At 39.8% G+C, this 121,896-nt stretch overlaps 4 protein-coding genes and 2 long non-coding RNA genes across 10 annotated transcripts in view; 5 read left to right on the top strand and 1 right to left on the bottom strand.

The window, feature by feature from the left end:
• Positions 1–719: 719 nt before the first annotated feature.
• Positions 720–6,064, top strand: LOC127142591 (uncharacterized). The gene is made up of 3 exons (XR_007813463.1): positions 720–762; positions 908–1,050; positions 6,012–6,064. It is a non-coding gene; the product is annotated as an uncharacterized LOC127142591 (long non-coding RNA).
• A 632-nt stretch (positions 6,065–6,696) lies between these two features.
• LOC108887417 (Ig-like V-type domain-containing protein FAM187A) lies at positions 6,697–14,281 on the top strand. 2 transcript variants are annotated; one of them, XM_051071454.1, is made up of 5 exons: positions 6,697–8,303; positions 9,080–9,357; positions 9,985–10,347; positions 11,126–11,364; positions 12,222–14,281. In XM_051071454.1, exons 1-5 carry the CDS (start codon positions 8,109–8,111, stop codon positions 12,446–12,448), a joined length of 1,302 nt encoding a protein of 433 aa, XP_050927411.1. In that variant the 5' UTR covers positions 6,697–8,108; the 3' UTR covers positions 12,449–14,281. The 2 variants fall into 2 exon arrangements, with proteins under 2 accessions (XP_050927411.1, XP_050927410.1); XM_051071453.1 differs by having other exon boundaries at positions 6,698–8,303; positions 11,123–11,364.
• Positions 14,282–14,983: 702 nt separating this feature from the next.
• LOC108887418 (uncharacterized) lies at positions 14,984–35,838 on the top strand. The gene is made up of 4 exons (XR_001961619.2): positions 14,984–15,188; positions 16,356–16,455; positions 26,973–27,060; positions 32,672–35,838. It is a non-coding gene; the product is annotated as an uncharacterized LOC108887418 (long non-coding RNA).
• Positions 35,839–39,937: 4,099 nt separating this feature from the next.
• On the top strand, positions 39,938–68,500 carry rgs19 (regulator of G protein signaling 19). 4 transcript variants are annotated; one of them, XM_018682835.2, is made up of 6 exons: positions 39,950–40,645; positions 47,159–47,269; positions 59,720–59,892; positions 60,912–61,010; positions 62,195–62,429; positions 64,791–68,500. In XM_018682835.2, exons 2-6 carry the CDS (start codon positions 47,255–47,257, stop codon positions 64,977–64,979), a joined length of 711 nt encoding a protein of 236 aa, XP_018538351.1. In that variant the 5' UTR covers positions 39,950–40,645; positions 47,159–47,254; the 3' UTR covers positions 64,980–68,500. The 4 variants fall into 4 exon arrangements, with proteins under 4 accessions (XP_018538348.1, XP_018538351.1, XP_018538349.1 ...); XM_018682832.2 differs by lacking the exon at positions 47,159–47,269 and having other exon boundaries at positions 39,938–40,645; XM_018682833.2 differs by lacking the exon at positions 47,159–47,269 and having other exon boundaries at positions 39,956–40,645; positions 60,924–61,010.
• Positions 68,501–72,462: 3,962 nt separating this feature from the next.
• Positions 72,463–80,216, bottom strand: tcea2 (transcription elongation factor A (SII), 2). The gene is made up of 10 exons (XM_051071452.1): positions 79,908–80,216; positions 76,795–76,857; positions 75,993–76,098; positions 75,576–75,684; positions 75,254–75,405; positions 74,973–75,027; positions 74,398–74,554; positions 74,144–74,290; positions 73,981–74,052; positions 72,463–72,819 (listed from the first exon to the last, which is right to left on the bottom strand). Exons 1-10 carry the CDS (start codon positions 79,974–79,976, stop codon positions 72,811–72,813), a joined length of 939 nt encoding a protein of 312 aa, XP_050927409.1. The 5' UTR covers positions 79,977–80,216; the 3' UTR covers positions 72,463–72,810.
• Positions 80,217–114,566: 34,350 nt separating this feature from the next.
• The window catches only part of sox18 (SRY-box transcription factor 18), a 7,629-nt gene continuing 299 nt past the window's right edge, over positions 114,567–121,896 (top strand). The window contains 3 exon segments of the mRNA XM_018682830.2: positions 114,567–115,435; positions 117,342–118,288; positions 118,290–121,896. The exon segment at positions 118,290–121,896 is cut by the window's right edge and continues 299 nt beyond it. Coding sequence (XP_018538346.1) covers positions 115,030–115,435; positions 117,342–118,288; positions 118,290–118,751 — 1,815 coding nt within the window. The 5' untranslated portion in view covers positions 114,567–115,029 and the 3' untranslated portion in view covers positions 118,752–121,896.

Here is a 121,896-nt window from a genome sequence, read left to right as displayed (position 1 = left end):
AGATAAACAGACAGTTCATGTCTTTATTTGTCCAGGAAAGATTTGCAGGAACTGTTCTCACTCAGCCAGGAACCTCCCAGTATAGCCACAGTGTTCTGCTGTTTGTCACTGGAGCACAAGTCCATTAGCGCTGTCGAAATGGCCAAATGGTTTCCAAAACTTGCTGTTAATGAGGGAATGTGTTCAAAAGTAGAAAGTAAAATGTTTTTGTGTAGAACCTAGTGTGAAGAACCTGTTCTGATACACAACACTGGCCATTGGTAGTCTGTCTTTTTAGCACTTGGTTCCAAAATCTCCCATTGGTATTTAGTTGAGATTTTATATCAGTGAAGGCCACAGCGAATGATTCACATCATTATACTTACCAACCCAGATTACCAGGATTACCAGGACTTCACACAGTGAAAGACATTTTCTCATAAAAAATGTGTGATAACCTCATTTACATCGATATCAGTACCTTTTTTCATTTCTTAAAAATGGAGATTAATATTGATATTGATAAGATTTTTTTCAGTTGATGTTAAGGTGCAGTAGATTTATTGTGTTTTAGATATCTATAATAAAATACCATTACCGTTCAACATTTACCATTCAGCTTTCCATTGTTCAGACAGTGATGCAGTAGAGTAAGAGACGGTTCGAGTCTTGTTTCGTGTTTACTTTAAGAAACTAACTACCTGGATAATTGCGATTTCCCGTTGACCTCTGGGTAATCACGCGAGAAGTTAATCGGTTGGAGACAGAGAATGTCGAACGGAAGTGAGAGTAGTTACGGAGTCTAATGTTTATTGTGTTATTTTCGTTTAATGATTAACAGTAAACTGCTTGCTACTTAACTCTCTCAGACATGTGTGAGTTCGGGACTGTTTACAGCAGATTAAGTGTGATTTTTTCCACTTTGGAGCGAGCTAACAGGGTTAGCTGAACTGCCGCCATCTTGAGAGAGACGTCGGTCTCATCCTTCACCTGCACGGATGAGCTGCGACTGTGGTCGGTAGGGACTTCGGTTTACCCGGCGCTGAGGATGGTCTGCTGCGAGGCACCGAGGTCAGATCACAGAGAGGTACAGCTGTTTGGTTAAAACACATTAAGTTAACACAAAGGCTGAGACACTGAGTTTGTGTTGTGTCTCATCTTATGCTGAGTAATTGAATAAGATAGTTTATATATTTCTGAGGTAACATTATCACCCGGTTTATCCTGTTAGTCTCTCATTTGTTATTAGAGAGGGTGAGTCATGGATAGATTTATTATACAATAAGAGGTCTCATTCACCATTTTATTAAGTTTGGGGTTTAAAGGGGATTTGTGATTTATTAAGTCGCTACTGCATAACGTATCACAAACTGGTGAAGAAACGATTACAAATATCAGGTTCTTCCTGAGAGTGGCACAGGAGGAAAGGTCATGGGGTCATTAAATTTGTTGAAATAGTTCAGTTTTTTCTGGTGTTGGTTGGTTTTTAATTGATACTAAAGAACTTTGTGGCTGCTTTTGTCTCAAGAGTCAAATGATCAAATCAAGCTTTGTAAAACTTTGCAATCTGCCAACATATCTTGTTGACAGAGCTCTCATATTGCAATCTGCCCATTTGATATTTGTCACTGCACTAAAATAAAGGTCAGGAGAGTAACCAAAAATATTAGGATTAATTGCTGGGGACTATAAATACCCCAGAATATTTCCTGGCAGTTCAAAAGTGTAGAGATCAGGCACTGAGTGAAATTCTTACACAGACAGACCCGCTGAAATACGGGCCTCCCTGTCCTCAGGCTCTGTGGTGAAAATGAAATCCCCTGAGGAGCAGGCTTCACAGGACCAGCTGGGAAATGTTGAATGTGGAGAATGGATGAGTAACACCTCCTCCTCCTTCAACAGCTCCTCTTCACTGCCCTTTGATCGAAGCAGCTCAACTGCCAAATGCTCGAGTGGAGCAGCTCTGTGGCCAACAGTGGAGGGCTGTGTTTGGACCTGAGCAGTGTGCATGAAGCCTGACTAGTGTTAATATGAAGGAGGATGTTGAAAGGATTGTGTGTCCTCAGTTGGCACTGTTGACTTAAGGGATTTTGAATACAAAATAAAAACTATGTTTATCATGGTGGCAGTAGATTGATTCAATTCAGCAGAAAGTTCCTGGATGTGAATTTTAGCTCCGCTACTTCACCACAGTCACTGTCAATCTCTTGAAGTGGCCCAAGTGCCTAAAGCCTCACAATATTTCATTGATACCATAGAACAGTGATTCAACAGGGCCCACTTATCACCTGAGCCAAGGGCTCATGTGAAGTTTGATGGTTTTCAGGATGAATGGTCAGAGTGCAAAATGCAGGGTTCACATCCTGAGTACTGTTTGCAGTTAGGCTTTAACTGGTGTTATACTTATCCAAAGATGCACATCAAAGTTCTCTGCAATCCTATGCAGAGAAGGGTGTTATGGGTACGAAAAGGCAGCAGAGGCTTACAGAGAAGCTAACATACATACTTACTAAATCTCCCTGTTTTGTGTGTGGGTGTCAAGCGAGTTCTTTGGTTGATTCTGTCAGGATAAAGGTCCAAAATGGAGACAAAAGCAACACAACATGTATAAGAGACCCCTGTGTGCACTTGCCTACATGTAGCTCAAATGTTTGCTCATTATGTTGATAATTAGCCATCATTAGGCATCATTATGGCTATTGTGAATCAGTAGTTTTTAAACATAAATGATAGATAAAGTTTTTGACAGGGCTGCAGAAATACTGCACCAAGTTCAGGGTAATTAGGGAATGTGTAGCCTAAAATTACCTGATCAATCCAGGTTCCTCTTGACAGGGCATGCATCTTTAACATTCAACTTTTCTGTTTTTGCATGCAGATCAGATGTCCTGCCCATTCTTTTCCCAAAACCACAATTTAAATTCAGCAAACTAAGTTTTCCATTAGTGGGTCTGTGGAGTAGTGCAGCTTTAAAGTTAATGCAGCATCGTCCCTGATTGTACCTAATGCCTACTGTTTGGGCTTTCTGAGTTTGTCTCCAGACTCCCTTCATTGAATCTTAAAGAACAATTGGAGGTAATAAATAAAAGGCAGTGGGAGGACAGATCAATAAGTAACGTCTGGTGGTCCAATCCAAAGTCTTATCAAGGGCTACACTAAATGCACACACAGACAGGTGAACCCAGGGAGCGTGTCTGAGCAAACACTGTCATGAATAAAATATTACTCAGTAGCCAGGAGATGGGAAGGCAGCTTCCAACAGTAAAATGATCGTTTCCAGGTTTCTTCTCATTTTCTTAAAGATTACACTTGAGATGAGAGCTCTGAGGGTCTGAATGGACAGGAACAAGGAGAGGATAAGAGATGGTTATGTTTTATGATTTTTTTAGAGAGAATTTTCCTTTTCCTCCCTAGATAACACTTGTAGGATCCTACTAGATGTATTTTTAAATTGATTCCTACTGTCAGTGCAGCAATTGCTTTTGGTTCATTTCAGACGGCCATGAAAGTCATCTGACAGAGATTTGAAAGTTGTTGAGATGAGTAATCCATCACAGTGAAGACTTCATCATCCTTTCAACCAATAACTGCCAAGAAGTAAAGTAACTTTTTACAGAAAAGTGAAGATGATGATGATGAAGATGATGAATAGAGTGGTGATAATAATAGTTTGAGAGACACTTTTTTATACAAGGTCCAACTTAGGTGTTCTCATTGCCTCCATCAGCAGATAAATTTGTTCAGTTATCATATCTGATTTGTAGTAAGTAGTTTAGAGAACTCAAATTACATAGAAGGTACTTAAGTGTTATTTTAAAAAAAATGATGGCTTTTAAGGCTGAATGACATTTCATTTAATTGGGGAATCCAACAGGGAACAGGAGGAGAAATAGGTGTCAGGGGGAAAGGTTGCATAGTAGATATAATTAGATTAAACTTTAACAGTGGAGTAAATGTCAGTTATGTAAACACGTCTTTGTATAGAGTTTGGTTGTGCTGTGTGTTGAGTCTGATGGGGGTAGCTGCACAGGGCATTCACGGGGCACAGGAAAGTGCAGAAGAGGAGTTTAGAGGAAGATAAATATAGGAAGTGGAAGAGGGAAACGACGGGTGAAGGAGTGAAATGCATTTGATGCTTCACTGAATGCTGTGATTTCATGGATGAAGGGATAAGGAAAAAAGTTGGATTGTAAAAGAGAAGAAGGAGAGGAGGGCGAGCAAGAGAACAGTTTCAGAAAGTGTCTGTTTCAAAAAAGCCAAAATGTTTTAATACCTGATATTTGAGGGCAATATTTTGTTTCTGAAAAAATGTGTAAATTTCATGTATCAATATACATCGTTCAGCCACAACATTAAAACTACTGACAGGTGAAGTGAAATGGCAAATGCACTCCCCGACAGCAGGGGCCTCCCCCAGCAGGACAGTGCTCCCACCACACCACAAAAACTGCTCAGAGATACGACAAAGAGCCCAAGGTGTTGACCTGGCCTCCAAATCTCCCAGATTCAAATCTTACACCAGAACAGGCCAGATGTTGGAGGGCCCACCCTGCACAGGACCAAAAGGATCTGCTGCCAATATCCCAATGCCAGACACCACAGGACACCCTCAAAGGTCCCATTTCCATGCCCTGACGGGTCAGAGTTGTTTTAGCGTCACAGGGGGGCCTACACAGTATTATGCAAGTGGTTTTAATGATGTGGCTGATTGGTGTAGATTTGAAACCGTAAATTTAATTTTAAATGTTTTAGTTTCCACTGTGTTTGATAAAATTAATGTGGTCATACTGACCCTGTTTTTACTGACATGAAAATAAACATACTGGTATATTAATTGGTCAATAAATAGGTCCTCTGCAAAATGTAGTAATTCAGTAGAAAGAAACAAAGTACAGCACAGTACAGTACAACAGCAGTGCTTGAATTCAAGGCTGCGTGTGTCCTTCACAGACACCACAATTATCTCTAAACCCATTCTGGATCCGTTAATGTAAGCTGAGGCCTGTGATGTGACCCTAACCTGTGAACAAATAGGCTTAGATGGCTGCTGGCATAGATAGACAAAAACTTGTGCAGTGCAGTAGTACTTCATTGTGTGCACAATGGCTGGGGAAATAAACACATTTTAAAAACACAGTGATATGTGCAGATGATTCTACTGGCAAAAGAAACCTCCCTGCTCAGACCAAAGAAGAAGTGAAATGAATATCATGAATATCCACCACAGATTTAATATCAGTGCCTTCATTCATGATTGTTGACATGTCTCGCCCAGGCCCAAAGTGCTGGACAGACAGAATAATGGGGAGACCATCTTTGATTACAACAGCTGAACATTTTAAATCACTAGTTACTGGGAAAAATAATTTTCCCTGTCTAGAGGAATAGGAGGAAAGTGTGGGCTGAATGAGATGTTTGGCAATTCCAAGCCTTTAATAGACCTTTGTTAGAGGAGGAGGGGATGATAATAACAGGGGATAAACGTTGGAGGACTGGGTGGTATTCAACATCCAGCCTCAGAAAGGATGCTATTAGAAGGAGTTGATAAGTGTAGGAGGAGGAAGAGGAGCAAGAGAGGGCAGGGACAGATAATGAAAATGATGAAGAAAAGGTTGTTTGGAAAGATACCAGGAGCTGAATGAAGGGGCTGGATGCTGTCTCGATGGACCAGAGGATTAATTTAATGGCTGTTTGGCAGAACAGGCAGGAGGGCTGGGTTGTGGGATCAGGGTCTGGCTGGTGAAATGTAGTGGATGAGACGGAGTCTGATGAGACATAGAGTTTCATATAAGGTGCTTCAGAGTGGATGGTAAATGATGTATAGATTAATGCTGCAGCTAAGGGACAGGAAGGCCTGGATGACAGTGAAACAAAATGGCAGGTGTGAATTTTGACCGTCTGTCCAGGGTGTCACCATTACACCAAGTTAAGGTGTAGAGATTTTCTTTTAGGGTGAGGATTAGCCCTCAAGGAAATTCATGTTAAGTCAGTACGATGTCCTCACAAGTGACTAAACTGTTGTGTGTTTACAGGAAAAGAGGTTAAAAAAATAGCTGATGTGAGTTTCCAGCTGTCTTCACAGCAGGTAAGTGAAGGAAACAGTAAACATGTTCCCCATTTCAATACTTAATTTGTGTAACCACTCAGAAAATACAGCAACAATGAAGACCTTTTAAATGTCTTAGTATGCGGCAGGAAATATAGAATGACCCAACAGCTTCGAAAAGAGGATAAAACAAATGTCATTTCTTAGGAATCTGTCAGACAGAATGAAAACAACAAATCTAAAAAATAACAGTTTACTGTACTATGTTGTTTTCTTCTTGAGAAAAACAGCTGATGTCACATTTTGAATAGATGTGTTTACAATCTGACATTTACACAGATTCAGAGCCGTTTTTAATGATAACGCAGCATTTGAAAATATGAGACATTAATATGTGACATTTGTGAAGTGTGTTTTTTTTTTGTTGCTTTTTTTGTTTTATCAGTTTTGTGTTAAAAATATTTAATTTTAATATTCTTATACAAACATGTATCCTTACAGTCATTAAACGTGAATTTGTAAATCACCATCTTTTTACTCCAATTTTATGTCTGTCTTTATGTATTTGTGTGGAGCAGCTACAAAGGTTTTAACCTAGACTGTAACCTTAACTTACAGCCATTGTCAGGTAAATAACGACAGTGACTGGGCAGCCTAGAGGAACTGTGGCTTCATTTGCTGTTGTGTAACTGAGTCAACTTAGAGACATTTATCAGTTAAAAAAAAAAACTGTCAAACACACTGGATTCAATGCTCCTGGTCTTGTGATTTTTGTTTTCTAAAATGTATAAATGAACTAAATTCAGTTTTGTTAATGGAAGACAGAGAGGTTGTGTTTATCCCTCTGAACACAGTTAGTCATCCTGCTGCCCTCACACCTTTTGTATTGCTCAGAAAATTCAACCCTGAAACTATTGCACCCAAAGATCACACACACATACTTAGACCTACACACAAAATGTGCAATCGTCTTTCAGTGCATGCCTTCAGCCGAAGCTGCCAGCTTACATCATCTGAGTCTTGTTTGTGTCCCCAGGCAGTGAAGTTGGTCAGCAGGCTTATTGTGCTGGAAGCCTGATGACACACAGACCTCCAGCCCAGCAGGGAGCTGCTTCATTGCACTCATTTATTTCTACTTTATAATATTACAGCAATGACTGCTTGCAGCACTGTTGTGGGGACGTGCAGGATGAATTAAGTGTATTAAGTGTAGCTCACCTCACACCAACAAACCCTGCAGTGTGGATTATGAGCCGTGTGTGCAGTGCTGTGCCACCAGTGAGATGGCTTTCCTTAAGGACAGGAGCAGCATCCAATCCACACTTTGGCCAGAATCACACAAAACCCTTTTAGTCATCTGCTTGTTTTACTTAAAACCATTCTACTGAGAGAAACTGTTTTATTCAGACAAAGTTCCCATTTAAACAGCACATAGTCGAGCACTGCGAGGACACCAGTTGTGACCAACTGCACTAATTTGACACTCTGTGTGCCTGTTTCAGCTTTACATGTCCTCAACGGTGCATCTTCAGTCCCTCTCAGGTTACATGGTGTCCCACAGGACTCATGTAGCATGAAGTGACATTCGTGTGTGGGTGAAACTTTACTTAAGAGGTGTGACAGGACACAGCAGTTAAATGTACTCCCAACACACTGTACAAGGAGGGACTGGTTGCATTACTGTTGTGGTTAATTAATATTTGCGTGACCGGTTAGTTCAGCAACAGCACAGATTGTTCCTATAGCAACCAGAGTCCAAGCACATCTGAGGTGTGTCTACACTGCATCAAAAGAAACGGCACTACACAATGAAATGTTGGACATTTTTGAGGAGAGTCATGGTTGACTTGATTAAAAGGCAGAGGGAAAAGAAAAATTCAGTCAGAATATCCTCTGAACAAAGGAGGTTTTTAATGCAGCCAGACTGGAATTTGTGCTCCTTGGACTTCAACATGTTTGTGTTGACAACAGACAGTAGGTCCTTAGTGAGCTCTTCAGATTCCATCACAGCCACTATGTTTTGAAAGTAAACTTCATTCTCCAGATCTGAAATAATACACGGCAAACACACTGGAGTTTTCTCATGCCTTATCCATTTTCCTCTCCTCTCCTCCTCTTCTTCCTCCTCCTGTGTCCTGAGGTGTTGAGTTATGAGGCTCCTGAGGATAAGGAGGACGTGTTTGCCAAAAGAGCCTGTCCTGCTTTTCTGACCTTCACCAACGCTGCCTACCTGGCTGGAGTTACCGTGGAGCTGCCCTGCCTCTGCAAACCACAGCAGGTACATGCAACATGACCAACTACACGAGAAACACTTTGAATATGATTTTTCGAATGAAATTCATGTCTGTCTATTCTCTATTCCCATGTTTATTCCACCCCCAATGTGTTTCTGTAAAAGTTTTAGTAAAGTCATAGCAGCTTTCAGTCTTTATTGTGTTAAATATATTTGTGATTTGCATAACTGTTTTATTATTTCATTTGCATGTATTTTACAGGATTATGACAAGGTTTCATGTATATTGTTTATTTCTTCAGTTGTGAAAAAGCAGTAGATATAACATCTTTTCTCTAATGAGGTGAAACATTAAAATTGTAAAACAAGTAAATAAATGTAGATAGATTTTGCAGCACCTTGGGCTAGAGCACTGATTTAGTATTTGCCCTTTTTTAATTTTCATTCGTAAGGGACCTTCCAGAGACATAAAGATTATGTGCTAGAAAACTATTAATCCTACTTGCTTTGTATAATACCAGCTGTGTAAATGCTGGAGTTATTATTGAGCTGCTCTGCTGCTGCAATCCACAGCCTCCACTTAGCTCAAGAAAGCAGGATTTGAAGAAGACAGAAATAAGTGAGTTAAATGGATCTGAGTGGCACAGGAGAGAAAAGAGAGAATGAGAGAATGTTTTGGGCATTTTTCTTCCAGAGCAGAATGAGAGACTTAAATCTCAGCAACTGCTAATGTCATTTAAGTCTCTGGTATTGATCTGCAGAACAACATTATCGACCACCAGCAGAAGTATTTTGGTCATTTTGTTCTCTCTGTGTTTCAGGTCCAAACAGTTGTGTGGTTCTTTAGGAAACATCTGGGCAGCTCAGAGGAGACCAGAGCCCTGACCGATCACCATGGCAACAAGCTGCTGGACACCAGTCGGGTCCCTCACAGCAGTGACCTGCGGAGTCGATTCTCCATCCGTCTCTTCAGTCTGTTGATCTTCAGAGCAGGGCCCGATGACTCTGGTATCTACATCTGTGGCTCTGTCCATAAAGACTTCTACTATGGTTACGACCTAGACATCCAGGAGGCACGCATGCTCAGCTTCACTCCCAGGTGACGAGAAAGACAGGTAGTCAATGTCTGTTGATGAATATGTTATTTTACTGATAACTGCAGTCAGTTTGCTGCTGTCCAGTTTCTGCAAACATTGTAGAAACTCCCTATAATCCCTGGAGACATGCTCAATATTTGATACTGTTTGCTGTTGCTGATGGATCAAATCTTACTTCCATCATCTTCTTTGTTGGTTGGTTGAGAGGATGAGATAACAGAGAGAACGTCAATTCTCATGAGCTTAACAACATTTCAATAGATTCTTAACAACTGATGTCTGCAAAACTGGCAGTGTAATAATGAGGATGTAACTGAGGGTGAATGTTATTTTTATTTTGGTAATGGCTAATCCACTGACAGTTACTTTGGCATTTCAGCAAAGGATGCAGAAAATTTTTTTATGATTGTATCAATACTACACCGCTGTGATACAGTTGGTTGTCAGTTTTGTGTACTCGTCTTAAGGTTCTACGTAAACCATTTTGAAAAGTACCAGTGGTGCTGCTGAATGAATGTTTTGTGATTTAGCTTTCAAATCAGTAGAAAATATTTTAAAGAAATAATCAAAAGGAAAAACAACTCTTGATCTGTTGATCTCCCTTGGGTCCATTGATTTGGTCGTTTTAGGCTCTCTCCAGAAAGACTGAGCAAGGAACTGAAAGAGAGAAAAGGAATCAGCTCTGCTCAGCCACAGTATCGGGTCTTTACCAGCTTCCGGCCGTGGTCGGTGTGCGATCGATGCGGAGTGCCAGGGGAGCAGGTCCGTGTGGGACTCTGCTACGTCCATTCTCACTTCCTCCATGTACGTTATAGACGGGCCAATCAAACAGTCGCTTCATGTGGATCAGGGGCGGTGCCCAGGGCTTTCATCCATCTGAAGCAAAACAGAGTTGGGGCCAAGTTGGAGGTCAAAAGCTGTCAGGTGACTTGCCCAGCTCAGGACCAGCCCCCCTCCAGACTCCTTGCTCTGATGGAATTTCTTGGGTACAGGTATGCATGTAGATGGGGATACTTACATCAAGTCAGGCAGCAGATAAACAGAAAGAGTCTGACACACAATAATAACATTTTTTAGAAAGGTTTGATACTATGTTCAACGAGTTTAGTGTGTCAGCAAATTAACATTTACTAATTAGCACTAAACACAAAGTGTATTGCAGGTATTTCGTCATAAACCAAAGGACTGGACAAACTTTACTGGACTGGACAAATTTTTGACCCTCTGCTGATGAGTGGTTGAGATATTTCAGTCAGATATTTTCAGACCAAAGTGGTAGAACAATAGACTGACTGATCGACATTGCCACCCCCAGGATAACACTGCTTGCCTGACTAAAAATGGTGTTGGCACCTTGGGAATATGACAATATGAATCATAATGTGATACTAAATGATTTTGTTTGAAAACTGGTGCATTAGAAAATCTAAAAATCCAAAATGGAAAGGGTTTATTCCCTGGACAAAATTCACATTCTTAGTAAGGGTAACGAGAGTCTGATCTTTAGATTTAAATATTTCTGGTGGGAATTTGGGCCTGATGGTAGCACTAGAGAAAAGGTCAGAGGTTCATCAAAAACACAGCGTTTCAAAATATGTCTGTATGCAATACTAAATATATCAACCAAATCTTGTTTTGACCATTTGTCAATATTTGTAAAAAAAAAAATTATGAGATATTTCCATGTTGCACTCACTCTGTCGTACTGTAGCACTAAAATACAAATGTAATACATCTCCCAAGTAATGAATCTGTGTTTCTCGGTAGTAGTTCTGCCTCACTGCCAGTGGGGGTACCTGTGTTCTACCTGAATCACCCAGCAGACCGTGTCCTGACTCTGGGTTGCCCTGGTGCGCGTCCTAACATGGCTGTGGCCTGGGACCGAGGATCTGAACCCATTTACCGATATGAATGCTCAGCAGGTAGTAACATCGGTGCCACGCCCCGCAGGCTGCTGATAGACACAGGACACCACCTGGTGTTCAAACCTGCAAAAAGTCAGGACTCAGGTACTAAACTACATGAGTCTGTCAATTGCCTTGAAAAAGATTTGTGTTTATCAATCTTTATTAATTATGCTGTTGCTGTTGGCCTCACTTACTCATGCCATGTTTGTTTGCCAAGATTTGTTGAAGTGAAACTACACCCCTCTGCCATAAAACAACGCTTGTGTTCATGTTTGAGAGACAACTCTCCTCTCCCAGTGTTCTAGAAGTTTTCAAGACTTGTAATTCGTCCTCTACCCACTAGTGGTCTCTGTTCAGTTTCCCGCCTTAGGCCATCATCTGACGCATTCACTTGGCTGCACAGTTGTCCCTCATCACTGCATAAGCTCCAGTGCCTAGCAGCCACCTTGCCCTCATGCTGTTTTAGATTGTCTTTGTTATGGCGTCTGTTCTGGTCTGAAATCCATTTCCTGTTTTGATTGCCCGTTGTCTCATGTCAACCTGTCTTTTCGTCATGAACCCACACTGTTACACACACCATGTACTAGCATCATTTCTTTAACCTTGTCCACAGGGGAGAGGGGCGGGTAATGTTTATTATAGCAATCTTCCATTATCCTTCCCTGGAAATAATATAAAATGGAGCCTTTATGTAGAAATAAATGTCTTTACACAAATTCTCCACAACTCTATGTGGTGATAACTAATATTTTTATGCCAGGGTTCTCTTTGCATGATAGGCTATTACTTTGCAAGCAACTGCCTCAAGTGAAAAAGATATCATGTCATATACATTTTTTGTAAATCTATGGTGTTCTCATATTTTTGGTATTTTTGTAATATCTTGAAAGAAGCCTGCAATAACTGACATGTAGTTGTATTCTTCTGTGTTGTTTAATTTGAGTGTCGTTTATATTTAGGTGTCTACTACTGCTGGCTGCAGGGTCGCCAGGCTGCAGAGATACGTCTACTCGTCTACATCCATTTGGGGCGGGGTCAGTCAGTGACATCACATCCTGACTTCCCAGCAGCTGTCAGCACTGTGTTAGAATCATTTGCTGGCATGGCGGCTTTGTTTTTCCTGGTGGTGTTGGGCAGAGCTTTTTTCAAAAATGTGACAGACACTGCAGAAACAGGTGTGGATTAAACTCTTAAATTCTTGTATTGTAGTTATTCTCAAACACTGATGATATTGATGATATTTGGTAATATGTACCAGAGTTGTACTGACAGTTACAAAGACATCATATTATTTAGTAGACAAAAACACGTCCTAATGCTAACATATATGACTTGCATATAACCCCCTCCCCTTTATCTTTGGGTCATGTCCAGGGTTTCCCATACATTCATTTATTTGTGGCAGCCTGCCACCCACAACATCAACATTGACTGCCACATATTGATTTTCTATTTCATCATTCATTGTTGTGCTGCTTCTCTGTCCTCTGCTCTGCTCTCTACCCTTGTTCCACACACAGAGCGATCAGCAGAGCAGAGAGGCTGCTGTGGACACAGTGAACCAGGTGAAGGGAAGATAACTCAAAGATTACTTGAATTGATGACAACTATACTTGTTACTCTATAATAACAAATAAAGGGCCAGTAAGAACTTCATCAGACCATTTGTTCAACAAGCTGTAGGAAAGTGCTCCATCAGCAGTACCTGCAGGCAGTGAATCAGTAGCAGCAGAAGGACAGAGGACAGGAGGAACAACTGAGATGTGATGAATGAGGGGCTGATGATTTTTCATCCATGCATTGATTTTGTTTTCTGGTGTGTAATGAGCGGTACAACCTCTTGGCACCTGCTGGCATCACTCTAGACTTCCTTCCATGACTTGAATCTAGAACAATTAGTGTTTGATGATTTTGATAAACAAAAGCATTTGGATCAGATCTGATGTTCAGAAAATTTTTAGATTGAAAGCATGTAAGCACATCAGAATCCGTGTTTAGTATGTATGTGGTTTCTGCAGTTTTTGACTCTGCTTTCATACACTGGAAAATGCTGTTTTTCTCCCCTTTAGTTTGTGTGTGGGGAAACACCCAGGTGTTCCCACCTGCAGACTCTACACCAGCATGTGAAGTGCTCTCAGGTGCGTAGCTTCTCCCACTAAGAGGCTCGAGAAAGAAATAGATCCAGTGAAACAAAAGAAGGAGCCAGTGTGAGAGAACAGAGAAGTAATGGCACTTAGATGAAAGAAAAATGAAAGATGGGTGTGTTAATGAATGTAGGTGAAGATGGATGAGCATGTCCATATCTGGCTCAGAAGACAAAGGAAAATGTACAATTTCCCCAATAATGTATGTATGTAAGTATTTTGTGAAGGTTCAGTTTTTATTCATGTTTAAATTGGCACAGAAATGTATTAGCCTTTTTAAAATGTCTATTTTTCTATATATCATATATTTTATAATGCCATTACCTTTTATTATCTTATACATTTCACTTCAACGTATGTATAAAAAGAAATACATGTGGAAAAAAGATTTTTTTCACACCTCAACAGACAACAGCCATGATGTGCTTGTAATGATAGTCACACCCGGTAGTTTGTAGCACCTGCAGGTGTACAAGTGTCTCTTGAAAATCTTGGTGCTGACGTTGAAGAGTGGCAGAGAGATGAACAGAATCTAGTGAGGGGATATCTGGGTTCTTGCTGTTAGACAGAGGAGTCATCAGATGCGTCCTCATTAAGGCATCTTTCCAACCCTGAGAGCCAGAGGGATGAACACACAGACACTTGTTCTTCACAGCTGTGGCTTCCTCTTCAGTCCCTCTCATCCCTCTGTTTTTCCTCTGCCACCTTCCCCTCTCCACCCCTCTGCCTCAGCAGCTCTCTATCGACCTCCAGCAAACAGACTTAAGGTTCACTGACAGACCACAATTCACAATAAAGCTCTGGGTGTTTTAATGGTCACTGTGCTGCTGTGATTCATCCAGGGAGGACCATCAAGCTTTGAGCTTTTTACACCAAATTCAAAGATCAATTTGCGGTAATAAATGGTCTTAAAATGTGTCTGAGTCAAAGACATGTTTCAGGCAATCAGTTATGAATGGGCAGTACTTTATGAGCAGTGTTACTGATGGTGTGTTTTCTTTCTTTTATTTTCTCTATCTTTTTTAAATTGCTGAAACTGCTTTGCGATGTTTTGCACCTTTTTTAGTTCATACAATGGACATCAGCCATAAATTAATAGGTAACTTCTTACTGCTGCAGTAACTTGAAACTCTGTGCTAGCAGTTGTGTTCTGGTATTGGGTATTTTTAAAACTGTTCCTTCATGTTGTTAGGCTATCAATGTGTTGCATCTGTTCTTGTCCCTCCACAGTATTATATAGAGTTGTGTTATGACATTGGACATTCAGTGATGTGTGATGAGCTTTGGCTGCATATGCTGCACATATATCACAGTGTTGCCTGACAAGTTCAAGATGGGTCACTGAATGCATTTCTGTTCGAACTAAGTAGAGATATTTTGGATTTTTGTACTGAATTTTTAAAGAACGTTATTGTTTTCCTTAACCACAATTTCGTTGTACTTAACTCTACAGTGACAATAAAGCCTATTCTAACCCCAAATTACAGAGGGTCCCTAAACGCCTCATGGGGAAGTTAGCGGCAGGCCTGCTCCGCACACATTGACGTCACTTGTTACTTCCCCTCTTGGCTAGCGGAGAGCGCGCGGTCGAAGTATGAGAGATGACAAAATGTTGTTTTAAGGAAGTAAAGTGAGACATTTCTAACAAGATGTTAGAAACACTGAGGCCTAAGAAGAGCTGTATTAGCGCTGCTAACTTTTAAAGTTACTTTGGAAGTTACAGGAAGAGAAGTTGTCAGAGAAACGCCGACGGGCGTTTCCTCAATTAAGTGGCTCTTCCTGGTGAGTTAGCTTCTCAGCGTTGTAGCTGTTTTTTTTGGTTTTTGTTTGTTTGTTTTTTTTTTTTATAGAGTTTCATTCTGTTCAAAGTTAAACTCAGTGCTTTTTTACATTGCATGTAACGTGTGTTGTTCGTATGTTAAAGCTACTCATTATGGTGTTTTTGTGTTATATGAGGTGTATTTATTATTTGTAAAGAGGCAGCGGCTCCCTGACGTATAATGGCGGACTCTAGTTGCTAGGCTGTGATTGGCCAGTCTGCGTTCGAGGGGCGGAACTTAGCGGAAACTTAACGTCTGTGTAAAGCAAATTCAGAGGTTATTCGTGTCAAACGTGTAAAGTCTATAAACTTTGTATCACGGCACTGTGGAGTTAAACCGTTTCACAGTTTTTCGTCAGTTTCATTCTCAGGATTTTATGGGCGGGTCTGAAACGGTGGCTCGACTGGAGCCGCCACTCAGCATAACCCCGCCCCTAAGACTGTGACCGTTATAAATAGCAGCGTTAACATCAGCTCCCCTGCTGCTGGGCTGTAAGCTTTTCTAAGTTTTGTCAGCTAACGATATTGTTGTCACACAAATTCATCTTCCCTGGATGCGGCACAGCCTGGTCATTGCCTTACTTAAATTTTCAAAGGCATTAAGATGAGGTGGATTAAGTGACGTTTCACCCTGGTTAGTTTTGTAAAATTTCAACGGCGACAACGGGAATTGACCGGTAATCTGCTGGCTGCCAGTATCTGTTTTCCAAGTTATGGTACTAACCGGGTGCTAGCAGGATACTAACAGGGTGCTAACGGTCACTGTGCTGCACTGTTAGAGTGGGCGTGGTTTCAGCGCCTGCAGCGGACACGCCCCCAGCGTCTCAGAGAGCTGCTTATTTTATCATGGTTTTGAAACCTAATTTGATATATTTGCCAATATTTTTTAAGCATTCAAATTTAGCAAGGTGGTTAATAGAATATTTCTCTGTGGTGTGACTTACTCAGAGCGCATTAATATTACTACAGTTGTTATCTAGCAGATATTAGTTTTACTGTGAATCTTGCATAAAAAAAGTGAGAAAAGAGACTTTATGTTGAAGATATTTAATTAACAAAGAAACAAATTTTGCACAATTTTTTTTTTTTTTTTTTTTTTTTTTTTTTGAGTAGATTTTTTCTGTCCACAGTGGCGCTGCCTCACCTGGTTGGATTTCCACTGCTGCATGTGAATGTCCTCCTCTCATCCGGACACTGACATCCTGGTATTGTGCCATTCAAAGGAGGGAGGTAGGAACCAATTCCAGGAAACTTAATTAATGAGGATCCAATATTTTATTTGAATTCCTTATGAGAGCTCAGATATTTTTGGTAATGAAAATGTTTATCTCTGTAGTCCTTTCTATAATGTCGTCAAACACTTTTAGTTCTCATAACAGGGAGTTGCTTGTTTGTGTTATTGTGTGGTACTTGTAAAGGATCTGAATATTTCTTCCTCTACATGAAAGTCAGACACTTGTAATAACAACCTGAGCTGGTCAGTTGCAAAAACAAGCACTTAGTGCTTTGACAGGAACAAATGTCCAGTTGAATTACATTGCAGCACCACTGGGTACAAAACCTAAAAAACATTAAAAGAACAATTTATGCCATCTGTGGTTCAAATGTAAATCTAAACTCATAAACTGTAAATGATGATTTAGCCTATAGCAACAAAAAAAACTACAAGCCTGACTTATACTGTGCATAATTCTATTAAATATAGTTCCTCTAAGAGACAGAATTCAGTTCAATTTGATTATTTTCCCGTTACAGAACAGTTAGTAATCACTTATAATTACATTTACTGTAACACTGGGAATCCAGGCACAGAATTTACCCAGAAAGCTCTAATCTGATTTGATTTTTATCTCGTCCTACATGTGAATGGGCCTTTTTGAGAGTGTGGATTGATACCGTTGTAAGATGTCTCTTCCTCTGTTGCTCTTATTTTTATTCTTTAAATTTCACACTGGTTCTCCTCTCGCATTTGATTCTGTCCCTATTCTCACTTCTTTCTGCCCATCAACACTGGTTTTCACTGCAGCCTTACAATCAATAAGGAACCATTTTACAACAGGCTTGAAAGAGAAACACAGTTAACTGGCTGTGAGGAGAGAATGCCAGTAGGCCTCAAGGAGCAGATGTAAGAATCACTTTGCTCAAGGTGTGGTGTTTGTATCACAAAGCATGCCCAGAAGAAGAGTAATTAGAATCAAAAGTGTTAATCCTGAATATCTTCCATCTCCCCACCTGCTCTCTAAGGAGCTTAATCTATCACAGCAATATTCATGGCCCCCGAAGGCTCCTGATTTTTCCCAGGACCCCTCAAATCTCTCCTTATCACTCTAGCATCACATGGAGCAAAGCAGGCAAAAAGTAATAAACACACAGATAAAGGAAGGATTTTGAGATTCACGTGAAACCAGAGAGGACTGAGTTTCATTATGAAACAACTACAGGCAATACATCCACTATAATTTCGTCAGCAGGATAGGATAAGAGTCCCAACCACATTATTGACTTGTTGACTAACTGCTTCTTTTTTCATATATTAGCGTGTTGTGCGTGAAGGTGCATCTACTAGCTGGTTTTGTGGAAAGGTGTGTTTGCTCCAACACAAATGTGAAAACTAAATAAGAGGAGGTGAAACTTGTTTGTCCTGTTGAGAAAATAAAACACATTAAGTATTAAAAAGGCCTAGATTTAAAGACAGAAATCATTTTTTGAACATAAATGTCAAATCGAAACCTTTAAACCACATGGCTCCTCTAAACTTTTTCAACTTTTTATTCTTTTAAGAAATCTTGTGAAATGTCAGACTCTTGAACATTGCCTCCTGCTCTTCTTCTGATTCTTTTCAAGAACAACCAAGGCTTGAAGAAAACTACCATTGAACCCTTCGTCACATCCAATAGTTTTACTCCATCTGCACTTTTTCTGGCAGGCTGGACTTCTTAGCTTGGTAGATGATAAATGTATTTTTGACATGTACAAAAATCTATCAACCAGGGTGAGATATTTATGTATATATGTATACATAACATATTTACATATATTGGTATCAGTAGTTTACACTGATACAAGGATAGCCCCATTTTAAAGCATTCAATTGCCAAAAGCAGGGTTGCATTCATATTGGAGAGAAAGTAGCAGGATGGCTCTAGGCTGTGGTTAGTTTGTTTTTAAAAATTGTAAACACAAGGGTGCTGATGCAAATTTTTTATATCTGCATCGTCTAAAATAAGTCAAGTGCAATCTCTGTGGGTATTGGACTCAGCCAAGCCCATACCTTGTTGCTGATTTTGTTTTATGGGCAGAATCTTTAGATGCAGCCAATGAGTGAAGAGCATCCAGTTTGGTACAAGTTGTAGGCTTCATCAAGTTGCTGCCTCCATCGTGCCCTGAGGTGGTTTGCATATTAATGTGAACAGGCCAGGATGAGAGTCAACACCTCCATGCCGGAGGCCATGGCACTCTGCTGAAAAATGGTGGATTTCCTCCTTTGTGGAAGCTGCTGTAAATTTCTGGATCTTGTTCACTAGTGAGGGTGAAATTGGTGAGATCACCAGGGATATCACTGTTCTGGTGAAGAGGCAAAGTGAGGGAGATTTCTTTCACAGCATGCCTCAGCTCAGCCTCTGACATGCAAATTTGGAGTAAAAGTATTGGAGTAGCATTAAATATTTTCTGTATTACAGAAAGGTCACACTAATTGTTTGTGTGCACAGATGGAAATATAAAATGCCATATGCAGAAGCTGTTTTATATATATATACATATAAATCTATTCTTTCTACATGTCCTTGAGCATACCATGTAATTCAGTGCAAAGAAATATTACTGTTCATTTGTGTTGGAGGTGAATGCGGTCCTCTCCCTCAGGAGCACCACATTGCTGTGTTTGCCCCGTTAGCTAACTTTACTTCATAGTGAGCCGATTGTAGCTGGCAGACGGAGAATGGAGAGGAAGGTGAGGGAGAGAAATTTAGACCACACACCATAGCCATTAATCAACTTGTTAGTGCATCCAGGCCAGCAGTGTAGCATGCCGACTGTCTGCTGGAAGATAAATGAATGGAGACTAGTTTCTTAACCTTGTTTTGCCACAGGAATACAGACTGCATATTTAAGCCTTTCTGCTGCAGCACTACCTGCCCACTGCTGCACTAGATCAATGAAAAATAATTCCAGTTATTTCTCATTTGCTGCCATCTTGTTGATTGAAGTAATTGGCAAAAATGTGAGCACATTCATTGCAGCACTCTATGTACCTCTCAGTTAGCAGGGAGGTTTTCCAATTTGGCCTCAGGAAATAATTACAGAATACTCCCTGTGGACAGTTTGGGTGGAATGGGGGGAACTGTATAATTTATTTTTTTCCTACAACATTTATGTTCATCTTGTACTTGGATCTTTTTAACTTGTCCTCTTACCTATACAGTAACATCTGATGCCTTTATTGGCACGTCAATAGCGCCTTCAAAAACTGAGATGAAAGGTCTCTGAGATGGGAATGGAAGAGTACAGTATGCCAGGAATACAACCAGAATAGGGTCTTCAGATGGATCAACATCGACCGTGCAGTCCTTTTATGAGGATGTGCTGTTTTTGCCTAATAACTCTGACAGAGCTGCTTTATTAAGCCATTATCTGTTTTGTCTGAATGACCCAAGCCTTCTATTTTTTTTTAACGGAAGGCTGTGAATCTTTACAGCTATCACATTGAAATTTAAAGTATATGAATACAACGCTTGAATAGATAGGTAGACATCTAAGGTGAAAGAGAAAGTAATCTTTACAGCTGGTGTTTTTAAACTGAAACGACATAAAGACTAGACGTGATTATCAAAGCAAAGAAAAAACAAACAGTCATTATGTGGATCTCCTGTTGAGAAGATTTCCCCCTGTTGTGAGGAGGAGGAAACACACTTTTAAAGAGAACAATAAGTGCACTATCTTTATGCCTTTGTGCCTCTCTGGTTGATTCCCCTGGTGTTGTTTACAGAATGAACCACTATTTTCCACTTTTGCACGTGTACCTTGGCAATGCAAATGCTTGCAGCAATTCCTTTGACATAGGACTTAGGCATTAGATGATAATACGTATGACAAAATACTGCCTCCACTCCAATACTATGGGGGTAAATCTAATTTAGTTTGTGTCTCACAGATAACCCACAAAACACTCTGTTGACAATTTCTACAGGGAACGCTATATTTCTTGGTAAAAAGTTGTTTCAATTAAAAACTGGGTCTGTGCTGCATCCACAGTAACAGGAGATTGTTTTGGAAAGACACTCAACTGTTGAATATTAAAATCAAATGTATTTTCATGGCATACATGAGTGCTTTTCATAATTACAAAGAGTGGAAGGGGAAAAAAATCATATGATTTATGATCCTACAGCTCCCTCAGGGCGCTGAGTGAGAGAAAATCCCACAGCCCATTTGCGATGATGGTTCTTAATCTGCTCCGTATGTAATTTATATGAATGTGACCACAGCTTTCAGGCTCCATATTGATCATCAGTGTTCAGTTTTTCTCTCTCTGGATTTGCTGGCTAGCCTGTTACAAACTTACTGAATAATATACAGTACATTATGTCTGATGATGTCATTAAAACATACAGCCACACTATATGCAGTATATGTAAAAAGTTTACTTTATCTTAGACACCAGAGCTAAAACCACAGGTTTCTCAACTACAGTTTGGAGCCTTAGATCTGGAAAGATTACAAATGTTTTCATGGCTGTAAACACACACAAGCATGTTAAAAGCAGAATAGAAAAAGCAAGATTTAAGCCTCTCTTGACCACATGGCCTCATGTTGCTGTTTGGCCCTAGAGATTTCTTGCTTGCTTTGCCTTTAGGTTTAAAATCATTGTCTTAAGCCTCAGACACTCTTCAAACTGAGAGTCAGCACTGTAACCTTGCAGTCACAGTTCAATTTTAAATCCTATATGCTGGACTAAACTATGACAAATGTGTCACTGTCTATATCTTTATTCTTATTTGCACTGTATGTTCAGCAGACTGGAACAGAAACTACCACTTTGATATGTGACTCAGAAACCACCTGCAGTGTTGGAAAGCGGGCGAAACTTCACCTGCAGTGTTTCAACAAAAATGCCAAATTAGAGGTGTCAAAAACACATCAGTTTTAACAAAGATCAAATGATTTAGTTGGCTGCAAATGTGACTCATGTGGCAACCAGCAGTGGTCCATTAGCACCAGTCACATTCTGGTACACGTGTTCAGTTCTTTATCACCATCATTTCATGGTTATTTTCAGGTCAGGTACAAATTTTTGGAGCTGTCAAGATGTCCAGGACAAATGTTGTATGTTGTCTGCTGAGTGTAAGTGTGTACCTTTTACCAAGGTAACAGAGAAACATAAACAAACTAATGGTGTTGGTGATGTGTGTACAAACTCAGCATCCACTTTGTTCAGCTTGGCTCCTGACAGACCGGCGTAGATTAACGCCCTCTGTGTTTGTTCCTGAGGTGACAAGGAAGTGATGTAGGCTTCGGTACCTGCCAGAACATTCAGACAAGAAGACACAAACACACACACAACATAGATCACATGCAGTGCAAGGGTTTGCTGAGGCAGTACATAGCAGTAAATACTGCATGTCTCTCTCTGGTGTGTGTGTGTGTCTGTGTCTGTGTGTGTGTCTGTGTTTGTATGTGTATTTGCGTATGTGTCTGCGAACATAATGCAATAGAGAAGTATAGTTTGTGTATTTTTCTTATTAGAGTGATGTTCTCCATCATTTATTTGTTAGGTATTAGTTGTTAGCACTTTGTTTTATGCTCACTGCTGTAGCTGCTCACAATGCTTTTTTAAAGTAGGGAACTCAGTCAAATGTTTAACTACACTGTCTCTTACTAATTAAAAAGATTATTACAAAAGATGCTCTGTAGGTTTCACTGACTTTGTCAAAAACAGGATGCTTGTGGAATAAAGTAAATTTAAATTTATAGAAAGCAGGCATGTTATGACAGAATAGAGTTGTTTGAGACTGACCAACGTTTCTGGTTAGATAAAACACACAGGAGCAGATTTAATTGGCACCATCATGCTTCCCTGAAACATGATAATCAATTTCTGATGAGAAAATGACATTTTTGTTTATTTGCAACAACAGAGAGAGGCAGGGTGGGAAGGTGAAGCCTTGCAGACCAGACAGGTAATTGGATCCCTGCCTGACTTCATACTGAGAGCTGCAGATTGGAGATCTTACCAGCAGTTTGGATATTAGTTACACCACACTGTGGAAGATGGAGCACACTGGGATGAATGTCCGAAAATAGAAAAAGAAATACAAGTAGGTAATAAGCAGCATTTTACTGCACAGAACATAAAATGATCGCTTGGGGTGGGGTTGGAAGGGCTGAATGACTCCGTAATTATGTGCCCAGGGCCACTGAAGCATCCCAGCACTTGTCTGTGTCCTTACATTAACCAGGTTGCTTAAGCCTTATCATAACCCAATTATAGTTAATTTGTTGTATCCAAGATGCTTCCCCAACTTAAATTATACTTTTATTGCCAGGTGCAAATACTGTATTTCAGAAAAGCAAGAACTTTGAGAACAGTGCCATTCAGTGTAATCTGGCATTTTGCTTCACATTTTTATCTGGAGATATGTTCCTGTGACCAAGTCCTATTCATCAAGTGGGTCTAGACACAACAAACATTGACACCAACTGTATCAGAAAATGTTCACTGACAGTGTATTTCATTTGTTTTCTGTCAAAATCGCTGATGACGCTGTACAGTGTCCACTCGTAGCAAATAAAGCATCATTAAAGGCCCTGAGCACCAGTACAGTTGTTTTCACTTGAGGCTGATTAGACCCCTGGTCAACCTGAGGGTGGGAACTGATTGGTCGGGGGATTTGGGAGTCCCAAGAGTAGTGTAAAACACAAGTTTTCACAGTGCACACTGAGATTGGCAAGAAAAAAAGCTAAATAAATGTGCTCACCAGTGAAATAAGCAATATGTCCTACAATTATTAATCATGTTCTATATTCATACACGCCATGTAAAATAACATTAGTAAAACAGGCTTATAGAGTGGATTTAACTGTGATTTTTCTCATCCTCCCTCCAGCACTTGATAATGGAACACGGTTTGGCTACTACATTGGGAAATGGCTAATTTGTGTTCTGTCAGACACCTGTAGACACTCTCTCAGTGGGCATTGCCATTAGCCAGCAAACTGAGTCACTATAGCAAGTTGAGTCCTTCCTCTCAATCACTTTCTCTGACAGTTTGCATACTTTTCTGAGCCTAGTGCATCACCAACTGAAATCAAATGAATTACAGATATGAAATCCTTCACAACAAGTTGAGATAAGGTTAAGGGCTTTGTAAAAACAAACCAGAGCTGCAGCCATTTTCAGCTAATCGTATTTTAAATTACTGGGTTTTTTTCTTTGTTGCTTTGTAGCTATGTAATTGCATTTCCATATTTGTAGTGTATTGATGTTTTATGAGAATTAAGCTGTATATTTTAATTATAGTGTGTGTCTAAAAGCCCAACTAGGGACAAGAGCTGAAAATTAGCAATAGCTATAAACTGTGCAGCACATCAATTTGATGCTCAAAATTGGAACTGTAAATTACATCATCCCCATCAAATAAGAAATAAAATCTATGACAGCTGTAATTCTTGGCTGTTTGACAAACACGTTAGGAGAGCTATGAGCTCATTTTTAATTGTCATGAATTCATTTTCTCTGTGGCAGCAAAACATATTACAACAGCCTTCAGAAGTTCTGGCAGTTTAAACTGGACTAACAAAACATTTGCAATGTTAGGGCCAAAAGATGGAAGATAGATGTAATATTTATAGTCCTTAAACATAAGAAACCAAACCTAATTTCTTTGAAAGTCTTGTCTAATGTCTTCTAATAAGAAAAACCTTGATAAAAATGGAATTTCTAGTGCATAGGAATGATTCTATGGTCTAACTTTGGAGAGTTTTTTCCAGAGTGTTTTGCCAAAATAACAAATAAAGTAGCTTTTAAAGTACATAATGCTATGAAGCCCTGAAAATGATAATAGTTTTCAGACAAGTCAGCAATATAACTGCTTTCATTTTGATTTTTTATTCACCATAGTTGATAAATACATTAATTTCACAACTCTTTTATTTTATTCATTAATTAGATTTTTAGTCTTGGCACACATTTTATCATTTATCTATTTTGCCCTCTCAACATTTCCTTTTCAGATTTCCCTATGCATATATAACAAGATGAAAATTGATGAATGATGAATAATTGGTAAACAAAAAAGGAGCCATAACTCTGCTGTATGACGTGTTAACCCCTCTGAGATGCACATGTACCGAGGAGCTAAATAAATATATTTTCCTGCCAACCAGCTGGTGTTTAATAAACCCCTGAGACCTGCAGAGACACTGGGGGTCCTGGTCTTTCTGATCTCACTGGAATCAGAATGAATCTTTCATTCTTAAATGACCTTCAAGCTTATCTGAAGGAGCTTTCCATTAAAACCTCACCAGAGGTTTCACCCTTTCTGTTTCATTAATCCCAATATGGTTGTCAACATCTTTAATTTCCTGTCTGTCATTCACACTCCCTCCCTTCATTTAATCTTTTTCACCATCTCTTATCCATTTGCATTTCCTCTGTCTTATACCTTTGTTTTGACAATATTTTCTCTCCCTTCCTGTTATCCAAGTCATTTTTTTCACTTTTCTATTTGCAGTTCTTTCCTCTGCTTTTTATTTTCTTTCATTCTTTCACCACTGCCCCAGCTCTTTCATTCTTTCCTAATGTTTCAACCTTGCCCTCTTTTTTTTTTAATCCTTTATTACCTTTTCACACCTTTGTATCCTCGTGAAGTTGTTCTTTGCTGTTTGGAATTGGTTTTTCAAAATGCTCTATGCAAGGTGGTGTCTATCCTCAGCCAACGATCATTTGAAAAGGAAGACTTTTGACTCTGTAACACCACTGTACAACCATGAGTGAATTGTGTCATTCGTGTCAATTTTAGAAGCTTATTCTCACAGTTAAACTTTTATTCATATCATGTCAGTAATTTAAGCTACACTGATGCAATATAGAAAGAAATGCAGTGGATCCAAATATTATCTGTATTCTTTGATGCGTGGAATCAGGATGCAGCTCAGAAGAAGATCTTATAGTAATGGTAGCTCAGAGCACTTGCACATGGTCAGACACATTTTTACACAGTCTCAGTACAACTGTTAAGTATGTAGCTAAGTCTGAATGGCAGCACTTCAAGATACATTGGACTAAGAGGAGCTTTATAAATAAATTAAAGCTTGAACTGCTCATCTGTGTCATTTTACTGATCTGAAGTAGAAAAGACGATGAAATCAATAATGAACCCTCTCTAATGAGTCCATGATGGAAATCTATTCCATCATGCAACAATTACACGGCTAGAGAGAAAGTGTCTCATTACAATTCATTTTGATTAAACTCGGGGGTCAGTATTATCACTAATGGGGAATCTATAGTGACAGAACACAAAACAGTTTCACCTACGTAAGATAGAGATTTAGGTTTTATGAAATTTTCCCCTCTAAAATTGTAATAATTTAGTATAATGGAGATGTATAAATGCTTTTCTACTAGTTGTTGTATCAATTATTGCTGTGGAATTCTTGATTTAATAAAGTAGTTTCTCTATTGTTTTTTTTGTTTTTTTCAAAGCGAGATAATTAATTTCAGGTCGACAGAGTCCCTCACTCTTTTCTATGATTCATTCTGTTTGCATATTATTTTCTCTAATTTGCTGTCTTTTCTCAGGCAGTTCTCTCCCCACTGAACACTGCTGTGCTGCAGCGCTCCAGTCAGACAATAAAAACAAAAGGGAAGCGCAGCACAGCAGCAGTATGTAAAGGAGATAAATGACTGGAGGAGAAAGAAGCTTTGTCCTCTTTCCCTTGGTTACATCTGTTACACCGGGGAAAAGCACGACATTAGTCCAATTAAATATAAAACATATTTCCAGGCTTTTTGTTCTCCATTATTAGCTTTTACTTTTGATGTCTTCCGTAATACTCTCCTGTAGGCTTGAAGACATTTTAACAGGTTATAAATCTGTTCATCCAATCCATTTGCTCAATTTATTTTGTTTCTCTGTCACTGTATTTTCTCTCTACATCTTATTTAATCATTTTTAATCCATTTTTTCCTCAATCCTTTGCTGTCAGTTTATTTTCATCAGTGTCTGTCGTTGTCTTACTCCTTTCCGTGTCTCTCTGTTTCTTACCATCTCTTCATCTGTTTTCTGTCATTTTGTCTCCATCATGCTCTAATCTTTTTTCCTCCCTCTGCCTGCAGACAGTCATCTCATTCATTCTTCTTACTTGACTCAAAGTCCAGTTTATGAAAAGCGATCCATCATGCACGTCTCTCCTCTTTGGCCCTCCATCTGTTTTTCTCTGTTCTTTATTGTTGTTCCAGTCACCCGTGGGTGTCATCCCAGTGATATTTAGGTCATCCCGCTGGCATTTATTCCCTTCTCCTTCCTGACAATTTGCATCTAAATTAAACATTGTGTTCAGTGACAGAACACAAGTCAGTCATTGATTATGCTTCTGTTATTTGATGGAGTAATTGAACTGGCAGAGCAGAGAGTTAAGCCTGGCTCACACTAAAAGATTTTTAAAATCTTACCCGATTTAGAAAATGTAACAGACCAAACACATGATGACAAATAATGTCAGATTTCACTGTTTTGTTCTTGTAGTGTGTGATGTGCAACGAGAAGACCAACACAGGACACCACACACTAACAGATTCTGTTCATCGACAACCAGAGTCTTGACTTTTAAAACGTAAGTAAACATGGCGGACAACAATGTCTTGTTTTTTCACACCTTACACAACAAGAGAATTCGGTAAGATAATTGTTAGAACCAACTGATGATCGGGCCTTTGCTGACTTTAAGCAGTAGGGAGAATTCGGGCCGATAATTAGCCCCATTATGTTTTGGTGTGTGCCCTGCTTTCGAACATCTTCTGGCCACACGTCTACAAAATTTGCTTTAGATTTTTGTGATCTTTGCATGACAAACTTTAATTATCTTGGTCACCCTCTAACCTTTCCTCTAATCACATTTAGTGACCTTTCCAGCAGAGGATGCGACCCTGATGTTAATTTTACCTGTATGATTTTATTGCTGCACACAGTTTGAAAGTGTAAATCGTGTTATTTGTGCGCAGACTGATGAGAAAAGTGCAGATGCCTGATCAAACTGTAACTATGAAATTTCACTTTCAAGCTCTGAAGTTGTCTTAGAATAAATTACAATGGCTGTATACAAGGGGGGAAATAAGAGTTAGTGGTTAGTGTTTGTTTAAACTTAATACATAAGTAATACCATGACACTGCAATATTTAACACAGTGTAAGGAGGAAGTGTATACTGCTCACATCGCAACACACACAATGGATAGTGATTGGTTCAGTGTGTGTGTGTGTGTGTGTGTGTGTGTTTAAATATGGTCTACCGTTCAGTGTTGGGATATAAATGGGCCAATTTAACAGTGTATTGATTTGAGAAATTGACTGAAACATTGTAAAACATTGTTGAACACACCCATACACCCATCCACCCACACACACATTCACTCTTCATTTCCCCAGCCAATTATCCTGTGTAACTCCTGTTCTCTCTCTCACACACACAAATAAGACCGTGCTCATTTGTTTTCCATTGACTGACAGCACTAAAGGGTACAGGCTGTCCATAGATTTATTGAAACTGTTAAAGAACGGCTCAATTTTCACCTCAGATCTTTCATTACATACAGTTGCATTCATTCTGGAACTGAAATGGTTCTCTATTCCATGACATGAAATATCTATTTTCAGAAAATTTGTAGAAGCAAATAAAATCAAGAAAGGCTTTTTGATAAAAGCATGTTCTAAAAACTCACTGACTCAGACTGATTGTTGAGCCTTGGGGTCCTGCTGCTTAACACTGTGTATCTTGTTTGTTTAATCCATGCATAGGCCAAAATGCAAAAATACCAAATTGTGGTTTAGTGGCAAGTTACATGCTTCCAGCATCACTGCTAAGCTAAGGTAGTTCACTAAGAAAGTGAGTATATATACCACATATAATATCAAACTATTCACTTCAAAAATCGAAGTTCAAGTTCATCTGGTCTCAGGTTTTCTTCTGTGTTTACATTCAGATGGAATATCTATGGTCACTGCAGTCATTTCAAAATACAGGGGGCTACAGATTTAAAATGTTCTTATACTGGGGTGGTCATGACCTTTCAACCCCACAGCAATTATGTGCTTTCTTTGCCTTTCATGGAAACTGAAAGTGTTCACTGTGGACTCTTGAGTAACCAGAACAGTGGTTTTTGAAAGAGAGGTTGCTTTTGACTTTTTAAAATAATGTTTAAAGCTGTTAACAGTAGAAGTCCAGTCACCTCCACTGTATTGGTGTGTAGACAGAAAACCCAGAAACAGAAACACCATTGACAAATAAAGTAAAACTCTGCGTTTGTACTTGAGGTGAACTGAACCTGTAAAGAAAGTAAAGGCACAGAGCTGCATGACCCCAAGCTCAAGTACTGTTTTAAAGCAGTATTGTAAATTCACATCATAAATAAAGCAAAACTTACAGCATGTATTGATTTGGTAGACAGAAACGCCACAAGTCAAAACTGTACAGCAGAAAAATAAACCAAGAGTTTAGCTCCAGTGAACATCTGTTCTGTCCTGTATGACCTGGTCTGTTCAGCTTTGGATGTTTTCACCTTTTCTGCTCCAGTTTACTCAGCTCTCTGCCTGTTTGGACAAAATGGAAAATGATACGACAAAATGACCTCCAACAACCATCAAAAAGAGCAGTTAAGTGTCAGTTCGTGACTCTGCAGAGATTCTACCTTATGTTCACAAGCTGACAGGTTATCCTGACAGCTGTCGCTCTCTCATTCAAAATTCTCTCCCTCTCTCTGCCCTCTCATTTGCTTTCTTGCCATGTTTCTCTTCATCCTGTTCTTCCCTCCTTCTGCCTCTTTGTCTGTCTTCCCATGTATGTCTCTCTGCCCTTATCTTCTTCTGTCAGTCTCAGTGCTCTTTAGTATTCCCCTCAGTCACATCTGTCAACTCATACTCAATCACACACACACACACACACACACACATACAGGCACATACACAGGCTGCAAGTTCCAGTGGTAATGAGTTATCCTCTCTAACATAGGCTACAAATTAGACGAACAAATAGACACAGGCATGTAGCTGCATACCTACATACATGCACACACACACACACAGACACACACACACGGAGTCTCATGTCCTTGGTTCCACAGTTTAATGTGCAGGAGGACACATGTTACAGCTGTGTCGGTCCAATGTCACGGTCACATTACATTAAGGAGAAGTATGTGCGTATGTGGCGTCAGGGTCAGTTATACCAAGGACAGCCAGATGCTGCGTCTCATTTCAGACTCTGTCTGTCTGGATGTGACCTTCAGAACGTGAGGTTACGAGCTTGTATGTGAAACAGTCATATTGATAGTAAATGTTCTCGAAAACACATGTCATTACTGTTTTAACATGGCAGCCCAATAATTCTGCCAATACACAGCCAATTTAGGCTAAATGAAAAAAAAAAAAATCAAGAAATTAAAGGATAACTGCTGTTTTTGAACCTGAGCCTTGTTTTCCCTTGATAGGGGCAAAAAGCTTCAGAATAGTGGGCACTTGTTTTTGCCACTGACAGGCTTGGATTGTTATTATACATGTGTGGACATTGCTATATATCACTACCAGACTCCACTAAATTTTATTAAATTTTACCAAACAGAATGCAGAGGTTGCTGGAATACCACTGCCTCAATCAGTTGGTTTGTATGTGTTATTAGACCTCTACAAAAAGTACAAAATCTCTCAAAACTACAAAATCACAAAACTAAATGTCTAACAAGTAAAATGTGATTTCAGTCAGACTTTTACTTTTGTCATAAAAGTAGCAATTTATAGCCAATTTCCAGCAAAGAAATAGGTTACTGTTCTATAGAACTGATCAGAAAAAAACCCAACTAACCTTTCACCAACCGTCTGCAGTTAATGAGCCAGCAGTGAAAAATGATGACCATTTTGTGCCTGTTGGTTTGCTGCTCCAGACTGAGCTATCAATCAGCAGAATTAACTGGATTTCTGTAACATAAAGATATAACATTAATATTTTATGTAGCATAATAGTATAAAGGATTACTCAGCAAGAGGAGGGGAAATAACGTAGGGAGGAGAGGAAGAACTGAGAGGTCAAGGAGGTTAAAGCTGGAGGATTGGAGGAGATAAGAGGGCAAGAAGGGGGAGGAGGTAAAGAAAGGAGAGGGGATGAGTATAATGGATTTGTATTATGAGGAGAAATAGAGAGGAAGTGAAAACAGAAGTGGAAGTGAGGGGTGGATGTGATACAGTACGGTAACAGTATAAAAGAAGGCCCGTATGAGACTGTCTCATCTACTGTGTGGGAGCCAGTCCCAGATGGTGCCCATACAAAAGCTCATGGATGTTGCTGTGTCCTGCGCTCTACTGAAGGAGGAGAAGTTAACCAGACATGCATTTTCCAAACCTACAACGGTTCTTAGAACTATGTTCTGGTCTAAGCACAGCCTCACGGCTGCTAGCATCTTATTTTTATACAGCACTACTATGCCAGGACATGTGTGTCAATTTTGCATCACTGAAATAAAGGAGAGGCAAATATTAACATTTCTTGAGAGGATAACATAAGAAGATGAGAGAAGTGAGAGGATTAATGAGAGGCATTAAGGACAGAGTGGGAGAAGGAGGAGAGGTGGCAGATAGATTGATATGCATTGAAAGTGGCATTATCAATCCAATCATCACCATGTCAGAGGACTCACTCTCACCCTCTCTCTCTCTGCGCCTTATCTCTCCCTCCTTTACCATCTCTCTTCATCAGCCCCACCTTTGTGACTCGGCCTCTGTCTTCTCCTCTGTCCCACATAGATTGATAATAACATGTTGAACTGACAGAGGAGAAGAAGGGCTGGGCACAGTGCCATTACTTTCTCGACCAATTAAAACAAATTCTCCGTAGCATGCTATAGGTCATACAGTCACAGTGTATGTAGATTTTTTTATAACCATACACACACACACAGGGTTTGTCATGCCATATCATTATCTTGTCACAAGTCTGAGTGTGAATAAGAAAGAGACTCCTGCTGAGTGTAAGAGGGAGACAGACTGACAGTGTTACAAGATGATGATGGTGTGATGAACATGTCCTGACAGACCGTTTCGCCCAGACTTGTGTCTTGTCACCAACCAGGCTGTCAGTTGTTGAGCTGCTCAACTGCTCAGGCTGCACTTACAACACACTCCTTGTTGTGGATTGGATTGAGGTAGTGTCAGAAACCTCAGCTTCTTCTCTCCTCCTGCTTTCAGACTTTGCATTAAGATCTTTGTAGATCAGCTTTTTTTTTTTTTTTTTTTTTTTTTTTTTTTGGAAAAAGCCAGAAGACACCCATTCCATCTTCCATTAAAGCAGGTCCTCCAACTTAAACAACAATCTATTGTTGTTATTGTCAACTTCTAAAATGACCCATGTTAACATTTTCTGCTCTGAGGCTGTTAGCAGCAGGACAACATCATTTGTTAGTGCTCTCCAAAACATATTACAAAAATTGGTGACGTTATTTTTCCATATTTTTGGGTATAAATGATTCATAGGGACAAAAATCTTTTGAATTGGTGCAATCCTGAGCAGGAATGGTGTACTCGTTCACCACAAACAGCTGCTGCAGTGTAATCAAATGTGTATGCCCACTAAAGTTCTGGTTTTTGCCACTGACATGCTCAGATTGTTTGTTGTTTGACAACGTTATCGATAGGATTCCTGCAAAGACTGGACACACTGGAGTTTGTTTGTGCTGATCTTTCATTTTAATAATTTGGTCCATCTCTGTAGGATTCCTGTTCATAATGCTGGGTCTTGTGTGGAGACAAAGAAGGATCATATGTATCAAATCGTCCTCTGAAACAGATTTTTGATTTGGGGTTACATAAAAGGTTGCCTTCACTATTTGTGAGTGAAAGTTTTCAAAGTTGAAAAACAGCTGTACTCTCACAAGTAGAATGATAAAAATAGCACAATAAATCAAACACCAATAATTACTTCAAAACACTAGTTGTCCCAAATCTGATGTGTGGGTGTTGATTTGATCTCAGCACTGAGACATGTTGCATTGAGACTTTGTCTAGACGTCCATTAAGTGCTCTCACTTTTGGCAGCCAACTGCACGGTCTGTCAATCTGAGCCCAGTTTGCCTCAGTAATTAACTTTCTCTTTCTCTCTCTCTCTTTGTCTCACCCTCATACACCCTCCCATCCTCCCTCTCTCTCTCTCTCTCTCTCTCTCTCTCTCTCGGTCTCCTGAGACAGAAACTGGAAGAGATAATGGACGATGGAGGATCACATCGATTCAGAGCTGAGACCTCATAATGAACGCACACATACACACACAAACACACAGTGTTATTTGGTCTGAGTGAGTCACGCTGATAGCACTTAGCATGGCTTTCCAAGTTAAGGCTGTTGTGAGTAATACATGTTTAGGTGTGACAGACACGAGAAGGAAAGCAGTCAGAATGAGATACAGAGGTCCTCTTTTACCCTGCACATTGTTAAGCATTTGAACACAGAATACCACATTATAACTATTTCTGTTAATTAGAAATGAACCTGTAACTGTATTTTTGGACTTGGGTCTAGGGACAAAAATCTTTGGAGCAGATGCAGTATTGAGCAAGAACAGTGAACCTGGCAACTGAAAACTGCTGCTGCAACGTAATCCAACTGTGTCAAAGTATGTTCACTGAAGTGCTAGTCTTTACCACTGGGAAAATAAGGCCCAGGTTCAAAAATACCAGAAATATTCTTTAACATTTCTCTCAGTTAAAATGATCATGAAATAAACAGTAAAAAGTGGGTTTAGCTACATCTTGCTGTGGTCAGAAGATTTTTGTAAATTCTGTGTTTTAGCTTAAAGGATTACATTCTCCTCCTCTTTGGGTTCAAGGAAATTTTATAACCCACTGGCTTGTAAAACCTGTCCAAGATCAAGTGGTCAAATTAATCGTTCATCGTCATCGCTCCGTAAACATGGCTTTTTTGTGGGCACCAGGAAGAACATTTCAGAGATGCTTTTCCCGTAACAGTGTTAGGATGTCTTCACTTTGATTAAAGCTTCCTTTTTCCTCTTAAATTAATACTCAGACATAAATTGGTTATTTGCACTTCTTAAACCAAAAATTTCCAAAATGTCAGCTTTTTAGAACCCGACCCGGAGACAGTGAATGTTTTTTGTTTTTTATCTATGCCGTCTTTATTGCCACCACTAATGAGGTAGCGATACGAGGCTGACATTTGTGAGAAATTAAAGTATTTTGGTGTATTGTGGCTAACATTATATTTTTTGCATAGGTTGGCGAAAGGTTAACACTATTTAAAAGGTTGACTATATAACTGCATATTCAGAATCATTTCCATACAACCCTGTGTTGTCCCAGTTAGTTAACTTGGAGCTGTCATTTGGATGTTGCGTGGTGCAGTCATTTCAACTTTCTTCATTCAGCCTAAGGATGAGGTTTTGTTCACGTCCAGTGCAACACTAATAAACTGTCTCTATGGGTGACTTTTGAGGAAGCTGCAGTGATGTGAGTGATGTGATGTGTCATTTTGTGCCACATCATAAGCTCCATTCAGACAAGATTAGTGTCTGTAGGGGAGGTCAGGTAATTTCATTTCTGCAGCAGTGATGTTAATCCCTGTCCGGATCGGCCGTGTCTGTTTTTCACCTTCAGTCCTCAAGACACTTCAGCTCCAAACACCTGCTGTGTGCTGATAAACTCAAAAACTGCTCCTGTTATAGTTGTTCCATCATGTCTTGATGATGGAAGGACACGCAGTCAGCTGGACACCAATACTGTATATACAGACATGTATATACTACTAATTTATTCTGCCATTTAAATTGTGATGGAAAACAAACTGCTCTCTGGATTGTTTTTATCTTAAGACCTGCATCCCTTCTAAGAAATATTTCATGTGTCATGCATATTCAAAAATGCAGGTTATCCGTACAGCTCTAGCCTGACACAACTAGAAGGGGCATAGGCAACCAGTTTAATAATCTCTTTCAGCACAAAAAGAACAAAAACGTTTGCTGTTTTAAGCTGAGTCTGAGGCCATGGTTCTCTATCCTAAGATGGTGGATTGCTCTCTCTGGGTTGGGGGTGGGTTGCTGCACGAGGCGAAGGAATTTAAATATCTCAGGGTCTTGTTCATGAGTAATGGTAAAATGGAGAGCAAGATGGACAGAGGATTGGTGTAGCATTAGCAGTGATGAAGATGTAGCTGAGCTGGTTGATCTATGTTCCAGCCCTCACCTATGGTCATTTGTGTAGTGACAAAACAATTGAGATTGTGGTTACAAGGGGTTTCAATCAGTTTCCTCTGTGGGGTATCTGTGCTCAGCTTTAGAAAATTCCTGTTGAGGTGGTTCCAGCATGTAAAATCTATTTGATATATTTGCATTATATTAAGCCTCTCTGTGCTGGTTTTGAATCCTGAATCCAGCCTGTGTCTGTTTGAGAAATGAAAGAAATGACCTAGCCAACTAGCACTGGTACCAAATGTTGATACCAGAATCTGTCAAAGAGTATATACAGTGTATTCATGCTCTATTTTTGATCTATAATTTACACCTAGCTTGCCAGGCTCTTACAAAGCATTGGTTGCACTCTTTATTTTTCCTTCCATACAGCTGATTTTAATTCCCACTCAGACGCCTATGCTGTGTGAATGAGATGAGACAGAAAAACTCTGTACATTTTTCTGTCTTTACATTAATTCAGACTGAGAATCAAAGAGTTTTAGTTCATATGGAGGGCACCAGTCTTTCATCTGCATGATCAAAAGACATCTTATGTAAACTTGCATTTACTGTATAACTAGTGTATGTGAGTGGACGTGCTTCTGTGCATCTACTGTACATGTCTGTACAGTGTGTGTGTGTATATACATACATGCTTAAGGGCTGTTTGTACAGTAAATGTGTTATGTCACAACTGTGCTGAAGTACAGTACAGTATTTTCCTGTGAATGACAATGCATGTGTATATTCTTTGAAAACATCTGTGCTGTTGTGTGAGGGGTTAGTCACTGTTGTGGTTCATTGTGAGGTAAATTTCATGTTTAAGGAAATTTTCTGTTTGGGGAGTTTGCTAAGATTTAGACAGATGACAGTTGTGAGTTAACATCATTTTAAATATATTTACTTGTACACGTGACATATCAGTAAAATGAAATACTTTAAGAAGTTTTAAATCTGTAGCTTCTAAGTTCAATCGTATGATGCTTTTGATCTTTTAAAAAGCGTTTATCAATTTTTGACCACTAGAGGGGAGCAGAGCTCCATAACAAGCTGGTAGACGAAGAGATAATATCATTTCATGAAGATTAAACATTAAACACAGAACAACATTTTTGACAAAGATCCGGTCTCCAGCAGCTAAGGAGCTTCCTTCCCAAGCTAATTGCTCAATTTGTCTGTCCGCTTTTTTGTGTTGCACACACGGTGCAGTGGGCTTATCGGCTTTTTTTGGCTGAAAATGGGTGTTTGTTGCTGTTGAAAACAAGGTTAACGAGCGCTGATGCTGAACCACAGAGTACATATGCCATAAAACCAAAGTATGAGCCATGTAAAAAGGGTAAAGGGTCAATGGAGCTACAGAGTTGGTGATAATCACCTGTGGGTTGGTCACCACAAGCTAGAAATCCCTTTCACATTACAGCAGGCATTTGATTCCATCTGTGATGTTAATATAAAATATTGATTACTGGAGCTTTAAGTGATGTTTTATTAAATATTTGACAGGAGATGAGAAAGCAAATGGTCAGAGGAAAGAGCTTCCTGGGATCTGATTGGATTCACAAGACTGCACTAGACTCTTAAGTTAGAGAATTAAGTCTTCTCCCATCGGGAACTCTCGGTCTGTCTGTGTTATTAGACTCTCTGGCTGCAGTATGAGTGTGTACGTGGCTGCTTCAAGTGTGCATAGCTCCCTGCAATCTACTTTTCACTTCACTTCAGTCTTTGTTCAAAACTCAACATGCCACTGGTTTATGCTGGTGTGCCACAGTAGAAAATGTAATTAACACAACAGAGACAACAGAAAGACACATTCATTAAGGTAAAAACACTACAGGAGAACAAATCTGCAGAAATTCTCTTTTTAGTGTTTTCTCTGCACTGAAGAGGTATACATGCATATCAAGATAAAGCTGCAAGTAAATGAGTGTGGGTGTGTGTGTTTGTGTTTCCTGTTTTGCAGCTCTGGGTGGAGGTTTCACTTCCTCCTCTCCAGCAACTTCAACCTGACAAAATCTGCAGGTCTGTATGTAGAAAACAAAATAGAAGAGAAGCTCTCTGTGCATTGTCGAGTTCAGTTTCTCTGCATTGAGCTGATGGTGGCAGAGACAGGATGACATTTGGCCTTAGCTATAAAAGTGTAAATTTGATATTTTTAGCATTTCTCGCTGCTAAGTCACCTTGACCTGAACGGTATCTGTAGAATATAAACATTCAGCGTAAAGTTATAAATAACACATCACTTTCACACTCAGTCATATCCCAACTCCATATTTAAGCCCTGCAAAGACAGTTCCATGCTGGAAAGGGTATTTCTCATTCATGTATTTTTAAACTGATAATAGGACAGCTTGACCAGCAGCATTACAGGGCAGTTAATTTAAGCAAATCCATTTGCAGATCTAGTGATGTGGCACAGGCAGACTGATACAATTTTGTTTTTATGAAGACTAATGTGATTAGAGGTGAATCATGCTGTTTCATGCCTGCTGTCATTGTCCAAAGCTTCATCTTTCTGCTTCGTCAAGTTTGCCTCACTTCATGTTCACAGTAAACACTGGGAACACTGAATACTTTCCTGCTAGATTTCCTTTCTGTTGCCCTGCTTTCAAGGCTTTTAAAAATGTTTTCATTATAACAGTTCCCTGGTAGTTTGTGTCTCCTTGTTTCCATACCTTTTGTCATCCTGCTGCAAAATCTACTGAATCATGTTGTTTTGTTGGTTAGTCAGATCTCAGGTTTTTTCTCAGTGACATCCGTTGAGACGTACATGTAATGAAGAGGGAAATTAACTTGACATCAAACTCAATGAAAAACACTCAGCTCTCTCTCAAAAAATGACTAGTCCTGTCCTCAGGCAAAGCAATTAAGGCTCTGATTCCTCCAGTGGAACTAATCAGTATAAGATTATGGTTGTATTGCCAGTGCTCAGGTGGTAATTCCTATTAATGTATCAGGGTGTTGTTGAGACAAAACAGCACAGGCTCAGTGGACTTTACTTGGATGATGGTTGTAAAAACAACACAAACTGCAGTCAGCTCAGGTTCTGTGAGGACAAATCAAATGTTTGGAGCAGAGGGAGCAAGTGCATCCCAAATGAAACAGTTAGGTCATTATGCGTTTGCAGAAAACAGACCATCTGCATATCCTCAGCAGCTTGGATATCAACAGCTTGATATGCAGCTTTAGTGCCCCCCTGTGGTGACAGAAAGCACCGCAAAGCACATGCAACAAGTGGCAGGTTTAGTGAATTTCAGCGTTGTGTTACAGCAAAGACACACACTCATGTTTGCATGGTTTTAAATCATTATATCATTTGAGCATATTTTACTCATATCAGCAATTGAGATATTGTTTACATTTGTTCATGAGTGTCATCCAGTTGTGTGCATTTTGCCCTGTGTTGTTGTATTAGTGAGATTTGTAATAAAGCAAGGCCTTTCCAGAGTGTTTTCATGCCACCTACACACACAGCAGCAGAAATGCTTTAGGCAGTGGAAATGCATTTGATAAGACTTCACACACAGATTTGTGCTGCTAGATATGATTCAGAATCGTATCACCGATCAAAGGTTAACCTCTGATAACAGATGGTGGTGGAGACTAAAGCCAGCTCTGATCTGTGCCAGCAGTGGTATTCCAACAGGGGGTGCTGGACCGACAAAACTGATGTTACCCCCAATACTCAAAGTCAAATGGTGGGTCACTCCTCTGATCACCAATGTTACAGGCAGCTGATTCCAAGGAGGTCAAAGGTTCACGGCTGCAGTGCTCTGATGGTGTTCCTGTGACCATAGGATGATTTAAGAGAGATATGCCTACAGAATGAGGCTACTTTTGTATGTTAATGTAAGTATAAGGTATTTCTACCTATGTAGATAATGCCCTTTAAGACTCAAGGAATAAAATTAATATTCAGAGGTTGAAATACAAATGTCTGCATCTATTCTTAAAAGATTTTATTCTTTAATCATTTCATAGCTTGAATGACTCTCTCTCTCTCTCTCTCTCTCTCTCTCTCTCCTTGGTGTATGGCGCCCCCTCCTGTTGCTGTTGGTCCATTCACATCATATGAAGCAGTCACTCGTCGTACAACATTATCTGCCTCCTTATCAAAACTCAGGTAAGTGTATAATTAAACTAAGAACATGGTGTTTTTATTGTTTTTAATAACAAAATATCAAAACAAAGAAATAATTTCGAGGCTTTAATCTCAGTGTTGGCTGGTAACTTTATGGATAAAGAGGTGAACAGTTTTTTGTGCTTACAGTGTTTGTAGATTCTTATGCTTTTGACTTTGTATTTCACAGTGATGACATAAAATTGAAACGTCTTGGTCCGTTAGCTGTCCCAGAGTTGCAGCATGTTCAATGGCAACATGAAAATACCAAGACCCCTGATAAATGAACCTATTGAGAAACCTTAGGAACTGAGCAGTGACAGATGGATACAGAGCTTCAGCCACCGTCAGATTACTCATCTGAAACATTCATGGCCATTATTATTATTATTATTATTATTATTCTAATATGCATCATATGCATTAACATTATCTTCTTACTAACTATATCGTCTTGCTTGTATAGATTTATAAAGAGAGCAGCTTCAGAATAAACAGTTGGACAATAAGAGTGGTGGTGGGTGCTGTAGTTAATACTACTGATTCTCAACATGTGTTTTTAGGACATGTGACCCTTGATATCCCTTGAAAGAAGGAACTATATCTCATGGATGAGGCCAGGTGTTGTTTCTCTCCCTCTTTCTGGGTATGTGTGTCTTTTTTTTCTTTCTTGGTTGGTTGATCAGACAGGAGTGTTGCAGAGACCTGTAAAATCATTATGTGCAATAGCCTCAAAACAAGTCTTCAGCAAGTGAAGGGAGGAGAAGTTAGAGGCCCAGTGACTTGAATGATCTAAGGTGCACATGCAAAGCAGCAGGATATTGTAGAAAACTTTTACTTGTGGTCACTTGACATCTCTACCTCATTTCATCAGTATCTCTCAATGCTCTGCATCTATAATAACTTATTTATACATTAAAATACTGTTATATCTGTTACAGTATATTGTCATTTCATAACAGCCCCTAGTCTGGTGTTGAATAAGTGTAAAAATTATATATGAATTGTGATGTGTTGTGGTCATGTTATGCATATGATCTAATGAACTATGAGCACATAAGACTTACTTACGTTTTTGCATTAAAACCTTCAGGAGTGGTACTGTTAGCATATTTATTATTGTATATAAATGACCGACATTGTATAAGTGAACAGCTGCATAGTATAACAATTGCTTTTCACACAGAGATCACACACCTGTAGGCCTGTATTTTTTTATATTTTTACGTTGGCTGGTTAAAAACACATAGAAAGTGATTTCAGTGTTCTTTGTAAAAAAAAAAATAAAAAATAAAAAATCAATTGCAAAAACAATACTAATCAATACTTACAAGAATATGAGAGTGCCTAAAAGTAGACAGTAAAGATAGTTTTATCGCGGTCTGGTATTTAAATAACTCTACATGGTGTTTTATTATGTGCAATAACATGTACAACAAATAAAAATTATTATATGCATAAAGTTTTATTATAGAGAACTCCGGGTCCCCTCCTGCCTGGATGGACGTGTGAATCCGCGCATGCGCTCTGCCGCCTCTGTCCGCCAGGGCGGTGATCTGTCTCCCTCTCTCTCACACACACTCTTTCTGTCTGTCTCTCTATCACTCTCTCTCTCCCTGGGAAAAACCCGAGCAGGAGGAAAGCAGCAGAAGGGGGAGGAGGAGGACTCCTTCTTCTTCTTCTTCTTCTTCTTCTTCTTCTTCCGATACAGCGGCAGCGGCAGGATATTTAGAAAAAAAATAATTAAAAAATCCACGCACCAAACCCCCCGGTGCGGAGCGGTAGAGGAAGAAAAAAAAACACACGGATGTGCCTCCGAAAGCGCAGCGGATACCGCCCTCCGGACCTTATTAATGCCAAGATTGTGAGTATCTGATCGGCTGCAGAAACGAGCCTGAACACGGGGAGGGGAGGGGAGCTGGTTTCAGTTTAATTTCCCCTTCCCTGGTCTCCAGTCAGCGGCGGGGCTTTTCCTCGCTCCGCGGTGTTGAGGAAAAGGTCGGTCTCCGTGATTCCTTCCCTTCCCTCCCCTCCCCTCCCTCTTCCCCCCCTCCTTCCCTTTCCTACTTCCCTCTCTTACCTCCTTGATTCCTTCTCGAGAACGGGCAGCAGGCAGGCAGACATCGGTGGAAAGAGGAGCCGAAGGAGTCGAGCGCACAGTCGTCCGCCTTTCGGTCTTCTTCCGTTTCTTTTGAACGGTTTTCTTGAGGACACTGACAGCAGCGGAGGTGTTTCAGACCCGTGCTCCGTCTTAAGCTGTTAATTTTTTCTGTAACGTGAATCAGGACGCACAAAACACACAAACAACTCACTGGTAGAAACTGAGGAAGCACAGAGCTTGGTTTCTTACTTTACTTTGTTTTCTCTCTTTGTATATTTCTTTTTCTGTTGTTGTGTAAGAAGTCCGTGAGTTTGGAGGAAAGGACAGTAAACTGACTGTTGATAACCATGAAGCATTCAGAGGCATGTTTTACAGAGGAGAGCTGGTTCAGTTGTTACATAGGTCACTTGTAAAGGCCCAGGTCAAACTGGGATGAATGACAGTCTTTAGCAAAGTTCATTCATTTGAATGGAATCTTTGTCTTAAGATTTTTGTTTGTGGTGGTGGCCACTAAGTCTGCTGTTCTTGTTTCTTTTACCATTTCAATTTACTTTGATTGCCCGACCTCAGTTTTTCTCTGTCAACCAATAGCAAATACCCTTTACTGTCTGAGGATAAAGTGGCAAGACAGGTTTGAAAAAGGAAGGATGTTATCTTCACTAGATTACTTTAGCTGTTCCTGTTTACGATTCTACAATTATTCTATTGCAAAGTGATATTTTGTTTGTAGTTGGCGAGTTTGTTCTCTGGCCTGCAATTGGTAGCACAAGAGGTAGCCTCTGATTTTGAGCGTTAGCCTCAGTGATGCCTCATCATTCTCCAGTCAATTACCAAATATCTCCAATCAACTGATTATCAATTGCCATTGAGTTATGTGACAAATTCACTGGCCTTGTGACATCTACTCCAAAACAAAAGTTTGAACCTTTAGTTAAAGTACTCTGGTCTTATTTTTGCCTTGCCCTCCAGTTAAAAAGCAAACATTGGGTATTGGTGATAGATTCTGTAATCTGAAATCTGTCCACCAGCATCTGTTCTTAGAATGTATGAATACCGTATTGATTCCTATGTTCCTCATTTTAGGGCACTGACAGGCTTTTTCTCTTCCGGTATCAATTGTAATACGTCAACTTGGGATTTCTTCTGTTAGTGAGTAACGATCTGATACCATTGCTCTCTTTCTCCCTGGTTTTTGAAATCTGTATACCTGACTATGTGGAACTCATTGGGATGATATATATATATATATATAAGGATTGCTATGGTGTTATTTGTTATTTGGGAGCCTGGCGCATTATTGAATGAAACAGAGTGTAGATCATAATTTACTGACACTGACCAAGAGAATGTAATGTGGATCAATCACATCTGACAGATTCTGATTCAGCTTATTGGATTGGTGAATCTGTACTAGGCTATGAAACCTGTGCTGGTTTACCGATGTTTAGCCTGTGATTTGTTTGTATTATGTGGTTGGATGAACGCATCAGCTAGAGGTGATAAATATATTGGCCTTTCTGCCCATTTTAAAGCACCACATTTAATGCATTTAGTATTAAAGGAGAACAGATTTAACAAAGTCAGTACTTTTGCGTATGAAAGTTCTTGTGGCTCCAGAGTGAGCTGTGCAGAGTTTATTAAAATGACTCCTGAGGAAACTTTGGCTGCAGCCGAGGACTACAAGGTTTGAAAAAGAAAAAGTGCTGGGTGTATGGAGTTGCCTGCTCCTCGCTTCTGCTTGAGGCTAGCAACTTAAGGCAATGTAAGTCATAAGTGTAATTAAGTTTTGTGTGTCCCCCTGCATCTGAGTTTGACTCCTGAAGTCTCTCAAGAAAATTACAATGAATGTTAATGTGATGTCACAAGTTTTGTTAACAGAAAAAGTGAAAATTAGCAGTGGTCGCTGCTGTGACATGTTCCACTTTGACACATTAAAGAGCGCCATCAGCTGATACTTGGAACAGTCAAGAAAAAAAATCACCAATGTCCCTTTGCTTTCCGACAGTGTCTCTGTGGTTTGTAAGTTTATAGTGACCTTGCTGTACTCAATGGTATGTTTATGTATAAACCGACACTATAAAGTTCCTGCATACTACACCTACAGCAGTCCAGTCAGTCTTATTGGTATACATTATAAGGTGTAACCTCTGGCACTTTTGAAGAGGAAGAGACACAACAAAAGCAGAAATGAATGTGTTGTTGTGTTAAAGTATACTCAGTTTGAGCTGAGATGGTATTATACAACTGATCCCTCCTTTTACCTCTCTCAGTCTCCTTATCCCTTCATTGTGTTGTAAATGCCTTTTCCTGAATCATACTGTACAGTTCTGGGTGAGGGTGTTGCACAGGAAGCCACTTTTGAAATCAGGTTTTGAAAGCACGGCTTTTTGCATATCTTCTCTCTTTGCAGTTTGGTGTGTCCGAGCATGTGGAACTGCTGGCTATCAAATGTCAACATCCATCTCCTTTTATCCTCATAAGTCCTTGTGTTTTGAGGTCCTTTCCTGTAGCTGGTTTGAGTTACATGCTCGGTTTAAAAAAAAAAAAAAAAAAACCTCTTGAAAGAGAAGTGAGATTTGTCTTTAGGCGTCCCTGTGAGGTTCATTGGTGTAAAAACTTTGTTCTCACGTGACTGAATAAACCGAGCTCACTGAGGAAAAGTTTGATTGAACAGCTTCAAACACATTCAGCGTGAAAACACCCTCAGAAATCACAGGCAGCCACATTCCTCCTCTAAAATCTGTCATTTATTTGGGGATTTTCACCCAAAGCAACAGTTGAATTCTGGGTCACCATGGAAACCAGGATAAACAGTATCAGCTCTCAGAAAATGAGGTCTGTGGCTAATTCCAGGGTCCCAACCCTAAGATTAAGAGACATACCTTATTTCAGATACTGACTTATACCCGATCAAGAGTCAAGAAGCTTTTTTTCTCCTTCTTCTTGTTGCCAGTTGGTACACACTTCCTCTTCCTGTGTCTTTCTTCATTGTGTCTGTTGCTTGCTTCCTCTTTTTTTTTCAAGTCGGTCATCACCTTTCTTTCCTGAGTCTCTCTCTCTCTCATTATTTCTGTCTCTCCATTTGTGTCTCTTATTCTTTGTCTGTCAATATTTACTTGTGATATGTGTTTTGTGTCGATGTATGTGGTTTCCTTTCACTCATTTGTGTGTGTCTTCATTATCTTCTTGTCCTGTGAGTGTATGTATTGCTGGTTTGATATTCAAGTCCATAAAAATCCACATCAAACCAACATTCCCATGTTGTAGTTGATGTCAGATTAAAAACCTAAGATCTTCCAAATGTTGAATGTTGAAAAACTGCCCTATTTTTAGTTTGACCACCACATATTTTTGGTTATCCAGTGGGATTTTGAAAGGATCCCATCAAGAGGTTGTAGTGTTTTCTCAGCCCATAGAGGACCCTGTCATTCTTCAAATAACATGAACTCACCAAAAAAAAAATCTCCAAAAGTGGAGTTAAAGTGTTATGCTGTTCCTGTGGCTGTAGACAAATCGAAAACATGCTTTGAAATCAAAGCAAGCAAGATCTTTTTTTGCTAAATATTGAGCTTCATCTAACCATTAGTTTCATTATTGATTTGTTTATTAATCATTTTTTCGATTAATCGTTTGGCTTACAAAATGTCAGAAAATAGTTAGAAGGCCAGCGTGATCACATTGTTTGATTTCTCCAACCAACACACCAAAACCTAAAGATGCAGATAATTTCAGTCAGTTAATCAATAAATCAGCAAATTGTTTAATTGCTAGTTAAATCATGTACAACAGAGAAGATCATTCTTTCTCCAAAAATCTTAAGATTAATTTTCTTTGCCCAGAAACAGTCATTTTTATGTCATGTGGTTACTGGTTGAAAATCTTCTTTGCCGACCTAAACAATCTGTGTTTTTGGATGAGAGTCACACTGATAGAGTCACATATTGATATTTCCAGAGTCAAACCAATTAATACATTAGTATAGCCAATATCACCAACTGAATCGGCATATCGTCAGCCTAAAAGTAACAAAAATCTCAAAACCTAAAAAACAATCAGTCACATGTCCATTCATGTTTTCATAATACCTGTCTGATCTGTGACACATCGACTAACAATCAGAAACGTTTCTGGTTCTGTTGCTTGTCGCACCTCTCTCTGTGCTCTTGTTTCCTGTCTTCTGTCTTCACTATCGACTCCCAACAAAGGCAAAAAAAAAAAAAAAAAAAAGTGACTAAACAATAATTTTTTAAAAAGTTCACCTCTACCAGGCAGTGCAAATGTAGCTCTTGGCATTGTCTTCACCTGACTGGATTTCTGGGTAATGAGGTCTTCAAAATTCCAATTTACCTTTACAGTGCAAGCATTTGAATCGAAATAGTGCAACGAAGGTATTAAAGCCCCCATGATAGTATAAATGTCCACAAGCCAAAATATAGCTTAAGTGAGCCCAGTAATACATTCCTTATTGAGATGTTACTCTAAATTTGCATAATTTGTAACAGTAACATTAAATCTCTGTTCATGAAGTATTGTTTGACAGCCATACTTGTCAGGTTGGAGTCCCTAAATTAGTCTTGTTTCCCCAGAATAACTTCTTAGCATCATTAGCTTTCCTTATGAAACTAATTGGCATGATGAGCAACAACCTTGCCACTAATCTCTGTCTCATGGTTTCAATGTGGAATTCAAGTTACTCACTTAAGGAGGATTTCAAAGTTAAATCCCTAGAGGTAGGCAGCTGCTGTTCAAAAACCTTACAACTCTGAGATTTTTAACTTGTATTTATTTAGAAAAGCTTTGCAAAGCAGACATGTTTTTCTGATCTAACATTCTTTTGTTTTTTAGCCCTGGGTTGGTCCTGTATTACATAACATCAGTCCAGTATTTGGTTGTGTTGTATCCCTGGTCTGGTCCAGTGTCCACCAGTGATTTAGCCCTGGTATGATCAAATATTCAAACCCTGGTTTGGTCCAGTATTCTCTGGTGATTTAGTCCTGGTCTGGTCCAACGTGGCCTGGTGCCAAGGGCCTGAATTGGTCCAGTATTGTATAATGTTTAGCCCTGTGTTGTATTTGGTTTGGTTTGGTGCAGTATTCACTGGTGTTTAAGCTCTGGGATGTTCCGTTATAAACTGGTATCAAAGTCTTGGATTGGTCCAGTATTGCATAATGTTTAGTCATCTTTTGGTCCAACAGTCTTTGGTGTTTATACCCTTGTTGGGTCCAATATTCACTGGTATTTTGCCCAGGTTTGGTCCAGTATTCACTGGTGTTTTAGCCAGGGATTGATCCAGTTTTTTCCTCCAGATACAATACCTCAGCTCAGTTTATCTGCCAGTATTAAGTACTGATCCGATACCAGTGTTCTCTTTTCCCCCACATCTGTGCATCTTGCTGTATGGACCTCACTGAGACTGCAGCCAACCACGAGTCAATGAATTTATGAATTTAACAGCGAAAACCGAATCTTATGACATTGAAAAGGAGTCTATATGTAATATGGACTGGTCACATCATTGCTGATATCCAATTTGCTTAATGAAGATTCATTTGATTTTCACAGTAGAGATAATTTGTTTAATGGAGTTTTCATGTGTGAAAGTTAACACACACATCATCCTAGGTGGGAAATAGCAACGACACACTATGGTGTACCAAGACTCTCTGTATCTCTTGATTAGATAATCTTGTTTGGATATTCTCCGAATGTTTGCATAAGAGAAATTCTGGATACAAACTCTGGTTCACTTTTTCTTTCACAGAATCTTTGGAAATTTCATGATTATCAGAATTTTAAAAATGTATGCTTTTCTCAGTGTGTTGAGTAACGGCTGGAGGATCCATCACTGATGGAGGCTCCTTAGGGTGAAGGATGGATGATTGGTGTACACACACTCACTATGGCCTTTTTTTCTCTCCTTGTGTATATGTGTGTGTATGTATGTGTGTCTGTGTGTGTGTGTGTTGCCTCTGTACACCCATGTACTTTCCCTTGGGATTTTTGGTGCATTTTGTGGGTGTTACATGCTGTGTTTGCTGTGTGTGCTTTTATGTGTGTATAAATTGTGTTGTTGATCCATGGCTGCATGGGATTTCACACATAAACATGTATGACTGTGTATGTTTTTGAGATGCATTTGTATTGTACCTGTGTGTTTCTGTGTGGCACATTTGTGTGACTGCATGTTTGCACTTTTATTTGTGCATTCCCCAATGTGTATGTGCGCGCGTGTGTGCGTGTGTGTGTGTGTGTGTGTGTATGTGTGTATTTATAAAGGAGAGGTCCGAGGCAGAAGGGGGGATGACATGCATGTGTCCGGCCTGCTAACATCGCTGACGACTCGTACACTAACCAACTGCCCGCCCTCACGACATGACGGACGTACTGGTAAACCAACTGCACCTCTTCCTTTCTCTGTCTCCCAAATGTTCCTTTTTTTGCTCTTTCTCTTTGTGTTCATCTCTTTATCTTTTTCTAAATGTCTTTGTTTCACTGTCTGGGAAATGTTTTTGTAACTACAAGACCTATCTGCTACCAAAGAAACACGGCCTAAGGAAATAATGGAAATAAGAATACGCTAATGAATTTGTGAACTTGAGTAACCATCTGAAGCACTATGGAGCAGTATGTACAGCCATCATGATACACATTCCTGTCACCGCTTTCACACTATTCTGCTGATTGACAGTTGGTGGCTATAATGTGCTAAGATATGTAGCCATGCACTAACAAGCCAAGAGCTAACCTGCTTCCAAGATGATGAGCCAGTGTGTTTTCGCATCTCAGAAAACATGGCAGTTCATTTTCAAGTGATTAAGTAAGTTTTCATTGATTTTTAATAACTAGGCAAGTCAAAATAGTTAATTGCTTGCCTAAAAAAACCTACAAAGTAGGCATCCTGGATAAAATGGGTAGAGCATGAACAGTTGTGATCCTATTTGGCTAAATGTGTAATTTGAATTGGAACAATAGTAGCTTAGCTTTCTTACCTCTAACTGATTTAGTTAATTATCTTAATCAAACCAATATGTATCAGCCAATATATCCTTATCATAGTTTCTCACATGTATCGATGGGGTTCTACTGTACTATACTTTTCATTCGAATGTCTCTCTCTCCTCTCCTCCTCTTGATCATTCTCCTAAATTAAACTGTCACTTAATTTCCACATGTCACTGCCACTGCTGACTATATATAACTGCTGTCAGCTCTTCTCTCCCTCCTATCAGCTTGTCATTTCTCTCTCTCTCCTCTGTCTCTCTGTCTTCTATCTTTTTTCTTTCATTCGCGCTCTCGTTTTCTTATCTTGTTCTTCCCCATTCTTCCCATTCCCCTCACCCTTTTTTTTCCTCTCGTATCTGCCTCTCACCCATTTCCCTCTTCAGATCTCCCTCTCTCTTTTTCTTTTCTTGTCTCTCTTTTTCTCTTCTTTACATTCCTTTCATCCTCCATTTGAATGTTTTCTTATGCAAAGTTGCTGTTAAGGGAACAACATACTGGCTATGAAGCAGAGTGCAGCAGTGTCTGGATTACGTACACTTTGGTCATATAGCCATTGCTCTATGGCAGCTTAGTAGTGGGAAGTTCTCTGAAATAAAACAAACACTAGGAAACTAGTCAGTGGAGGCAATGGTTAATGTTACATTTTCTCTTGATGTTAGCGGAGAGGCCATGTTTTTTCAGGTGACCCACGACTGCTATAATATTGTATAGGCAACCCTCTGCATACATGGATATCTCCCTCTGTGAAATGTGCTACTGCATAGTAGCACAGACCCTCACATGTGCACTTTGTGGTCATATGTGAAGTATACCAACATTATTTCCCATGGAAGTTGATTAGAGGAGGTGGTTACTGCTGCCCATTCCCATCTGAGTCCAGTTGGTCAAAACTAACCTCAACTCAATGCAGACTCAAGTTTCTTAGTGGGAGGAGTTATTTTGGGCAGACCTTGTTCTGGATATAAAAGTCTCATTCATTTTTCCCATAGAAAATATTAGGTGATTCATAGTTTTGGGGAAAAATAACCACAACTCTCAAGATGCATTTCAGCAAGAACTATCCAATCACAAAGCTTATAATTCTGTTGCATTAACCGCAGATGGTGGGGGGAGCTACAGATTACAATCACATCTTAAATTAATTGACTTTTTAATTTCTGGTCAGTTTTGATGTAAATTCCCAAGCGGTCCAATTTGTACCTCTGACTGGTCTTTTCTCCATAGTAACGTGCCTAAGGCTTGTAGTATTTATACTCATTTGTCATGTCAAAATGGCAAAGTTGAGATATTTAAAACTGACAGCCTTGACATAAACCTCTAGGGTTGTTACATTATCTAGGATTGTCTGTGTTTGTGTTTGGAGTAATATGAAGTATATTGTTTAAATAAAAAACTGAAATGGGTATACAGTGTGGGGAAAAAAACCCACTGGCCCCTTCCAATTCACAACTCTATTGGGTAAAACTTGTGTCCAACTGAGTGATGATCAAACTAACTGAGCCGCTACACATTTTTTCCTTCACACTTCAGCACCTAATTGTGACTTACTGGGCTGTTTGTCTCAACTTTTCCCAACTTTCCCAACAGGTTTCCTGTTTCCTGACGTTGTGACATGCTACTCTGATTAATGACTGCGAAATGTACAACGTATTACATCTCATCTAGCTATCAAATATCTGAGATTTGAGCTTAAAGAATTAGCCCAATAAATACGTGGCATTCACTGTGTGTTGCTGCTCATTCTCTCCAGAAGCTTAATAAGCTTAGTTTTATATTTCATAAAATTGTAATTTCATCTGACGTCATTGGAAGTGGTCTCATTTCAGGCAAGGAGTAGTACTCCCTTTTTTATATACAGTAGAAAACCCTGACCCATGCTGTAACAGCCTCCTTTTCTATGAGAGGGCTCTCCACAACATTTTGGAATGTGGCTGCAGAAAATTTACTCTCATCCAGCCAGAAGAGCATTAGTGAGGTTCAACACTGATGTTGGGTGATAAAGTTCACAGTCGGCTCACGTTGGAGTTGTTGGATGAGGTTGAGGTCAAGGCTTTGTGCAGGCAAGTCAAGTTCCTCCTCATCAAATTAGAAAAACCATTTCTTTATGGACCTGGCTTTGTACATGTGGGCAAAGTCATGTTGAAACAGGAAAGGGCCTTCCCCAAACTGCTGCCACAAAGCTTGACGCATGCTGCTGTCTCAAATCTCATTGTATGCCGCAGAATGAAGATTTCCCTTCTTTGGAACCAAGGAGCCCAAAGTAAAAAATCCAGACCCACAAAAGTATGTGGAAGTGTCCACATAATTTTGGCCATATTATGGCCATTCCTCTTCTGCAGTCAATCAGAAAAAAGCAAACTACTTTCAGCTGTCCTGCAAACAGCTGGCCTCTTTTTTTAACTGTCCTTCCCATCAAAGGACAAGGAGAAAGACATGGCCAAGTTGTTAAAAGATGTTCCCATCTGATGCATTGATGCCTGGAGCATTTGTGTAGCTTGAGGAGATACACAGTCAGACTTTCATGTTCGTATGAAAGAGAGAGAGACTTTGACAAGTCTAGACTGGACTCTGGTTGTGTCCAAGTTCAGAGAAAGAAGGAATGTAAATGCTGGTTTTTAGCAGCTTTTCCCTTTAAGCCATAATGGCATGAATAGGCCCATGCAGTCATGACGAGTAGGGTTGGGTTAGTGTGTGTGTATGTGGGCGTGTGTGTGTAGACACTAGGTCTGATTCATCAAGTTTCAGAAAGAAACGAAGAAGCCCTATGTGTCACAATACCTCTGACTCTGTTTCCTCCCTCTCTCTCCCCCTCTCTCTCTCTCTCTCTCCATCTTTTCCTGTTGCCTTGTTCTGCCTTTCGTCTCTTCCTCCTTCAGTGGAGTGAAGGTGCGTTGATTGATGGACTCATCGTAGCTATTAGCGAAAGAAGGACCCGTTTGTTCTTTCATTCAGTCATCTATCGTTGATCCACCATTGAATCGCCTCGTCTCTGGTGAGCTTTGCTGCTGCATAAAGGTTACTGTGCGGTTATTTCGTGCACTCCTAATAGTTGTGTCTTTGCTCATCAGAGAGCAAGGCAGTACCAGTGTTAGTGGTTAGACTTCCTTTCTGGCTGCCCATTCTTAGAAAAGTACTGTGGTTAAGAGTGTCTGTCAAACTGAACGTCGCTTCATTACTCAAATTTATGTGATTTAATTACCCCTCTGTGGGTTACTGAGGAAATTCTCTGTTGTCTCTCTGATGAAACTCTTTCAACACCCTGTCAGATAAACTTGAAAATGCATGGTCATCAAGCTTTAAACAAGACAGTTTTTCTCAGTTCCTGAAAAGTGGGGATATGCAGTTTTGCACGTTCTGGATGAGTGACAACAAATGACCTACATAGTTTACATGTTCCAAATCAAACGGTTTCAGATAGATTTCCTATTTTAATGAAGACAGAATTAGCACGTTTACTCTTGCAGTATGCACTGTGAGTACTACATTATCCAACATGAGAAAATCATTTTAAAAATAGGTTCAGCACACCGTGAAACTTAACAGGCATGTGATACAACTGCCAGCAGGGAGTTTTGGTATGTTCACTGATGCTCTACATCTGGGATTGAAGAGTTGGACTTGGCTACTGTGTAAATGCATGAAATGACCTAAGTCACGTTTTTGTTTTGTTGATTATTGTAAGGCTGCAGATAATTATTTTTCTCCAGATAAATATTTTCTCCATTTATAGATTAAATGTTTGGCCCACAAAAAATACCCATTACTGTTTTCTTAAGCCAAAAGCGACATCATCTGGTATCTTGATTTGTTCAACCAACAGTCCTAAACCCAAAGGTTGTGTGTTTAATATGACGTAGAACAAAGAACAGTAAAGGCTCATACTGGAGATTATTTAAACAATTAACCAGTTTTCAACATTTTTTAGATTAGTTCTTTGTCAATTCGTTAATTTGCAAAACTTCTTTAGTAAATTTAATGCTCATCAGTAGTCAACAACATTACAACAAGTGTCAGTGAAATTACTTGTACTGAAGTAAAATTATAGCAGTGGCTGATACCAATGGAAAATTGTTTGCTGTAATGTAAAGTTAGGGTAGTTTGTTGTCAACAGACTGCTGGTTCTGGCCTATGAGTGGGCTTTAAGTGTTGCTAGTGATGATTTTGTGTTGGAGATCTTGGTTGATGATGGAGAGCTGATGCTCTTGTCCAGTGATCCTGGCTGTTTTATTCACAAAAATGTAACCAAAGGGTAAGAAGAAAAATTTCACACTGAAGTCTAACTGCCAGAAATCAGCAGACAAGAACTCTGAAGTTAAATTAGTAGTGTCAGTTGTCTTAAGAGACCTGAAACAGTTGGAAATTATTAATCATACACTGACTGAAATAAAGAGAGAATGGTGGCATGAAGTTGGATGCTAAAAACATCTTTCTAAAGTAAAGCAGTCTGTGACTAATGTAAGAGGTGGTCATGAGGATGTGACAGTAATGGGGATCTAAGATGAGTGAACATTATAGCAGCAGGTGATGTTACTATCAGCTGCCACGGAGAATGATACTGGACAGAGACCTGCAGGATCCCTGAGGCAGCTGTTCGAGTGAGAGAATTTTCCTACTGAAATGTAGACGTTAGGTTTGTTTTTTGTTCCCTGTGTTTTGTCCGGTGTGACAGCTGTCAGCACAGGACTCTGACAGCGAGTCTGAATCACGTGTGAATTTTATCTGTACCTCAGATGAAACACAAATTCATTGAAATTACTCGAACCTGCCACTTTAGAATGAATCGATTCGTATGAATGGTTTTTGCAGCAGGCCGGGGTTTATAAAGGGTCAGTCCGCCCAAATGACAAAAAATACTTTTTTTCCCCTCTCACCTCAGTGGTATCTACCCAGTAAGGGTTGTCTCTCAGATTTTTGATTTGTGCCTCAGCACCCATCACAATAGAGGTAATTAGAACTTCTTTTGAGAATGCTGTGGCTAGTAACGCACTGAAAAATGGCTTTTAAAACTTCTTTGCTGTGAACAGTTATCATTTTGTCTTATTACATGTCTGTGTAGATTTCATTTTTCTCATTTTTTGTGAGATGTCAACAGCCTCTTGTAATTGGTGCGTTGCAGCTCGTGTGGTTGTGCGATTGTAGGTTGACGCTTGCATGTAGTTGTGATTGTGTGGGCATGCCAGTGTGTTTGTGTACGATAACTCTGAGTGCATCTCTAAGAAGTTGTAACTTGATTGTGTATTAGCTGTGTGTGTGTGTGTGTGTGTGTGGTGTGTGTGTGTGTGTGTGTGTGTGTTCAGACAGGCTTGTCCATATAAGGAGAGGAGAGGGGATGAATTTGGGAGCTGATATGGTTTGTCGGTGCAGCCCTCTGGTAAAAAACCTTGAATCTGTCACCACACAGTGCTGTTAGGCTGGATTTATAGACCCACTTACTCTGTGTGTGTGTGTCTGTGTGTGTGAGTGTGTGTGTGAGAGGGAGAGGGACTGTTGCAAAGTAAGAGAGAGTTTTAGTGTGAAAGCGAGGGAGTGCGAGTGACATTTTCAAAGAAAGAGTAAATGAAGAGAGACAGATCGAGAGGAGAGGAGCGTACTGTAGAAAGCATGCGTGTTGTGTGTGTTTAACAGTGCATTAGCAGAGCTTTAGCAGTGCTCAACATGTCAGGGCAGGAGTTTGGAAAAGCTCATCTCCTCCGTAAAACATTACCTCTTTTTTCTTGTACCGGATCTGGGGTCTGACTCACTGAAATTCACCTGTACTGTCTCTATGAACCACAAGAACAGACGTGGAATCTGCAGAGCAACCAGAAAACAGTTTGTACACATTCAGCTGTTGCCTTTACCTAGAGTGACTTCATGCAGCCTTCAAGTTGATTGAAGGACACTGGCCAAAACAGAACCATACAGATCTGCTTACCTTAATCTTTACAGTTTATTCTGTGGTTCCATCATTTCAGATGTTACAAATTACTGGTTTTCCACGTTTTATATCATTTCATATTAAAAGTTTTTGGGTTTCAGACTTTTGGTTGCACAAAGCAAGACATTTGAAGATGTTTGTGTCTCTCATGACTTAAGAGGGGCATTTTGACATATCATAGTCTAAACAATCAGTCAGTTAAATAATAATGAAAATAATTATTTGTTGTAACCCTAGTTGAAACGTTTGTTTTATGGTTTTGCATTGCAGCTCATTTCAGTCAGACCTCAGTCTCACCTCGAGTCTCTGAATACAGAGGTTTGAGTCAAACTTGAATTCTTTGTTTGTCAGTTCGAGATCCACAAACGTTTCCTCACCTGAGGGTTTTTACGTCACTGCTATTTCACTAACAGTAATAAATTCATTTGCCAACCATAAGAGAACATGGCAGTTAGTTAGAAATGGACCACTCACTTCTAAGGAAATAATGCCTGAAGGTGTGAGGAGGTAAAATACGTAGTGTAGTCTGCTGCCTGCTTAAGTTCATTAGTTCCACAAAAACAAGGTTGCATAAGTCAGAGTTGTCGGACATGGGCCAATAAACTGATGATTGTAGGCTGAGGAGAACGATCTTTATCCATGATTGAGTGTGAAGTAAGGATGTCCTGATATGATCGGCAGGGTTGGGATCAGTGTTGGTGAATTTCAGTCCTGGTATTTGTAAGGAATTCAACCTTGACTTGGACATTTTGTTTGTATAGAATTCAGACAACATAATCCAACTTTTGTGTTTGTAAGAGTAGAAGGTTAAAGTTAAATTAATTAGTAAAATAAATGACCTACAATAAGCGTTGATTGTTTAAAGTTTATATTTTAAATACTGAACTCTAGTTAGAGAACACCTACACTGACAATGTAGGTATTGTTTTCTTTTAGCATCCCATCACCACCCACTTATTTATTTGAACAGCTAGAAAAACTCTGGTGCAGATCCCTTCCTTTCCTAACTAATGCGTCCTGTGTCCTCCATGACACTCGTTGCAAAGTGAACTCTGCACTCATCCCAGTATTCAGCAAAAAATATGCTACAGTTAACAAAACTCCTGCATTTTAGGGTTCTGTAATGTAAAATATTAAACCTCAATGGCACGCACATACACATGCTCAGAGAGGCAGCAGCTGTATACAGAAACAGTGGTTGTTGGACTGGTAGTCTGCAGGGGGCACGTGTATCAATATATACATATATATGTAGGTCAGACTGATGCGGCTGTTAGCTCTTTTGTCGTTCTTTTTGCCTCCTGCTTCCCTCTGCTGACTTTTTGTTTGGTTTAACTTCAGCACACAAAAGGTACAAACACATTTTAAAGGACTGGACGAAATATAGAAGTTGTTTACGGTCTTTCTTTCATACGTCCTCTCTCGCTTTCATTTCATCTCTCTGTCTCTTGATCTGTCATTGTGACCCTCACCTCTCTGTCACACACACACGCACATGCACACACACTCACAGTGGGCTGTTAGCGATCAGGTGGTGAGATTATGGAGCAGTAATCTCTCAGATTAATACTTCAAGTGAGCGCTTAATTACTTAAACCCTGCTGGCAGGCGCAGCTGCGTGTGTGTGTGTGTGTGTGTGTGTGTGTGTGTGTGTGTGTGTGTGTGTGTGTGTTGGTAGATGTACATGCAGCACACAAAAAGCCCTGGCAGTGTCTCTCTCTGAATTTAAATTTCATCTTGCTTTATTGGCATGGTATGCCAGTCCATCTGTGCTGTCAAAGCACGCAGAGATGGCAAACAACCTAGTGCAGTACAAAGAAGGTGATCACAGTGAAGATGGGGGAAAAAAAACAACAATAGATGGATGATAGTGCACACCAGTTGATGCATGTTCCCTTAAATATACAGTATAAATAAGTTTTTTCACGTTCATGTTAGAACACTCAGTTGGCTTATTTGTTGGTTCTGAAGAAGGGGAGGGGTATTTATTTCCAAAGGCGAAGAAATTAGATAAGAATAAACTGTCTATGCCCTTAAGCAAGGCATTTACACTCCTGGTCCATTTGAGTTTCTTATTGGCCAGTGTGTGTGTGTGTGTGTGTGTGTGTGTGTGTGTGTGTGTGTCTGTGTGGAAAGGCGTTGCAAGAAAACTGCATGTGTGCTCCGTCAACCTTACCAGGATAAATAAAGGTTAAAAAAATATTTACAGAGATGGAGTCAAGATGATAAGGAAGTGAGCTGCTCTGTGTGTGCGTGTGCGTGTGTGTGTGTGTGTGTGTGAGTGAATTCTAAGTCTTTCTAATGTCATCTAGGTTAATCAGATTAACACTCCAACTCAAATCCTGTTAAACACACACACACACACACACACACACATATACACACACTGAAAAACACGTGGAATAAAAGAGGAAGTGAGACATCTGCTCAAAAGGAACTGAACACAGTTTCTTTTCTTTCTTTCTTTCTTTCTTTCTTTCTTTCTTTCTTTCTTTCTGTCTTTGTAAAGTCTTAAAACCAGGTCTTTTCCCTCACAGCCCAGGCCAGGCCAAAATAACCGCACAATAATGGTTTCAAACCAAAATTTCTTCATACAACCATAGAAAGACATGCACATTCACACACACACAGTCTATCTCATTCACATATAAACACACACACTCGCACACAAGGGCGGTAATCTGATAGCTCGGTGTTATAAAAGATGGTGCGGGTGATAGAAGAGAGGAAGGGAGTGTTCCTCTGTCTGCTCTGACAGGGCAGGTAAACGGTGACATCAGTGCAGTGTGTGTGTGTGTGTGTGTTGTTCTGATGAAGTGTGATTGTATATGTAATCTGTGTGTGTTTTAGCTGTGAGTATACTCACTGTACACCTGTCAGCAGCTCCACAGTTGGCTGCCCTGCTCAAACGCACATTAACTTCTTTCTTTCAGCCAGTCTTATGGTCTGACCTCAAACCATACCCCCCTTTCTGAATTAGCCTTTAATCAACTAGCATGTGTTGTTGTTTTGATCTTATATCTGGGGTTTTCTACACAATTTTAGTTTATTTTGACCATAACCCTTTAAATTCAGAATTTTATTGCCTTATTTATTATGTTGTAATCCCGCTGAAAATCATGTAAACCACTTTGTAACCTTGCTGTGAAAAGTTCTGTATGAATGAGGTTATTATTATTTAGCACCTGTAACTCAGTGGGCTTTTCTATTGCCTCAGCGTTGCTGCCTTTTGTCCCAGTGGACAACTGTAGTACTTCAGGCCAAAAAAATATTTTCGCCATAGACCACCATTGTAAAAGAAATGTCTGTAAAACTTTTGGCAGGATATCTGGAACAAAAACAGTGTAGTTTTTGTAGTTTCAGAACTTAGAAAATCTATTTTATGTGCTTGACAGATTGATTAGAGTAAGTTAAGCTGTTTCATTAAAATTGAAACACAATATCCAGATTTACCTGTGGTTTTATTGTAAAGGGCTTCTTCTCTCAGTCAGAACATGTCCGTTAAACCATGACAGAGGAAGAGGGCTGTGTGAGACGATGCAAATAAAAGAGTCAAAGCTCACATGGTGAAGAATAAGTAGAAAGCAGGTTGGGAATATAACAGTTCTGTTTGTCAAATGTATTAATTCAAAGAACATCACGGTCTCCTCATCACTTCACACAGATTAATTAAGTCTCATACTTAATGCGTGCATGTACATCTGCTGAAGATGAAGAATTGAATCAGTCGTCATGTCGTTTAAATAGTGAAGACTAAAATAAATAAAATATACAGGATGTATTATAACATTAACCCAGCAACATTTTTCATTTTACTTCATGTACTGGCTTGGTGTTGAGCCATAGCTGTGTTTTATCAGTCAGTCACTGCAAACAGTACAACAGGGTTTTATTCACATGGAAATGTTGCAGGTTGCTGCTTTCATTGACTTATTCACAGTGTCACCAGCATCACCGACCATTCTGTCACATTCACCCGCTCTCCGCTCAAGTGTTGGCATCCAACACACACACACACACACACACACACACACACACACAGGTCAGCGGCCCACGTCTGTCCCTGTGCTGGCAGACATATAGTCGACAGCTGGAGGCTAATGTTAGCTGGGCTGTAGTTTCACCATTTTAGAGAAATTTAAAAATAACAAACGCATCCAATCCAATGATGATAGCATTAACATGGAACACTCTCAGCTCTGTGTGTGTGTGTAAATCTGCATGCACCTTCAGACATTATGCTTTTTCAGTATACGTATATATATACATATATTTGCTGTCTTTTTGTAAATATGTGTGTGCATGTGCTCATACAGGTGTTACAGTGAGTTTAACTCTTTCTGACCCACAGGTTCTAAAATCATGGCTTGTATCTGAGCTTGGAGTACTGTTACATACTTTTTCTGTTTCCAAGGGCATGGAGGAAGCTTTAAATATACACAAATATGAATGGTATTTTGAAATGTTTGTTTAAAAAAAACTAATGTTGGTCCTAAAAATCTCCAGAAACATCTGAAAATCCAGTGATCCAGTGTCCTCAGTCCAGAAACCAGAGTAGAGGAACCTGTGTGTGTATGTGTGATTATCTTTGTGTGTGTTTGAGTGATCACAGCTCAATCACATGATGCATCACATTGCCCGGTCTGTCTCCATACCCACTCTCTTTCACTTCCTCTATTCTACATGGTGTCTCTCTCTCCGAGCCTCTCCTTGTCTCTCTCTTGATCTGTCTCTCTTCTTCCATACCCTCTCTGAAATTGTTAGAGAGGCTATGGAATTTGTTAGTTGCTCTCTTCCTCTTTTACTCCACAGTCTCTCTCTTTTTCATCTGTCTCTTCTCCCACTGTCTCTCACATCCCTCTTTTGTTTTGTTTTTTTCATCTCACTCACTGTTTGTGTAGAAAAAGAAGAAAAAGCAAATGTTGACTAGAATGTGGTCAAGACTGAATCATTATTTTTGTGTACAGTTTTTTGTTTTTCCTGTTAATCTAAGCCTTAAAGCAGGATAACCTGCAAAGAAGTGCTCGTCACTGTGCCTTGAATTTTGCCGTGCTGCTTCATCTCACTGACAGATCTGTATTTCTTCTCTACTCTCCCTGTTTCCCCTCCTATCTCAGCTTCCAATTAAATGATTATTATTAACATGTCTGATAAACAGAGAGTGTAAAGAACAGGCTGGCTGGACTGAAACTAAGTCATTCAAATCCTGTTGAGTATTTAATACTTGACTTTAAATTTGTCTGTCGACTCTAGAAAAACAACACTGACACACACACGATGGCCGTGTTAACTGTGCTATCTCTGTGTGATTACTGTAAACAAAGATGAACATGTGAAGACAATTTTTAGCCTCTGTCTGTCAGCAGTGGTTTGGTGAGAGCTCAAGTTTCTCCACATTTAGACCCATTTCTACATGTTGGAACATATTGTTTTCATAAACATCTTAAAAGTACTGTTGAGCAAAAATTGGGAAAATTTGTCATGTGTCAGATGTCTATGAGTTGTGCACAGTTCCACTTTTTAAACTTCTCAAACAGTTTCATTTAAATACCTGCTCATGAACCAAAGAGATGATGCATTGTTTCACAAAGGATTTTTTCATCTTTCCCACTACATTAATCATCTCCCCACGCCCCAGACTTATCTTGTGACCTCTTGGAAGGTACTTGACCCATAATTTGGTAACTACTAAACTACCAGTTTATAAATTAGTTAAAACTACAGCAGCTCCACCTCAAGTAACTACAACAGTAAAATGCTCATTATGCACTGATGCATCAGTTTATTAATGTACTGCATAACAATGTGTTTGAACACAGGACTTTAATTTGTAGAGTATTTTTGAGCTCGGTACTTCTAAATGATCCATAACAGTTGGGAAGAATTCACTTTATCTTTCTCTCTCTCTCTTTGTGCAGTACACAGGTCCGATCCCGGCCGAGCGAGGGGGCGAGCTGGCCATGGGGGGGGGTCGCAGCGAGACCTCGGCGCTGAGCGGGACGGGAGGGGGGCGTGGCATGACCACTACCCAGAATTCCCAACGGCCCAACGCCTGCTGCTTCTGCTGGTGCTGCTGTTGCAGCTGCTCATGGTAGGAGACAAAGCACACACAGACACACACTGCATTTACAGACAGCTACACACAAACCAAGAGTACTCACTCTCATGAAGTACTGCGGTCCTGTTTACACAGCTGTAAAAGACACAGCGCTACCTTGTCATTGTTGTAATATACTTGACCACATCTGCAAAGCTTGACGTTGTGTGTCCAGTTTACAGGCTCCTGACGTTTTCTTGTTGTAGCTTGATCTTGCAACAAACTCTACTGGATTAGAGACTTGTCAGAGGAAACACAACAGGCCGTGCTGACTAATCATAGTCCTTGAGGTTTTCACTTGGTATACTTACAGCAACTGTAGCACTGACACATATTCATACTTTTTTAGGAGGTACACATCAGCTCTAACGGAGTGTTCGGTGTTTTGCGGTTTTTCCTCTTGGCTGCACAGAATTTAGCTTTACTTTAACTTAACTTTTTTCCTGTTCACTCTTGCTGGTTCTCTCTTTTTTTTTAAATCTCCACGCCTGGTTACAGCGAGATAGAAAATGGACGACAGGCAGTTTTGAATTAATATACATTAGAATGGACTTGGCCTTAAATTAAAGTGAGGACGTCCTGCCACAGCTTTTAGAGTCCTCCAGAGCCATTTGTTTTGTAATCCCAGTCTATGTACTGTACACAAACAGGACTACATGGAACAGACCTGCTCGCAGTTACTTACACTGAGTCTCACTCAGCCAGTAGCTGTATAGTGATTAAGTCTCTTTAGTTCCCACAGGGGAACTAATTATTTATAGCACTCTCTCTCTTTCTCTGTTACACACCTGTAGCTCCTGCTTTACCCTGCTGTTAACATAACTGTGGTTAGTGTTTTCATTGAATGGGGTAGTAACATCATTGTGTGCGATTGTGCTTTTGTTTATAGTTCTGAGAGCAGTTACTCTTCTGTCAGCTGTGGTGTGTGTGTGTGTGTGTGTGTGTGTGTGTGTGTGTGTGTGTGTGTGTGCGTGTGTGTGTTTCTCTGTCTGAAAGCCGTTTTATCATGTCAGTCTCACCGTCAGGAATGAAGAGGAGAGGCGGAGGCGGAGGAGGAGGAAGAGAATATCACAGGACACCAAGATGGAAACCATACCAAACTGTGAAGCTTGGTGAGTCTGCAGAGCCGACACAGATTTGTTTTTTTGGTCTGGATCTTTTTTCGTTTGTTAGCAGGATAGAACAAATTTTAATCAAATTTGATATAGTTTTCATTGTTGAATGGTTAAAATAAAAATTAGATAAGAATACATTAACATGTTAACATGTTTTACATTTAGTATGTAATGTTTAGCATCCAGTAAATCAAAGTATAAGGCAGGTAATGTTCTGTATTTCTCTTATTGTCGACAAATCCCATGAAAAGACCAAAACCACTGGCATCCAGCTCTAAGCTCACAGGTTCCTACTGAAAATATACATCTTTAAAAACAGGTCACAAATATATAGTTGTATTTTAAAAAAGAAAAGGCTTGGTAATTTCCTAAAACAGCTGAACACTGTTGTTTTTAGAAGATGTTACTCACAGGAGTAGGTAGTGCATTTACTTGGCATCACTTTCATTTGTTGCTCTTGTGAGTATTTCCAGTAGGGAGAATGTGTGGGTGAGACTGAGCCAAAATAAACTACACTGGCTGTGTTTGTGGTAATGTAGAAACAATGTCGCCCAGTGCAACAGTGTGGCTCATTGACAATGGAGCTCTGTGATACAAAGGAAAAAGATATATCAGATGTTGGCTATAGAGACAAGGCTTGTTAGTAGGATCAGTTCATTGATGGTTTTGGTCTTCAGTATCACCAGACTAAACTTTAAATATGGATGCAATTACCATGGTTCCAATTTTAACATTTAGCTTGCTAATGTTGATCATGCTTATATGTATATGTCAACAATTTTGACTTCTTGGTGATGGAGAAGATTTATCCTCTGGGACCATGAATATCTGTACAAAACTTCATGGCAATCCATCCAGTAGCTGCTGAGACAGTTGGCCTGACAGACCAACATGTCCATGCTTGCGGCCACATTGCTAGCATGGCTTAAATTCTGACAGATGCAGAGTGTGTGTGTGTTTCAGTATATTGTTGCAGCACAAGACAAAAGCAGCATCCAAAACATTCCATTAAATCAGAAATGAAACTGTGAGTTAGTCACTGTTTTTTTTTTTTTTTTTACATTTATTATCCGACTACAGTTCAGGGGTTTTGGACCCTGTCAGTCAACACATACACATGAGAATGAATGAATTTGTAAATAAACAAATCAAGACCCATCTTTCTACTCTTCCCACCTCAGCACCAAACCCTCAGTGGAAGAGATCCGGCTCTGGTCTCAGTCCTTTGACAAGCTGATGAGGAACCCGGCAGGCAGGAATGTTTTCCGGGAGTTCCTGCGGACGGAGTACAGCGAGGAGAACATGCTGTTCTGGTTGGCCTGCGAAGACCTCAAACAGGAAATCAACAAGAGCGCCATCGAGGAGAAAGCGCGCTCCATCTATGAGGACTATATTTCCATATTGTCACCAAAAGAGGTAGGTTACACCTCTTGTCCAATGTCAGCTGGGATGGACTCCAGGTCCCCCACCCCCTCGACCCTCAAAGAATAAGAATAAACTAATGGATGGGTGTATTTTTGTGGTGGATTTCATGTCGGACTGCTTTAGGGGTTGCAGATTTAAGGTTTGTGTCATTGTTTAAATTCCAAGAGATCATTGCTAGTAAATCACTTCAGGATGTTGAACCATCAGACAAACGTTGCTCAGGGTGTGTTCTTGAGCCTCAGAAATGGCATGACTTTAATTAAGGGAAATACAATGATTTGAAAATGTCTTCCATATGCAGTATGTTTTCCAGTGAGGCTGTTGCTTCATTCATGCCCAACAGTCACTCGGTTGGTCAGTCTGTCCATACTGTTTGCTTTCTTGATATCCATGGTCACCAGAGGATAGTTGGTCACAATTTCCTCTAATGTCATCATCTGGCTAAACTTTCCAAATAAATGGATAGGTATTCATAAAATTTACTGATGATGAAATCCTTAAAGTTAAAAATATTTAAATCATCTATATACAGCTTCAGGAATTAGTCGATTAATGAATTTGTCAATCAACAAAGTGAACTTGTAACTGTTTTGATAACCAGTTAATTCTGGAGGTCAGTGCTCAAGCCAGCTCCACTTTGTGCCCCTCACGTGTTAGCATACATTTGGGTTACAGGGCTAACCACTGGACCACCACTAAAAGCTCATTAACCGATGATGAACCCACTTAAATAAGAAAAGGGTTTTTTAAAAACTGTTTTCAGAATTGATCAGGTAAATCAACAGTGCAACATTTTCAAATTGAAAACAAAAAGGTGTTTCTTTAAACTTTATTGTACACTACACATTTAGAAGTTTTGGTGTGATAGACACACAAGCTTAGTGTGATTACTGGTGACTGTAAACTTAACATATAGTTGCACACATACAAACACAGAGTATTCTCACACACGCTCAGTGTGTTGCATTGTCTGCTTAACTGCTATTTTTAACTGTGTGTGTTCGTGTGTGTGTTTTTAACAGTGGTGGCTTTATTTAGAATGAGTGCTTGAGGCTTGTCAGGCTCCGTCACTACAGTGTGTGTGTGTGTGTGGGTTGGCATGTTCAGACACTGGTGTGTTTCTATGTACAGTTGTCTGCATGTGTGTAGTATGTGTTTACAGGAAGCTATAAATTGCTGCACTCATCACTCTCTGGCAGCAGAGGCTTTTTATGGACACACACACTAAAATTCAGACATATCCAGACGTGTGAGTTTGGCAGAGAAGATGCATGCCTGACTGTCTGTTGTCATGTCTGACCTTGGTACGATGCCTATCTCTCTTTCCATGTGAGTCTTTCCTAAATAAGAACAGAGAGAAAACATAAGAGAAAGCTTGTCGTTCTATAAATATCAGCTGGTGGTGTAGTTGTGGGGTCACTCTGAGTGTGTGTGTTCCAGTGTTAACTGTATGTAGTCATGCCTCTGTGGATGTTTATTAATGATAATATTACAGAGGAAGTACACAACTTCAAACGTTAATCAACCGACAGATTAGCTAAAACTACACCTAATTATTTCAGTTGTTGGATTAAGCTCGTTGCCGGCAACCTTACTGGGCAGAGCTGTGCCTGCAAGATTTCAGGATTCATAGAGCCGTTGTTACCTTCGTACCTTCACCAACAAGGAACAAGGAGTTGCTGTAACAACTAACAAGTTAGCCTGAGCAGGAGCACTGTTGCTAACTGCAGACACTAAGCAGAAAGGAACTCTATTGCATGTTGGGAGTGGAGAGTGAAAATACTGCCCTTCCCAGCAGGGGATCAACAAGTTAGGTCGAGTGAAAGCACCACTGCCGCTCTAAGATACGCTGCACTGTCCTCACCAACAAACAACCACTATCAGCTACTAGCAACCGCTGGCTATAAACAAACACAAAGCACTATAATGAACTATATGCTGGGGGCGGCAATGAAAGCACTGCCCTCGGCAACAAAACTCTCATTAACACGCTAAAATTAGGTCAGAGTGAGCAACTACTTACCAAACACTGTCAGTCAGTATCAGCAAAACAATGCCAGCATGCTGCTGATCCACAGACTGAAAGTATACTTCTAAGGCTGAGACCAACAGTGGGAACACTTGAGCATTTTTAATGTTGTTAACATGTTGTCACAGTTACAAAGGTAAAGCGAAAGTGAAATCCAGGTTGTTAGCTTGGTGTGTTAGGGCTCTTCGCCAAAAATTCTGCATATGTCTTCTCCCAATCTGAGGAACTGAGGAAGTTCTTGTTTCTGGTTTGTTTTCAGAAAATTTAAATTTTAATGCTTCATTTTTTTCCTCTTCACTAAACTTCATTAAATTTCCCCCCAGGTGAGTCTGGATGCCCGAGTTCGAGAGGTGATCAACAGGAAGATGCAGGACCCGACGCCTCACACGTTTGAAGACGCCCAGCTGCAGATCTACACACTGATGCACAGGGACTCCTACCCACGATTCCTCTCCTCCAACATCTACAAGTCGCTCATTCACGGCGGCTCACGTACCTCCTCTGAATCCTAGTCCCACACCGCCTCCACCTTGTCCTCCTCTTCTGATCCTACACTGACAGGATTGATGCCAGACCATTTCATCGCTTCTCTCGCACACTCCTCCAGGTCCAAAACTTTCCAAAAATGATCAGACTCCTCCTCAGTTCACTTCTCCTTTTCTCCGAATTCCAAATCTCTCCAATTACTGCCAAGACTTTCTTCTCTTTTTTGTTCCTCTTCCTCCTCATATCTTAAACTTGTAGTACTGTTGCCAAGAGCTCCTCTCTTCTCCTCTTCTGGTCTCTTCTCTCTAGTTGACTCCTCTCTTTCCAGCTGTTCTCTCCTTCTTGATGTTAAAACTTTCATTTTGCTTTTGTTCCTTTCTTTTTCTCCCTTAATACATTCTCCTCTACTTTCAGGTATAGTGTCAGGTGTCTTGAAAGGCTTCACGTTCATATATGAACATATTAAATATGAAATATTTGTCTTGGAATTATTGTGAAATCTGAAGAAAAAACAACAGAATTCATTTAGAAAATGTGAAGATGTAATTTGACAGTATCTCAAAATGTTCCATTTTTTGAATTTATAGCCATAAATACTTAACAACATGAAATTGTGGAGATTTTAAGAGTAAAAAACACCTCTTAAACAGTAGTGAGACCATTATGGGAAATGAAATTTATATTCATGAAAGTTAAATTAACATTGGCTCAAGTTTGAAAGCAGAATACATTACCTAGCAATTCAGAGATTTCTTTTTAAAGGCCAATGTTAACATGCATTTGTGAACAGACCCAACTGATGCTGCATTTTAAAGGCGGATATTATTATTGAAGAGTTGAATGAAGTCAGTAAATAACATTAATGCGCAACAAGCAAACATTTTTTATCATTTTGACAATAATAATCAATGAAAATAATCAATCTGAAGGTCTGCTTTCTGGAGCTTTTAACCACGTCTTCGTCTTTCTGAGCTGTTTGTACAGTTTAAAAGGTTTGATCGCCTGCTGAGGACAACTGTCAGATGTGGGTGAAAGGCTCAGACAAAGCTAGTGAGTGGATCAGCTTTTAAAAAAATCCTATTAAAATATGTCAAGATGCACTTACTGACTTTCAACCACATCTCATGGTCTTCCTCAGCGGCTGGTGGTTGCACAGTTCGAAGGTTTAAAGCAAACCGAAAAACAATAACAATAGATTTTCAAACTACTGTTTCAAAGATCAGGAATGAACAGTGGTGTTTTTGAACAAACCTGTCATTTCCTTATTGGCCATGCAGCTATATCAGTCAGGCTCAGTTCATCAAGTTGCAGGTTTAGGCTGTAACCTGTTTTTAAGATTCCTAAAGCTGCTGAACACACTTTACTTTCTCTTATCTCTCTCCTGGAATCTCTTCATTTCTGTCATCTGCTGTCCCTCCACCTCCGTCCTTCATATGCTTCATCGTTTTCCTGTTTTTCACCTCTACATCGACTCCTGAATGGAGAAAGAAGCGATCTGGGATGTTTAAGTATTTCTTTGGGATATCATCTACTGTTACGTGGAGATGTACGTATTACTTTGGGAGATTTTAATGCATTTCAAGGGGAGAAATATTCCTCTGTGCCATGGATTCTTAGTGGATTTTTACCAGTTTGCCCCTCCCCTCATAACTGTCCAGTCACCTTTAAGAGCCAATTAAAGGTGGACGTCACTGACTTCCGCCCACCTCATCGCCTTGTTTTTCATCCTTCGGTTGCCTCTACTTCGGGACTGACAGTAGGCATAATAAAAAGATGGATGCTGTCTCATTCCCTTTCTTTCTTTCTTTTTCTCTCTTTCAACTGGAAAACACAGGGTGCTCCCGCTACAAACAACAAAAAACGTTGTTTCTTCTTTTTGTTGTTTATTTCTCCCCCTTCGTTTGCTGGATTAATCATTTCACTCATGTGATAAACCAATGGACGAATGGATGGATGTCACTTCCTTCCAACTACTGATTTACAAACAGACAAGATGTCTATTTTTTAAGAGAAAACTCTATATGGAACATTTTAATTATGTTTATTTTGTTTAGTTTTTTGTTTTTTTTTTTGTTTTTGTTTAGTTTTTTTGTCCCATTCTCTCCCGTTCCTGGAATTTTTTTGCAAGAAGAGGAGGATTCCTCTGAGGCTGTACTGATCCCCACCCGAAGCAACACCACAGACACTGCAATAAAACACTGGAGTTTAGAAAAACAACACATGTACAAATACACACACATGCACGCATTTACAGTATTTGTGTTACTATACTTCCAGGGAACTTTCAGTAACTTGTCAATACAAGTCCTTCCCATCCAAACCGTTGATATTTAGCAAGATGTGTCTACCAAATTAGACACCAAGAGTTACCTCAGGGTGATTGTGTAATATTTCAGAATGTTAAGGGATCTGTGCTGTGAAACATTCAGATGTAGTATAGTTATAAAACAATAGTTATTAAAAAAAAGAATTCACCCTGCTGAGGTTATTAGCCTCCATGCTAACGTTTCATTTTTCAAACCACCACAGACCTTCACCATTATTTAAAATATAGCAATTATTCATCCATTTTAATACACCCTTTAAATGTTAACTATATGTTATCCAGCATTCTGTCCTTTTTTAAAATTAGTTTAATTTTGAAAATTGGAATTGTAGTGAAGCTGATCAATAAATTGATCATTAGTTTTAAGTTTGATGTGTTTTAGATCCGGACTGATGGACAAAACAAAAAGTTAAGATGGCTCTCTCAATTTAACTTAATCAAACAGTAACTCGCAGATTAATCTGTGAGAAATGTATATAGTTACAGCCATAACTGAGAAGAAAGATCCACAAACAATAATAACAATAATTTATGTAACGTGTTTATTTCATATAGATGTTAATGTGAATCTTTAAAAAATTCATACCATCTTCTACTTGGTAATGAAAAAATAAATTTGCATAAAGATGGAAAAAATGAAATCGCTCATATGTGTTTTAAACTTAGAGGGGTCTAAGTTGTCCTTAAAAGTATAGTAATACAAACACACATACACACACACACACACACACCAGGGTGGCCTACCTGGGCACTGCTGCTGCTGACCTCTGCCTCTGTGACCTCTCATCTTTGACCTCACCACTGTCCGTTGCCCTCTCGGACGCCTGCTCCTGATTAGTAGCTGGACGCCGCAGGGCTGATCTGTGGTTGGTCAATTCAGGAAGGGGGGTGGGAGGAAATCCCAGGTGCAAAAAAAAATAGATATATTAATGACAAACAACTAATAAAAATATATATAGAGAAAAAAAAAATATACCTATTATGTGAGATGGGACGCTTACACCCAGTGCTTCATGGGAAATGTAGTTTGAGGAAAACAAATGTTTGTAGTTGTCTGCGGAGGCAGAGACAACAGATTTTAAAAAAGAGATGCCTAGGTCTTAACCAGACTGGTCACTCAGAATGCATTTATCTTAGTATTGTTAATGTTATTTATTTTATATTTTGTTAAAACTGTGATTTTAATTGTACATATATAAACGGAAACCCTTGAACATCCAATGAGAAGCAGCTTCATTTGTCTGGTGTGATTTTTTTCTTTCATCTCTTCATTACAGCAGCTTGAGTCCATTTCTTATTTGTGTCTCTACTGGGATTCAAACCGTCAACCTTGCTGCTGTCACTGCCTTTTTCTCCCCTGCCTTTGACAGAAACATTTTAGAAATTTAGAAAAAGACGTATATTGTTTTACAGTTTGGGTCTTTTTTTCTTTTTTTTACCAGTGAGGCTGATAGCAATATTTGTGATTTCTTGTTACTTACCAGCTGCCATATTATTATACTAATATAAGGTATATAAGATATCGGCCTGGGTGGATAGGCTGTAACATGGTCACAGTCAGATGATAAAACAGTCCTCTCTCCCTCATCTCTTCTTCTCCATCTGTATATATTCATGTGTCATGAATGCATGTAACTAACTCAACATCTTCTCTTCCTGTAGTTTTGTCCTCTCTCCTCCTGTCGCTCTCTGCAGGTATTTCTGTCTGGATCTGTGATCACAAGTGACCTACTGCCCCGTGATCCTGCTCAACACAAACTGCTACTACTATACTACTAATATTATTAGAACCATTGCTGTTATCACAGTTACCTTACATCTCTATGTGGAACTTTCTTTGTGCCCAACCAGTCGGGGGACGATGGCCGCCCACCTTAAGTCGCATTCTGCTCAACGTTTCTGGCTTTTTAAAAGACGTTTTTCTTCACCACTGTTGCCAAGTGCTTGGTCATGATGGGAATTGTTGGGTCTCTCTCTGTAAATATTATAAAGAGTAAGGTATAGACCTGCTCTGTATGAGAAGAGCCCTGAGATAACTTTTGTTGTGGTTTTGGTGCTTGATGTGATTTGACTTGACTTCACTGGACTTTAAACAAACCCCAAGGATTTCCAAACTTATTTTGGAGAGAAAACAGATATGACTAGTGAAATAATTACTCAAACACCCCGTTATAAACATTAGCAACATTTCAGGTGCACACACTGTTAAGTTTTAGCTCCAAATAAATTCAGTTGGATAAACTGACCAATCTGTCTGACTAATAGTGTCTCTAGACTCACCAGACTTATTTTAGCTGTGGTTCAGTGAATAGTGTTACTATAACTGGTAGGAATCGTTGCCTTTAATTGGACACTAAAAGCCTAGTTTTAATAACCTGGAATTATCCTTTCAGGAAGCAGGAGGTTGTTTGGGGTGAAATAGGAAGAGGTTTTTCTTACCTTGATTGTGCTCCTCACCCACTGTAACCACTTTGTAAATAAGAGAACATAAGCAGTGGTGAAGCAACTCTGAGCAAGCATTAGTCAGACGACCATCACACAAACACACATGTTCAAAATCTGCACACATCATCTACTGCTAATGTAAAACCTAAAACAGAAATATCAGCTTAACAAATCAGCAAATAACTTTACAAGGAATCACAAGTGACTCACCGCTGCCTCCCAAGTCGATAACGGGCCAAATCCTTAAAGAACATGACACAACAGACGTCAGACTGATGAAAGATTACAGCAACTAGAACATGATCCCTCACTGGCTTCCCACGCTAAGTACTTTTTTCTCTTGCATCTCATTACTACCATGTTCCAGGTTAAAATCTCTCATTTTATTTTATTTTTTTCAGTATTTCTCCTTCAATCTACGTCTATATTTGGTCTCTGTGTGGAGTCTGTGGACAATATGCTGATTTTTCTTATGTAAAATCAGACATGTATTAATACGTTTGTCCATCATTAACACTCAATAGGTGTCTAGACTTCCTTTCTCAAGACACGTGATGACAGCAGTTATAGAGGCACAGCGCTGAGCCCACAGCTACTGACCAAGTGGACAAGGTGTAAGTATAAGAAGGGTGTGTTGATCTGAACAGCCTCCACTCAGACATGGAGCTGTTGTTTGAGTTGATGGGTTGAACTGAAAGTGAACATGAACTGAGCACAGACAGACAGAGCTGCTGCAGTTGACTCAGTGTTGATACTCCCAACAGCCAGTTCCTCAAGGAAACCAACACACACACACACACACACACATCATGGGTATGTAGTTTATGTGTGTGTGAATGGTGTGTCTGTCTTTTTCCACAGTTCACTGTAACTTGATCTGTTTGTGTTTGGGCTACATTCTCTATGTGACACAGACACACACATACCTACATATATACAGTATACACACACTCAAACAATTTCATACTCACCCGTACCGCCTTCATTTATTGACAATTATGTATCTGTCCTTCCATGATTTTTTTCCCTAGAATTTTCCCAGTTTTCTGTTGATCTGCACTGATAATCATCTGCCTCTGAAGCTGCCTGGAGCTGTGTCAGTGTGCAGGTAGCTTTTTGTTTTCCTCTCTTCTGCTTCCAGTTCTTATTCCTATAGTATTCCTGTGTTTTTACCAGCTATGTAAAGCACATGGATCTTGAAAGGACTACATCACAGGAACACCTGTGTAAGCCTATAGCCTATTCTTATCAGGTTAGCTAAGTTTGGTAATGCTTTATTTTATGGGTCTGTCATTCCCCCTATGTTTTCCTTCTTATAGGGAAATAGAGGCAATGTTCTGACATTGTAGTGACATTTTAAGTTGTTGCTAGCTTAACCCAGAGAGTCATTTAGTCAGTGCATAGCAGGTCAGCTGAACGTGCCAAAATGTAATTTTGTGTCATCCGGCAGGAAAACAGTTCAACAAATATGAACAATAAAGTTACCATTGATAAATGAATAATGAATGAATATTTATTTGGATTTTCTAAAGCAGATCTTTCAACATTCCTCTGGCTACACGGCTACTAATAAACCTAACACAACTAGCATAGCTCTGACTAAAAGGATCTTTTGTCTCTCTTTCTCCCCACAAAGAACAAATTGCCTAGTTTTTTTTTTTCCAGGAAACAGGAAATAATGGCTCTGTAAAAGAGTCAAATTGTTTAGCGCTAGTGTTTGCTATTTAGCTAAAGTACAGACTTGTAAAATAAAGCATTACAAACAATTTAGCTGTTCCCCAGCTGTTTTAGTGTTTTAATTTCAGCCTTTTTTGAGCCTAGTTTGCTGTGACTACTTTTGGTTCCCAGCTGCATTAAACCATAATATTTCTTTGATTTGCAGTAAAGAATGACAGTTTAATCTGAACTTCCATTAGTTATGGTGTCCTTCAGATAAGATTTTTCACCCTAACCATGTGTTTTAAGCCAAATTTGGTCAGAATCAAAAATAACACGGTGAGTTTGTGGCCTGTTTGCTGAGGCTCAGTTCACTAAATGACCATATTTCTCTCCAGGCATCGTTTCTTCTCCATCGGACCCAGCCACCCTGCGTTCTGTCTAATCCACATGACTTCAGTCTGTTTTCCATCCAGGGGGAAGAGACCTAACAGAACCTGGTATCACACAGACCCCAAGCCTTCCAAATGTCTCTCAGCTTTCCTCCCTCTCTCTCTCCCATGCTCATGTATGGAAAGAGCTCAGCAGTGTTTCCACAACAAACACAACAGGAGCTTTCTCTGCTCTGCTTTCTCACCACTTTTCATCACCTCTGTCAACACTCTCGCACCACCAGCGTCACTTGGAAAACTGAGACAACGACTCTGTTTTTTTCTTAAGTCAGTTGTGATTTATTTTATTTATTTTTTCAGCTGCAAATCTGGTTCAGTAAAATGAACTCCAAATTTCTGTTGTCTTTCTGGTGATGGATTTCATCAACAGTGATCATGTGTCATGTCCTGTATTCGTTTGTTTCTCTAAACCTCATTCAAATTAAGAAGATTTCATTTATTTCAGTTTCATATATTGGATTTGGCACTTAATAATATGTATAGCCAAAGTCCATCATAATTAAGTAATATAAACCATATCAGTTAGTTAAATATCTTTGGCATCACTTGTTATGTCTTCTTCAAATTTCTAAAAGCTTTTCTGCTAACTATAAAAACCAAACAAGCCAAAAAAAAGAATTAAAAATGCAGTTTGTCTTCATCCAAGAGCAACTTTAATAGAAACTTTGTGGCAGCACAACATGGCAAAGAAAGGCACATCCATTTTTTTCCCCACAAGGCCTAAATGTGATTTAAATCTGGCTTAAAGCTTCATCTAGCATAAGAAATAAAGTCTTAAGTGTTCCATACAAAACAAATGAAACCAATAGACAACATGAACTGGCATATTTTTCTCCAAATATATTACATCTTTTAGTTTTATATATAAAAAGAAATTATACAAAATAAAGAAAAAATAATCATTCATCTTTTAAATCCAAATCCAATTCACTTTAGTCAGTTTGCATCATCATGGAATAATATACACCCACGTCGTCTTCAATAGAACTGAAAGACAGACAGAAAGATTGTGATTAAGGTTGATCAGTAAAAACTCTCAACTTGATTCAAGATCGATCTGCAGCACCATCCTCTGGACAGTTAGAGGAGCCCTGTGGAGTCTTCTTATAAAAAGACAGTCGTGTTTAAATTGAGGTTTACTCACCAAACTCATTTGTATCCTTAAAGTGTGTATCCAAACGTGCTGAATGCGTGTCCTTCAAATATTTGAATTCCTGAATTGTTTACATCCACGTTTACCTGCTAGCAGTCGTCTTCTTCCCCTTCTTTATTGACACATTGCTACATTTGTTGGTGCATTTTTTAATTAGTAGATTAGCAGGAAACCAACAGCAGGATGTGGATCACACTGTCGGTGTGCACACACCCATGCATGTAACACACAAATGGTAATGGTGGCGAAAACATTGCTTCATAGCAGAAGGCCTCTCATCAACCCTCTTTTTCAATCCACAGATAAAAAGAGTGAAAACTGGACCCGAAAATAAATTAAAATGAATAGAAGGAAAATCAATGCAGCTTTAAATCGACAATAAATTAAGCAATATAGTTCTGCTATCTTAAATCTTTAAATATATTACCATAAGTTTCTTGCTTAATTAACCTCAAACCTAAATAAAACAGGACTTTTTTAGGCGTTTTATTGGTTGTTGGGTTTGAGTGAAGGAGGAAGGAGTAAATACTGAGGAGAGGGATTAGATGTACGAAGGTGAAACGAGAGAGGCGAGAGTGGAAGGAGGAAAGCTGAGAAAAGTAAGAAAGAGACAAAAGATGGAAACAGACAGAAAGAGTGAGGAGGACATGAAAAAGAAGCAGGAGTTCTAACTGAGAGTTAGAAGAGCGATAAAGCTGTGAGGAAGGGGAGGAAACAGTCTCTGCTGCCATCTGGTGGTCAATGTTTGTAACTGACAATCATTTTCCTTCCATAACACAAGAGTTACTGTTTCTTATTTGGTGAGGCTACTTTCCTCAACCTCCTTTGAGTATTTGTGCTTCAGTTAGTCCTACATTTCCCACAGTGCTTTTCAGCTGAGAGTTTTTTTCACATTTCATAAAACCATATGGATATATTGAGTTTTATCTCTTATTTATTGTTCGTTTCTCTCAGTATTTATCAAACACCTAACGTTAATAATAGTACTTCCTTACCTTCCACCTGTTGCCGCAGCTGTTACACAACACAAAGGTTGTCATGGGCTCATCAGCGCTGCGTGTCTGCACCTGTAACACACACACGCAAAAAGTTGGTTGGTTAAAGATTTCAGTCAGAAGTGTGTCCAGACACAGTTTTTATTTGTGTGTGTGTCCGTACTTGTGTGTACGTGCAGCTCTTTCCGTGACACTTGTTGCAGATGAACATGTCCGTCTCAGTTCCTCCGACCTTCGACAGCTGATGCTCTCTGATGGACTCTTTAGTCAAAGCCTCTCTGATCTGCTTCAGCTCCGCACTCGCCATCTCCTACATGCACACACACACAAACACACTTAAAATGCTTTGTCAGAATCAACTAGTTGCATACAAGTTCACAGGATTCAGTTATTTCTATGACATTTATGTGTAAAGACCTCTGCGGTCATGCAGGCGATGCGTTGAGGTGAGATGTTTCCACACAGGACGTTACGCCGCAGGTCGGGATTCTTCTGGTCCTTCAGGTTTGAGATGCGGCTCCGTAGACGGGATTTATATTTCATGTCCGTAGACTTAAACTCCTGGAAGATCTGTGAGCGCGACAAGCAGTCAAGGGCGCAAAACGCAGCTAATGAGCCAACACATGCTTACAACAGTAAGTATCAAATAATTATTATAATCTTGAACTTTTGGTGACACTAGTTTAAAGGTTAGAGGTCACCAAAGATGTCATGAGTCATCCTCTGGTAGCAGTGAATGTCTGTATGAAATTTAATGCCAGTACATCCAGTAATTGTTACGATACTTCATTCTGGACCAAAGTGTTGAGCGGGGTGGACCAGTGGTGCCCTCACAGAGCCACACTGCTAACACATCTCAAGTGTTTAACAAAGTGAAACACACCCTGTCAACACACTCAGATTAAGATCTTTCATTCAGGCGTTCTGTTTGTTCATGTGTATCCTGTGTAATAACAGTTAGTGTGAAGTGGTGATGACGTGAAAGGATATGTTCTTCAATTTGTGCTGCGAGGTGCTCACAGTCGACTCCAATGGTCTTGTGGTCATCTGAAACACACGAACACACACTCTTGTTTAGCGTATTGCACATTGAAAGCTTTACGTACAGTGGCTTCAGTCCAGAGACATCAGCAGCAGCTATTCAGAAACATTCAGTTCGAACAAAACATCAAACTGTCAGTGAACCTCTGTGTAAAAGTTGTTGTCAAACGTTCTATTCTTGCTCGTTTATTCATTGGGGAATCAGAATAGAATTTTTACGTTGTGTCCTCACCGTCAGTCTGCAGCGCAGCCACCAGCAGCTCTCGACATTTGTTCCGGACGCTGTCAGTGGTGACGGGGGCGGGGGGGAAGGAGGTTACCCGAGAGGGAAGGGTGGGAGTGGTGGGGCTGGTGGGAGTTGTGGGGGTCTCTCCAGACTTCTTACTGCGACGAGGGAGGAGGAGGAGAGAGACAATGAAGAGGCAAGTGGGGTTTAGTAAAGGAAGAGAAAGACGACTCTCTTCTTTTATTGACGACACCATGAAACAAGAATCAGTCTTTTTGCAGTGGCCTCGTCCTGCAACAGTAGGTGGAAACATCAGAGTGTAACAGACCTTTTCTCACTGCTTCCAGAGTCTTTGGAGGTGGACGACGACCTCACAGGAGAGGACGACCTCTCCTCCTTCTTCTTCTCCTTCTCCTCTGACTTCCCCTCTGATCCGTCTGTGGGACGATGAACAAAGTAAGAAACAATACACTTTTTTAAAATCATCTCATCAGATTATGTTTACAGAGACAAACTGTAACGACACTACTTCTACTTCAATTTATCAATCGATTAATTTGTGTATGATTATTAGAATTATTTCTTTATGATAATCCATGAGCCTAAAAATGCCTGTCAGCAGGTTCACTTATATCATGACAGTAGGGTCACTGTATTCAACAAGGACATCATGTCACTATGTCAGAGGAGCGCAGGACTTGTTAGATGGATTAATTGACATAACTGATCAATCACACACACACACCCAGCAATTTCTTCCAGGACTTGATGAGAGCTTTGGCCAGAGTCTGAACCTCTTCATCTGAACTCTGTTTCCTCACGGCGTTCACTGACATCCCAACTCTGGTGGACTACAGGCAGAGAAGGAGGGAGAGGGACAGATCAGACACAGAATGTGACTGAGATCTCTCATATTATCTGGGATTCTCAGCTATGTTAATATATCGTCCTGTTTTCCATATATATGACACAAGCTCTGGAGGAGGAGGTTAGCCATCTAGTCTTTTTATATGCCATGTGTATACAGACATGGTGGCATCAAAAGCTTCGGTCTTCAGCTCTGACAGAATCAGTTGGATCAGTGCATGCAGCTGCAGCCCCGTGTGCAGACATTTTGTTTTCACTGACGTGTAAACACAAGGAAACACAAACACAGGATGTAGAAGATGAACCAGAAACAAAGCTGATCCTGTAAATGGATGTTGACCTGGATATGAACCAGTACCTGGTGTATTACATACATTCCAACACTGACAATTAAAGTGTTTACATGGTCACAGTCCAACATAAAGAGTAACGTCACAGCAGTCTGACTGGGTGTGGTCAGAGGTGAGCTCTGTGAGGTCACACTGCACAGACACACCTCTGCATCACTGCAGACAGGTGAGAAGTTAAACCTCTGTTGGCGTTGCTGGATGTCCACGCCTTGATCTAACATACTTTGTAGTCGCAATGCTAGTGGTATAACAGAGAGTAATGATAACGGTCTGATTTCAGGTGCACTTGTCGCTGTGGTGCTGACACAGCAGAGAGGTGGAGTTAATTACCTGCAGAGTCTCCAGAGACATCTTGATGTTCTTCAGTTCCCTCAGCAGGTCGAGAGCACCGTCCTGTACACAAAACAACACACAACCACCTTCATGCTAACTTCTTCCCCAGTAAATGTGTGGACACCTCAGTAAGTGAACCATTGCAGGAGTCTGACACAGTATTTAATCTGTGAAACAGGAATAAGACGTGAGTCTCTGCCAGATTTGTGTCTGTTTAATGAACCAAACCATTTCAAGATAACAGGTTTGTCTCAGTGGACATCTTTCATTTCTCCCAGGGGTTTTCAAACTGTGAGGTGGGAGATGCAGGAAGGAAGACGTGTGTGGGGTAAAAGGGGCAGGTGCATGCTGGTGGGCAGCAGCACTGGTTGTGGTATGGAGTTCATGGAGGCAATTACTTTAAAACCCTTTATAAAGAATAATAATAGGAGTGATAAATTCCATTATTTTTATTTTTTACGTTGCAGGATGAATATTTTTTATCTGAAAAGCTTCAGAATGTCAAAAGGTCACAATGGCATTTTTTACTGCATGTGAAGATTCATGGTTTCTTTCCAAGATCTCCTCGCACGGCTGAGCAGCTGTCACCCCGACACCCAAAAACAATTGTTCAATGTATTCTAAAAGGTTACCAGGAGAATGATGGCACCACAAGACTGAATTTTAGTGAGAGCAGCTTTCTCTGGGAGGAGCTCTTGCTCACTGTTGTACTGCTCAGTTTTTTATCAAAGAAGTTTCCATACATGATACTAGGAAATTTTATTTTGGCAAATAAAACCAAACAGCTGCACAAGTCAGAGGGATGGGATGCTCTTTGCAGCAGATGTTGTGCTGCAATTTAGGCTGTAGAAGAGGTGATAGAGTGGCTTTAGATTAAAGAAATCTGTCATGATGATGGAGAGGCCATACACTGTCAAACAGAAGAGAGTAAATAACCTGGAGAGACAGAAGAAAAAAACATGTGTAGACACAGAAGAAGGAGAGAGAAAAAATTATAAAATGATATGACAAATGTGATGGTCCAGCAGGGAAAAAAAGCTGGACGTGGTCCCATGTTGCCACATAAGCAACACAGATACAAGGAGACACACACAGATAAAAAAGACCAAAGGATGGATAGAGACAGAGAAAGACAGCAGATCTGGCTTTAGAGGGGTGGTCAGGTGAATGAGAGGTAAAGGAGAGAAGGGAGAGAGTTGAGGAAGAACTGGAGTAAAAGTGGTAAAGGAGAAGAAGCTGTAAAGTGTGAGAGACAAACTGTGTTGTTTTATTCATGCATCTGTTCCCAAATCCCACTGTGACGTTTAAAACAAATAACGCTGTGCAAACTGTTACTGCGAGACCAAAAGTCCCCAAACAATGTTTTATTCCTCCAAGGTAACTGGAAAAAAAAACCTTTCGCAGGCACTGGGCCCTGTGGTGTCATTCATGTGTAATCACTGAGAACCACCTCCTTTTGACTTGGTGGATTTTCAAAGCCGTGTCTGTTCCATTGGCTATTTAACAGCAGTGAGTGAGAGGGAACTGGGAATTACATTCATTGGGTGGACACAAATATGACTCCAATGGGATGATAATGTGTCTGATAGATTTGTTTCAGGCAATTATTTTCTACCTTGGCAGGATTTCCAGACTGGCCTAGAGAAGCTGGGGCAGGTTAGAAACTTAGATAATGGTTGGAAAGCTCACCAGTGACATCTGTTGGTTAGAATGTGAATGCGGAAACCAGCAGTTTGTGCACATAGTAATGTTCAACACTTGACCTTTCCAATCATCGCAAGCTGCTAGCTAGCGACCTTAGCTAGCTAGCCAAACAGTAACACAGATACTTCCTCTCTGTACATTTAGGGATAATGTCAAGAGGGAAAGGTAAAAGCCAAAAAACGTACAGTTCTTTCAGACAGATAAATGCTGACGATGAGGAGACTGCTAACATTCACCGCTCGACCAAGTCAACAACTTTAGCCGAGCCTCAGGTCGACAAAAGCGCAGCCACAAGCAACACCACCTCTGTAACGCTGTTCAGGTCGGACACCGGCCCTAACAGAGACCCTGTTTAGTTGTAAGGACTTGATGAACCAATGTTTGGAGTCTTTCTGCCCCTTGATGGTCAAAAATGGCAGCTTAAAATATAAAATAGCTACATGACAATATCAAGAATCTTTCAAATGAAAAAAGACAATAATAATGGTTCATTCAAGTTTAGCTATTTTAAGAAATGCTAAAGAAGTGTAGAAAGTAGCATCTGCTAAGACTTTTTCATTGTAAATTTCACAATATGACCGACAAGAGTTTGGATTATTTCACTGAGGATGGTTCAGATGAAGCTTTTACTTTTTACATTCTCTCAGTTATAGTTTTATCCCAAGTTTCTTCTGCCTCTACACAGTTCGGTGGTTGAAGCCGTTCAGTCGCCACAGAGGGAGTGAATCAGAACCCATTTATGATTCAGTCAGAAAAAATAAACTGAAATTAAATCAACATCCTGTTAATTGTCTTTTTATTTCAGCAGGAGGCAGAATTGTTTTGGTTTTTGTTTCATTTCTGGAAATTTAACTTTCACAATGAATTAAAAATAATTAAATGACCTTGTTTAGAATAATTTCATTCAATACAAATGAGGGTCAACAAACCTCTCAGCTTAGACCCACCTGCCCCATGGTTTCACATATCAAATTTCAAAATAAAGTTCTCTGGTATATGCCCCAAGTGAAAACTAAACAAACACAATTTTCAAAAAAATTAGTCTCTTTTAACTCCTGTCTTGTAACTTCCATAACAACTGGATGATCTGTGGAGCTGTAGTTAATAAACTGAGGTAATTGATTCCAGGTGCGGGTGTTTGAATTAGCAGCTTTTTGACCAATCGCTGCTGTGATTTATCATCAAACTATTTCGGAAAATCACAAAAAAAAGAGAACCAGGAGCAGCAGTCTAGTTGTGTGTGAGATTTCCAGCAGAAATGTGTAAATCCTCCAGCACAGAGCGGTGAGCAGAGTTAAAAACACACTCACCGTGTTTCCAGAATTTTCCCTCTCTCAGCAGTTAAAGGTAGAGCTCATCACCTGATCGCATTTTTCTGCAGATGCAGCAACTGTTGTTGCACTCACCGTATTCTTCTTGTGCACCATTTTATCCAGTTTTTTGGCGATGCGCTCCACTTCCTGGTTTTTAGCCATTTTGAGCGGATTCCTCTCCCTCAGTTCTGCTCCTCTGCAGCGGAGAAAACCTCCACTGATGTGGAAGAAAAACTCTCCCAGTCTCTCTCTCTTTGCCTCTCTTCACACAGTCTGTCTGTCTCCTTCTCTCCCAGCTGCTGCCTCCCTCTCGTTTGTTGTTGTGTGACACCGTGGAACGCTGGGAGTTGTAGTTTTTCTTTTTGGTTCTTCCCAAATTCAGCCTGGGACCACCTGAGCAATCTGTGCAAATGTTTCCCCACTTCCAACTTAAATGTCATCTACAGCTGAACGTGTATGGATGAAACGGAAAACATTTCAGTGTGACAGACATCTCTAACACGTCGAGGTCTGTCTTCAAATCCAACTGAACGTGTTTGGCTTGAAGATCCTTCATCAGGCTTTGGTGAGGACTGTGTTTGACAACTTTTCATTCAAAGATTAATTACAAAAGCAAGTGAATCAGATCAGATGAGCTGCTTCTGATGAACCTGTGACCCTTTTTACTCTGCTGTATGCAGTTGATTTGAACAGAGGTCTTTGGCAGCACACAGGTTTACATGTGCCCACACATGCTGAGGAAACACGATTTCATTTTGAAATCTGGTTTATTTCAGAGAGCAAACCATTTAAAGACGTGTTCTCTCTGTAGGTGATAGGTCACCGAACTTGAATGGAAAATGTACAAGAGCAGAAATAACTACCTGAAGATGTGATTTGAACTGACTGACAGACTTTTTTCCCTGCACATGAATGAAATCCCTACATGTAGTTACTGTGTCCTTCCTCTAGATGTCAGTGCTGTAAAGCTATTTCTCTATTTTGCAGTTGGTGGAAACTCCTGGATTGTTGGTGACAGTGTTCAGGGAATGTGTGAGGCCAAACTCTGTAAAATACTCCATGTATTTGGAGACAGTTTCACTCTACACAGATTTAGATTTAGATGAAGTATTTAACATTATGGGAGTTTTAATGACTGAAGACTTGGTTTTAAAATCAACAAATTATAAAGCTAAACTCCAGTGATATAGAATAAAATAAGACATTTATAATAATAATTTTAGTTATACAGTTAAAAGACTTATGTTAAATTAGGATAAACTTTCCAACAAAGTGCATTTTAAAAACAGATTTAAGGATGATACTTATTTATCCAACTTGTTTCCTTGTGTCCAAACTTCCCAAAAGTTTTGCTTAGCAAGAAAAAAAAAATAGATTCTATATTTTATTAATGTGATGGGAGATTTCAAGTGTGACATTAGTGTATGTGGTAGTTTTATTCTACATTCACAAGCAAAAATATCATTTAAAAACACACCAAACAAATATCAGTACAGCTTTAAAACATTTTCTAAAGTAACACAGAGCAGGCGGCTCGTTTTTCAGCTCGTTTTTAACCATTTTTCTTTCTGTCTTTTAACAGTGGTTGCCCAACCTGAGGTTTAGGAACCCAGTGATGGTCCCAACATAAATATGAGATGTCACAAGATGATTAAGTAAGTACGAAAAAAACTTTTTTGCCTCACAAAATGATGTTGACCTTTTTCAGTATTGGGAAGAACTACTGCATAAATTAATCTGTATAGAAGCTTTTGTGGCTCCAGAGGGAGCTGTGCAAAATCTGACCTGTTTCCTCAAAGTGATGTTACTGAAAGCTGTAGTTCAAAGCTGGAATGCTGATTAAAGTTTGGTGTCTGTAGAAGGCGTACAAGAAAAATATCTGATGCTCCAAATAGAAAATAAATGCAGCATTCAGAAGAGGGATTACAGTCTAAAAAAGAAAGCGTTGACAATGAGGACAAACATGGATTGTAATTACTCTCATTGCCAGAAGGGGGAGACAAGAGTTCCACACTGAAGATTTAAAGCAGCATCAGTTTGGTCTGAAGAGTACAAGTTTAAAAATTCTTTTTAAAGAAGTGAGTTTACCAGACCTCAGAGGCATCATCTTTGTGTGAGGCTTGTTGCTATAACATAGCAAACCTGAATCTTCAACCCAACTGTCAACAGTCGAGTTGCATTATGGGTAATGTAGGTGCCAATTTCTGGCGAGGAAGGAGCATCTGTGGAATTAAAATGATATCTCTGGTTCTTCTACATCAATTCTGATCCTTTTTACAACTGTACAGTGATATTAAATGAATGTAATATTAAATCATTTTAGGAAGTCATAAGCAAAAATAGTGAAGAAGCACTAAAATATGTATCCTGACAGACAGTGGTTACTGATTTATGTTAAAAAAGAGCACAAATGATTGGAAATGTCCCATATATTTCATGTAATTTAGAACAGATTACATTTTTAAACAAACTTCCCCAGCACTGCCTGCCAGCAACAACTCACTGAGAGTCTACTGTAGTGGTTCTGTCTCCCTCTAAATTTAAATCAGACTGTCCTCTCTGCTTTTGAGATGAGTGAATACTTCTTGGAGAAAGTTTTTTTTTTTTTTTTTTCGGCCTCATGAATTCTTGCTGCTTGATGTCTGCAGCCAAGAACCTCCTCCAGCTGAGGATCTGCAGAGCAGAGCTGGCAGCCACATCAACAGCTGCTGGGTGAGATAGCTGCCAGTCTGAGTGTGTGTGTGTGTGTGTGTGTGTGTTTACTACAGAGAACCTGGAGAGCTGGGAGGTATGCAGCGAGAGAGAAAAAGATGCAGAGGAGAGAAACTCATCCAAGAGCTGAGTGAAAGAAAACAAAAGCAGCTTCTTTTTCTTTTTCCTCTCATCATCTCCTCTGCTTTTCTCTTTTCTTCCTCCTCCCTCCTCACTATCTTCTCTTTCTCATGTCTCTCTTTTATGCTTCTTCCCTCAGTCCTCTGCTCATCAGATCTTTTATTTGGTCTTTCTCTAATTCCCCTCCTTTTTTCATCTTTTCTTTTCTCTAATCATCTTTTTTCCATCTCTCTCTTTTCCTCATCTCTGATCCTTTCCATCTTCCATTTTGTCCTCATCCCTTCTTCTCCCTGGTCATCCTCTCCTCTTTATTCTCATCTCTTTCCCTTTTCCTTCTCTTCTTTTCCATACCTCCTCTTTTTTGACCTCCACATCTCTTCCTCTTTCATTCCTTCCCCTTCCACCTTGGTCTCATTGTATTTAACCCCCAGTCTTTCCTTCCTATTTCCCTCTTTTTTCCTCTTTTCCAGACATTTTCCTCCCTTCACATTTTCTCCTCTCATCATCTCATCCTTTCACCCCCTCCCTCCATCCTTTCCCCCCTTCTCTCCCTCACATTTCTCCTTTCTCCTGATCATCTTGCTCGTCATCTCTTGTCCATTTTCCTACTTCTTTTCCTCCTCTCCTCTTTTCTCATTTCCACATCACCTTTCCTACCATTTACCCTCTCCTCTCTATCATCCCTTCTTCTTTACTTGTTTTGTCTTATTCAAGGTCTTTTTTCCTTCTTCTTCTCTCGTCTTTCCCCCTTTTACCTAATCTCTCTCTTTCTCTTCCCTCTCCTCACTTTTAATTTTTAACTTGTATTAGGTTTAACAAACAACCTCTTGATTTCTAACACATGTAAAGAGTCAGGTTAAAGTTTTTAAAAAAAACATCTGCTGCTCATTGTTGCTGCAATATTTTTGTTGATGACGTTTGACGTTTAGATGCTTTTACTTTACAAACCCTCAACTTCCACTGAAGATTACTCAGAGTTCATTCATTGAATTTTTCCGAGAAAGTAAATTGATAACAGCGGGGGTCGAGCCAGGAGGAAGACAGTCAGTGACGTGCAACACGATGACAATCTAATGAGAAAAATATGGATGAAGAAAAAAATATTTCAACAACTGAATCATGCTTTATTCTCAATGATGAAGAACTCAAACAGTTTTAAATATTTTTCCTGGAGACTGTGTGAAAAGTGTAACAGGTCAGAAAAGAATTTCAGAGAATTATGTCACACTGTTTATTATTATTAAAACTGATCGCTGACGGCAGACTGCATGTTGACGCAAAACATTTTACAATACTATCAATTCCAATGAAACACCGCAGCCTGAAAATGACCCAGTTTATTCGACACCTCACACAGTGTCAAGAGAATATTTCAAGATGCATAATAATAGTCTTCACACAGGGAGTAGCTGCATTCAAAAAACGTTTTATTTTTCTTTTTCATCTTGCCAACAGTTGAGCACATAATTTGGGGGGTGGAGAGTTTCACCTCTAAAAACAATCTGACTCCGTGTGCCACCCAGTAAATGAAACAAACAGCCTTCGCATGAACAATAACTGTGCAGACACATCATCACTGGAAAAACGTTGTATTTACTGTATAAAAGCAGATTGCTGAGGGCGTGGCCAGCGACTTCACAAGATCATTATTCGCTCTCATTTTTAGGTCTCACACAGAGCAGGACCGGATTGATCAGATTGATCAGTGAGTTATTGCCTATTACTATTATGTACTATTGTTGTGTATTACTATTATTACTTATGGCTTTTGTACCATTACCTCACACAGCTGCACCTCTGGACCTTGGCTGGCAGATCTCTGGTTCTAAGCTCATTTAACCTGGCCAGTGGTGCAAAGTAATTGAGTACATTTACTCAAGTATAGCTGTACTCCACTACATTCTAGAGTCAAATATTGTACTTTTCACTCCAGTAAATTAATCAAACAGCTTTAGTTCATTTGCACATTCAGATTATTAATACAAACTGTCATCAACTAATAGATTTTGATGTAATATTATCAATGAAGCAGCCGAGCGTTACGTAAAGTAGTTATCACCACCTTTACCTGCTACTGCTGCTTACACATTAATCCATACATAGTTATAATGCAATAATAAAATACGTGAAGCAGAGATGGACTATTCTGCATAACAAGCAAAATAATTTTGGCTACAGAGTCACTGATCCACTGCAAGAATAATCTGAAGCCTTGTTCTTTTTTGCAGCACCCCTCTGCTCTCTGATCGCTTTGTGAGAGACAGCATTATTCAACCAAACTGTATTTAATTTACAGTAGTTCTGTGTGAAGTTACTATTCTAAATAGCATTAAGTGTGTTATCCACATGTGAGGTAATGAGGTAATGAAATCAGCCTCTGTTCTGACGAAGATTCAGCCAACTCATTTACCATCAGAGAGGAAGAAGGAGCCAGTTCCACACAATACTTGGCCTGCTTTCTGAAGGAAACAAGAATGGCTCCATCCATCCAACAGAGGGGACACTTCCTGTCTGAGGCCATTACTAGCAGTGACTCCATAGATCTAGTATAAGTAGAAAGGACACTTCCTGGTGTTGAGGGTCAAAATGAACAACTTAGGATCAAGGAGAGTTGGCTCTTCCTGCTCCAGATGGTTAATCGCTGAGACTCCAAAGATCCATTTAGAGTAGAGAAACACTTCCTGGCGTCAGAGGTGACTTTGAATGAGTCCATAGATCAAGAGAAGAGGGCAGTTCCTGAATTCAGCTGCTGAAAGTAGGTTTCATTCATCTACTGTAGGTAGAGCGAACAGGTAGAAATTACTCCAAAAGACTTCATAGACCAAGGACAGAAGAATATACAACCAGAGTCAAATTTGTTTTGTTACGCTGACAACACTGATCAGTTGGAGGCAGAAAGATGCCAAGACATGCTGTAATTTGTAAAAAAGAATGTGAGCTTATAAACATGGATGTAAACAATATCAGATTTTAAATACTTTAAAAAGTGGAATTGCAGATGTTCCATGTGGAGGGAAATGCACTCAGCACATCTGTCAGACCTCAGGAATACACACAATGCACCCTGAATGTAAACATAACTTTTGTTCATATGTTACACAGACTTTGATATTTCACAGTACGATTTCTTTGTTACTGTCACTTCACCCCTTCTCTGGTTAGCTCTGCTTTTCCTTTTGTTCCAGAAAGTCAGAGGATGGAGCTGAGGTCTTGTCAGAGATGCCATACATCTGAGTAGGCTGGGTTCAGTTGAGTCTATAAACCAGACCTGCGAGAACGTCTCACTTTTCAAGAGTGTAGAGTTTGCTGTCCCTGCCTTCTCCAAAATATATTTCGTCTTGTATGATTTCTCCACAATGAATGAATGATTTTACAGTTTATCCTTGATGTTTCAGATTGCTGAAACAATTATCAACACCCACAGAGGCATTAGGGGAAATATCTGGATGTATTGTCACATTATTCACAACAAATATGGGACCAGTTTTGTTTTCAAAACTTTAACATGCGTAAAACAGATACGTCTTTGGCTTTAACAGGAAAACTTGTTCACAATTACATTCCTACATTCTTGTACTGAAGTTATTAGGGCAGTACAATGGCATCATTATATCACGGAAGATTTTTTTCAAATATCAGAAAAACAGAAACAGGATGAGGAAACACAAATGTGCGGCATGAAAAGCTCTTTTACATCTGAATTGACATGACTGGGCTGTATGAGCTCACATCAGTCAGAAGTGACAAATGACACATGATGAAATTTTTGACACACATTAGAAAAGGTGAAATTTTGTCATGAGTTTGTCAGAATTTCCTAGTGGCCACTAGAAGAACTACAGGTTAAGACACCTCTAGCATCCAGTGTTACTTCTTCAGGGCAGTCTGGACACTTGAGTCTGTATCGGAAAGTGACGAGACTGGCCGGCTGGGCCAGGGTTAGCTGGTTAGCATGCTAACTTCAGTTGAAGATGTTGTTTTCTAATGACAGATTGATGCTGTACTTGCAACATTTCTTCTGGACTTGTAAGTAAACTGTTGTTAATGCTAACGTTGGCTATGTAGCGCTAGAAAATTTACAAATAGTCCCTTTAATGACAGTGGTTTCTGCTTACTTAAAAATCTCTGTCAATAGATTTATCAGTTGAGTTCACTGCCTGTAATAGAGGAGAATGATTCCAGGACTTATTGAAGATATAGGAAATTATTAAAGATCATTAATATTAATCTTTTTTCCACGGCTTTGGTGAGTATTCACTGCTGTGATGTGTTTTTCTTAATTTTACTGCTTCTAATCCTGCATTCCTTAAGTCAAACAGCTGCTGCAGAGAATTAAAATGACTTCTCTCTGGTTAAACATAAACCATGCATCAGCAAAATGATAAGCAGCCAGGCACATTACATTTAACATTTATTGCATGTTTATCCCTTTATGTATCTGATGAGTTCAGCTTCTCTGTGTGTGTGAGGGTGTGTATGTACAAATGTGTACAAGTGTGCTTGTGTTTGTTTGCTTCCCCCGCCGGGTGCCAACATTCCAGCCAGGAGACAGGAAGTCAGGAACAAGGTGGTGATGGTGATGTCATCGTCCTCGGACAGAGAATGAAGTCGTCGGTCCTCCGTGGCACAGGTTTGGCACACGTCCCTTCTCAAGAGCCAGATAACAAAAATCAGCCTGAAACACGAGGCTACTGACGTCAAAAAATAATCTTAGTATACATATTTCATGTATGACATACTACCACTTCACTTCAGAGGCAGAAGAAGCATTCAGATCACTTACTTTAGCAAAACTAGCAATGCCACAGTGTAGAAATACTGCAAAACAAGTAAAAGTCCTTCATTTCAAATCCCATGTAAGTAAAAGTGCAGAAGTATTATCAGCTAAATGTGCATAAAGTGAGCAAGCTGTGCAGAAAAATGGCCCCTGTGGCTGGTGGAGGTAGTTTAAATATTTTACATACAGTGCACTAGTCTAGTCCAATGGTTTTCAGCCTGGCTTACTCTTAATCTTTAACAATACATTATATTTTATTACCATGTGTTCTACATACATTTTTCCTATGTAAAACCATAAGTGACTAGTAACCCCATGTGTCAGGTAAATGTAGAGTTTGACACTCTGCTTCTCTTTAATGACCTAATAATAGTTTTAGGGATTTTAAGCTGATTAATTCAACTTTTTGGTGGAGATATATATTAGACATAAATTGTTATTCACAGCAGAGTATTTTTTATGTCTTTGTCTTTATATGACGTCTGGAGAGGAGCTTTCAGCTGGTTTTCATGCATGTGAAGCGTGTTGTCCTGTCTATAAAATCTGAATTTGCATCTGATTTCAGTGAAAAATGGTTTCAGATGTTGTTTCACTGTAAAATTTAACTATGACTTTGAAAAACTTGCGTGTTGATTCAGGTCGACACAGCATGTCGTTGTCTGTCAAAACTCACCTGAGTCTTAACCTTCAGATAAACTATTACAGACTCTCTCTTCTCTTGTGTCTCTTATGTTCTGCTTCCAATTTGCTTTTATTGTGAAATGACTTGTCCTTATGAATGAAGAGTATAGTGTGTGTGTGTGTGTGTGTGTGTGTGTGTGTGTGTGTGTGTGTGTGTGTGTGTGTGTCTGTGTATGTGTGTGAGAGATTTCCTCTTGGCCAGGTCACAGCAGGACTTAAGTCCACTGGACTGCTGCTGGGCCGTGTGCGTGTGTGTCTGTTCTGATGTATGTGTGTGTGTCTTTTATGAGTGTTTTATGGTGTACGTGTGTGTGTGTGTGTGTGTGTGTGTGTGTGTGTGTGTGGGAAGGCATTGGCAGCCCCACTCCCACACATTTCCCTGTTACACCCCCTACAAACACTCACACTCAGTGATCATAAAGATATAATATATGTAGACATGCAAGTCTTTTTTGCATTAATTGTGAATTTAATTGATTATGTTTGCATTTTAATTTTTGTTTTATTTACAAAATCTATTTATAAAAGCTATCTGGAACTGCTTTTAGCATGATTTTCTGGCATCTTTTGGATTCAAATTTTCACTTGGTTCATGTTTTTACCACTCCACAGTAAATGGGTAATTTCTACAATACAACATTAACTCCCGGTGAATGAGACCTCCGGGTTCATGTCCTTCACTGCTCTATCTGAACGTCACACTGCTTCCTGCCTTGGCATCAAAAATCGTCAATGAACGTAAATGCAGTGCTGCAAAATCGTCTGATGTAGATGTTTTTCTGTGGAGACAAAAAGTGCAAGAAAATTCAAAGTGTAAAATAAAATGCTGATGTCTAGGTTTGTAAAACCACAAGGTGTACACACACACACACACACACTCCATGTCTGTTTATTGTCCTAATTTGTTTAGTCACACTTGTGTATGTGTGTGCGTGTGTGTGTGCGTGTGTGTGTGTGTGGTGTGTGTTCTCCTCTGGGGTTAAAGACAGAAGAATAGCAGCAGCTCTGCAGCGATGTGAAACTGAGAAAGTGTTTGCTCCCTGCTTCTTCTTCCTGTCCCCCCACATCCACCACCACTTCCTCTCAATAGGACTCATGGGAGTTAAAATGTCTGCCCATCTGTTGGTCCGTCAGTCTGTCTGTCTCTGTCCGTTTTACCTGAAAGCGTCACTTCATTTGGGCCAGATGCTGCTGCATCTCTTACTCCCCAGCCTGTGACATGTAGCCCACAGCACAAGTTCAAGAGGAAAGTCCCCTCTCCTTTGTTTTAATAACAACAACAACCAAACCACAGACAGCATATTTCAATGAAAGTTCTTTTCTGAAGTTGTGGTTGTAAAGAAAAGAGCCCACAACAGAGAAAATCATCATCGTAGTTAAATAAAACTACAGTTCAGTACAAGTGGGTTTGTTTTCATTGCTCTGGCCATTTGTTCTATCAGTTATGCTAATATTGTCCTGACCAAAGAATTAGTGGAGATGTCAGAGTCCAACAGCACTGGCAGAAAGAAGGACCAGAAAGCTTGTGAACAAGCCAACAATATCCAGATGAACTGAACCCCTTCATTACCTCTGCTGAGGTTTTCACCCGTGTCTGCCTGTTTATTTGTCAGCAGGATTACACAAAAAGTACTGAACAGATTTGCACCAAACTTGGTGGAGGGATGGGGCATGAGCCAGAGATTTACTATAAACTTGTAAATCTCTGAGATTTACTATAAACTTGTAAATCTCTGGCTCTTGTATTTTTTTTCTCTGAAGTCTGGTGTATGTTGTTTGACACTGGCCTTGGCAGAGTGTCCTTCTAGGTCTGGAGATGAAACTGGAGGTGTGCACTTGAAATGAATGTAATAAAGCTAATAATCCTGCTGTGAGACTTACACTGATGTCCCTACATTCCCTGATATCAGCCATCACCTTAGTGAGTACAGTGTTATTATAACCAACAGAACCAATCAACAGAAAATGAAAGCCAACTTGACATAAACAATGTCAGCACATGGGAGGTTTCTGAGTCTGTTCCGAGGTCAAGACTGAACTTTCAATCTCAAAACAGTCAAAGTCATATTAAACCATCATTTTCCTTTAGTACTGTTGAATCCACAACTTCTGTGGTAAATGAAACGTACAAAGCAACAGGTTGACATCCAGCTGGTCAAAGAGGTTTTATAAGGTAAATGAGTCTCTGTCACTTTCCATCAACATAGTCATGAAGTAACAGGCTTTGTCCTTCTTTCAGCATGCCTGCCCTCATTACTGTGTGTGTGTGTGTGTGTGTGTGTGTGTGTGTTTGCATGCAGAGTTAGATATAGGTCAGACTAGGGTGTATGCATGGCTTTGTGTCTGTGTGTGTGTGCGATTTTGAGTGTTGAAAAGGCGCACTAATCTTTATCCATGTAACAAGTGAAAACAATGAGAACGCACACACACACACACACACACGCACACACACACCCTCTCCACCCTCCTGCTGCTCTCAGCATCTCTCGGTGTGGCAGCAGCACAATTCCCAGAAACTGCCCTCTATCCAGAACACACACACGCATATACACACACACACACACACACACACACACACATACATACATACACACACACACACACGTACACAAACACACTATAGATCTGTATCAGCTGTGTGTTTAAGTGACCACAGCACGTTTTACACGTGTGTCGACTTGTGTTTACATTGTGTATGGACTAAGTGCAGCGGGACAATGGTGGGACACAGTGAATGTAACATGACATGATGTGTGTGTGTGTGTGAACATTGTTGATGAACACACACACACACGGAGAGGGGAATGTATGTTTGTTTTTCTGTAAACCTGTGTGTCTTCTGTTTGTGTTTATTTTCCTCTGCAGACAGAACGCACTGTCAGCTGTTTTCTGATTGTTGTGTGTGTTGATGAGGCCTCCCTCTGATCACTTCTTGTTCTGTCTCCTAGAAATGAGGTTTATATACGACTAATTTGCAACAGCAAATATGCTTTGAAAGAAATGTAATTGTGACTTTGTTTTTTATTAATTTAATGAGGATATGTTGCTAGTCTAAGTATTTGGCAAGTCACAAATATGCGGACAGTGAACGCATCAGTAAAATGTTCATAGACACTGTTTATTTTCTGCCTGAATATCTGATCTTGCAGTTCAGTATCCACCTTTAGCACTTTGTTAACGTTAGAAGAAAAAAGATCACAGTCTGGTTTTACACAGAAAAACTTCACAGTGACTTCAGACACAATGTGTTTATTTACATTTCACCAACAGCAGAATCCTTCCCTAACCTTCACCAAAGTGCTTTTGTTGCCTGAACCCAACCACAGACCAGACTCTGGATCTCAGCCTCTGGTGTGACAGTGACACCAGATCTGCAGCGTTAATCAATTTAAAAGAAAACAAACAAAAAAGAACACAACGCAGTGATTATGTTGCCACCACTGTGTGACTGGGAAGAGTATATAAAGGTCATTTCTAGGAGATGGGGTTGTATTGGGCTGGGACTCACTGCTGCCAACTAGTGAGATGTGTGATTTTTGCAGGGGCTGCATGTTGACATGTGTCTCTCAGAGTCGATGTGGACTGTTGTGGATGAAGTGTTCTGTGTCTGCTATGCGAGGTGGACGAATTAAAGATGACAAAAAACACTCCAGGAACAGTATAAAGAATTATGTAATTTGAATCTTTTATTAACGTCTTCTCAGAAAATCTCTTGTTCAAATTCCACATTTTGATTTCGGAAGTAATTGCATCACACAGCGCTGCATGTGTTTCTTGAGCCCCTCACACACAGACACACACAGACACACACATCCAGCGAACGTACAGAATGTAACATGACCACTGGCACAAACACATGTATTGTATCTAAACCACAACACACATGCACACACACAATACACACAAACAGAGAATTTGCATGCCAGCACTCAAATGAACATGCATACATGCCGCTCTCACTCTCTCTCTCTCTCTCTCTCTCTCTCTCACACACAAACTCACACACACACACACAGAGCAGCCAGTGATCCCCTCCCTCCGTCTTTAACATTTTCTGAATAGTTGCAGCAACCACAAAATACTTTCCCAACTTCTGTGGGCAACTAAACTGGAGGCCCTGAGTTTGTTCACCATCACTCTTCCTCTTTCTCCCCCACATCCCTTCTTCTTTATCTCCATCTTCGACTCATTTTCTTTTCTTCGCCTTTAATTGATCCTTGTAATTTCTTGCTTTCGTTACCAAACTCGTACATTTTTTGCCACGTTTTTCTGCTTTTTTTTTCTCCTCAGAATTCTCATCTTCCTCTGAGTGCTCCTTCCTTTTAGGAATCTGGGTTTTAGGAATTCCTGACCTTCACAAAAACACATAAAAGAGTCTGGGAAACGTATTAATCCTTTACAAGTGCTTGTTGTTGTGGTTCCTGTCAGATATTTTGAGTTTTGATCACAAAATGAGAGTTGCATAATTCAACTCAACTTTCATTGTTTCGATCATCCCAAACCTACATCATACATCCCAATGAAAACATTTCAATATTTGTTGCCTTTGTTTAAACAAAAAACACTTTTTTCCCCAGTAAAAACAATTAGTAAAAAAAGTCTTCCTATTTAATAATAGTAATAATCATAATAACAATAATAATGTTTATTTACGTAGAACATTTCTTAAAGTTACAGAGTGCTTAAAAAAAGCAATAAAACACAAAAAAAGGCAAACAAAGATTATCAAACAGAGGGTAATAGAATGATGTAACATGAAAATATACATTGATACTATAATTAAAACAGTAATGAAAGCTGTTTGGGCAGATCCACAGCTGATGGTTGCAGGTATTAGCTCTGGCAAAGGCCTCCTGGATCGTAGCTACAGCCTGCTGCTGCAATGACTGGGATTGTAGAGGCAGGAGACGACCGACAGGGGGAGCTCTGGGCAGGTGTAAGAAGTGTAGAGGATCCTGGTACGAAAGACCAGCATGAGGAACCAATTAGACTGGCGCAAAGACCGCTGGGACGTCACGTGGACGTCACGGAAGTGCTTTGGCGCGAGAGTGGATAACACACCTGAAATGCCTCCATGGTAACACAGTGTACAACGTTTGAAGATGGTAGCCTAGCTTCAGCAGCCATTTAAGATGCAGCCTGTGCAGTCGTGTCCGAATAACTGTGAGCGTTCAGAGAAGAGAGTGAAAGAGTCAATGTAGGAGACGCTGTCTAAATAACCTGCAGGTTAATTAGAGCCAGGTGTGCAGAGACGGTAGCCGGCTGAAGCGCCCCACGCCGCCGCCACAGGAGGGAAGAGGACCGGACACTTACAAAGTCACTTTTAAGTACGTCAGACTGCTCCTTAAGCCACCTGTACCTACATGTGAGATGACCTTGTTAATATCCGGTTCGTTTGGACCGTAGCACCGGGGACACAACAAGTTATTGATCCCCGACGGCGGCTCCGGCTCTGTGATAGCAGACGGACCAAGCCAAGGACACGGCGTTGTTGTCGGGAATGCGGGAGGCTTCTGTGGCCAGTGAATCCAGGAGTTGCTCATCCCCATGGATCTTACAGAGCCTGGACATCCGACCCCGGCCGGAGGCATCCAGAGCAGTCCGGAGGAGAGGTGAGTGATGGCACTGTAAGAGATGTAACTGCAGAGATGTAGTTGTAGCAAACTCCCACACAGAGGTATGGTTTCACTCGGCCAGGTGTTTAAATCCAGGTGTGTGATGACTGAAGTAGGCTGCTTCACCCAGTTAAAAGACACTGATAAAAGCAAGTAAGATCTCAAATTTATAACGTTAAACGTGGCTTAACAACCGGATAAAACATCCATTATTTTGTATATGGTTCCTTTATGTAGCAAGGAGGAAGGTAAGGGTGTGGAGGTTGCAGTGTGCAGTTTATTGGTGTGTTACTCATCTAAACCTGGACCTAATTAACCTATATGTTTCTGGAAAGTAAACTGCAAACAGCCATATGAATGTCTCAGCACGTTTCAGTTGTAACTTGTATACAGAGGAGAGAGTTCAGGTCCCATCAGAGGCCTGGAATGAATGTTCCCCTTAACAGAAGCATCTTTGCCCAACCTTAACCATAAATAAGAATTTTGAAAAGGTTGCATCATCCATGCATCCACTTCTGGCCACTCTAGCTGGATCTGAGTTCCTGAACCCAAAACTGTTGGTGGGTATTAACTGCTCTGTCTGCATGATTTAGTCCATTTACTTCAAATTGTGTTTATTTTCCAAACTGTTGGTTCATTTCTCCAGGTTTCAGTTTCAGTTTGCTTCAATATGGTATGAAAATCAATGGACTAGAGACTAGAGAGTTAATCCATGACAGTGAACACTTTTTTTGTTAAAGCTGTAGTATCTTACTGTCCTTGACGTTTGTTCAGGTGGTGCATTCATGTGGTGGTGGAAAGCACCAACATCTGAGGTCAGAAAAGCAGCTGTCAAACAACTTTGCAATTGCAAGCAATTTTGGGGGTAAAACCAAACTAAAAGCAAACATGGACATTACTTACATGTCTTATATGATTCCTGCCAGCATTCAAAGACACGGTCAGAAAAGACTGTAGCTTTGACTAAGCATAAAAAAATAATTGCTGACTGTGATGGATTAGCTGTCTGCAGTAAGTTTCAAGACTCTACAAATTGATTTTTATAGAAATGACCTGAAACCACGGACTGCCTGGAAAGACGGAAATCAAAATAAAAGTCCACTGTATGCTTTGGAAAATTAAATTAGGTAAAACATGCAACGACACCACTATAATCCTTTGAGGTCTTTTAAGGCGACCCACCACACACTGGAAACTATACACTGACTGACTTAATCCACCAAACATAACTGAGCAATTAAATAAAAAACAAAAAGTATCTGCCAAGAAAAATCAGAGTCACTGCATTCCTCCCATCTCTCTGCTGTAGCAGTGATGAGAGGCTCTGCTGAATTACAGCGTTTTCAAACCGCACTGCTGAAGACTCAGTAATGTAGCAGCGGCTCTGCCTCGCTCCTTCTCCTCCAAAATACTATCACACCATCCCACTTCACATCTAAATCATATCAAACCCTCAGCCACAGTCAAAACAACTGAACCCTGGACAGACAGGGCTCCTCAGGCAAAGGACAAAACCAAAAGAACTAAGGTATAAATCTACAGCTCCACTAGTGCCCCATGAGGCTGCAATGATTGTTACACATTTAAAATAAAATTGTTGCATTCACTTTACAGAGGAAACAAAACTGGAAGTTTGACCTGGGCTCCACATCCAGCGTCAGCTCTGTTAGAGGGGTGTTTTGCCGCGTGACTGTTGTTTATTTGCTGCCATTTTACCAGTTATACCTTAACTGTAAGCTTGCTAATACCAGACTCACTGTGTGTCTGTAGCCTCTGACTGAACTCAGTAGAAACTTGAGTTATTTCTGATATTTCACTCCAGTCTTTTCTCTTCTTTCTCATGTCTCTGTGTTCCTGTTTTTGTCTTCATGTAAATTTGTGCCTGTCCTGGCAATTTAGCATCTGATTGCCTTAGATATGAATTGCACATGCACAAATATTGGTTTGGTATCGTGTTGTAATACGGTGCATTGTATACTTATGTTTAAGCATTTTAAAATGCAATGTTACCAAGTTAAACATGTTGTTATTACTGTTCCTAAAACCATATTCAGCATGTCATCATTTGCTGCATGCTAACGTATCATGTAGCAACATCTTGCTGGTATGCTAACATGGGGTAGGCTACATGCTAACACTATCAGAAACACTAGCATGTCTATGTAATGCCATATAAGCATCAGCATATTTAGCATTGGGCTTAGCTGTAGAGTTAGCATTGTGTAGAGCTGATGGTACTGTTGTGTACTATAATGTTAGCATGGTGGTTCTCACAACCTGTTGGCCCTGATTTCATTTTTGGAAACTTAATTCATTATCCTGAACTATCTAACTGATCTATAGCAGCTGGTGTAAATTTCCTCGTGTGCCAACTATCATATGTGAAGAAAAAAATGTGGAGTTTATTTGGTGCTCCAGTCTTTTTTGGTTTCTGTTTGTCTCAGTCGGCTGTTTAGAAGAGATTTGGATCTAAGAAATTCAACATCAAAATTTGACATGATGCTTTAAGTTCTTGAAACATGTTCTGCTGCTGACAGTGATATCAGATTCAGCTCCAAATCAACTTAATGGAGAAATGAAATGAAGTTAAAATGCTTCCAGTCAGATTTTTTTTTTTTTTTTTTGAGACAACACGAGAAAACCAGATACCAGTGTCAAAATCATGCCAGTAATAGCACCTATAATTATATTTGCCCTTAGCCTGTTGGCCTCCTCTGCCACGCTTTAATCACATATCGTCTGTCCTGATTTAAATTAGGATGTTTTTTGCCTCAGAAATTACTAGAATGAACATCATCATTATCCCATTTCACCTCTAAATCACTTTCTCTCCCCTCAACCGCATTCAAAACAGCTGCAGCCTCTGGAAAGTGGTAAAACAGTACTTAGGTTTTAAATTAGTGGCTTTACTGGAGGAATGAGCTTGTGTTGTTTTAACAAATGGCCAGGCCAACAGTTTTGGGTGGGACAGAGGGTCAGGGACACACAACTACTTTTTCAGTTAGCATACGAGAAACAAATGTACCTCACTGTTTTGAATTAATAGAAATTGATACAAGATGAGCACCAGTGGTCTACCACCACTTTCAAATATTAAAGCTTGATAAAGAGAAAGAAACATGTATTTCCAAAGATTTAAAACCTTATTTTGTGTTTTCTGGGATCTTTGTGGAGCTGTGTTACCACAGTCAACAATTTGTTTAAATTTTTTCCAGCTGTGAGCAGTCCCACATTTTCTGTTATGCTTTGCAACAGCTCAAAAATCAAACAAACTTAGTCTGCATATTAATCTTTGAGTGTTCTTAACTCTGCAAACCTGGTACGAATTATAATATAGAATCAAACTGTGGCACAGCTCAAGTTATGTAGAAAATAAATTACTAAAATGAACATCATCATTATCCCACTTCACATCTAAATCACTTTCACTTTCAAAACAACTCCAGCTGAGAACACTGGCCTAGAAAATGGATAGTATTTAGGTTTTAAATTAGTGGTTTGTGATGTTTTCACACACAGCTGAAGACAGAGCAGAGAAAGCAGTCATGAAAGTATAAACTTGTAAACTTGTATTTGGGTAAAGACAGTGTTGCTGTTTATGCTGACCTGTTTTCAATAATGATGTAAAAACAAAATGATAAATGCATACTAAAAATACTGAAATAAACATTCTCATTATCCCACTTTATGGTTTAATCTGTCTGTCCGCTCAGACGCTCAGCTGAAGCGATGGCCTAGAAAACAGACTGTGGTAAAAGTGTGAGGTTGTGTTGTTTGTTTTGGTAAAACCACGGATAACTGAGGGAAGGGACACAGCTCAATCACAAATGGACTTTAAATGGAAATTGAGGTGAGACTCGTTTTTCAAGTTTGTACTGTTACTAAGGTCAAGAAAGAACTTTGAACTTCAATAAATTGTCTTATGTGCAATGTGGATCAGGAACCATAAATGGCATTAAAGTGGCTATAAGCAGTGTTTTATGGTAAACAAATGACACTAAGCAGTCGCCTGTAGTGATGAACCCACAGAGAATTATCACTGACTCTGCAGTTCCCCTCTGATATACAGAGTTTTATAGTTTAACATCTTTAAGCTCATTGTTTGTTTTTATGCATTACAACTTGTTTTCACTACTCTTCCATCACTTTTGGCCACAGCAGCTATTTCCAGCTAAAAACATCAGGTAAACCTACTGCATCATACATGACAAAGCAGAGATTTCTCACAGGAGTTGTTGAGAGACCAAAGACAGAGCTCATATTCATCAGGTAGACACAAACATGACTGTAAACAAATGCCAGTATTGTCTGTGTCTGCTGGATGTGAAGTAAGGACAGTGATACTGGAACATTCGGCAAAACTCAGAATGACATCAAATGGCAGCGTTTTTTAAATTCTTGCTTTCTACAGTGTCTGAGTGTGTTAGGGTCTGTGACGTGATACAAACTTTGGTTTCCTGTGTGTTAGGTGACTAATGTCAAACCCTCAGTTACCTGTAATTGGCGTGGCTGAACATAAATGAAACAAATCAAAAAACAAAAGGAAAAACTCAACTGTTCCTCTGGTTCAGACTAAGAAGACAAACCATAGGTGAGATCACTGCCTAAATCCTTTCTGTTCTTCTAAAACAACTGCTGCAGTTGTGTAGCTGGATTTTAAATCGGTGTTGTATGGGATAGGAGGTGGTGTTGTTTCAGTGCTCCGCAGACAAAAGGCGTCCCATGGAGCAGGACGCTGTTTTTTGGTTTTGTTTTTTATCTTCAGAGATACTCAGCTCTGCTTTAATTAATGATGATGGTAAACCACAAATGACTAGAACAAACATTGTAATTATGTCACTTCACAGCTAAATCATTCTCTGTTCTCCTAACTACACTCAAAACAACAGCAGCTCAGAGCACTGGCTTACTAAGTGGATAGTGGTAGAGTAGATAGTATTTAAGTTTTAAATTAGTGGCTTTGCTGAGGTTGTGTTTGCAGGACCATAGCTCCATTCACTGCACTCCAGCATAGATTGGGGTGGTTTGCATCTAAATCCATAGAACCAGCGTCCTCAAGTCTGAGGCCATGGTGCTGTGATGGAAAATGGTGGTTTGCTCCCTTTGCGTTCTCAGGCTCTTGTTCATGACCCTTACCAGTTGGTCTAGATCCCTGCTCTGAGCTGTCGGTAGTGACCAAGAGTGAGACTGTGGATAGAGGTGGCCAAAATTCACAGGATGTCAGGGCTCATTTTAGGGATAGGGTGAAGAGGGTATCCAGAGGGAGCTCAGAGACGAAATGCTGTGCCTTCACTGTAAAAGAAGCACATTGACATGGTTCAGCTAAAATCCTCAGGATTCTGGAGAAGGAGATGGAGGATGACGACTCAAGAAAAGTGCGGGCTGCTGAGCTTGCTTATACTAGAAAATAATTAGTTTGTTTTATGTGTTGTCTGGCAATGTCATTTAATTATGGGGATTTTCAGACTGTCTTCCATAGAATGCATTCACAGTGTTGTACTTTGTTTGTACACATGAAAAATGACAGAAATATTAAAAAAAGCAGAGAGAAGTTAAAACCCTGTTTACTTTCTCATCTCCATATACCCAACTAATTCCTGCATGAAGTGGGTGTGAATGAGGCTTACACAAATTGTCAGACAAAGCCCCCCTAATCCTGTTGGACAGGTGTAGGGGCAGGGGGTTCTGAACTATTTGACAAGTAGTATGTGACAAGTGAGTATACTTTTCTAGCCTCATGCCACCATGTCCAGGACCTGAATAACAAATGGATACAGATTAATTGGATTCTAACAGTACTTCTCTAAAAAGTTCAACTGTTTAAGGATAAAGAATGCAGATCAGCTTCATGAGTTCTCTATCTTAAAAATCTTTTCATTGGCGTTGTTTTATTAACTAAAACAAAACATAATCAAAAATGTCTTTAATTACTTCTTTCACAATTCCTTTTTAGTCTTTATCTTTAGAACCTGTAAAATATGTGAGGATCCACATTCAGTGGGTTGTCTCCTTCATTTCTTTACATCTTGAAGGAAGAGAGCGTTTGTTTTCACCTCTTAACCCACCATGTCACAGTCTCCGATAATAACTCGGCCTAGAATGCCATACCCACTAATCTAAATCTAAACAGTATGTCACCCTCCACTTGTTAGGCTGTGTTGTTCTCAGTGTGGTTGACTGGAGGCTGATTTAGCTTAGCGACCGCCAACCTTTCCTCTGAGGACACATAGTTACACACAGAATTCCTCGGTTCGGCAAAAGACACATATGAGAGATGGACAAAAGGTAGAAAGCTGAACAATGTAGACACAGCAACCTTAGTGGATAAGTTAGATATCACTTAGTTCAGAATGTGCAGCAGAATGTGCAAAATAAAAATCCGAAAGGGTGCGTCCTCTGGGGAGAATGACAAGTAATTATTCCTGATGTTGGTTCTAGAGGAAAAGGATTGTCCACAATCAGTAGGGTTTATCCTCTTGGGAGCATGAATGTGCGTGTGTGTGTAAAATTTATGGCAATCTTAGATTCCGAAATTCAAAATGTTGGCAGAGCTAGAAAAAAAATCAGGTCACCAAAATATCAAGAGTCATCCTCTTTGGACTAAGAATATCAACAGGAAACTGTATTTGCTTCTAGACAAAAAGATGGACAAACAGACTGACCAAATAACAGGCTACTGTGCTGCTAAAATCAAAAATTGCATGTCTTAAAAGCCTTTAGGCCTAGAAAAGTAAACTTTTTAAAGATTTAATGACAACCGCACACTGATGTCTTCAATATGGACATTTTGTCTCCAACGTCAGTGAGTGGAAAGTTTTGTTTTCTCACGATCATAAGAACTTTATTTTGTGATCTCGACAAAATAATCTCATTGTCTCAGCATCACAAGAAAATTTTTCCAGCCCATTTTATCTTGTCACAACAAATAATTGATCCATAATTAATCAGTTAACACGCTGCCAGAAAGAAAGAAGAAAGAAGACAGCTCTCAATTACTTTGTCAACTTAGTGTGACGTCATAGCATTCTTTCACAAATTTAATTTCATGATGACAGGAAACAAAACCGCAGAAGTAATTGAATTCATGTCTTTTGTGGTTTTTTTGCATGTGTGGGACTGACAAATCAGGCACTGAGTTGTGAGCTGAGAACCCATTTAAATTGGAGAAATTAAAGAAACTATAAGACACAAATGGAAAACAAAAATGCTAATTCAACATTCAAGTAACAGGATTTGAACCCAGGTCAGATCCTAAACTCTGACTGTTTTTCTTCTTTTGTATTGGTTTGTCTGATATCAAGATCAAATTCCATGCAGCTTACGAGCCCCATCCCGCTTCTTATCACCCTCGGGCCTCCATCGGCCCCATCCCAGTCCTTATCGTCCCCCCGTCCTCCTCCCCTCTGAACCAGGGCCAGTGTTTGAGTGTGTCTAAGGCTGATAGCATTGACTTCAGGAATCACTCCATCTCATTCAGCAGTTCCCACAGACTCACCACAAAAGAAAAAAAAAGCCCCACACTTTACACACACCACAAAAGAAAAAATAGACTTCACTCGCACACCACAAAAAGAAAAAAAAACACTTTATCTCCCACCCAACCCCTGTCGTTGTGCCAAACAATCCAAAGTCCCACTTGTTTCACCCCCTCCCTCCTTTAGTTTTTCTCTCTTGTATACTGCAGTCCTGCTCGCTCTCTCTTTCTCTTGTTCAGAATCGCACTTGATAGACAGAAGATATTCGGTTCTTGCCGGAAATGAACACGAGTCAGAAAAATGTGGGGAGTTTACAGAAACTTGTTGTTAGCAGGGTGAAAAGGGAGAAAAATGGGAAAAATAAGATAAGTGGAAATGTACAGACTAAACAGGCCCAAGTCTGTTTATGAAACAAAGAGCGAATACGTGAAATATTGCAGACTCTTTGCTTCAGTTTGTATGTGTACGTGTGAAAGGAATGTTGAAAAAGTTTTGACCTGCTAGCAGAAGGCTTCTTAATAGATGGGAGGCTAATCAGTTAAAACACGCTTGTTAACGATTTAATATTTATTTCACGATAAGAAGTGTCATTGACTCATTTTTTAATTGTTTATTAGAGACTGTGGAGAAGTTGTATTTCCATACAGATGGCTCCATGCAAGCACAGCATTACATTAATATAGCTGTGAAAATCAATTTGAATGAGGCTGAAAAGCATTAAGGGTGTACACAGTGTTAGTCTGCATGTATGTGTGTTTACAAGTGTGTGTGTGGTGGTTTCAAATGTGAAGACTTGAGAAAAAATGTCAACAACATTTACATGTGGTTTTTGATTTCTTTAAGTGAAGCTCAGATTCTGAATTTTTTGGAGCTTTTACCAATAATAACCATAAACCTTCAACGCTGCACTTATCAAACTCTGAGTTTACTAAGTGCTAAACTGCTTTGCTCAGAATAACAGCAGCAGTTAATGAAGTGACAACTCCCACCCTTCAAAAACCTGGACAAGATTCAAACTGGCACCCTTTCAGTTTTCACCATATGCTCTAAAGCTGTAACTGCTCCAAGTCCAACACGTGGAAACAAATCAAAGCAGTACACAACACAAAAGACACAACCGACATTATAAATGTGTGATAAATGACCGCAACAAACATGCCAGGACATGCATTGATCAGAGCTCCTCATTCTGTGACATGAGAGTTACCATTTTGAATATACACACTGGAGAACAATACAAAAAGTTGTTAAATGGTCATGCTTCTTGTATAAGCAGCACTCCTGATGATGAAGCTACAGTGGTGATAACAGGGGTTACTCTTGGTCGTAGAGCTGCAGGGCTCCATGTTGAGTTCATCAGCAGGATCCAGCTAAGATAAAGTTACGATTCTTGGGCCAATAATTAAACAAGTCTGAGAAAAATCTATACCCCTGCTAGTTGGCCCCATAATTGTGTATTCACATTACTGTGGAAATACAGCTATCGAGTTCACTTTACCATTATTATGTAGGTGATATGTTGCAATGGCTCCAAGTACAGTGAAAAGTACACATTTGCTGAGCTTTGACCAAGCTGTGCTGACCTTTTGTGGGCACAATCGGTCCCTGTTGGCCACTGTTGAACTGAAAAATGGACAATAAATCTTATTATCAATATATTCATACATTTTAATATACAGTTTGAATTTCTATAATTGTACAGTCACAAAATTGTCTTTGTATCAAAACCAGACCAAAAAGATAATTGCTTGGTGAAAAGGCTAGCACACAGATGCAGCTAGCAGGGTTGTTACAAAAACAATATGAAATGTGTCTGAAATGTAGTAATCTACTGCTAGTAAAATTAGCATTGTAGCTTGTTTTGCTGCTGTAATGTGAACTTACAACTGCAATTCTCATTACAGACTCACTGAGTCATTGTCAAGTGCATTGTGTTTTGCTGCTTCTTAAATTAGCTTCACATTCAGTCAGAACACAAGATAGAATGATTTTGGACCTTTGGTCTCCCACTCATCCATACTTAGAAGACATTCTGGGGAGTACCATGATGTTTCTCATACAAAGTACTGGCAAGACACTACAGGTGGATAGGGTAGAATTTTTAACTAATAGATATCACAGTGAAACTTCCCCAGCTGATTATTTACATTAAGACAATACTTTTTTTGTGTGTGTTACAAGTTTTCTGAAATTTTATGTTCAAATATGCAAATGGAACATTATCCAATTAAAAATGCGTTTTGCAGTCATTTTGTTTTTTACAGAGGGGTTTTGGATATTTTTACTCTATAAATGAGGAAATATTGTCAACATATGATCTTTAATGACATGTATTGAAATGTTGTAGGAAAACAAACACATAAATTTGTATCTTGGGTGTTTTCTTTCCACTAGTCTGAAAGAAAACCTGTAACAGAAGAAAATCTCAAAATTGACAAGTGCATGTTTTTTCCAGTAGTTTCTTGCCTTAATTGAGAAAATAAAACTTACTGACCTCTCTACTAGTAAGTCAGGATGGATAGTGTTTATCGAATGAGCCGTTAAAAAGGGCTCTGCTCGACAGGTCAGTGGCACATACCAGTCTGAAGGATTGTCTGTGAGGGAAGCCAAAAACATGTGGCTCAATGCAGAGTGAGGCTTCAAAGAATTCCACTACAAACATCTCTAGGTCATAATTTTAAAGAGTCTGTGTGAAAATAGTTCAGAAATGTTGGGTGTGCAGTCTGAACAGTGTGTGAAATATGAATGTTTGATAGTCATAGATCCATCATCTCTGTAATGTTGATACTTAACTTTACTGCAGCTGTGACAGTGTTCATATTTTACTGTCTTGAAGTTTGCTCATTTGCTATAATGAGTACCTAAACAGTTTAAATGTAGCTAGTAATTGACAGTATTTATGTATAGAATGTGTATTTAGTTAATTTTGGAGCCAGTCATCACAAGAGACACATCTGTCACTTTAGCCTGTGTTCACACAAAACAAGTTGCACCTTGTTCCTATAACAGGCTAGTCATGTAACTTTTGCTAAGTTATTTTATCTGATTTCACAACTACTGTTAAAGATACTGAGTTTATCAATATTATTATGACTATCCTATCCTATGTTTAACTTTAGATTTAGTGGTATTGATAAATGTCTGTGCTCATATTGCTGAACCCACTGAGAATCAAGAGCCAGTTCTGCAGCTCTATGCAGCTTTTAAGGTTTTCTCAGGCGGCAATCGGGTGCCACTATTGCCTCCATTGTTTTCAATGTAAACATGGCGGCAGCGGCATGGAGGAGGGAAGCAGCTCTTTGTCGCTGCATTTTGAGTTTATGATAGTTCAACTTGAAACCGATGCAAGAGCTGATTTCACTGTATCTGAGTTCCTTACATGAGTCACCTCTTCACCAGCAGAGAACACAGGAGAGATATCAGTTTTAGTTTGATTATCTGATCTGGGATATTAAACATTTCTGATACTAGTTGGCAAAACTTGGTATATCAGTCATGTCATTTTGCAAATTAATTTAAAACCTGTTCAAAATGTGCCTATCAGTGGGTTAGTTGCTTGGTCCATGTCACTTATAATAACTGGTAACAGTGTAGAAAGTGCTGTTGCAGTTGAGTAAATTGTCCTAGTGATGCACTATCCTGATGGCATTGTTCCACCTCCATCAATTAAAAAAAACAAACAAAAAAAAAAAAAAAAAAACAGTCGACACTGCACTGCACTTTTCAGCACCTGCAAAGCTGGAGGTCAGTTGGGATGAGCGGTTGTTGAGAAAATCTATAGACAGACAGAGATTCCTCCATTTATAGTTAGATAATGGAATTATACTAGGTGGAAACAAAATACAGAACATCAGTGTTGCCAGGTGGCAGCTGTGCACTTTCCGTTATAGCATTGTTTTAGTTCTTCAACTCCATGTATTAATTGTATAGTTTAGTCTCTCAGTCTCTCACTAATCCTCCATATAGACCCGTAGGCAGCGGTTTCTAGTAAACAAGCTTGGATTAAGAAGATAATGTTGCTCTATTTAAACATAATTTAATGCTCGGGGCTGTGTTTCTGTTTATTTGTGTTTGTGTTTAATAATAATAATAGTTTATTACACATCTGACCCATAGAACAAATAGTACACAAATCTAAACAATACATAAGCACAGACAAGATATAAGAGACTATAAAAACATCATGTGGTGTGCAGACTTGCATAGTGGGCCCAGTAGACGCTGAGATAGCTGTATCTGAATGAAGAGGTATGTCAGCAGTGTGATTTGTAGATGTGTGTGGATGCTGTACAAACTTGTAAAATGACTTTCTGATTACAGAACTAAAAGTATCTGGATAGTTGGTCACAAACATCTTGCTGGCTCTACATCAGCCAAATGAAATGCATTATTATATGCTACTCAGAGTCTGCCTAGAGCAGTGTTTGGATATAGGCACCAGAGATGCAGAAAGAGAAAAAAAATCTGGGACCAGTACACTGTTTAAAGGGCTTACTTCAACTACATGAACTTGCACAGAAGTGTGTTAACCATAATATACAGGGAACCAGTCTGGCACTTTGTTTGGCTGTTATCACATAGGGTTGTGGGAATCACATTACCAAGGTAATTAGTGGAATTGACATGTTGCAAGTTACTAAAAGTGCCATTACTGCCAGACAGATGATGCATATGTCATGAAACAGGTGATTAAGGGGAAATTGCGCAACGTGACAGCCACACACTCACTTAATTTGCAACTCAGATTGTCTACATATAAATTACACAGTGAAGGCGACAAGCTACCACCTTTCCACACATTAGTTACAGTGACGAAATCAAAGAACATACTAAGGTTTCTCATTTGGTTATACAGCAGCAAACACAGGAAAAAAACACATTATTTTATAATGAGATAAGACCTTATTCTTGAAGTTGACCTGGAAAGAATGGGAAAACCTCCCATTATTTCAACTCGGAAACGTTCACACATTATTTTACTGTCTTTGTTAGCTGTGTAGCCAAACTAGATGAATGGAAATTAAGCCAAGCCAGGTCTTTTTTAAAAATTGCTAAATAAACTGTGTCTGAGTTTTTGATTTTATTTTGATATAGTTAGAATTGGTAGCAATCATTTTTGGACACTTCTACAGCTCTTTGTGACAAGTTATAGCTGTCAGAAAGATTAGATGTGCCTAGGATATTTAGGATGGTCCAGTATGTCTCTCTCTCACCATCACCAACACAAACCGTCTTTTGATTTAACGACACTTTCACTATGCACTTAACACTTCAATCACTGCTGACTTACAGACATGTCTCCTTTTAAAAATAAAATATTGGTTGAAATACTTTATACCAGATGTGGTCATGTGCGGTTTGCACATGATGACAAAATAATTTGAACTCAGAAACTGGTCCTCACACTATCCTGAGTGAAATCCCTGAGGAGCCCCCAGTTTGTCACAACCCGCCTCAAGGAAAGACATTAAAGAGACCACATGTGATTTGTAATTTTAAACATTGTTTGATGTTTAGTCTGGGTGCATCCTAAAGCTGTCAGCATGCTTCAAGAGAAGTGCTTTGTCAGATTGTAGAACACGTCTGAAACTCCCTCCCCCCACACCTTCCTGGCATTACAGTTACTATCCCATTCTGATATATGAAGCATACACCAGCCTATATGAAGCATACATCCACTTTTTACCCTTTTTAGTATCCGTTGCAGTGGCCTTATGTCTCTGCACCCTTGGGTGCTCCTCTGAGAGATAATGGATGGACGATCAAACACAGCTGTTCTGTCTTGTTTGCAGGTCAGCATGAGTGATTCCTCATATTCATTGAAGGGCTCGCCAGTCTTACCACAGTAAAACCACTGGGACGCTTCACTGTGATAACATTGGCCTCCCCAGTGGTTATTAGGGAATGAAAAGTGTTAATTATTCCTTCGTCAGATTTTCCCAGACGGTGCAGAGATCCGAACCTTCAACCTTTAACCTGTTATTAGGCAGCATGGTACAGTTTGACAGGGGCTGACAGAACTTAAGCTCATGTGGCTGATGTGGTTGCTAAAGGAGAACTACCCTTCATAAGGAGGATTTAATGAATAACTCAGCAGCTCAGCAGAGGTTTGTAATTTAAAGCTTTTAGTAAGTTAACACTTCCTGTCTGTCCATCTTCAAACTGCTAATCATAGAAATGTAAGTGTCTCTGAGTGTCTTCTGTGGATTGAAAAATACCAGCAAACACCATGACTGTCACACAAGTATGTTAATCCATCATATTTTATTTCCCAACCATACACTTTAGTATATGTTGAAAATGTCAGCAGCATTTGCTATATATACAGCCACAATGTGACTGCTTTATTTTTTCCTGTTGCCACCACATTTTTGGCGCCACATACACTTGTAATCAGGAGGAATGGACTGTTGGCAGTGATCTGATGTATACTTCTTCTGAAATAGGCAAAAATTCCAGACATTTTCCCATAAGGGCTTGAAGAGAAGCTGAAACACACTTCATTTTGAAAGTGTGTGCATTTTTGTCATACTTTAAGATTGAAAACTCTGTGTTGAAACTTTCACCCTTTGAAAACTTATAACAGAGTCATTACATGCATGCTACAAAAGGTCCCGGGCCAGACCCAAACCGTGGATGTTGAGGTTATGTGATATGAACCTTAACCATTAGGTACCAAAGTACAGTATAAATACTTTGGTAGATTCTTACATTCTTAGAATTGGTCAGTGGTGTAAAACTGAAAAAAGGTAGTTGTCATAGAATCTCATCACTCATTTGTTTTTCTAATTCCCATTTCAGACCAATATGTTTTAAGTGAAGCCAGCTTCATGTGAGCCTTGTTATTCCTCTTTGGTTGTTTGACATTCTGGGACATGTTGCTTTAGCTACAGGGAATTCTTGTTTGCACTTCATGCAACATTACATACCTATTTTACCTTAAAAGTGCTTTAGAATAATTTTAATAGTTCATTGACTTGTAACAGGGAAAATGGAGCCTCTATTATTCCCACTCTGTTCCCTGAACACCTGTTCTTGTTCTATGCAACTTTAGCGAGCAGGTATGATCTCCCTCTAACTCATAGTTAGGGGCTTAATCTGCTGGAATCAGACCCAGAATTGTCAAGAGTAATGCTGAACTGTAGATCAGTTAAAATGACTTAGAAGTCATTAAAAACCAGTGTTCATCTCTGATATCCAGCCAGAAAACTTTGAAAACATCTAGAATTATAAGAGTTTGGTGAATTTGTTACAGTAACAGCATTTCATGGGGATCATGGGTAATATCCACCATTCGGTCATGTTTCAGTTCAATGAGTGGGGCTATGCAGTCAGAGCTCCGGTCAAGAGATTGATAAACTTTTTCCTCCTGTACATGAAAACCACTTCACTGCTCGGAGTTGGAGCCAGACAGAATGAATTACCACTTGTGGCTGCAGAGGGCGGTGTTCCTCAGCAAAGTTACATTTTGTTGCTTTAATCGTGGATATAGACAACACTCAACTGTATTACTTTGATATTGAAAACAGTCTTGTTTTGAAGTTCGGTTTGAACTTATTAGGAGCATGTTTTATGGTTTCCGAACAGATTAATAGATATTTATTTTAATGTGAAAAACACACCATTTGGCTGAATCTTATTTTTTGAGCACAGTTTATGCTTTTCAGCAGTATGTTTTACAGTACAGTAAAGAGCGCAGTTTAAAACTGAACAGTGTTCATTCTCAGTAAATAAGTTATTAATTAAGTTGTGCAGATTTGTCTCCTTTCTCCAAAAATTTAAAATTATATATAAGAAATGTGAAGCACTGTGAGTTCAAAAAGGATCATGGCCAAAATGTGAACTGAGATTCTTTTACCTAAGGTCAACCACTGAGTCACAGATCTACCCATCATAAAAGATGACTCATATAATCCTGATCATGGTCACCACTGGTCATTTTCCCACAATGCATTACTTTTTTATCTCTTGACCCTCACTGTTACCTTCCTGTATGTCTGTGTGCATGGCTAGTTCTGAGAAAAAGCATGAGAGCTTCCTGATTTCCTGAGACTTCCTGACTGAAGAGAAGAGATTTAAGACCTGGAAAAAAAGAAGAATGAAAAACAAAAAAGGATAAAAACAAAATATCTGAATACTTCTGTCAAGGAGGCAGTGTGTGTGAGAGCGCTAGCGTGAGAGTCACTTAAAGACGGAGAGAAAATGACAGGGGTGATGAGAAGAAGAAGACAACAGCACATAAGAGATGAGAGACAAAAACAAGTGTTCAACTAGAGAACAGAAGCGTTGTGTTCAGTGGGAAAGGTCATATATTGTCCTGCGGTGCTGTAGTGCATTAATTACAGGATAAGAAATGATAAGCTCTGCTGCTGTGCTATGAATAGACAGACAGAGAGACAGACGGATAGCTGACAGTGCAACCGGATGCTGACTGTCTCTGGGTTACTTGCAGTGCTGGTGTTCTTTTCATTTCGTGGGTCAGTAACTGCCAGAGCTCAAATAATAGGAGGAGGAAAGGTGTAAAAACAAGGTTACCTGCTTTGAATGTTTCTAAAAAAGTTTATTTATATTATCATTTCGTTGCTATTAGTAAGTCAACAACATTCTTTTAATTGATAAATGGATGATGGCGAAGTTAGCAGGCAGGCAGGAGTCGGTGTTACACAGGCAGGAACACCAGGAAAAGGCAAAGAGGGACCAAGCAACAAGTCCAGTAACAGGCAGGAGGTCAAAATCAGGCATGATAAAGAATCTGACGAGGTGCAGGTGGATTTGACCAGTATATAATCAGGGAGTGCGGAACAGTTGAGCAGCAGATTTAATGACGATCGATCAATGCCATTGCTATTGAGACATTTTACTCAAAACCACAAATGTAAACCTTCTGGTGACACTAGAGGAAAAATCCTCTTAAATGTGATGTTTTTTTGTCATTGCTGATTTCAGATCTAATCTACATGTGTGTATTTTTTAGGCAGAATTAGTTCTTCAAGCAAAAGAAGCATGTTGTTCCTCAGATACTTTGAGAGACTTTTTCTGCCAAATCTAACCATGTAACCATTTGTTTTAAATGGCCAATAGGAAAGAGAATAAACAATCATACTCACTTTACTGTTTTCTTTATATTACCTGTCCATAACCAGGTCAATATTCTCTTCAAAAGATGGTCTTAATAAGTATTTGTTACGCCCTTAGAAAGTCTGATAACAGATGTTTTCATATTGTTACTGCGTCTCTCTCCCTCTCAAAAGAGAAAAATAGAATAATTTGTTTATTATCAACCTTTACAGCAGTTTGGAAAAACAATCTCATTTTCACACATGGGCTGATATTTATGAAATTACTCAGAGTTTGGAGTGAGTTTCAGACACTCCAGGGTCCTGAAACCAACCCAGCATGTAAAGGTTTGTATAAACCTCCAGTTCAAGGGGAATTTAGGAAAAAATTGTTAATTTTCTCAATCACACCCATGCATTTTTGGATCATAAAACATCACACATAAACACATAAATGACCATGGAGACATCTAACACAAGCAAAATTCCAAAAAACAGACTAATTTTCTCATTGAGCAGCATCCTTTGAATTGTACAGTGGGTTTTGAATGAGTTTCATGGGATCGTGAAACTCCTCTTGGAGCCCACTGTGCATGCCAAAGACTTGTGGAGGAAAAAAAAGCATAATTACCAAAAAACAAAAAAGAATATAACAAGGTTTATTCATGCAGTGTCAGCAGGTTGTAACATTCAAAACTGGAAAAAAATGACCAGAGCTTTCAAAAATAAACTTTATGTAGTTTAGCACGTTGCAGGTCTTCCACTGTCATCAACACATCCAAAAGACTGGCTCTGTACTTTTTCCAGCTTTTGAAACCTATAAAGTAGTTCACACCTAATTCTGTGTTTTTATGTTTTTTCTATTTTATCTGTTTTGTATAATGCCACACATGCATCTTAATGAAGATCATTTTTAGGTGTGATTAGGTGTCTCTTTAGCCACACTAGCAGCATGGCTCAAGGAATGGCAGTTGCAGTGTTGTTCTGTTGGTCGACCACTTTGATCCAGACTGGATACCTCAACAACTACTGAATGGATGACTATGAAATGTTTTGCAGACATTTATGGTTCCCTGAGGATGAATCCTACTTATTTTTGTCATCTGCAACACCTGCATCATAGGTGTCTGGGTGCACTGTTCAGACCCATCCCTTCAAGCCAATCAGAATGGAGATGGTCAAGTAAGATACAGATGGTGGAGATAGTTGTCTGAAAAAAAAAAACTTTGTATTAATACTTAGTATTAAATATTCAATACTCCTTTGTTTTAGTGCTACTGAGCGTTCATGAGGACTTTTTGTCAAGTCTGGTTTTTAAGGTCAAAGGTCATACAAATAATGGGTGTTCGGTTGTATGTGTTTGCATGTATCTGTTGTTTCTTTTGTGCAGTTTGTACATTATGCAACTGTGTGTGTGTGTGTGTGTGTGTGTGTGTGTGTGTGTGTGTGTCAGTGGGTGATAGAGGTGGGGGATTCCCGCAGCGACCCGTGTTAACGGGGTGTGTGTGTGTGTGTGTGTCTCCCATCCATCATCACACACACTTCCCTCCTTCAGCGCATTCGAAAATAGAACGGTGTGTGAACATGACCTCTCCCACACATAAACACACACACACATACACACACTAGTAAACACACCCATTACGATGCCATTGTGTCTTGGTTTCTTGTCCAGAATGTGGGTGCGTGTTTGTTTGTGTTTGTGTGTGCATGTATGTGTTTGTGTGCGCGCATGTGTGTGTGTGCGCGCATGTGTGTGTGTGTATTATCAGAAGTTGTAAGGAAAAATGTCCCTCTTGCCATGTCCTCCCTCCTTCTTTCTCTCTCTTGCTCTCTTTTCTTTCTCGCCACAAAGTCTGGAGTCGCTGCCAAATTTCCTTTGTGGCAAAGGTGTGGTGCCACGACACTGTCACACACACACACATAAATGCACACACACACCCTCTCGTTTGTTATAGAAACATCCACACTGTGGATGGGACATGAAATGATAATGACCTCTGTGGTGTCCTGATGTACAGATGAGGTGAAGGTGAAGAACCCTGGGGTGTCAGGAGATGTAGCTACTGTTTCCTCTGCTGAAACCATTATTTCCTAATTCAGGATACCCCTGATTACACAATCCTATTGTACAAAACTAAAAAAAAAAAAAAAGTGAATACAGAGGGGCTGATACCTTTGCACAGCTCTAGACGGTAGGGAAATATCTCTGAACAATTTAAAAACTGTTAATTCAGTTTTGAGAGAGAGGATCCATTTAGAAAAGGTGACCCTGTAAAAATCCTAATTGAATAAATTAGCCCAAGCATACTACAAGCCATGAAATCAGAACATAATTCAGGACATATTTAAAAATTTCAGATGCACGGCTACTGCATCGTGTTATAACTTTATGACCGTGTACTCTCTCAATACAGTAAGATAATATATGTGCTAACAGATCAGGGGCAGAGATTTATATCAGCCCCAAAAAAAGCTGCAAGTACACGGTTGACTCACTATAAACAATGACATAAAGACATAAAGATTTAGCAGATATGCACACACACACACACACACACACACACAGGCAGCCTGGGACAGCAGTGGTAAGTGGGAGTTGTTCCTGGTTGGTCGAGCAGGAGGCTCTGAGACGCCACAGCAGTCTCCCCTGGAGCTGGGCGTGGGGAGGAAAGAAAGTGCGTGTGTGTGTGTGTGTGTGCGTGTGTGCAGGGGGTAATTATATTGTGGTGGAGGAAGGGGGCTGGGGGGGGCATGTCCTTGGCAGACAGGCAAACACACCACATATAATATTCATCTTAAAGCAACAGTTTTTCCTTTCCGATTCACTTCAGTAACTGTGGTAGGAATTCAGTATTTCTATCTGTGTTATTTGTCGAGACGGCAAAAAAGTTATTTCTATTGAAATATAATATTTATTATTTAAAATATTTATTATTTTTATTACAGCAACATATAAAATCTAATCTGCTCATATTTGTATACAGTGCATCCGCTGTGATCAATTTTCCCACAGTTCAAAGTAGCTCATGAATGCAACATTGCCTTTTTCCTGACTTCAGAACCTCTGACCGTCTCAACATCTCTCTTGACTCTTTTTTTTTGTCCTGCGCAACGAAAAGGTAATTTTTCATAAGACATGTGACGTGATGTGACATGTCTTTGCCTCAGATGAAATGAAATGGCGCTGCACCTTTATTATCTGATACATTATTATCCGGTACAGTGTTTTACAAACTCCGTCAACTTGACTTTTTTTCCTTAGTTCACTTAAAAGAGCCATCAAATTTGAAAAAAAGTCAAAGCTGACATCTTGACAAATTGCTTGTTTTCTCCAACCAACAACCTAGAAGTCAAAGACAGTGATATAAATGAAGGGAAAAAAGCAAATACTGAACTGAAAATGTATTAATCTCTACATGCAACCACTGTGTATGTTTCACATTCTAAGTCACAGTACATTTTAAATTCAGTGGAGTAACATGTCTGAGCATCAATCAAAACTGGAGTTTTACTGTTGGGGTACAATATGCCCAAACCCCATCAACACCATCACCGACCCCCCACACAGCCCCCAGACTGCCTCTGTCTCTCTCTCTCTCTCTCTCCCTCTCTCTCTCTCCCTCCCCCCTCCCTCTCTCTCTCCCCCAACGAGTTGTTGTTAAGTTCAGCCACTAATCGCTCTGGTTGGGACTGTGGTCGACTCTGTTACCGCTGTCCTGCCCTCAAATACACACACGCATTCTCACACACACACACACACACACACACACATACACACACAGACACTGTATACCCATGCTAACACATATAGAAACACTTTCTATATGTGTGTGTTCATGTTTTGTCTCTCATTTGGTTGCAAGCTTAATTATAAATGTGGTCTATCTCTCATCCTAATATGCAGGCACATGTGTGTGTGTTACCGTATATATCTGTACATTTATGTATGTGTGCGTGAGCTTTTGGTTGCATGCGTGTGTGTCTTGAATGTGTGTATTTGTGTGTGTGTGCGTGTGTGAGAAGCTCCACTCTCAGTTGGGCAGAAACAATGGAACCTCTCTGATTACATCTCCCTGTACAGGCGGACAGGGTGTGTGTGAGAGAGCGTGTGTGTGTGTGCATGCAAAGCTTCAGGGGGGAGGAAAGGGTGGCGGTCGCAGAGGAGGAAAGAGGGGAGGTAACGTTTACCCCCCCCCCCCCCCCCCAGCCCTGTCTCCCACACACTCGTTCCTTCCCCTCGCACCCACCTGGCATCTCATTGGTTAAGTCCCCAGCTATATATTTATCTGATTGGTCAGGGCGGGGTATATATACACAGCGTGGGTTGGTTAAATCTGGCCACAAGTTTCAAAACTTTCAAACAGGGCAGACAGACAGAGAGACAGTGAGTCGGACGGCCTGAGTGACGGAGGGGAATCAAGCTTTGGACAAACCACTGCACCGCACACTCCAAACAAGAACTGTTGTCTTTTGAGAAAAAAGAGTGAAGAAAAGAAAGAGGCAGAGTCATTGTGGATCATTTTCAGGGGGAATATCCTGCACCACAACTTGTTTGTTTTCTCTTTCTTTCTCCTCTTCTCCCTCCTCTCAGATCTCGATGCTTTGCTTTGGGATTTGTGCTCCAAATCCATCAAATTCTTCTCTTGATCTTTCTCTCTGTCATCTGAAACACTTTGAGTTACAAATTTTTTCCAGAACTTTGCAACCCAACAAACTGAGACAGACGTTTGCAGAATTTCACTCGGACTAAAAGTTGAATCCGAGCCCGGTTCTGGAATGAATTTAACCGAGCCCAGCTTGTCTAGAGAGACTCTTCTGCATCCAAGCCGGGTGTCTCTTGGGGGCCCCTGGACATCCAGAACCCCGAGTCCTGCTTCTGATTCTGAAATGGGGTTTGAGCAGAACCTCTCCGGGGACTGCAGTTCTCCCGATGGCCTCGCACCCGGGAACATGAGGAGGACAGAGCCGAGGATTTCTCTGACGCCCAGTTCAGGGGGACAGAGTCCGGACATGACCCAGGCAGGAGGTGTGTCGGTGGGCACGGCTGACGGGAAGGCTGTGGGGGGTGAGCAGAGGATCCGCAGACCCATGAATGCCTTCATGGTGTGGGCCAAAGATGAGAGGAAGCGACTGGCCCTGCAGAACCCTGACCTGCACAATGCTGTGCTCAGCAAGATGCTCGGTAAGACACAAACAAAAACTCTGAAACTATTTAGAGACTGATGAAATCCAGGGTTAGGTTTAGCTGCTTTTTAGAAGTTTATTAACAGAGACAATCCCGGGGATCACCAGACAGAGGTTAATTCATTTTTTTTAAAACATATTTTATCTTTATTGAATTGTGAAATCTACTACGTCAGAGCTTATTCTTCCAAAATCATGTTAAGATCTTCTTAGTCTTCAGATGTCTTTGGATAACGCAGCCCTGGACACTATAAATTATCTGAACCAACATGTCAAATAAAACTTTCATCAAGTAATTTTCAAATATGTCACCAGTATTGCTCCACCCATCTGAGTCATTTAGTCCCAGAAGCACTAATAATAAGATAAACCACGAAGAGTATGATCTTAGAATTATCTTAACACCAATACACATGTTTATGACTGAACCTGCATATGACTTGCTTCTCTTGACAAAACTCTTGAAAAATAATCAGTCATTTGAATATGATTTAAATCTACACAGTCCCATGATTTTTCTATTTAGAATATAAACTTTGTAATCAAACCCTAGATTTGTTTGGTAGTTCTCCTGTTTGCCCTATTATAGACTTACAGTTGATCTATTTTGTTACATATATTATGATATATTACTAGTTACAGTTAAAGTATATTGGAAGAGGGAAATGAATTTGATTTATCTGATTTATTGTTGAATCTGTGAACATATTCAGTTTATTCACTTAGAGCCAGGTTTGAGGGGTTTTAAGTGTTAACAACTTCACTGTGTACTGCTGAAGCAACTGACATCTGTAATAAATCATGATTGGCTGAAGAACAACTGCACAGTTTCACATAATAGATTTAAAGCAACTAGCTGAGACATAAAAATACTATTTCATACCTAGATCTCCACATTACAATGATCTTTTGAGCATCAAACTCTCACTTGTAATGTGTAAAAAAAGTTTGTAGTTTCCTCAGTGACAGAATAAAAATGACCAAAATGTCATTAGAAACCTCTGAGACCGCTCCTGCTCTATAAATCACTTCTCTGTTCATCCATGTGCTCATTATGTTCCAAACTCCACAGTTTTGTCAAAATATGGAATCCACTGTAACCGACATGAATCCAAGTTGACCACAACTGGTGTTCTCTAGTGAGAAAACTACAAACTTTTTATGACCACCTTTAAACTATGCAGGGGACGAGTGTTTTATATGAAAGATTTTGGGTGGAGTATCAATTTAAGGAAACTTGCTTCTCAAATCACAAAGATGCTGGTGTCTACGACCAGAAGACAAATATAAGCACTTAATGCAGTGGCTGTGACATTAAGAACCCCCACAAAATTAAGCTTTCCCAGAATTCTTATAGGCTGTTTATTTCAGTAGTTTGAACACACAAACATGTAGAGGCATGTTTCCTCATTATTTCTGTATTAGGCATTACAGACACAGCATTGTAGCAGCTCTCAGATTTTCATGCAACTGTCAGAAGAAAACTCCAGTAGAGAAACCAGAAGGGATCATTATTCAAGCTTTGGAAGGGATTATTCTTGAGCTGAAACAGTCAAATAATCACTTACATGATCAACAGATAATTTCAATAATCAGCTAACCTTATCTTTAAGAAACACAGTAAACTGAACACCTTAGGGGTTCAAACAGTTTGTGAAGCTATTTGAATATGTCAGTGTTGCTCTTTTGTGGTATTTCTCATTATGTTTTGACATTTCTAGGCCAAATAATCACTTGATTAATTGAGGTAATAATCATCAGATTAATCAATAATGAAAAGTATTGTTGCCCTGGCTTTTACTGTCTGATGAGGATGATGATTAATAGATATAATTTTCTTGTATTCCTTTTTTTGGTCAAGCCTCTATGATAGTGAGTATAACTCATATATTTGTAATTTTCAGGTCAGTCATGGAAGGCCCTGAGTGCCACAGACAAGCGACCATTTGTGGAGGAAGCGGAACGACTCCGTGTCCAGCACCTCCAGGATCATCCAAACTACAAGTACAGGCCTCGCCGAAAAAAGACAACCAAAAAACTCAAGCGGGTTGAACCTGGGCTTCTGCTTCACAGCCTAGCCCAGGGTGGCGCACCAGGCCTTGGATTAGGACCGGGCGTCAGCCCATTGGGTGCAGAAAGTGTCTCTGGAGGTTCTGCATATGGACATCCAGGCGCTCACCCTCCACACCACCATCACCCCCACCACCTGCTGCCCTCTCTGGGGCACTTCAGGGACCTTCAGGCTCCAGGACACCCAGAGCTAGAGAGCTATGGGCTGCCCACTCCAGAGATGTCTCCTCTGGATGTTCTGGAAGATGGAGCTGGGGAATCAGTGTTTTTCCCCCAACATATGCAAGAGGAAGGGGGAATGGGAGGTTGGAGTGGGTACCACCACCACCTTCACCCTCATAGTCAGCATTACAGCCATCACTACAACAACCACAGTCACCACAGCTCCATACACGCTGCAGCGGCACATGGTCAGGGTTCAGGAATGAGTGTTGGTGCCAGTTTAAGCACCAGTATGAATTCCAGTTTAAGTCCAGGTAGAAGCTCCAGAATTGACTCTAGAATGAGTTCTGTTGAGCCAAATATGACCTCAAGCATGAGCTCTGTCACTTCAGTCTTGGTGAATTCGGTCAATTCCAGGCTAAATCCTACTCATGCCTCCAGTCATCACATTGCCTTAAGGAGTCCTGTAAAGTGCCCACAATCTCTATCCACCTCCTCCTCCCCTGTTTCCTACCCACAGCCCTCTATCAGCCTCCCTGAGTCAATAAAATGCCATCAAACGCCACTGAGCACTGCTCCTGTCGGCTACTTTAGTCAGATGTATGGGAGTAACACCCCTGAATGCTACCCATTTCACCCCCTCTCACCTGGGGCAACTTTCCCCTCCTCCTGAAAACTCTCCCTCCTCCTGCTCGTCCTCCATCCCCTCATCAACGTTCCTTCCCTCTGTGCACTTAGACCCTTCAAATCCCGAGTCCTCCGGCCATTTGGGGTCTTCTTCTGCTGAGTTTTGGTCCGAGGTGGACAGGCATGAATTTGACCAGTACGTGAATATTGGAAGGAATCGAGAGGAGGCCTTCGGACTCAGTGGGAGCTGTGGGGGCGGGTCCAAAGTCCTGGGTGGGCGCAGTAGCAATAGCATAGGTAGCAGCATTAATAGCAGTGTTAACAGTATCATTAACAGGGATGTCAGTAGCATTATGAGTGGTGCTAGTGGGTGTGATGAGGGGAGCAGCCCTCTTATATCTGCTCTCTCTGATGCCAGCAGTGCTGTCTATTACAGTGCCTGTATCACTGGATAAATATTCCATGATCTCATCTCTCACATGTACCTCCTTGCATGCTGCAGTTTAGTTTCGCTCATTTGAACGTACATCAGGAAGTATGTCAGGAGGATTAGTTTTGGCTCATACATTGAATCAAATCATTGAATTAAGTCTCTCATTAAAATGTTTCTAAATGCTGATGTGTCGTACAGAGCTAAAGCTGTGTATAGCCAAAAGCCAACTGTGCTAACTGGAAACTTGTTGAAGTAAAAAACTGATTAATGAATTTCTGAACATGACCCTGAACAGCTGGCTGGCTAGCTAACCAGCTTCCCATGATAATCTGAATTTGGGAAGTCAGGTTAGCATCAACTTGTTAGCATAGATAACTTACCAGCTCTTGTCACCTTTTGTAAGCAGATGTTTAAGAAAAAGGTTTTTGTTTTAGCTGAATTACTGCAAAATTAGTCACTCAGTCAATATAGATGCTCTTTATCAAGATATTATCTGTTGATTGAAGTGAACAGTAGAGGAAGAAAATAAATAAATAAATATGCCCAAGTGTGCACTGTAGGTGCTAGATCTCTGTGTTTACATGAGTAATGCTAAAAAAGAGTCCTTATCAGTAGCTGGTTGAATTTATGACGTGGACGTTGTTCTGGTGGCTGCATAGTCTGAAGAATTCAGGGATGTAGGATATCAGCAGGTGCTTGTCTTGGTTGAAGTGCCTCTGAGCAAGACACAAAGCTCCTACCTGTTCCACAGATTTAGTTTCTCCGGTGACAGTACATGCTATAGGAAGATTATGTGAGCAGAATGATTGCTTTAATTGCACTGTGTGTACTCCGGTCATCAGAAAAATCCACGACTCAGACAAATTTGAATTTCAAGATCATCTCATATTATTTTTGACATTTCATCTCAGGAGCGGACAGATTAATCTCCACTGAACGTCATCAAATTTCAATGAATTTATCTCAAAATAAATGGGAACATGAAGCACAAGGAAGGACAAGCTTGGGAGACAAACAGAGAGAAAAAGACTTGATGGGAGAGACTTGATCCAGCCTCCACATCTCTCAGCAGTGTTGTCGGGAAAGTCTTGGCCATGGACCCAGACTAAACCACTGATGTCTCCCACAAACTATCAGGATGTTTTACAAGCCGGGTCAGGTTTTTTCTGACCGTGATAAATGCAGTTCCCTCTCTATCTCAGTCCATGACAGGGCCTCATGTCAAACTCCATGCCGAAATCTAAGTTTTAAGTTGCTTTGCTTCTTGGCAAACACAGATATGTTGATGATCAAAAGATCATTCTTTTCAACCAGTAAGGCTCTCTAGTATAACAAACATATCACTTGTTCAAACAAAAATGTTAAATTAAAAAGTGCAATTTAGTTCTACAGATTACACAAAATTGAGTTCTACAAGTCAAGCACTATTGGAACAAGTCTTGTGTGGTTGATTATGAAAACATCATCGGGTCTAGGGTCTGCATATTTGCAAATTAAAGCAAAAGCAACACTATACCCCCAGATACTGGTGAGCAGTTTGACCACTCCACTTACAAATAGCTCAAATTTTAATAAAAGTATAATGGTTCAAGTGCTAGGTCTTGAGATTTTTGGGAACATCGGTTTGATGTAGCCATTTACTGTATATATAGATTCTATGCCTCCTGGCAGTATGTGAAGGAGAAACTGAGACTATGAAATGTTCTCTTTGCACTGGGTTTAATGTCTTAGCTGTATAGAAGGAACACTACTTATTAAAAGTAAAATGTCCATAATTTTAAATATGTTTTGTACAGAAAAGGCTTTGTTTTTGTTGTTGTTGATTGAAATAGATTCTTATTTTTCTTATAGTTCAAAATTTTAGCATTTTAGGAAATATACCTATTCACCTTCTTGCAAAAAGAGATGAGAAGATCAGTATCACTCTCATGTCTGTGTGGTGAGTACAAATCTGGAGGTGGGGAGTGATTAGCCTAGCTTAGCATAAAAACAGGAATTGGGAGTTAGCCTAGATTTCTTAAAGAGTCCTCCCCCGAGCATCTCTGATACTTACTAATTAACATGTTGTATTTAATTTGTTTAATACATATAACAAACATAATTTTTTCAACAAAAATGTTTGGTTATTGAGGAAGTTATGTTCTGTTGTCACTGCTCCTGGCTGTTGTTCATCAAGAAATAATTGCACTACATAGCTCCACTTAAAAGAATAATTTGTCATTTTTCTCTCTGTGTTTATGTGGATTAAATAATTGAGATACAAGGTGTTTAGTTGTCAACTTTAAGTGTTGGTATGTAGGGTTTTCCTCTACTTGCAGTTCTAATAATAAGCAAGGCTAATTGTGTCTCGGCTCCGGCTCCATACACAGATACAGCAGTGATGTCGATATTCTCACCTCAAGAAAGTGAATAAGCATATTTCCCAAAATGTCACACTATTCCTTTAAAGGTTATTCCAATAGGAGCAGTGAGTTCCCTCTGTTTTTTTGTATGTATTATAAACTTGCCATAGAAAGGAAACCTATTATTGTAAAGATCTACTGTAGATCACAATGGATCTTTTATGTGTTACATTTTACACTTCGCTCGACCAGTGACACCAGCAAACAAGAAAGTTTCAACTTTCCCTCCCACACCAATGTTATTTACATAAATGGCTGGAAATTAAAATGAGAATTTGTGGTTGTGTTTGTGCTGAGAAAATGAAAAGTCAACAGTTGTAGCTACTGTCGAGGTCTCTCTGTATGTGTTTATGTAGCATCTATCCTGTAACAGTTTTATATACAGCCTGAGTGAAAAGCAGAAGTCTCTCTTCAAGAATTTATCCTGCATCTGTTCTGCATTAGTCGTACAGACAATACTTTTTTTTGTACATGAAACAGTAGAACAAAATCGAGTATCTTGTACAGTGAAACCAGTTATATTTACCACACCGTTCCTTGTGGCTGCCATTGGTTGAAAACAGAGCAACAGTAGATTTTTCCAAACATTTCCTCAGGAGGATAGAGCCACAGAGCAGCAGCAGTTCAAGCTTAAAGTATTAAAAAAATAATTCTACATCTGCATTTGACATTCTTTTCTGTTGACACCAAACAGAGTCTTGTTTCCATTTTAATTTACTGTGACACACAAAGAACATCAGAGACACAGGCGTTTTTGGAGTCGTG

This window comes from Lates calcarifer, linkage group LG6, assembly GCF_001640805.2.
Source record: "Lates calcarifer isolate ASB-BC8 linkage group LG6, TLL_Latcal_v3, whole genome shotgun sequence".
Lineage (NCBI taxonomy): Eukaryota > Metazoa > Chordata > Actinopteri > Centropomidae > Lates > Lates calcarifer.
Note: the sequence above shows the minus strand (reverse complement) of the source record. Positions and strands in the feature narration are given on the sequence as shown.

Excerpts from the sequence above, each read along its gene's own strand:
- tcea2 (XM_051071452.1), bottom strand. The coding sequence starts at position 79,976 with ATGGCTAAAAACCAGGAAGTGGAGCGCATCGCCAAAAAACTGGATAAA. Across the intron at positions 76,099-76,794 it reads TGTCTCTGGAGACTCTGCAG|TCCACCAGAGTTGGGATGTC; the intron begins GTAATTAACTCC and ends CTCTGCCTGTAG. Across the intron at positions 75,685-75,992 it reads GTCCTGGAAGAAATTGCTGG|ACGGATCAGAGGGGAAGTCA; the intron begins GTGTGTGTGTGT and ends ATCGTCCCACAG.
- rgs19 (XM_018682832.2), top strand. The coding sequence starts at position 40,589 with ATGTGCCTCCGAAAGCGCAGCGGATACCGCCCTCCGGACCTTATTAAT. Across the intron at positions 40,646-59,719 it reads ACCTTATTAATGCCAAGATT|TACACAGGTCCGATCCCGGC; the intron begins GTGAGTATCTGA and ends CTCTTTGTGCAG. Across the intron at positions 62,430-64,790 it reads CCATATTGTCACCAAAAGAG|GTGAGTCTGGATGCCCGAGT; the intron begins GTAGGTTACACC and ends ATTTCCCCCCAG.
- LOC108887417 (XM_051071453.1), top strand. The coding sequence starts at position 8,109 with ATGCCTTATCCATTTTCCTCTCCTCTCCTCCTCTTCTTCCTCCTCCTG. Across the intron at positions 10,348-11,122 it reads ATGGAATTTCTTGGGTACAG|TAGTTCTGCCTCACTGCCAG; the intron begins GTATGCATGTAG and ends GTTTCTCGGTAG. Across the intron at positions 11,365-12,221 it reads TGCAAAAAGTCAGGACTCAG|GTGTCTACTACTGCTGGCTG; the intron begins GTACTAAACTAC and ends GTTTATATTTAG.